The sequence below is a fragment of the Heteronotia binoei genome, chromosome 21, assembly GCF_032191835.1.
Source record: "Heteronotia binoei isolate CCM8104 ecotype False Entrance Well chromosome 21, APGP_CSIRO_Hbin_v1, whole genome shotgun sequence".
Taxonomy (NCBI): domain Eukaryota; kingdom Metazoa; phylum Chordata; class Lepidosauria; order Squamata; family Gekkonidae; genus Heteronotia; species Heteronotia binoei.
In genome coordinates, this window is record NC_083243.1 from 88298955 (window position 1) to 88440241 (window position 141287).

General features: G+C 42.8%; 3 protein-coding genes across 3 annotated transcripts; 1 reads left to right on the forward strand and 2 right to left on the reverse strand.

Annotated features, from left to right (window-relative positions):
• Positions 1-2497: 2497 nt before the first annotated feature.
• Positions 2498-69035, reverse strand: PLEKHD1 (pleckstrin homology and coiled-coil domain containing D1). Its single transcript, XM_060262064.1, has 13 exons — positions 68707-69035; positions 52839-52932; positions 42974-43063; positions 42165-42241; positions 30852-30943; positions 24574-24626; positions 21334-21428; positions 16795-16888; positions 15490-15668; positions 14762-14894; positions 13902-14046; positions 3779-3928; positions 2498-2764 (listed from the first exon to the last, which is right to left on the reverse strand). Exons 1-13 carry the CDS (start codon positions 68853-68855, stop codon positions 2610-2612), a joined length of 1506 nt encoding a protein of 501 aa, XP_060118047.1. The 5' UTR covers positions 68856-69035; the 3' UTR covers positions 2498-2609.
• A 15880-nt stretch (positions 69036-84915) lies between these two features.
• SLC39A9 (solute carrier family 39 member 9) lies at positions 84916-112173 on the reverse strand. The gene is made up of 7 exons (XM_060262630.1): positions 111606-112173; positions 101091-101199; positions 98084-98275; positions 95737-95805; positions 94655-94740; positions 89338-89472; positions 84916-88590 (listed from the first exon to the last, which is right to left on the reverse strand). The coding sequence occupies exons 1-7, from the start codon at positions 111699-111701 to the stop codon at positions 88360-88362; spliced, it is 918 nt and encodes a 305-aa protein (XP_060118613.1). The 5' UTR covers positions 111702-112173; the 3' UTR covers positions 84916-88359.
• A 133-nt stretch (positions 112174-112306) lies between these two features.
• ERH (ERH mRNA splicing and mitosis factor) lies at positions 112307-117375 on the forward strand. The gene is made up of 4 exons (XM_060262631.1): positions 112307-112697; positions 113883-113970; positions 115121-115241; positions 116959-117375. The coding sequence occupies exons 1-4, from the start codon at positions 112695-112697 to the stop codon at positions 117059-117061; spliced, it is 315 nt and encodes a 104-aa protein (XP_060118614.1). The 5' UTR covers positions 112307-112694; the 3' UTR covers positions 117062-117375.
• The last annotated feature ends 23912 nt before the right edge of the window (positions 117376-141287 follow it).

Here is a 141287-nt window from a genome sequence, read left to right on the forward strand (position 1 = left end):
TGGGCATTCCATTATACTCTATGGAGACCAATTCCCACATGGTATAATGGAGAAATGATCTGTGGGTATCTGGGGCTCTGGGGCCTCTGCTTTTTGAGGTAGAGTCACCAAACATTCAGCATAACATCCAGTGCCTCTCCTCAAAACACCCCCCAAGCTTCAAAAAGTTTGGACCAGGGGGTCCAATTCTATGAGCCCCCAAAGAAGGTACCCTATTCTTCATTGTTTCCAAATGGAGGGAAGGCATTTAAAAGGTGCAGTCCCTTTAAATGTGATTGCCAGAACTCCCCCTCAGAGCTCAACCATGCTTGCCACACCCTTACTCCTGGCTCCACTCCCAAAGTCTCCTGGCTCCACCCCCAAAGTCTCCTGATTCCACTCCCAATTTCCCCAGATATTTCTTGAGTCGGACCTGGCAATCCTATTTGAGTTCAACATGAATATGACATCTCTTAATAGCCCCAAGGAGATTGGGACAGAAAAAGACACTCCTTTGTGTGCTTTAAAGAAGACATTGCTTGTTTCTCATGGCATAACTTTGAGACATAAGTTCTTTCTAAACTGTGGAGTCTTGTGAGCAAAAATTCTACTTCGTGAGCTACTGCCATTAAAGTTCTGAACTACTGCATAAATTAGTTTGCTGTGGGGCCATTTTTCCTGAGCTAAAAGCCAGAGGTTAAAAACCTGTGAGCTAGCTCACACTAACTCAGCTTAGAGGGAACACTGCTACCAACTAGGATTTGCAAGCATAGTTTAATGTCATTTTATTGTATTTCTTGTTAAGCAGTTGTGTTGCTACCAAGTGCCACTAGAGGGAGCCAGTGCTTCTCAAATCTCATGATAGTTACTGGAGACCCAAGATCTTATTTCTCTCAGAGAGCTACCAAACATTTTGGGTCCCCCACCCCTCATTAGGTGGCACTGATGAGAAAAAAAGACAAGTGACTGATGTGCCTGTGTTTCAGAAAAGTCCTGTTTGGGGTCTGGCCAAGCAGCACCATTTCCCCAGTTTCTAGTTTCTGATATTGAACAGTACGAAGGCAAACAAAGATCAATGGTTGAGAAACTCCTTACCAATCATGTTGCATGACACAATCTGCAAAGATGCTTTTAAAAATCCACTATCAAAAAAGCTGGCAAATTTTGTGCCTGCTTCCCCTTCCCTGATTAGTTTCTCTTTCTAGGTTTACAGTACTTCAATAACCAATTTCTGCAGAGGTGGAATGAGGACCTGGGTTTATATTTGACCTCACCACACTTGCTAGGAAGATGGTAGGCCCAGAATCACCAAGGAATATTTAAGGACTCTTATTCTCTCTTCTTCTTCTTTCCAAAGGCAGGGAGAAATTCAAGAGATTATTTTTATCAGGTGAGATAGATGTTTTTACGCAACATTGGTGCAATGGTGAGGGATTCATCTACCACATTCAGCTGCAAGTGAAACTGAAATAGGAGCATAGCATTTAATATAGCACTGTTATTTCCCCATAAAAATCCCACCCAGGGTTTGCCTTGTGATCAATTAAACCAAGTGATGTATCAATAAACAGGGACACACCTTGGGTTATCTTGAGCCTCATCATGCATGCTGGGGGTGGGAAGAAGAACTCCCAAGGATGTCATCAGGAGGGTTCCTAAAGTCTCAAACCACAACTCATCTTACCTGCTGTTCTGCTGCAGGGCCAGTGGGTTGCAGGCAAGCCAAATGTCAGGCAGGCAGGCTCTCCCACTTTGTATCTACCTTGATGCCTTAGGTGTTCCATCATCAACAAAGGAAAAGGAAAGGAAAGATCCCCTGTGCAAGCATGAGTTGTTTCCGACTCTGGGGTGACGTTGCTTTCACAACGTTTTCATGGTAGACTTTTTACGGGGTGGTTTGCCATTGCCTTCCCCAGTCATCAACAAAGGCATACTGTAAAATGTATTTCCCATGAGATATGACATGTTAAAGTCAAGCATCCTGAGAATTATATTTTCCAACGTGCATCACATTTCAGTTGATTATGGAACAAGCAAGGAAGTGAGAAGACAGCAATTTAAGCTCATACTCTAAATACATGGGGTATAAGCTCTGGCAATCACAAGTCCACACTTTTGATGGAGAATTTCACCACAGATCTGCACATAATCAGAAATTTAAGGAAGCAGAGGAACAATATTATTCTTCTCACCACTATCTTGGATGACTATATGTGGTATAGTTTATATGGTTGGATACCCACCATGATAAGTTGCCACTTGGTGAACAGTTGTTGGTAATCTTAAAGCTTGCTTATGGGGAGGGGGAGGGGAAGGAAGGAAAGAATGGTCCAAGCTAAAGTATTTGGTTCATTTTAACAAAATGCCTCCTAGTGGAACTAGTTGGTGTGATCTGGAGTAGATTGCAAAGTAGACAAAGTATGCTGGGCAGAACAGGTCATCTGCCTCCAGGAATGGGAGCTGGCCACAACAGAGAATGTTCTCTTCACCATCTCCTCATTTCCCAGGAAGAAAAAAACCAGATGGTCAGTCAACATCCCACTGCTGACATTTGTTGCAGTAATTTGACTTTTGCTGAGCTTTATGATGACAAGATAAGTGCAGAAACTCTCCCTTGAGGAGACAAGTAGTCACTTTTTGTTGCCGAAGGAGGCATCTTTACGTGATGTCATGATCTGATAGATGGTTTCCCGGAAGTGCTGGTCTTGGCTCAGCCTCTTGGCAGCTTGCTTTAGTTCTTCTATGCTTTCAGCTTCTGAATACATGAATGATTGTGACTGCCGTACTGAAACAAAAGAACACAATACTCACACTAGAACCAAACTGGACCCAAGGTCTACTAAAAGCATCTGTGGCACTGAACAAAGAAGCTCTTATGCCAAGTTCCATTCCACAAAGAAAGCATAGATATCATTCAATGCTAAGACTACAGAATGAAGATTAGTTCGCCCAGCCACATGACCATACCTACATGCCTTTCAGAATCTGGATATCTTTGGGGTTTTAGTGTTAGAATCTCTAGGTGTGCCAAATGAACTCAGCAGACACTGTCAAGTAAACGTTGAGACAAAGTGTCTCAGGTGGCACATTTTGTAGTCACCTTTCAAAGGGCAGAAAATTGCCATTGTGATTTCTGTTATATTTTTACTGCTCTGCTTTCTACTGGAGCAAATGTGCATATGGGGGGATGCAATTCGGATTTCCTTTCTTGTAGGCTGCCAGGCCAGGTCTGGCAACCAGTGGAAGACCAGGATGGAGGGACAGAAGGAGGCTGTCAGTGAAAACTTGATGGTGCTTATGGGAAAACCTGTAAGTGATGTCTATTCTCTCTAGGAATAACCAAAAACTCTATGGTCACTCCATCTCTGACAGTGTTTTTCTTTTATTTTCTTTTTCCTGCTGGCCACCGGAGTCATGATGGCATTAAAATATCTTATGTAAGCTCTGTTTGAAGCAATAAGATGAATAATTTGAAGCAAGATGAGTAAATTTTCCCTGTGGTGACCAGACTGTGGGCCATGGGCCATGGGAGATGCAGAGGCAAGGCCTCAGAATCTGGAAGGGAAGCTGGGAGTCCTTCCAGTGGACAATTCCTACAAAGGTCAGGTGGTGGTGGTGGTGGTGAGTTACCAGAGAGAGAGAGAGAGAGAAAGGCCTCTCCAGGTGATAAAAAACCTTGGATTGCAGGGTGGAACAGGGTCTGCAGGCCAGAGCAGGCCTGTTCTGCTGCAGTGCCAATAATTTTTCTCTAGTGGAATTAACATCTGGTTGTGGGGAGGGGATTTCTATTGGGACTTACGGTCATTCCAAGCATTGCTGGATCTTCTGCGGTGAAATCGACAGCTCTTTATCCTGCGAGTGGCAGCCTTCTGGAGGTACACAGAGTTCTTCATGATCACTGGCATCTTGGCTTCTAATTCAGCATTCCGAATGCATTCCTCAAAGAATTCTACAGGAAGGGAGACACAATGAACAGTGTTCTTTGTAGGGTTGCCAAGTCCAATTCAAGAAATATCTGGGGACTTTGGGGGTGGAGCCAGGAGACATTAGGGGTGGAGCCAAGATCAAGGCTGTGACAAGCATAATTGAACTCCAAAGGGAGTTCTGGCCATCACATTTAAAGGGACGGCACACCTTTTCAATTCCTTCCTTCCATAGGAAATAATGAAGGATAGGGGCACCTTCTTTTGGGGCTCATAGAATTGGACCCCCTAGTACAATCCTTTTGAAACTTGGAGGGTATTTTGGGGAGAGGCACTAGATGCTATACTTAAAATTTGGTGCCTCTAACCCCCCAAAAAACAGCCCCCCCAGTGCCCCAGATACCCGTGGATCAATTCTCCATTATTTTCTATGGGAATAAATCTGCATAGGGAGTAATAGAGTTCCCAGCATTTATTTATTTATTTACATTAGACTTTTATCCTGCTGTTTCCACAAGTGGACTCAGGGCGGCTTACAACAGTCGTTTACACAATTTAAAACAATAAGTCAATAAAATCTATAAAACATTAATACAATTAAAATTTAAAAACTATTCCACGGTGCTGTACCATTACTATGTTGGCGGTTCTGCTTTTCAGACGGTTGGTCACCGGGAACTCTAGCTGATGTCAGGTGGCAGCTCTCTCTCAGCTTAAGCATAGAAGGCCTGTCGAAACAATTCGGTCTTACATACATTTCCCTCCCCTCCCCCTGCTTTCTGACAACCCTAAAGCGGGGGGAGGGCCTCCAAACCGGGGGACCCCCTGCCCACACCTGGGAATTGGCAACCCTAGTTCTTTGGCATGCCAGTTTTCCCTTGACCAACATAAAATTTTTGCAGAGATTTTAAACCTGGAAAAATTCTAGATCTTAATAGTTTGAACATTTTAAAATCCTACTTCAATAATCTGATATGTGAATTCTTAATGCAATAATGTTAGTAGTTTACACCTTATCCATGTGTCTGAGATACCTAAATCCCACGCAGCCACAACTGAGGATGCAGGGGAGATGGGGGGAAATGCAGAACACACATTTGAACTTTTGCAACCTACTTGAGCTGGGACAGTGCATCTGAGAATTCTGCACCTCCAATTTGCAGTTTAGCTTCAACATAATAAACAAAAGGGGGAGGGAGTTACCCTAAGGGGCATCACTGCATCACAGTCAATGTCATTTTGTAGTACTCTAGAAAAAGAATACCAGGGTAACAAAATTCACTAAGCCAGTTGCCAGACAGCACTTTCTTTGGCATTGGGGTTCAGTTTCTTTGAACTATCACACAAAGTCCTACTATATAACACTTCCATTCCAGAGGGCGAAGTGAAAGCCAGGCTTGCCACTGTAAGAAGAGCTATCTCTCAGAAAATTCCTCCGACAGCAAATGTTCTCAGCTAGGGGAGCCTGCCTAGCCTGTCATGTTCTGCTGATCACCCATTAATTGGTTCTCAGCAGTTTCTGGGACAGAATGTCTCTGAGGCAGGAACCTTCTTTAAAAGGAATTTTTAAAAACTCTTTTGCAAGATAGTTTTGACATATCAGGAAAAAAGAGAGGGATTCAGAGTTTAATTGGGCACTAAGCATGACAGCACTGAGCTCCAGAACTTGTTTTGAATCACTAGAGCGTGTAAAATAATAAGAAAGTTCTTCTGAACATGTGCAGAATGCTCTGATCACACATGCTTTGGTTTTCCTGTGTAAATCTCCCAGGGAACAAAGCAACATCAGCTTCTACTTTATCTAAGTTACCTGCTGTATAGGATCTTTCTCTTCCCTTTACAAAATCTTACCAGTTCCATCATCTACTGTTTCTATATCTTAGTCTCCTACCTCTTTACCTCCATCCTCACAAATGAGTTTTTACTTGTATTTTTATTCCCTTTCTCAAAGTGACTTTCCTTAATCTACTGTTATTCAAATACACTAGAATTATGTGATAAAAGCACATAAATTGGACCTCCAACTCCCATTTGTGACATGCATTTCCTTTCCTGCTAATATTTCTATTGTGCATCAAAATCCAGTAATAATATAAGAATAAATCCAAACTATATCCCATGGAAGCTCAAATTTTGTGAAAGCAAATCCAAATACAAGCAAGTACATCTTGCACACAATGCACTATTTATATACATCATGTTGAACACAGCATTTGGGCTTTCAATATACAGGTATACTGCCAGAAAGAGAACTATTGTCAAGCTAGGATTAGTAAAGGTGGGAAGTGCAGGTGAAGGGATGAGTAGTATATCCAAGTTGACAAAAAGAAATGGAGCCCCCTGAATACTTGCTTCTTGCAAATACTTACAACCATGTTTTTCAAGAGTAATTCCAAAACTATTGTGGGCCAGAAGCCTCATGCTTTTAAAAGGAAAGCTTGTTTGCTCAGGATTCTGAACGCAGAGAAAACTGCAAACAAACATCTCACCTTACTTCATTCCTCCAACTGAAAGCAAGCTGACAAGACCAAAACATTACAGAAAAGATCCAGGTGGGCAACCATGTTGGTCTGAAGCAATAGAACAAAGTTGGAGTCTAATACCACCTTTAAGACCAACCAACTTTTATTCACAGTGTAAGCTTTCATGTGCTAAAAGCACACTTCATCAGACAACAGTATGGGATGTAATTAGCAGACCAGCCCTACATAGATAGGGAGTGGGCAGTGAACTAATATGCAAAATAGTGAAAATGGTTTTAGCAGGTTAAAAGAATAGCAAGTTGGGGTCTGGCAACTGTCTGCCTGGGTTGACTAGGCAGAAAAAACAGCAAAGGCAATAAACATCAGAATTGGAGATTGACGTCCACACCACCAGGCCTCCGAAGTGTGAAAAGTAATCAACTAGAGTCTGTTGTAATGTTCCATTGGTCTCCTCTGAAGCAAGGTTTAAATTACAATATTTTTCTGTAGAATGAAGCTGGAGTTTACTCTGCTGTGTTCAAATGCAAATATGAAAATACATTAGAATACAGTGAATATATACCTCTCAAATGTGGGTTAAACTAACAACATCCTTTTCTAAGAATAGTTCTGTCAGAGAGATTTCTACTCTGTTACATTGTCTTAGCCCCTTGGAGTATTTTTGTCACGAGTAAATGCTCCCTGAAACTGCCAGAAGGAACCAGATGCCATCCCATGAGTACATCTACGTCTGCATAACTACAGTGGCCTTGAACTGAAATCTTCTTAGCCTCCTCTTGGCCTATAAAAAGCAGCTTGATTTCTTTGTGTTGCTTCCCTCTAGCAGCTGCAGGCAAAGCAGATGTAATGGTGGCAGGGCAGGCAGGAGGGCCTGAACTCTGATCTCTCTCCTTGATTTGCTCATGAACTCCACTGCTTTCAACAAGCAGCCTCTGAATATCAGGGCTAGGATCTCACAGCAGGGGAATTCCTTGACCTTGGTGCTCTGGGTCTGGTTCTCCAAGTCAACTGTGGATCAGGATGCCGGAGCCCTAGTGTGATCCAGCAGGGCTCATTAATTCTTTTCTTCTAATGCAACATCAGTGACAGGCTAGAAAAGCTGCCCTGAGCCTGCTTCAGCAGGGAGGGCAGGATATAAATAAAATAAAATAAAATAAATGCTGGAGGCACCAGAGGACAGTGAAGCAGAGTGTATAGGCAAAGCTTAGCTACTCTTGTCCACACAGTCCCCTTCCTGAATGTCCCATACATCTATACACATATGTGGATCCCTTGTCATTACAGGAGTGCTCTGTCAGCCAACCAGTTTCTAAGAGGTATGGAGCTGTCAAAACTGTGATTCTCTTGAGGCCCTCTGTTCTTTCTATCAGAAACAATGTGTAAAATGTCATCTTGCTATATGTCTCAAACACCCTCACTTCATGCTAGTGGGTAAGCACACCACAGGATGAACCAGGAGCAGCAGATCTGTCTTTCTTATGGCATTTAATTTGGGCTATGGCTGAAATGGGAATGGGGTGGGAAACCTGAACTAGAAACACTATCCCTCCCTCATTGTTCCCCTCAGACTGCAAGCCCAGACAGGGCAGAAGAGCCACAACTGTCCCTCTCTAATGGTCTTCCTTGAGCAGATGATTGAGAAAGTGATATATAGGAGGAAGGAGGAGAGATTTGTACTTTGATACTTTGAATGATCCCCCTAAGAAAAGAAAAGCAATACTGAAACACCTCAAAAAAATACAGGAATGATTAATCAGAATAGGGGCTCAACAACCATTTTGTTAGTGAGAGCTACTTCTGAACAGCTGCTCCTGAGTAATGAAAAAATATCCTGCTTCTGCTGACCATGGCAGGATACCAAGTTTTATTCTGTCCAAGAAGCTGATAGGAAGTTATTAACTAATGGCATAGAGAAAAATCCTATGAAATAAAAGCTTAGAACAAATATTTTCATCATCTTTTCCTGGGTCTGCTAAAGGGATGCATGAGCTATTCTGCAGCTGCCAGTTGAGCTACCCAAACACTCCTGAATTAGAACATCTTAAAAATTTCTTGTGTGGTATAAAATTGTTTGAATACAAGGTATGTACATTCCAGCCATTATAGAGTTAACTGTTTGTTTACCTGATAGATGAAGTGATGTATTGTGATCTAAACCCAACTGTGGGCTGGTTTTTGTTTTGCCAGCAAAAGATGTGATCACAACATTGGTCAGAATGGATGTTAGGTGTGAAATGCTTTAATCTTGTATGCAAGCTGAATTGCTCTTCTTTCTGGCGAAATGCTTTTTGGGGAGAAGAACAGTCACACTAAGGATTGTAGCCATGTAGGACAGACATAATTAGACTAGCTGGTATGCTAAATTGTTTTTCTGTTTTATCCCAAGTACCCTATCCTGATGTTTTCTAGTAAACTTTATTTCTTTTGATAAGCTTAAGCCTCGACTCCAATTATTACCATTCCTAGACTCTGAATTTAACATGTATTTCCCAACAAATTGGTAGCAGAGGATTGGTAGCAGTGGAGCATGGTTTATATTGGAGTTTGGCATATTGGAAAATGATTTTTAAAGTCAGAACAAGCAGACAGTGAAAAGTAATTTTAAAGTGACCAGAAGCTGTTTGAAAAGGCTGTATTTTTGCTATCAGAATGATCAAGAGGAACAAAGGACCCGCCGGGAGCCTAATTCCCTTGATTGCCATCTGCTGAGCAAGAATCTGCATTTCAATTAGAAGCTGGAAGCACTGCATTCCTCAAGGGCCGCTTTCTCCTGCTGACCTGCTGAAGCCTGAATTCAAGAATGTCCGAAACAGAAGAGGAAAATCCCTCAACATCAGCTGTTATAAGGAACGACGCCCAAGCAAACGCAATGATGACATGTGTTGTGAGTACTGATCCAATTAAAAATTCCATGCTTAAATGCAAGCAATTTTAGATTTTTGTTGATGAAAATGGAACTGCTCCTTCGTGAGAAAAATTGCTATGAAGCAGTATTCAATGAAAATAAGGATGAAATTCCAGAGTTTGATATTAAAGATAATCATGCAAAACTAATAATTCTGAGTGCCATATCAGAACAAGAATCTACTTTAGTCCTGGACTGTGGCACGAGTGCAGAAATGTTTAAATTCTTAGAAAAGCAATCATTTATGCCTTCTATGACTCAGAAAATATTTCTCAAAGAAAGATTGCACAGTTTTAAGATGAAAGATACAGATTCAATGTCTAACCATCTGAATCAGATGATGGAAGTGGTTTCAGAGCTTAAAAGAATTGGAACCACAGTGGAAGATGAAGAAATAATAGCTCCTTTATTTAATTCGCTTCCTAAAAGCTATAAAAGTACTGCATCCTTGTTGAGGATGAGAGAAAAAACAGGAACTTGACTACATTCTGGAATACTTGAAAGATGAGGCCAGGAGGAGGGAACTTTTTGAAACTGAGAATAAGATGTCTGTACTTAGAGTGCATCCTGGGAAAAATGAAATTTTATGTCATTTTTGTGGTTTATGAGGACATTATCAGTATTCCTGTAGAAAGAAATTAAAACAAAATCAAAGTACAAATGCTTCTACTGGAGCAGCAACATCCAATGGGCAAGTGAAGAATAGCAACCAACAAAAACGTGATTTTAAATCTGCAAAGCCAGCAACCAAGGCTAAGCATATGTCTGATAGGAATCCCACATATGCAATTACTGAATCAAATGCAAATCTTGAGAATCATTGGATAATAGATTCTGGAACTTATTTTCATGTCTGTAAAGATAAGAAATCTTTTGTGGAATTGGATGAGGACAACTGTCCTATATTAGAGCAAGCCAATGGACAAATACTTAAAGTTGAAGGAAGTGGGACTGTAATCTTAAATGTTATGGATGAAAGTCAAGAAATTAAAAAGGTTACACTAACAGAGTGTGCATATGCCCCTGAGGCACTCAGCAACCTAGTTTCAACAAAAAAGAATTATCAGAAGAAATCATGAGATTGTACTCAGAAAGGAAAATGGAAGTATTATTGATCCTGAATCTGGAACTGAACTTATGCTTGATGTAGTTGATGGTCTTCATTATCTAAAACTTGATGATGATAATGATGATGATGATGATGATGATGATGATGATATACAAAATGATGCTGAAAATATTTCTGATGTAACAAATGTTGTTGGGCCAGTGTGTAATACAATGCAATCTGTATGTCAGCATAAATCATGTCTTCTTAAATGGCACATAACTATGGGGCACCATAGTGTGCAAAGTGTGCAAAAATTGTTGAAAGAATGTAATGTTGATGTTATTGATTGTGATCAAATGCAATCTGGTTGTGATATATGTTTAAAGGCAAAAGGTACCGCCCCAAGATACACGGGCAAAAATACTGTACACAATGAAAAATTTCTAGAGATGGTATTCTCAGATATTGCAGGGCCAATCAAAGAATCGGCTGGTGCAAGCAAGTACTTTTTAACGTTTATAGAAGCCAAGTCATGATATGTCTATGTCTACTTAATTAAAAGCAAAGATCAAGTATTTGACAAATTAAAGTCCTATATTGCTGCTGTGAGAAACAAATTTGGCAAAGTTCCAGAAGTATTGTTCACAGACAATGGAACTGAATACAGTAGCAGTGAGTTCCAAAGGTTTATGGAACAACAAGGCATTCAACATAAAACTACTACACCCTATTCACCACAGCACAATGGTGCAGCTGAGAGACTGAACCGAACAATTATGGAAATGACCAGATCAATGCTAATGCAATCTGGACTGCCAGATTACATGTGAGGTGAAGCCGTAAGTACTGCAGTTTATTTGCATAACAGAATTCCATCCAAAGTGACTAATAAATCGCCACTTGAGATTTGGTATGGCAAACGACCTGGTTTGAAACATTTAAGACCTTTTGGTTGCAAAGCATACGTGTTTGTACCTAAGGAGAAAAGGGGAAAACTAGACCCCAGAGCAGAACTTGGTATACTTGTAGGCTATGCTAGTGGTGGAGGAGGATACAGAATCCTAGACGCTAATGCATGTACTGTCAAAGAATGCAATGTTGTATATATAGATGGCAACAGTGTTTTGCAAGCTCCCATGCAAGCTGAATCCACAGTACAGAATCCTGTAGAGGATGTTATCTTCAGTGAATTTGCTATTTGGCAACCTGCAGAGACTACCTGTGAGCAGGCAGGTCCACCTTCACAAGAAAGCACTGAATCAGAAGGGGAACCAGGAAGTCCAAGAGAAGCAGAGACAACCACAGTTACTGTAAGAAAGTCAGCAAGAAGCAACAAAGGCGTACCACCGCCAAGACTTGGAATTTGTGCAACAGTACAACCTGTGAAAGAACCCTCAACTTGGAAAGAAATAAATCTGCTACCTGATCCAGAAAGAAAGAAATGGATGGATGCAATGAATGATGAAATGAAGTCTTTACATGACAAGCAAGCTTGGACACTTGCAAACTTACCTCCTGAGAGAACAGCTATTGGTTGTAAATGGATACTCAAAGTAAAATACAATCCTGATGGAAGTGTGGATTGATACAAAGCACGTTTAGTAGCAAAAGGATAAAAGCAAGAACAAGGAATTGACTATACAGAGATTTTTGCACCTGTCATAAGTCATGTTGCGTTCAGAATGCTTCTAACAATTGCAGCCTCCAAAGGCATGCAAGTTGAACACATGGACATTAAAACAGCTTTCCTCAATGGAGACTACATGGAACAACCTGAAGGATTTGAAGAAGCTGGAAAGGAAAAACTTGTATGTAAACTTCAAAAGGGAATTTATTAAAACAAGCCGCAAGAGCTTGGTCAGATAAACTGACAGAACTTCTAAAGAAGCAACGATTTCAACAAGGGAAATCATCACCCTGTTCGTTTACAAGACTCAAAAACGGACAATACCAGTACATATTGACTTACGTTGACGATCTGATTTTATGTTGCTACAACAAGGAGGACATCAAAGAAATTGCTGATGAGCTAAATAAAGATGTGAAAGTCAAGCAACTGGGAGACATAAAACATTACCTTGGAATACAAATTGAAAGAACTGAAGATGGAAGTTTTGTGCTGAACCAAAAACACAAAATTATGGACTTTATTGAATCCATGGGAATAAAGAAACATGGAAACATTAGTACACCACTTGATCCAGCATACTTAACTTTGAAAGAAGGAAAATTGCTTTAAAACAATTGTGAATATAGAGAAGCAACTGGAAAACTACTGGACTTAAGCAGAATCTCGAGTCCAGATATTTCTACTGCTGTTGGAATCTTGAGTAAAAAGACAAGTTCACCATATTACCATGATTGGAATGCCATAAAGAGACTGGCAAGATACCTATTTAAAACTGCTGATTACAAATTACTAATTTCAGCATGTGACAACCCAAGACTAGTAGTCTACATGGACGGCAACTTTGGGAGAAATGAAGGAGATGGAAAATCAACAAGTGGAAATGTATTCTTCTGTGGAGATAGTGTGATTGAATGGAGCACTAAGAAACAAAAGATTGTAGCTCAATCTACTGCTGAAGCTAAATGTGTGTCTGCTCAAAGGGCATGCAATGAACTGGAATGGATTATTTTTCTTCTTAAGGAATTTGCAATTGAGGAACCTAAACCAGTACTCATGTATAAAGACAACCAAGCATGCATAAGCATATGCAAAGCTGAGAACATAAAACTAGACAACATATTGTCATCAAGTGTTTACTTGTGCAAGAGATGATTAAAGAAGGACTGATTGAATTACAATACTGCCCTACTGAAGAAATGATCGCTAACATCATGACGAAGCCACTTGACAGACTGAAGTTTGAACGACTACGTGAAAGTATGAACTTGATTGAAATTGCTAATGACTGAAATGTTGCATAACTTGAGAAGGGGTTTGTTGGAATACCAACTATGTACATTCCAGCCATTATAGAGTTAACTGTTTGTTTACCTGATAGATGAAGTGATGTATTGTGATCTAAACCCAACTGTGGGCTGGTTTTTGTTTTGCCAGTGAAAGATGTGATCACAACATTGGTCAGAATGGATGTTAGGTGTGAAATGCTTTGATCTTGTATGCAAGCTGAATTGCTCTTCTTTCTGGCGAAATGTTTTTTGGGGAGAACAGTCACACAAATGATTGTAGTCATGTAGGACTGACATAGTTAGACTAGCTGGTATGCTAAATTGTTTTTCTGTTTTATCCCAAGTACCCTATCCTGATGTTTTCTAGTAAACTTTATTTCTTTTGATAAGCTTAAGCCTCGACTCCAATTATTACCATTCGTAGACTCTGAATTTAACATGTATTTCCCAACAAAAATGCCATAGCAACAAGCAACACTTGTGAGGAACTGAGGATTCAGCTGACTGGCTTACAAGGTCCAGTTTCTGCGGCTACATCCCTAATGATGGCCAGCTGCTTCCAGTTGCTGTTTCAGGCTATGGCTGAAACTGTACAGCCCACTCACCAAAAGGGCAGAAAACAAGATTAACCATAGCTCACTTACTTTTCAGATTGCTGACATCCACTTTCATTTTGTCTTCCTTCTCTTTGTTACGATGCAGACAATTCAGGCCTTGCTCAAGACTCTGCAGGGCCTCTTCAGCTTCCTGCAGGCGTTTCTCCAAGTCCATGCGCACCTTCACTTCTGCCTGAGCAGGAAGGAAATTAGACAGTCCACAACCAAACAGCCAACTAAAGAAACCAGGAAAAGTCTCTCCTAAAGCTACTAGTGAGTTAAGAAGTGCAGGTAGCTCATAGCGGTTAGTGCTTTGTAGCATTTAGGTACTTTCTAGCATTTAGAATTCTTAACTGCCCAGAAAGCCATGGCCCAGATCACACAACAAACAGCAAGTATGTGCCTTGCTTCAGAAGTTGTTTCTATAGTAAAATGGATAGGAAAGAGTTAGCTAAAATCCTGAAATGCATGTCCCTGAGAAAAGCATGTCCCTGAAAATGTGCATGTCCCTGAAAAAAACAACATTTGGAAATGCTTCCAAAGCCTGACAAGGGGACTTGTGGGGGTATGACAAATTTCACTTTCATTTATGAAAGTGCAGCTGACAGAATAGGTAAAAAAAAGAGGATGAGGAAATGAAGACTGTATGCAGGAGAATTGCACTGCTGTATTTTTATTTATTTATTTAGGGAATGGGAAAGTCTCCCAGCTCCACCCCCCAAAGTCCCTAGATATTTCATGAGTAGGACCCGGCAACCCTAGAAAGATCTTAAATCCTTGTATTCACACACCGCAGCATCCATCTATTCTGTGTAATTTTGAAAGATAAATTAGAATGTATCTCCAACTGTGGGAGAAAGATAAAGGAGGTGAGCCCAATGCAAAAACTAATTATTGGCCACCAGTACCTTGAGATCTTTCTCAGTCTGTTGCTTTTCGGCAGTCAGCTCAGACAATGAGGTCTGTAAGGCCCGTGACTGGGAAGAATAGAACTCCCGCTCCTCCTCTAGTGCTTGGGAACGCTCCTCGTTCTCTTTCATTCTGCACAGGAAGAGAGAAAACAGAGTCAACCCTCAACCTAGTCTTGTGTTACCACAATGTTTTTAGAGTTTCCTGGTCGAAACCCAGAAATTGTCCTTACATCCTTAAACACCTGTTGAAGAAGGAAACTCAGCAGCTGTAATTCTGCCCCTGATCCCCTGCCTGCTGTAAAAGAGCAAAAATTTAGGTATGCTGAAGAGCAGGTGGACAGTGGGGGATAGTTCCCAGCCTGGAGATCCCCAGGAATTACAACTGATCTCCAGACTACAGTCATCATTTCCCCTGGAGAAAATGGCTGCTTCAGAGGGTGGATTCCGTGGCATTATATCCTTCCCCATCTCAGCCTCAACCCCCAAATCTTTCGAAAATTCCCAACCTGCTGTTGGCAACTTCTACAATAGCTGCTATGCCTCTGTTTTCATCAGTGAACATGAACACTGTAGGATAGGCTATTACACACTGGGAGCAGAAGGGAAAACTGAGAAAGATCTGCATCCGTAAGCACCATTGTGCTTTCTGTCCAGACCATTCAGCCCATAGGGTTGCAATATGACACCTCCATGTGCAATATCATGACCACCTCTCCCCTTCTCACCTTTTCTCAGCCAGGAGCTTCTCCTCCAGTAGCTGATGCATTTTCTCCTCAATCTGGTGCAGGTTGCTCTGCAGGCATCCAGTAGCATCAGGCTGCTCACCAGCATAGGTATGGGGCTGCAAGTGGCTCCTGTTCTCTTCCAGCATTTCCAGGGTCCGCTGCTTTTCCAGGGAAAGTTCCTTGTGGCCACAGAAACAGTCAGTGGTCAAGCTCCTTCCCTTCCTTACACACCCTTCAAGCAAACCTTTTCTTTATTCAACTGTTTATCTAGAATAGAGCTGTCATTCCCACCCCCCAAATAATCAGGGCTCTTTAGCCTTTAACATCTTCCCACCAAACAAAAATTAAGGCGTTTTGTCAATCATTTTATCTCTGTAGAGGGGAAAAATAAGCTTTGGCTGTATAATTTCTGTTAGTCACACAGCTGTTTAAGGCATAAATGCCCTGCCCGCCCCCCCAAAAAAACTTGGCAGCCCTTGCACTTAAATAATGAAAGAATGACATCATGAAAGCAAACTTAAAAGGAAGCAATAATTCTGAGACAGAATAAGGAAATTATTTTTGGGAAGTTCCCACAAACTTGACCTCTCCAAGTGGCAGTGCCACAGGCCAGTCAATGTCTTTAGGGTTGCTCGTTTTTTTTTTTAAAAAAAATGGTACGGCTTCTGCATATCAACTGCCCAAATAGTCCAAATTAGTCTGGGCTCATCAAAACTTGGGAGCTAAGCAGGGTTGGCCGCATTCAGTGCTTGGAGGAGACAGCACCAAGAAACACTGGGGAAGCTATGCAGAGGAAGGCAATGGCAAGCCACCTCTGTTTGTCTCTTGCCCAGAATACCCCACAGATGGCACTGCTGTGAGTCAGCTGCAACTCAACAGCATGTTGTTGTTCTGCACGTCATTTCTGCCTTTTGAATCCACATTTAAACAGCTGTTTAAGTTTTCACAAGTGGAGATGCAGTGATGGGGAAAGATTCACTGGATGTTCCAGGCAAAGAAAGAATGCTAGGAAAAAAGCAGAATCTTATCTTGAAACAAGAAAAAGAGGGGAACATTCATAAATAAGAGTTTTTTTAAAAAAAAAATCCCAACCATCTATCTTACAAGGAGCAGAAGAAAAACAACAAGCCATGCTCCCAGATGTAAATAGAATTCTGGCAGGCAAGAAAACCATGCCTTTTTATCCCTAAGAGTTCTAAGATTTCAGTTCTCATTCTGTATACAGGAATTCGTTCTTTAACAGTGTCCATAGAGATGAGGCAATAAAGGCTGCCAATCAAGAGAAAAAAAAGATCAGGCACCTACTTCCAGTGTTTTCTGTAACGTATCTGTCAGACTTTGAAGCCCTTTCTTCTCTTCCTCCACTCCTTTGAGAGACCGTGCTGTCATTTCCAGTTCTCTGTGAGACAACCAGTTAAATGCAGTTGGTAGGTGAATATTGATTCAAACCTCCATGTTTGCATTAATATTAATGTGGCTCCTTGTCTTTGGGCAGGATTTCAGTGCCTAGGATACCTGCACAGCATCCACAAATGTCAGTGTTTAGTTTATTAAAGTTTGTCATGAATTTCAGGCAGTTTGTGGTTTGTGAAACAATGGGTGCTTTCACATGGCAACTGTTTGCAAGTGGATTTTGCCATTCTTACACAGTAAAAATCCAGCTGCAAAGCCTGTTATTTAATGTGTGTGAACACACCCAATGTTTGCACACTAAAGAACTGCCACAAACTTTCATGAACATTCTATCTCTGGGGCTGGCTGCCCAAGAAAGTCTTTTCAAACAGCTGAGCTGCTGGGACTGCTGAAGATCACTTATGTAGATCAGGAACAGCTGAGCTCTGGTGGCAGTCTGTTCCCATGACTCAGCTGTTTAGAGCCAGAAACAACTGAGCTGCAGAAGCAGGCTGGCCCTATGGTTTAGCTGTTTCAGGCACAAACCTGGTTTGGTTCATATGGAAGCCAACTTAGTTCATGGCATTCATGCCTGTTCCTATTACACATTACCCTGCCAGAAGTAAAAATTACCCATGGGACTTACACTAGGATGAAATAAAGTGTCCATTGTTAAGTACCCTAATGGTTACTTGACAATCATCTCTGTTCATTATCACCATTTTGCTGGTTGGCTTCTCCCACTGTAAATGACAGAGCTTATTCAGCAGTGGCCTCTCACCTAGGGAAACCCCTTCCCCTCATTCAATTAGAATGTTGAGAATTGCATCAGAAATCTCTATCCTGTCTCACAGTTCTGATGCCAAATGCCAAAAAAGGTACAAAAGAGAATAAATATCATGGGGAACCTGAGGTGCTTTCCTCTGGCTTTATGCATCCTTTCTAGGGCACGTGAATTCAGAGAAGAAAAGGGCAACCCCTCTCCCGCTACCTTTTCTACTGGCAAAAGCAGAGTGGGAGGGAAACCAGAAATCCCTTCTGCCCCTTTGCAACACTCCCTCAATGAACATGCACTTGTTGAGATAAGTTCCCAGATGGCAGAATGCAAATCTGGTCATGCACCTGTGACCTGACACGTCACATTTATCATGGAGTTTGACCCATAGTGTATAGTGTAGATCAGCACAGAAAGAAGATACATAACACAGTTACAGTCTCTTTTTTTCTCTCTCCCGCTCCCTCCCTCACTTTCAGATTAGGGAGTGTGAAGTCAGTAAAGCAAAGCTAAAAATCAGGAAAATGTGTAATGTTGATCAGTGTGAAATCAGAGCCCCTGTAATTTATTTATTTATTTACATTAGACTTTTATCCCACCCTCTCCACAAGTGGACTCAGGGTGGCTTACAACAGTCGTTTACACGATTTAAAACAATAAGTCAATAAAATCTATAAAACATTAATACAATTAAAATTTAAAAACTATTCCATGGTGCTGTACCATTACTATGTTGGCGGTTCTGCTTTTCAGACGGTTGGTCACCGGGAACTCTAGCTGATGTCAGGTGGTAGCTCTCTCTCAGTTTAAGCATCGAAGGCCTGTCAAAACAATTCGGTCTTACAGGCCCTGCGGAATGTAGGAAGGTCCCGCAGGGCACTTATGGCGTCCAGGAGAGCATTCCATAACTCTGGTGCTGCCACCGAGAAGGCCCTGGCTCGTGTCAAATGCAACCTGGCCTCCTTTGGTCCAGGGGTGAACAACAGATTTTTTGTCCCTGAATGCAGTGCTCTCTGGGGGATATATGGGGAAAGGCGGTCCTGCAGATAAACAGGTCCCTGACCATAAAGGGCTTTAAAGGTCAATACCAACACCTTGAAACAGATTCGGAACACAATAGGTAGCCAGTGCAGCTCTTTCAGCACTGGCTGAATGTGCTCCCATCGAGGGAGCCTCATTAACAGCCGTGCCACAGCGTTCTGCACTAACTGTAGTTTCCAAGTCAGTGTCACGGGTAGCCCCATACAGGAATGTAGGAAGGTCCCGGAAGGCCCTTATGGCCTCTGGGAAAGCATTCCATAACTCTGGTGCTGCCACCGAGAAGGCCCTGGCTCGTGTCAAATGCAACCTGGCCTCCTTTGGTCCAGGGGTGGACAGAAGATTTTTTGTCCCTGAACGCAGTGCTCTCTGGGGGATATATGGGGAAAGGCGGTCCCGCAGATAAACAGGTCCCTGACCATAAAGGGCTTTAAAGGTCAATACCAACACCTTGAAACGAATTCAGAACACAACAGATAGCCAGTGCAGCTCTTTCAGCACTGGCTGGATGTGCTCCCATCGAGGGAGCCTCATTAACAGCCGTGCCGCAGCATTCTGCACTAGCTGTATCTCCGAGTCAGCGTCAAGGGTAGCCCCATGTAGAGAGCATTACAGTGATCTATTCTTGAGGTGACAGTAGCATGGATCACCATTGCTAAGTCATTGTGCTCCAGAAAAGGAGCCAGCTGCCACACCCGCCGAAGATGAAAAAAGGTGGATCTAATAGTGGCTGCTACCTGGGCCTCCATCGAAAGGGAGGACTCAAGGAGCACGCCCAAGCCAGTATCTTAGGGGCACCTCGTCCTTAGGGGCCAGTATCAATAGCACCCCATCTAGAGCTGGCAGCTGGACCCCTCCCCTTGGACCACCCCGGCTTACATAGAGAACCTCCGTCTTCATCGGATTCAATTTCAGCCGACTCAGCCTGAGCCAGGATGCTACGGCTTGAAGAGCCAGGTTCAGATTTTCCGGGGTACAGTTGGACTGGCCAACCATCAATAGATAGAGCTGGGTGTTGTCTGCATATTGGTGACAACCCAGTCCATACCTCCTGACAATCTGGGCAAGGGGGCGCATTTAGATGTTAAATAACATCGGGGACAGAACCGCACCCTGAGGCACACCACATGTGAGTGAGTGCCTCTGGGATGACTCCTCCCCTATCACCACCCTGTGTCCCCGATCTTGGAGAAAGGAGGTCAACCACTGTAAGGCGGACCCCTGAATCCCCACGTCATCAAGGCGGCCAGTCAGTAGCTGATGATCAACTGTATCAAAAGCGGCTGACAGGTCCAATAATAGCAGCACTACTGAGCCGCCCCGATCCAGATGTCGCAGGAGGTCATCCATGAGAGCGACCAGAACCGTCTCCGTCCCGTGACCGGGTTGAAAGCCGGATTGGAATGGATCCAGTGCGGAAGTGTCCTCCAGGAATCCCTGTAGCTGAATTGCCACCTCTCGCTCTATAACCTTACCCAAAAAGGGAAGTTTTAATACCGGCCAATAGTTCGCCAATACGGCCGGATCTGCAGATGGTTTTTTCAAGAGGGGACAGACCACAGCCTCTTTAAGAGGTATGGGAAAGATCCCTTCTATCAGGGATCTATTGATGATGCCTTGCAGTGGTTCACGTAGCATCACCTGGCTAGCTTTTATAAGCCAGGACGGGCATGGATCCAACCTACAAGTCATAGGGCGTACAGCTAAAAGGATCCTGTCGACTTCCTCCAGGCTGAGTGGTTCTGTAGTTCTGTAATCACTGTCTGCGAATTCTTCCCCATGCACCAACTTGCAATTCACATGGAAGCAAGGACATTGCCTTAGCAACACCAGTTTTAACAAAAGGAATTTCTTTTGAGCTTTGCTATCTTGTTTCATGCCTGCCTACTGTTCACAATCCCTCAACAATGTTTTCTTCAAGCTCCTCCATTTTATATCTCTAGGAAATGCAAACCCTCAGCAAAGTAAAATATATTGAAGGTGGTGGGGGGGTGCATCTGTCCATACACGAACTAGGCACAATTTCTTTAAAGAGGAAAATAAAGTCCAATACTGAAGGATGGTAGCTGAATTAGCAAATCAAGGGAAAGTGTTTATAGACAATGAATAGAGCATAATACAAAGTTAACTGAGTGTGGCACAAAAAGGCCATGAAAAAAACTAGAACACATTCACAAGAAAAGCAGAAATATTTTAAATAGAGGGATACTTGGGATGAAAAACTGGCAGAGAGTAGTGCCTGAAAAAAGCAACCAGCATAGCTTGCCCTATTCATCAGCTCCTCTACCCCATGCTGCTGCTGCCTGGGCCCAAGACAGGTGGCAGAGGCCTTGGAGTTGGTGACGGTAACAGAGGAGAAGTAGCACCTCCCCAAATATTTGTGCTGCCACCAGGCTCTGAATCAGGGTGCAGTGGTGACCACAGAGCACCACAGGAGAAGGCAACCACATCCCATTCATTCTGCCAAGCCCCGAGACGGGCTTGCAGAGCCACTTTGCACCCCAGCTTGAAGCCCTTGGAGCAGGACAGGAATAGAACACTTGGGGGCAGCAAAATGAGCTGACCCTGGCCAAGGTAGGCACCATGAAAGACACCAGGGGAAAGACCCATTTTTGCACTTATCTCCTTTCACACTCTACCGTTTAATTTGTTCTTGCTCCCCACGCAGCTCTTGCACCACCTCTTCAAACTGCTGCTTTTCTGCCTCCAAGACTTGGTTGAGGTGCTCCAAAGCCTAAAAGGAAGGAAGAGAAGAGATAGCACACCCCAAAGGCTAACAAGTTTCAGTCACACATATCGGCAAGTGAAAGGTTGGCTCAATTTTACATTTTTACCAAGACTTCAAGAAAGCAGTTGATCTTATCCCCCAGATTTTAAAAGTGCTATGCAAACATGAGTCAGCTTAATAAGTTTTTTTTTTTAATAAAGGCAACTTTATCAAAGTGCAAACTTTCTCCAGGGGTTGGGGAACTGTGGTGAAATCATAGCATCATGCAAGCCAGGTTCTGTTTCAAACTTGCAGAGCTCAGTATTTATTTTATTTATTTATTTATTTATTTATTTGGGATTTATATCCCGCCCTTCCCACAAGTGGCTCAGGGCGGCTTCCAGTGATAGATCCAACAAAATTACAGTATTTAAACATATAAAGGGATCAACATTTAAAACAGATAAAAACAGATAAAACCATGGTTATCAATAAATATTAATAAATATTAATAAATATTTCAACTGTATATAAAAGAAAGAAATCCGGCAAGTTACATTAAAATTCTCAAGCTAGGTATAGGCTAGCCGGAAGAGGGTCGTCTTACAGGCCCTGCGGAACTGTACAAGGTCCCGCAGGGCCCTCACCTCTTCCGGCAGCTGATTCCACCAAGTAGGGGCCATAACAGAGAAAGCCCTTTCTCTGGTGGATTTCAAACGGGCTTCCTTCGGCCCAGGGATAGTAAGGAGATTTTGTGTTCCCGACCTCAGTACTCTCTGGGGAACGTGCGGGGAAAGACGGTCCTTCAGGTAGACAGGTCCCAAGCCATATAGGGCTTTAAAGGTGATAACCAGCACCTTGTACCGGACTCGGTATATTACTGGAAGCCAGTGCGGGGTCCGAAGACCCGGCTGAATGTGTTCCCACTTTGGGAGACCCAATAACAGCCGGGCCGCGGCATTCTGCACCAGCTGCAATTTCCGAGTTCGGGACAGGGGCAGCCCCATGTAGAGGGCATTACAGTAGTCTAACCTCGAGGTGACCGTGGCATGGATCACTGTTGCTAGGTCGTCGCGCTCCAAAAAGGGGGCCAACTGCCTTGCCCGCCTAAGGTGAAAAAACGCGGACTTGGCAGCGGCTGCTATCTGAGCCTCCATCTTTAAGGAAGGCTCCAACAGCACCCCCAAGCTCCTGACCCTGTCCTCCGCTATCAGCGGCGCACCGTCAAAGGCTGGTAGGGGGATTCCCCTTTCCGGACCGCGGCGACCCAAGCAAAGGACCTCTGTCTTCGCAGGGTTAAGCTTCAGCCCGCTCAGTCTGAGCCATTCAGCCACGGCGTATAGTGCCCGATCTAGATTTTCCGGGACGCAGGTCGGCTGGCCGTCCATCAGTAGATAGAGCTGGGTGTCATCAGCATACTGATGACACCCTAGCCCGTACCTTCGGGCAATCTGGGCAAGAGGTCGCATATAGATGTTAAATAACATCGGGGAGAGAACCGCCCCTTGGGGCACACCACAGTCAAGTGTGCACCTCCGGGACAGCTCCCCCCCAACTGCGACCCTTTGTCCCCGACCTTCAAGGAAAGAGCAAAGCCACTGTAAAGCCAACCCCTGAATCCCTGCGTCGGCGAGGCGACCCTTCAGTAGCCGATGGTCGACCGTGTCGAACGCAGCCGACAGGTCTAACAGCATCAGCACCGCCGAGCCGCCCCGATCCAGATGCCGTTGAAGGTCATCCACTAGGGCGACCAGCACCGTCTCCGTCCCATGTCCCGGGCGAAAGCTGGACTGAAATGGGTCAAGGATGGAAGCATCCTCCAGGAAAGTCTGCAGCTGCATCGCCACTGCCCTCTCAATAAGTTTGCCCAAGAAGGGCAAATTTGAGACCGGCCGATAGTGTGCCAATTGGGCCGGGTCTAAAGATGGTTTCTTTAAGAGGGGACGGACCACAGCCTCTTTGAGCGGCGTTGGAAAGTGCCCTTCCCTCAGGGATCTATTTATGATATCCCGTATAGGATATCTAAGGTCACCCTGGCAAGATTTAATAAGCCAGGAAGGGCATGGGTCCAATTTACAGGTAGTTGGGCGAGCAGCTAAGAGGATCCTGTCAACTTCCTCCAGGCTGAGGGGGTCGAAGTCATCCAGCAAGAAAAGCATTGTGACTCAATCTATCTACATGACAAAAGCAAGAGTAAAGTGTCTTATACCGTTTTCGCACACAGCTTACCTCGCAGTCACAATCCTGTTCCCTCCGCAGCATCCGGTCGGACTTCCCACCATCTGCGCCAGAGTTACAGGAAGTGCCACAGCTTCTGCGTAGCAAATGTAAACTGGGTTTTAGCGGTTTACGTTTGCTACGCAAAAGCCACGACACTTCCTGCAACTCCGGCGCAGATGGTGCAAAATCCGACCGGACACTGCGGAGGGAACAGGATTGTGACTGCGATGTTAGCTGTGTGCGAAAATGGTCTTAGTGAGTGCAGATATTTCTTCAGTGGGCAGCTACAGCCAAGTGTCCATCAGATCAGAGGAGATGGCTGCCCCCTCTCTCCCTTAAGGAAAGAAGTAGGTTAGTGTCTGTGTGGAAAGAAAGTGCAGTCTAGAAGCTAGAAGAGACAAGTGGACAGGCTCTGCTGTGAGTTGGCTGAAGCACCTTGAGACCATGATATCTCTCTCACATATGCACACAATCCTGGATCTGGTGCTCTGTAGGACTGCCTCTTTGCTCTATAAAAAAAACTGAAAATAAAGCAAATACTACAAAAATGTCATAAGCCTCCAGTGGTCTCTTCTCCAAAGTACGTGGATCCATTTTGGTGTTGCCTGTGAAACTTTTCACCATTTGGAGAAGTAGGGTGCAACATATCTGGACTGAATGCAGTGAGGGCACAGCGCCTCAGGACAGCTTCCCTTCTGAACAAGTGTTGGCTGTGCCTTCATCCAAAAACCAATGAAACTGACCAAACTGACTGGTGTTGATGCCATAGCAAACTGCAAATATGCTATAGCATCAACACCGACAGATTTCTCTAAATGCCCTGCGGGTTCACAGTGGACTTCTGATGTGGCAGGGTGGGAGAAGAGTGGATGCAATCCAATTCCATTCCATTCTATGGGAATCTTACCATCATACAGGTCTTCAATAAACACTTTCAGTAAAGAGAACAAACCTCTCTCTGCTCCCTTTGCAGACACAGCTCCTCTGTCTCCTCCATCAGCTTATCTGCAAACAAGACATTGAGGGCAAAGTGATGGCAACCACTAGGGCAGTGGTGGCAAACCTATGGCACGGATGCCAGAGGCGGCACTCGAAGCCCTTTCTGTGGGCACCCGTGCTCCCTCACACCACCCCCCTGCGCATGAAGCTCTGGAGTCATATCTCATTGAAGCTCCTCCTCCCCCCAAACTCAGGCTCCTTCCCTCAAATCTCCATATATTTCCCAACCCAAATCTGGCAACCCTAACTGGGCCTCCTTCAGAGAGACAACAGGGCACTCCAACCTTTTTGAGCTCATGGGCACCTTTGAAATTCTGACGGTGGGGGGGGGGGTGCAACCACAATGCAGCCCCCAAGCACAACACAGAGGAAAATTCCTTGCATGTATTCCTGCAGTTTTAGGGAGGGGGTTAGATGGGACCTACAAGAACAGGGCTGGCCAAACCTGCTTTACATAAGAGCCACATATAATAAATGTCAGATGTCTGAGAGAAGGAAGGAAGGAAAATAGGTGGGGAGGGAGAGAGAGGTGGAAAGAAAGCAACTTGAACTTTAAATGCACTCTCCAAGCCACTGGCTGGCATGGCTTGAAGAAGTGGTTTAAAGAGACAAATGCCTTCTCTGGTGGGGGCTTCAAGAGCCACATGATGTGTGTGAAAGAGCCACATGTGGCTCCAGAGCCGCAGTTTGGCCACCCCTGCACTAGAGAGATGGATATAAGGCAACTTCACGTTTTCATGTGGCCAAGACCTGGTTGCGTTTCATATTTCAAAACTGTTGTGGCACGGTCCAAGCCGAAGGGAAGAAGAGAGCATGGGGGTGTGGGGATTGTGGGGGGAGGAGAGATCAGGACCTTGAATCAAGCACGTTTTTTTTTTAAGGGATGTGGGTTTATTACAGGAAATGTTGGATCCCACTAATCTGGCAGAAACAGTGGCCGGGATCACCTCTGGTTTAGGAGTGGAAAGGGAGGAACTGCAGGCTTCCTTGCTTTCAAATACGATGCTTCTGATAGCAGTGTCGGAGCAGAGCTCTTTCAAGCTACCATAAGGCAAATTGCTGACAAGCTGTTTTTGAACTGTTGCATTGCTGCTCTGGTTTTCCAGAGCACCCCCGACAAGCCACTGCTTAACGACTGCCAGTGAGGAGGTCAACTGCACTGTTGAACAACTCTTACTGTTAAAAAGTTTTCCCTATGCCAGTCCTCTCCTCTGCTGCCAGCAGAAACAGCTCCCTGCCCTCCTCTAAGTGACAGCCCTTCTAATATTTCAAAAGAGCAATCATGTCTTCCCCCCTCAACCTCCTCTTCTCCAGACTGAATATCCCCAAGTCCCTTATCCTTTCTTCATTGGGCTTGTTCTCCATGGTTTCTTGGAAGTAATCTACAGTGAACACTGTGGCACCTACTCTCTACACATGCACAGAATTGCCATTTTAGTTTAAAGAAAGATGATGATACTGGATTTATATTCACTCTGAATCTCAGTGTCTCAGAGCAGCTCACAATCTCCTTTATCTTCCTCCCCCCCAACAGACACCCTGTGAGGTAGGTGGGGCTGAGAGAATCTTTCCCAGAAGCTGCCCTTTCAAAGACAGCTCTGTGATAGCTATGGCTGACCCAAGGCCATTCCAGCAGCTGAAAGTGGAGGAGTGGGGAATCGAACGCGGTTCTCCCAGATAAGAGTCCACTCACTTAACCTTTACACCAAATTGGCCCTCCTTTCTCACATCAGGCTTTCTAGTTAATCATAGAATTGGAAGGGACCTCCAGAGTCATCTAGTCCAACCCCCTGCACAATGCAGGAAACTCACAAACACCTCCCCCTAAAATCACAGGATCTTCATTGCTGTCAGATGGCCATCTAGCCTCTGTTTAAAAACCTCCAATGAAGGAGAGCTCACCACCTTCCGAGGAAGCCTGTTGCACTGAGGAATCGCTCTAACGGTCAGGAAGTCCTTCCTAATGCTGAGCTGGAAACTCTTTTGATTTAATGTCAACCCATTGGTTCTGGTCCTACTTCTGGGGCCACAGAAAACAATTCCACACCATCCTCTAGATGACAGCCCTTCAAGTACTTAAAGATGGTGATCATATCACTTCTCAGCTGTCTCCTCCAGGCTAAACATCCCCAGCTCCTTCAACCTTTCTTCATAGGACTTGGTCTCCAGACCCCTCACCATCTTCGTCGCCCTCCTCTGGACCCGTTCCAGCTTGTCTATATCCTTCTTAAAATGTGGTGCCCAAAACTGAACACAATGCTCCAGGTGAGGTCTTACCAGAGCAGAGTAAAGCGATACCATCACATCACTATACTTCTGCTGATACAGTCCAAAATTGCATTTGCCGTTTTAGCCACCTCATCACACTGTTGACTCATGTTCAGTGTATGATCCACTAAGACCCCGAGATCCTTTTCGCACATACTACTGCTAAGAAGTCTCCCCCATCCTATAACCACAGATTGGATTTTTCCTACCTAATTGCAGAACTTCACATTTATCCCTGTTAAAATTCAGTTGATTGGTTTTAGCCCAGTTTTCCAGCTTGTCAAGGTCATTCTGTATCCTTTTTCTGTCGTCTTCTGTGTTTGCAACCCCTCCCAATTTAGTATCATCTGCACATTTAATAAGCATCCCCTCTATTCCTTCATCCAAATCATTGATAATCATTAATACAATTAAAATCATTAATACGATTCAGACTATCCCTGAAATTTCCAAGGGTAGCTGTGGTCCATAGTAGAACAGCTAGATTCAAGCCCAGGAGCACCTTAGAGACCAACAAGATTTGGGGGGAGGGGGCACAAGCTTTCCAGCATTAGAGCGCCCTCGATTAGATAAAAGAAGCTTTGACTCTCAAAAATCTTGTTCTCTAAGGTGCTGCTGGACTCAGATTTAGCCATATAAATCAGTTTACTCCTTTCATCAACTTAATTTATGAATTAACATCACGTAACCCCTGCCTTCCTCCCCAAAAGGACACTGAAGTGGCTTGGCACACTCTCTCCTCTTTTATCCTCACAACGAACCTATGAGGCGGGTTAACTCAGAGTATATTACTGGTTCAAGGTTTCCCAGCAAGCTGCCAGGGATGGGCAGAGTGGGCTAAAGAATCAGGACCTCCCAGATCTGATTTGGACATCCTAACCATCAGCACCTACTAAACACACTATATTTTAATGTATTCTTTTTTTTCTAATGGCAAACTAGAATGATGTTTATAATGTATGTTACATGTTCAAAAGTAAATTAGGTAGACAGAAACACCTCTGGGAAAGGTATGTTCTCAGTTTAACCCAGATCTGCAAGCAACAGAGCAATGAAAAGCCTCCATTTATTGCCTTATGACACTTTCATCATCATTCTCCCATTCTGACATGTTACTATTTTGTTGGTTTCCTAAGCAAATGCCATCCAAACCAAATGTTCTTTCAGTTTGTTAATTTCACTATGAGTTTGTTTCAGGATTCAGGTTAAATTGCCGTGTTGGCACATTGCGATAAGTAAGTGGGTTTTGGGTTGCAGTTTCGGCACTCGGTCGCTAAAAGGTTCACCATCACTGCACTAGGGGAAGAAATCATGCAAGGCTGTGAGGCCTGAAGATGTGTGAGACTTTGCTTGTTGTGTCATTCTGTGTCAGTTTGAGGGTTTGCTATTATGAAATTACTTCAATACAGAGGGGTTTTTTGTAGCAGGAACTCCTTTGCATATTAGGCCACACCACCCTGTTGTAGCCAATCCTCCAAAAGCATACAGGGATCTTAGTACTGGGCCTACTGTAAACTCTTGGAGGATAGGCTACATCAGGGGTATGTGACCTAATATGCAAAGGAGTTCGTGCTACAAAAAAAGTCCTGCTTTAATGAGTTTTTGTATTTTATGTGTCTCCTGCTGAATTAATTATAAATTATAACAATTGTTTGGTCTCCAGTGCTAGTTTTTAAAGGATTTCACTGCGCACTAATGAGGTACATCTTCCCATCAAGCATCACAATTTAATTGGATGCACAGAAAGAAACACAAGGAGACAAGGTGTGGACTGGACAAAGACAAGAGAAGGTTCACTCTTATTCAGCCAGCTGGAGTTTTCCCACTAAATAGGGGAAATAGGAATATACATTACAAAGCAACCATGGGGTTCCAGCCCTGAGTTTGCCTGGGAACTTGAATGGGCGGGGGGGGGGGGCGGGGAGAGGATCTGCAACATATAGAGGGCAGGTAGTAGAATCCACCAGGGCTTTTTTGAGCAGGAACACAGTTCCAGCTGGCTTGGCGTTAAGGGGTGTGGCCTAGTATGTAAATGAGTTCCTAATAGGCTTTTTCTACAGAAAAGCCCTGTGTGAAACAATGGTGATATCAGGGGGTGTGGCCTATTATGCAAATGAGTTCATGCTGGGCTTCTTCTACCAAAAAAGCCCTGGAATCCTCACATTGTTACCCAGTGCTGAGGATGCCAAAGGCATTGCAGGAGCTTTAATGGACCATTGGAGGAAATAAAACTGTATAAAATGTCATCTTACCAGGAACCCTCAAACTCCCCCTTGTCTGAGGGGCCTATCTTGTGACTTTAGGAAACCACACGAAACCCATATTTATGGGGTGATTACTGCTTGTGCAATGTTAGCAGGCCTGTAGCCAGAAAATTTTGGGTGGAGGGGCCCAGGAGATTAAAAATTTGGTGGGGGTAGGGGGTGGGGCTTGACTGCTTCTTCCCACCAGCAGCCAGCCCACCCAGTACCGGCTCTCTCTCCCGCTTTCTTTCTTGCTGTTGCTCTCTCACTCTCTTGTGTGCGCTCTCTCTCGCTGCCTCTCTCGCTCTCCCCTCGCTGTTGCTCCCTTGCTCGCTCTCTCACTCTCCCACAGTCGCTCTCTCCCTGGCTGTTGCTCTCTCTCTCTCACTGTCATTCTCTCTTACTGTCCCTTTCTCGCTCTCCCCCTCGTTGTTGCTCTCTTGCTGTCACTGTCACTCTCTCTCTCATTATGTTAGCACACATTCCAGGATACTTCTCAAAGATCCCAAATAATTCCAGGATACTTCTCAAAGATCCCAAACAATACCAAGGCATCAAATAAAGCACTAAAGCTATGATACAAGTTAAAATGCCATCTTATAAGTGCTGTTTATTGCTATGACTGAAGACAAAGTAAAGGGAGGGATGTCAAATGGCAATATTCTTTCTTTAGCTTTCAATGATAAAAGGAGTAGGAGACAAGCAGAGGTTCAGAAGACTCAGTTCCTAAATTGACGGTTTAATTACTCAGAGTCAAATATAATAATCTGAACTACAGTGGCTGGGTCTTGGATCCCACAGAAATTTTCCAGAGTTGGAAAGGAGCATGATTCCACCTCTTGCTGTTCCTAAGGTGATGGGGGGGGGGGGACTTGTCCCCCAGGAATAGCATTTTGGGTTGCATTTTGGGCTACAGTGGGAGGGGAAGGCAAGAAAATAATGCTCCATGGATGGAAATACTTCTGTTCACAATGTTCCTCTCTGGGAACAGACATACCTCTCTGATGAAGCTACCATTAGCCCTGCTGGGATTAAAACCCAAAACCAAACAGCTCATGCTTCTCCACCCTGTATGCATGACAATTAGCTTCAGAGGGGCACTTTGACTGGGGAAACAGTGGACAGGTTAAACAGCCTGCCACTTCTGGGACCAAATGAGCAGCTCCTGTGGCTACACCAAAGGAATAACAAGACAGAAAAACCACATCAAAGACCACCATTCAACATGTCAATGTAGGCTCACAGTGCCAGTGTTGGTCTGTCCTTTTCACTATTGCCTGCCAAATTCTCAGTCTAGAGCCAGGACCCCAGATACCCAACAACTTTGCTCACCTACCATTGGTCAGTGGCCCCCCTGTGGACTTCAGCTATGAAAGGATGAATAACCCACATAATTTATGTGCAGACTGCATTCCTGAGACATTTATTCTCTCTGCTCTATTTTTTTCCTGCCATAACAGCTTCGGAGAAGTTGCTGCTTAATTGAGGTCACTGGTAATAAGGCCTTGCAGGTAAGCAGATAGCCTGCTGGACTCAAGCTTGTTAAAGGAAGAAGGTAACATGGACTTTCTGGTACCACAAAGGGACTCATCATCATTCACCTGCCATTTTTGATTATGTCACTCTGCAAAGTACCACATACAGCAATAGCACTATCAAAATAATAAAGATAATCATAACTGAGCTACTGAGACTTGATTCTCTGCTAATTAACAGCTACCTAAATACTCTTGTTTCTCCTTCGCAAGCTGCAGTCCTTGTGCTTCGAGGGTCTCAATCATAGCCTCTCCCAGCTGAGCATTTCTCCAGGTCCTAAAAAATAACCCAATAAAATACAAAAGTGAAAATTCCCATTTTAAAATATACCATGCTATCAAATTTACAACCTTCATCAAACTTTCCTTTAAAAAGAGAGAGCGAAAAAGAGGATAGGGAAAACTACTCTATGAACACATCTCAGACAATGTGCTAGCAGCCCTACCTATTCCACATTATTAGGATAGGAAATAATGAACATAAATTACCAATATGACACCAGAACAGGAAACTCATTTCTCTCCAAAGACCAAAATGGCAATAAAAAACATGGAACCTGTGGCTTCATAGTATCCCTTCAAAATTTGTCAATTTACTGGGCCAGGCTGTGCCTTTTGACTCCAGGTCAACTACTGACCTGATTTTGCTGACACAAATCACAATACTCTCCAGCCTCCATCTTTTTGCTTGTCAAATCCATTAGCTGAATTTCACTGCCAAACTGCTTCTGCTTCTTGAAATGTGGATTTGAGAGCCTTCATATGGAGGTGTGCGGGCAGGGTTGAATCCAGATCTTGGAGAAGTTTCCACATTAAATGGCTGCAAATTCCACATCATTTCACTTCATTTATTTAAACACTAGGATTAGGTCCATTGAGAAGAAAAAAAGGCTCTAGGAGGAGGCACTGGGTGAGTTCTCCCCCTTGCTGTCTTCCTACCCACCCAAGTGAAGGTATTCACTCTCCCCCCACCTCAAGGGGAGGTGATCTTTGCCATCTGGACTCCAGACAACAGATCTCTCTTCCCATCCTAGATAAAATAATTGATTGGGAGGGTGGATATGGCATTCATCCCCCCCCCACCTCAAGGGGAGCTGATCTCTGCCATCTGGAGAGCAGTTGCAATTCTGAAGATTGGCATGGTTCCCCAGGAGGAAATGGCATTGTACTTGTCTGAAGTCCCATCCCTCCTCAAATCCCACCCTCCCCAGGCCCTACCCCTTAAATCTCCAGGAATTTCCTAACCTGGAATTGGCAACCCTATCTCTTTCCCTTTATCTGCCTCTCTGACTTCAGGTTTCCATCATCTTCACCCCCCCCCCCCCCCTTCAGCCATTACCTACGAAAAGGACAGTCTTCATAGTGTGTGTGTGTGGGGGGAACTAAAACAGTTTATATAATTCTCCTCTCCCCTCTTTGATCTGCACAACAACCCTGTGGGGCAGGTTAAGCTGGAGTTTGTGACTGAACTGAAATCACCCAGTCAGTTTTCACAACAAGAACCTGGGTCTGGCAGACCTACTCATATGCCTTCCTCAAACTCCACCACAGAATCCCTAGGGATCTCCCACACCAACCTGGAAAGCTATCATTAAAGGCCTCTGAGTGTCCCCCCACCCCCGCTGTCTTCTCACCCACCCAAGTGAAGGGGAGGTGACCTTTGCCATCTGGACTCCAGACAACAGATCTCTCTTCCCATCCTAGATAACATAATTGATTGGGAGGGTGGACGATATGTCATTATATTCCCCTGAGGCCTCTCCCTTTCATGACAAAAGCAGCCTGGGTTGCCTAGCAACAGCCTCTGGCTAGCACTTCCCAGGGAGCAATCATGGGCTCTAAGGAAACACTCCCAGTGGGGCCTGGCCTCCCTGGCTATTGCTGTGGCCTTTGGAGGCTGCATGTGCTGGGAGGCCTTTCGTGAGGCTGCAGTAGCTTTGCAACCCTTTCTGAGGCTGATTGAAGGAAAGGACACAGAGGAGGTGTGGCTGTCATAAGAACATAAGAGAAGCCATGTTGGATCAGGTCAATGGCCCATCCAGTCCAACACTCTGTATTACACAGTGGCCAAAATATATATCTCAGTCTCTGAGGTAAAACTGCTTTTGGCAGTTTGTTCAACATTCCTGGCCTGCAGTAGGCAGGGATTGGGGAGTCAGCCAACGGGAGGTCAGAGATGGTGACTGACATGTGATGTGCCAATAGTGTGTTCTTGCAGTAACTGCCAGAACTAAGGTTAGTTGCCTTTTACTGATAGAATCAGCTTTTCTGGCTAGCAATGGCCACTTGGGCAAGTAGAGGAGCAGACTCAACCAATGGCGTGCAAATACTCTTGACAGATAGTTTGACGGGCCAAAGGCTGATACCTCACAGTCCCACTGAGCCCCAAGCAATCAGGATGGTCAGATTTGCCACCACAACAGGAGGATTATTATTATAGATTTGTAGCCCACAGCTAGAAAATTGGTTCCTGGAGCAGTTCTCAGAACAGAACAACTAAAAATACAATTTAAAACTGGGAGGGGACAATAGCTCAATCGTAAAGTATCTGCTTAGCATGCAAAAAGTCCCAGTTTTCAATCCCTGGCACCTCCAATTTAAAGACAAGGTAGCAGGTGATGTGAAAGACTTCTGCCTGAGACCCTGGAGAGCTGTTCCCAGTCTGAGGAGACAGTATGGATTTTGATGGACCAAGGGTCTGACTCAGTAGAAGGCAGCTGCATGTGTTCAAAATGTAAAACAGCAAATGGATCATTCATACACACACACGGAATAAGGCTCATTGTGAAGGGAAATACAACAGGCTCTAGAAATAGGCTCTGGGTGTGCCCCCCACTCTTGCTATCTTCCCACCCACTCACTCAAGTGGAGGCATTCACTTCCCACAATCTTGGTGTCTTCCCACCCATGGCAGCCATTTTCTATAGGGAAATTGGTCTGACCTCAGCTTCCCATCCCCTCCCCCCTCTCTGCAGCCTCTGCCTAAGAAAAGTACATTATTTCTTCACTGTGTGGACCAAGGCAACTTACATCATTCTCCTTTCCTCCTTTTGAAATCCACAACAACCCTGTGAGGTAGGTTAGGCTGAAAGCCTGTGACTGGTCTGAAATCACAGTGTGGACCAAAGCAGGAGGGAAATGGCCTCAGCAGGGTATGATGACACAGAGTCCACCCTGCAAAGCAGCCATTTCTCCAGTCATTTGACCTAGGAGTGCAGTCTCCTTTCTCTCTCCAGTTAAATTCTTGGATTCCTTAGTAGCAGCACGGAAGACAACAGGGTATAAGAGACATGTACAGGAAACAAGCTTTGCCCCATATATGAAGTTGTGTGGACTTTTTCACCCTTAGACTTCTGTGATTGTGTTTTGTAACCAACTGCTATTCTGGGAGCATTACTGTATGTTTAAATGTTATTAAGTCTTTGTCACTAAAATATGTTTGTACACACTTTGGTGTGATAGTAAGTACATTTCCGGTGTTGATAGTATTGTTCCATATTCTCCAGGACAGCTGATCTCTGTCATCTGGAGAACAGTTGTAATTCTGAGTGATCTCCAGCCCTCACCTGGAGATTGGCAGCAATGGTTCCCCAAGAGGAAATGGCTGGTTTGAAGGGTGGAGTCTGTGTCATTATAGGACTTCAGTTCACAGTCTTAAAACAAAGACAGAAACATACGGAAGGGCCTTTAGATATCCTGCTCCTATTTTAATGTTATAGCCATATAGCTCCTCCATATTCATACTCAAGATCAGCATGCTGTTGTTTAGCCAAAGATTGGTGGAGACATAGGCCTTTCAAGGATCTAGTGCTGTCAATGGGAGACAACATTAGTGCCTAGTTGGATGCTATGTTCTCCCATTAGGGTTCTCCTGTTACAATATCCTTTCACCCTCTTTCCTCGGAGTGGGATTGGCATTCTGTGTTCTACACGGAGAGGGAGTCCCTGTAATTTAAGAACATAACATAAGAACATAAGAGAAGCCATGTTGGATCAGGCCAATGGCCCATCCAGTCCAACACTCTGTGTCACACAGTGGCCCCCCCAGAAAATTTCCACATGTTAATCACCCTTTGGGTGAAGAAGTACTTCCTTTTATCCGTTTTAACCTGACTGCTCAGCAATTTCATCGAATGCCCACGAGTTCTTATATTGTGAGAAAGGAAGAAAAGTACTTCTTTCTCTACTTTCTCCATCCCATGCATTATCTTGTAAACCTCTATCATGTCACCTCACAGTCGACGTTTCTCCAAGCTAAAGAGCGTTTTAACCTTTCTTCATATGGAAAGCGTTCCAACCCTGTAATCATTCTAGTTGCCCTTTTCTGCACTTTTTCCAATTCTATAATATCCTTTTTGAGGTGTGGTGACCAGAATTGTACACGGTATTCCAAATGAGACCGCACCATCGATTTATACAGGGGCATTATGATACTGGCTGATTTGTTTTCAATTCCCTTCCTAATAATTCCCAGCATGGTGTTGGCCTTTTTTATTGCAAACGCACACTGTCTTGACATTTTCAGTGAGTTATCAACCACGACCCCAAGATCTCTCTCTTGGTCAGTCTCTGCCAGTTGACACCCCATCAACTTGTATTTGTAGCTGGGATTCTTGGCCCCAATGTGCATTACTTTGCACTTGGCCACAATTTACCACTGAAGCTGAGACATGTTGCATACCCCTTTTGCTACAACAGCCATTGTATTAGCTCTGTCCTGCTTAAGCCACAAGTTTCTTGACTTTCACGGCCATGTCCTCTAGGTTTCTCTCTTAACCAAGGAACTGCATGACTGCCAGAGCAATTCCTCAGAGCTATTTTAAACTCCTCTGGACAATAAAAGTTCTCTTCAATCACTTTGCAATACTATAACACTTATGATTATGACAACCTAGGTCAACCAATGCCTATACATGTTTAGTCAAGAGTGAATAAATGTGCATAGAACTGAAGCCTTATGAAGCTAGAAGTGAATTCAAAAGGCTTATAAGGATGTTTTTCTTTTTAGGATTGTACTGTAAACCCTGAAGCCTTCATATACACAGTGTGAATCTGAACAATACAGGTTCGCAAAGCAGACTAGCAAACTTAGGATATTAGACTTTTAATGGAGCCTCATGTGTTTCTGATTAAAACAAGACTGACCAGTGAGATTCATCTTTTAGGCCACAGTTCTGGTCCCATGTGCCAGTTACTGGGATTAGGAAGGAAGATTCATTTATCACAAGGTCACTGACTTAATGACTACCATAATAACCCTCATGGGTAGGGTTGACAACTCTGGGTTGGGAAATTCCTGGATATTTGGAGGTAGAGCCTGGGGAGAGTGGGGTTTGTGGGAGGGAGGGACCTCAGTAGAATAATACCATGGAGCCCACCCTCTAAAGCAGCCATTTTCTCCAGGAGAACTGATCTCTCTGTAATCTGGAAATTGGTTGTAATTCCGGTGTTCTCCAGGCTCCATCTGGAGGCTGGCAACCCTATCAAGGATGCTATATTCTATGTCAGGGGTGCGGCTTGTGAGCCACATGTAGCTCTTTCACATATATTGTGTGGCTCTCAAAGCCCCCACTGCCCTGTTGGCTGTCTTGGAGGAGGCATTTGCCTCTTTAAATCACTTCTCCAAATCAAGCCAGCTTGTGGCTTGGGGAATGCATTTAAAGTTAAAATTGCTTTTTTTCCACCTCTCCCTCCCTCTGCCATCTATTTTCCTTCCTTCCTTCCTGCTCTCAAACATCTGATGCTCATATTTTGTGACTCTCAAACACCTGACATTTAGTCTATGTGGCTCTTACATTAAGAAAGTTTGACCACTCCTGTTCTATGCATATACAAACATGAAGCTGCCTTACACTGAATCAGTCCACTAGTCCATCAAAGACAGTATTGCTTACTCAGATAGGCAGCAGCTCTGCAGGGACTCAGATAGAGGTCTCTCACCTCATCTCCTACTTGTTCATTTTAGCTGGAGATGCTATAGATCTGTAGAGGCTTGTTTGTAAAGTTATATAGGCATAGGCCATGGTTTCATGTTTTTTACCCAATGAAAGAAAGGTTAAAGTACAACTGGGAATTGGGATGAGCAGTCCAAAAGTGAACCCAGAAAGGGTAACTAAACAAGATAAACTTTCTTCCAATTTTCAGACCCAAACTACTAGACCAATCTTGGCAGCAATAGATTGTTTGTGGCTACAGTCTGTTTTCCATTTCCATTTCTTTAACTTTGTTTGCATAGGGCAGCAAGGAATAGGTAAAGGATGAGATATGTACCTGTCTGATTAGCATCCTGGCCAATGACATCACTTAACTCACATTTGTATGAGAGCTGCCAGGTGCATGCTCATGGTGGCTGAATTTCCACCCCTGCCCTCCATTGCCTGTGTTCAATCCAGTGAACAGTGGGAGAAAAACAGGAAGGACAATGTCACTGAGGTAGTATACTCCCCACAACACTCTAGGAATTGACCCAATCTCTATTATATTTACCATAGAGACTGGAGGAATTCCTAGAACATTGTGAAGGCAGATGCTTTGCCTTCCCAGGCTCTGCCCTTCAACAGTTCCCAGAGATCACAGGTCAGGGCTTGAAAACCCTAGTTTGTGCCAGATAGTATAATTGCCAGTTTGAGGAAATTCTGTAAGCAGAGCCAATAATTATATTACTGCCCTACTGTTGGGGGGGGGGGGGGCTGTCATTCTATTAGTGTTACCAACTTCCAGATGGGGCCCAGAGTTCTCCTGGGATTTCAAGTGATCTCCAGACCACAGTGGTTAATTTTCCTGGAGGAAATGGCAACCTTGGAGGACCTATGGCATCACATCCCCACTGAGTTCCCTCCCTTTCCCATACTCCATTCTCCCCACATGCTACCCTCAAATCTCCAAGAATTGGAGTTGGCAATGCCATGTTCTATATAACTGATGTATTGCTTGCCAGAGGAATTCCAGATATTGAGCACGAGCACGATGGGCAAAGCAAGCAAATACCAGCTAGCAGTAACTGAAAGCATTGACTGAGTTGTGGAGGGCCAAGGTTATTTCTGGTTATTGTCTTAAACTTATGGGAATTTTCCCATCAACCCAAGTCACACATACACTGAAATATTGCCTAATCTTCTGAGACTTCCATCCACATAAATCTGTTTTGCCTATCATGATAGTGCATTTTTATGGAAAACATCAGTCTTGCGTTACTCTAAATCTCTACTATCTTAATTATGTGATTACTAACTAGATAAGTAATTGGTTCTTAACTATATATGATATAATCAACAAGTGCATATGAGACTATATCTGATAAGTCTTCATTATTTTTCTAAAGCAAAATAAGAATGCCAAACTTAATTCTGAATCTGTTAAAAAGCAATTAATCTAACTTTTCCGCAACTGTTTTAATTCACTGTCAAAGATTAAATAAATTTTATGCAAGCAGAGTTTAATGACAGTTGAAATGTGCATGAACTCACAGACTACAGAAAGCACACATGATCAGTAAGCAAGGTGGTGATAATAGGGGGATTCTACACTGGGCAAAAGACCCAGTAATACTACCCTTTTAGATGTGACAATCTACACTGCAAACTGGCCTCACTACTGTCTTGCTCCGGCATTTTGGCTACCATTTACAATTGAAATCCTAGAACAGCTGTGAATCCGTCTCCGGCTTGGTCTTGCGCCTTATTTTCCCAGACCACTTTTTAAGCGGAGTTTTTCCCATCTACGGCATCCTTGCTTCTTTTTGTTGCTTTTCTTCACTACCACCAGCAGGTGGCGTTTTCAGCAGCAATCCTCATTGGTCAGTCCTATGTGACATCAGACTACCAGGTAACAATGGGCCAAGGGGGAGGCTCCAGGATAACCATTAATAGAAAGAATGGAGAGGAAAACTCCAGGGGTGAAAACTGTTAAACATGTCAATGGATAGCCAAATTGATACCTAGGCGACACCAGGTCTACACAGATACTTGGCCTTCAGGTGAAGATGCTGCTTTTCTGCTGGCACCATCCTTTGTTTTGGGTTTCGGCTAGAGCAAAGGAAACCTGAGAAATGAGAAAATATTCCCCCTAAAGGAAAAAAGGGGAGCTTACAAATCCTACCCATGAAAATGATTTAGAAATCAAACAGCTTGCTAAGAAAAATCAACAACTCCAGGAAAAGTTAGACGCTAGTATTAAAGAAAGGGCAAACCCAGCTGTGTAGCCCCAGACTTCTTTTCCCAATGAAAATGAGAAAGCAGTTCCTGTTTCAGTTCTGTTACCCCAGAATCATGAAGGAAAAGTGGTCTCTGAGCCTATACAGAGTTCCACACTCATGGCACAAGGTATTCCTTTTAGCAAGGACTTGCTCAGGCACTCCTACATGAGCAAGCCGTCCTTTTTGGCAGAAATGTTCTGTCCTTAGCTCATCCCATTTGGGGAACTTGAAAGCCAGAATTCTGTGGAACTTCAGAGAATGGCATTCCCACATGGGCAGGCAAGGTTCTTTTGTCTGTGAACCTCCCTTCCCCCCAAGGAAAATCTAACTTTTAAACTTGAATGTCTCTTAGAATAGAGAAACCTGGTTTTGTAAGGTTTAAAGGTAACAAAGACATCTTTTCCCTTAAGTAAATAAAGAAAAAGAGAAGTAACATTAGACAAGGCCAGTTCTCCAGCTGAGAGCTAGAGATCTGCTGGAATCCCAGCAAGGGTTCCAGCCTGCAGAGTTAGTTTTCTCTGCAGGGTAATGGGAGTTTGATGTAATATTTTTAGTTTAACCCTTTAAAAATGCCAGAATCAAGTACCTGAGAAAAGAGAGGTTGAACAAGTTTTTGTTAATTCAAAGCATTCAGGGCAAAATGTAAGGAACTGACCATTTTAACTTTCAAATTGGCTGAATGAAAATCTGTGAAACTCCCAAGTCCATCTTTCTCTCCCACTTATGAAGTCAGAAAATATTTATTGTCTCAGTTCTATGAATTTTAAGTGGTATAGCCTCTGAGCTTGTACGGAGTGCCTGAAGACTAGCCCAAATAGAGCTGGCTAAAGTATTGCAAATGCTCAGCACTCGTGTTCCTCCTCCAACAGAAAGAAATGCTAATTATCCCCCCTCTTGCTCACAAAAGTCCACAGTTGATCTCGGTAGGCTATGTTTTCTTTAAGGGCCAAGTGTTAACCTGGGTGCACCTCCTAACTAAAGGTTGGAACGGCTAAGCTAATAGTACTGAAAAAGTATATGTAAAAATACAGTTCCCAATGGGCCAAAGGCTACTTCCTTAAGCACAACGATGTGAAGTTGACTGACATAGGAAACTTTGTTCATCATGCAGTGTCCCTGAACACAAGGTTGCAATTTTAATGAGACAGGCTTGAGCAAGATAACTACTGATTGGCTAAGTAAACTTTTAAATCAATGCCTAAATGCAATGATACATAATTACATCAGATTTCATGGTTACAAGTTTGATTCATATATCATTTTTCTATAAGTTTTCTAATACATAGGTTTCCTAGTCACCACATAGTCTTGAGTCTTCTGTTTCTTCTCCTCCCCCCCTCGATAATCTTCTTGCACTAGGGGAAGGAAGAGGACCTTTCTCCTGCCTTGCTTAAATAAGTACACTTCCTGGAGGAGGGAGAGAGATAGGGAATGCCTGGCGGCAGTCATTAATAGCCCCACCCCCCCTGGTATAAGGAATGCCCGGGCTGAGGCCAATTCCCCGTAGAGCATGCTCAATGCAGGGTTTCCTGATGTTTCCAGAGTAGGATCGGGTATTTCCGCTTTCCTTAGCCCTGGGATCACATGTCATAGTGGGATCCTATTATGGGGAAGTTAATGTTTACATACGCTAATAGGCGCTTGCAAAGACTTCTGGGGGAGATGTTTTTACTCTGGTTACATGTGATATAACATCCAGTAAAATAGGTTCCACCTTATCCAGACACTTAGGTTCCATCTCTGCATTTAGTAGGCTGTGCACACTATTTTCTCAAGGCACATCAGTTGGCATGCCCCAAGCGCTAGTTGCCACAGATGGTCATGTTTCCTGGGAGAAAATGGCTACTGGGCTGGCTCTCCGAACCAGGGAGTATGCACCTGTATGATGCCCCTCCCTTTGCACTGGGTTTGGAGAAGCCAACCTCGTTCGCCTTCTCTCCTTTTTAATCTAGAGCCTTTGGGGCTCTGAGGGGCCCGGTATCCGCCTGGCCCCTTTTTAGGGCCTACCTGGAGTCCCTCCCTGGTTGGGAGGGGGGACTCCCCCTTTATGCAGTGAAAAGTAGAACAATCCATTATATGAAGGGGGAAGAACTCTATTTCCCATCCTTTCTTGCACCTTGGCTTAGGGCTGGAGCATGTGCAGAGTCATAATAAAAGCTGCCCTGTAAATGTTGCCAACCTCAGCTCTCGGGTTCGGCTCAGCAGCCAGTCTGTTTTCCTTTTGCAGCATTGCAATCAAGGGCTGCATCTCCAGATGGCTCCGAAGGTCAGAACAGGCTCTCTTCCAACACTGACCCTTATTTGGTCAAGGATGGGTTAAATACATAACAAAAGGTATCAATGTATAGAAATCATAACATTTATCTCAAAATGAAGAAAAAGTCAGTGGGGCTGGAACATGGAACCCCCATAATTGCAGGGCTTCACACATTACAACAAGAAGTAGCAAGGCTATTGCTCTGCTCTCAGACAACAAATGCTCCCAACTACAATCTCCAATTCTTGAACTGTGACAGGATATGTGAGACTGAATATTGTTAGCGTAGTGAAATGTAATTGTTAATTGCAAATCAGCAATAGCATACCCCACCATGGATTTTATTAATTCCAAGGCATCACGATGCATATTTTGAAATGCATATGTTAAAAGGGAATGCTCTATTATTACAAAATAGGAGGCAATTGCACCTTTAAGACCTACTAATTTTGTTCTACAACTTAAGAACAGCTGGTTTAGATCTGCTGTATTAGGAGTAAAGCTTTGTTGATATTGATATTGAAATTGATATTGAAATTCACAGCAGCAGGGCAAAACACAGGTGTTAAAATGAGAGCAATGGTGCCACCTTGTGGATAAAGTGCATCGATACAACCCTCGTGTTCAGATCACGGCCAGCAGTGTAAATGGTATGAAAATAATCTGGATTTATATAGGCCAGCTTCAGTTCACAGAAAATCTGGCTTAAACATGAATGTAGATTCCCCCATAATCAAAATACTGTTTGTTATACCATGACCACCACCCACAGTGAAGTATCTCTCTGAATACTCCAGTCTTTCCAAATATGTTCCTTCACTGATAATATAGTAAGAACAACTTTGCTAGCATACAAAAATGTGAAAACAATTGAAAATGTAAATAAATGAAAGCATTAATAATACTTTTTTGTCAATAATAACCTAATCATAAGCAAATAATAAGGGTTAATCATAACCAAAATGCGTGAGAGGTAATGGCACTATGGAAGCTGGCTTCAAGGAAAGGTAAGGTTCAATGGGGTGGCTGGCTGCCAATTGGACTTACACTTTTCCAGATTCTTGTAGCATCTCCAGCCACTGAGCTTGTTCAAATTCTGATTCTGCTGCTAGAATGATGTTACCCTAAAAAGAAAAGTTAAAGTAGTTATAAAGAGAAGGTGATAAACAAAGATGCCCCATCAAGGGAAAGGAAAACCAAATACTCCTGTTCTTGTGTATGGAGGGAGGCGTTTCTGTGGGTATTTCTAGATTACATATTTCAGGTTTATTTAATTCATTTGTACCTTGCCTTTCTCCCCAACTGGGACTCAAAGTGGCTTACATTGTTCTCCTCTTCTACATTTCATCCTCACAACAACCCTGTGAGGTAGGTTAGGCTGAGAGTGTGTGACTGGCCCAAGGTTACCCAGCAAGCTTCCGTGGAACATGGGGATTCAAACCTGGGTCTCCCAGATACTCGTTTGACACTCTTAGCCATATCACCACACTGGCTAAGTCTTGTGGATCCCTCACCCAAAGAATCCTGGGAATTGTAGTTTGGTAAGAGAGCCACCCTCACAGAACTATTGAAATGACTGCTAAACAGAAGTCTGTGGTGTAGATAGGCCTCAAGAGTCTCAATAACTTCTGATACTACTGTTACAGTAGTGGAAGTTATGGCTATAGAAACATTACTGGGTGGGCAGTATATCAAGGAAATTGACAAGCATGCTGGCAGGAAAAAATGAGCAGGGCTGGCACTGTTGTATATCTAAGTGGTGTGTCTGTTGGAATTCCCTTACTTGTCCATTTAGCAGCTTTCTGCAGCATTAAACATTCATTCAGTTGTGGGGGGGGGGGGGAGAGTTCCCTTACATGGAAGTCCTCATGGGAGATTTTCATTGCATAAGGCATGTTGGGTTCTTCTTTGGCTTCTACGATGCAGCCAGCCAGAGGTATGACACCCTGAGGAAAGATATACCAAACACTAGGTTAGATGGTACGCTGAACAACATTGGAATTAAGATGGACAATGTCTTCTGGTTAGGGTTGCCAGTAGGCCTGGAGAAAAATTACCCATCACTTTAATAGAGGCTTAATGTATGGAAATCAGCAGCTGAAACCCTTTACAGCATGGAGGTAAAAAACATCACTTTGTAAACAGTGTTGACTATTTTGTAAATAATGTTGATATCATCGTCTGTACGGGCACGGATTCATCCTGTGCTGCGTGAACTGCTCTGGCTATCTATTGAGTACTGGCTCCGGTTCAATGTGTTGGTACTTACCTTTAAAGCCCTATATGGTCAGAAGCCAGCATACCTTTGGGACCACTTCTCCCTGTTGAGCCCCATAGGCCTTTATGATCAGTGGCCTAACAACTTTTGGTAATACCCAGCCCCAGAGACATCCATCTGGCCTGAACAAGGACCAGGACCTTGTCAGCCCTAGCCTCTGTCTGGTGGAATGAGCTTCCCCTGGAGATCCAGGCCCTGTGGGATCTGCTCCAATTCTGCAGGGCCTGTAAAACAGAGCTCTTTCACCAGGCTTTCAGCTGAGGCAGTGGATGTCAATTGTTACCAGCCTCCCCCCTTCATTCCATCCCAGGGCTATAAGATCTGCTGGACCTTGACAATAGGCCATTTTAGTCTCTATTGTCACTCTGTAGTTTTATATTTTATATATTTTAAATAGGCCTTTTATTGTTTTTTTACTGTTGATTGTTTTTATGATGTAACCTGCCCTGAGCCTGTTCTATTGGAAAGGTGGGCTAAAAATCGAATAAAATAAAATAAAATTTAAAAATCTCATTAAGCCTCTATTAAAGAGACAGTGTATTTTCTCTCCAGGCAGTTAGCAATCTTTTTTTTTGATCATATAAGGTTCCAGCAAAGTGGATAAACATGTCAGCTAGAAAGTTTCTGGTTCAAATTTCCCCTCAGATTGAACAACACCATTGCTTAGCTGCAGCCTCTTCCCTGTCTGCAATATGAGGGAAAATTCACCTTATTTGTGTGTTGCTTACTGTTGGTACACAAAGCATTTAAAAGCACAAATCAGACATCAAGTCTTGATGATTCACAGGGTTACATACTTAGTTTCCAGCTGTGGGTATCCAGCAAAATACTATACGATGCACCAGGTAATCTTTTTTTTAGCTTGACCATAAAGGGATGAACCAAGTGTTAGCCTTCCTTCTGAAAAGAACTCCATTTTGGCTTTTCAGAAAGACATTGTCCAGATATCACCACAATATAACTTTTTCAGCCATATTTCTCTCACTCTAGCACTGAGCAGCAGCAGGGGACTGAGGAGTAGGAGATCTGATCCTAGGATTGCCAGGTGTCCTACCTATCACTCATGCTATAACAGGAGACTTCCCACCAGCAGTATCCCTCACTGCCACTTGGTAGATCAGGAGAGAAAAAATATGTAGGAAAAAATCCATTTGCACCCACAGCACGATGTAATTTCTGGGTTGAACCTGGAAGTAGTGTCACATGGCTCTAGGATTCAGCAGAAGCTTTATCATAAAATCATATTGTTTCCACTGAATTCTAGAGAGAATTCCACTGAATCCTGCCCCCTAATCTGCCAGGTGGCAGCCAGTGGCTAACAAGCCTATACAGGTGGGATAGTAGTTGTGTTGCCAACTTGCGGGTGAGCCCTGGAGATCTATAAGAAATACAAATGATCTTCGGGTCTTTTCTCCTGGAGAAAATAACTGCTTTGGAGCCTGGGCTGTATGGCATTACACTGCAACGAGGTCTCTCCCTAAACCTGACTTCCTCATACTGCCCCTCAAATCTTCAGGAATTCCCCAACCCAGAGTTAACAACCCTAGCTACAGCTAGCAAGGCTAGATAGCTCTAGGAAAGGACTACATCTCCAAACTGCCCTGACTCTGATCTAGTGACAGTTGACGTCTACTGAGGGGAGGGGGAAAGGGGGGGGAGTGAAAATAAGAGACCTGGGAACTATTGTGAGAAACAGGTCTGTGAGTGCTGGAAGGACAGCAGCAGGGATTGTAGAAGGAAGAAAGAACTTCTTGGAATCCTGCTACCAGACTGAAGTTTGAAGCAGAGACTGTTTTATTGATTGCTACAAGAGTCCTGGGAAGAAGGCAATGATTTTTTGAATTTATTTTTCGCTATCGGAACGACCAGAGGAACAAAGGACCCACCGGGAGTCTAACTCCATTGCTTGAGGCCGCTGAGCGAAGATCTGCATTTCAAATAGAAGCTGGAACCACTGCATTCCAAGACACGCTTTCTCCTGCCGACCTGGGAAGCCTGAATTCAAGAATGTCTGACACAGGAGGGGAAAATCCTTCAACATCAGCTGTTATAAGGAACAACGCCCAAGCGAACGCAATGATGGAACGTTTCGTGAGTAATGACGTGATCAATGTAAAAATTCCATGCTTAAATGCAAGCAATTTTAGATTCTGGTCAATGAAAATGAAACTGCTCCTTCGTGAGAAAAATTGCTATGAAGCAGTTTTCAATGAAAATAAGGATGAAATCCCAGATTTTGATATTAAAGATAATCGTGCAAAATTATTAATTCTGAGTGCCATATCAGAACAAGAAAACATTTTAGTCCTGGACTGTGGCATGAGTGCAGAAATGTTTAAATTCTTAGAAAAGCAATCATTTATGCCTTCTATGACTCAGAAAATATTTCTCAGAGAGAGACTGCAGTTTTAAGATGAATGAAACAGATTCAATGGCTACCCTTCTGAATCAGATGATGGAAGTGGTTTCAGAGCTTAAAGGAATTGGAGCCATAGTGGAAGATGAAGAAGTGATAACTGCTTTATTTAATTCTCTTCCAAAAAGCTATAAAAGTACTGCATCCTTATTGAGGATGGGAGACAAACAGAAACTTGACTACATTCTGGAATACTTGAAAGATGAGGCCAGGAGGAGGGAACTTTTTGAAACTGAGAATAAGATGTCTGTACTTAGAGTGCATCCTGGGAAAAATGAAATTATTTGTCATTTTTGTGGGTTGCAAGGACATTATTAGTATTCCTGTAGAAAGAAATCAAAACAAAATCAAAGTACAAATGCTTCTACTGGGGCAGCGACACCCAATTGGCAAGTGAAGAATAGCAACCAACAAAAACGGGATTTTAAACCTGCAAAGCCAGCAACCAAGGCTAAGCAAATGTCTGAAAGGAATCCCACATATACAAATACTGAATCAAATGCAAATCTTGAGAATCATTGGATGATAGATTCTGGAATTTATTTTCATGTCTGTAAAGATAAGAAATCTTTTGTAGAATTGGATGAGGACAACTGTCCTAAATTAGAGCAAGCCAATGGACAAATACTTAAAATTGAAGGGAGTGGGACTGTAATCTTAAATGTCATGGATAAAAGTCAAGAAATTAAAAAGGTTACACTAACAGAGTGTGCATATGCCCCTGAGGCACTCAGCAACCTAATTTCAACAAAGAGAATTATCAGAAGAGATCATGAGATTTTACTCAGAAAAGAAAATTGAAGTATTATTGATCCTGAATCTGGAACTGAACTTATGCTTAATGTAGTTGATGGTCTTCATTATCTAAAACTTGATGATGATAACGTTGATGATGAAGATATGCAAAATTATGCTGAAAATATTTCTGATGTAACAAATGTTGTTGGGCCAGTGTGTAATATATTGCAATCTGTATGTAAGCATAAATCATGTCTTCTTAAATGGCACATAACTATGGGGCACCGTAGTGTGCAAAGTGTGCAAAAATTGTTGAAAGAATGTAATATTGATGTTATTGATTGTGATCAAATGCAATCTGGTTGTGATATATGTTTAAACGGGCAAACATACTGTGTACAGTATGTTTACACAGGCAAACATACTGTACACAATGAAAAATTTCTAGAGATGGTATTCTCAGATATTGCAGGGCCAATCAAAGAATCGGCTGATGCAAGCAAGTACTTTTTAACATTTATAGAAGCCAAGTCAAGGTATGTTTACTTAATTAAAAGCAAAGATCAAGTATCTGACAAATTAAAGTCCTATATTGCTGCTGTGAGAAACAAATTTGGCAAAGTTCCAGAAGTATTGTTCACAGACAATGGAACTGAATACAGTAGCAGTGAGTTCCAAAGGTTTATGGAACAACAAGGCATTCAACATAAAACTACTACACCCTATTCACCACAGCACAATGGTGCAGCTGAGAGACTGAACCGAACAATTATGGAAATGACCAGATCAATGCTAATGCAATCTGGACTGCCAGATTACATGTGAGGTGAAGCCGTAAGTACTGCAGTTTATTTGCATAACAGAATTCCATCCAAAGTGACTAATAAATCGCCACTTGAGATTTGGTATGGCAAATGACCTGGTTTGAAACATTTAAGACCTTTTGGTTGCAAAGCATACGTGTTTGTACCTAAGGAGAAAAGGGGAAAACTAGACCCCAGAGCAGAACTTGGTATACTTGTAGGCTATGCTAATGGTGGAAGAGGATACAGAATCATAGACCCTAATGCATGTACTGTCAAAGAATGCAATGTTTTATATATAGATGGCAACAGTGTTTTGCAAGCTCCCATGCAAGCTGAATCCACAGTACAGAATCCTGTAAAGGATGTTACCTTCAGTGAATTGGCTATTTGGCAACCTGCAGAGATCACCTGTGAGCAGGCAGGTCCACCTTCACAAGAAAGCACTGAATCAGAAGGGGAACCAGGAAGTCCAAGAGAAGCAGAGACAACCACAGTTACTGTGAGAAAGTCAACAAGGAGCAACAAAGGCGTACCACCACCAAGACTTGGAATTTGTGCAACAGTACAACCTGTCAAAGAACCCTCAACTTGGAAAGAAATAAATCAGCTACCTGATCCAGAAAGAAAGAAATGGATGGATGCAATGAATGATGAAATGAAGTCTTTACATGAAAAGCAAGCTTGGACACTTGCAAATTTACCTCCTGAAAGAACAGCTATTGGTTGTAAATGGATACTCAAAGTAAAATACAATCCTGATGGAAGTGCAGATCGATACAAAGCATGTTTAGTAGCAAAAGGATACAAGCAAGAACAAGGAATGGACTATACAGAGACTTTTGCACCTGTCATAAGTTATGTTGCGTTCAGAATACTTCTAACAATTGCAGCCTCCAAAGGCATGCAAGTTGAACACGTGGACATTAAAACAGCTTTCCTCAATGGAGACTTAACAGAGGAAATCTACATGGAACAACTTGAAGGATTTGAAGAAGTTGGAAAGGAAAAACTTGTGTGTAAACTTCAAAAGGGAATTTATGGATTAAAACAAGCCACAAGAGGTTGGTCAGATAAACTGACAGAACTACTAAAGAAGCAAGGATTTCAACAAGAGAAATCAGAACCCTGTTTGTTTATAAGGCTCAAAAATGGACAATACCAGTACATATTGACTTACGTTGACGATCTGATTTTATGTTGCTACAACAAGGAGGACATCAAAGAAATTGCTGATGAGCTAAATAAAGATGTGGAAGTCAAGCAACTGGGAGACATAAAACATTACCTTGGAATACAAATTGAAAGAACTGAAGATGGAAGTTTTGTGCTGAACCAAAAACACAACATTATGGACTTTATTGAATCCATGGGAATAAAGAAACATGGAAACATTAGTACACCACTTGATCCAGCATACTTAACTTTGAAAGAAGGAAAATTGCTTTAAAACAATCGTGAATATAGAGAAGCAACTGGAAAACTACTGTACATAAGCAGAATCTCGAGACCAGATATTTCTACTGCTGTTGGAATCTTGAGTAGAAAGACAAGTTCACCGTATTACCATGATTGGAATGCCATAAAGAGACTGGCAAGATACCTATTTAAAACTGCTGATTACAAATTACTAATTTCAGCATGTGACAACCCAAGACTAGTAGTCTACATGGATGCCAGCTTTGGGAGAAATGAAGGAGATGGAAAATCAACAAGTGGAAATGTATTCTTCTATGGAGATAGTTTGATTGACTGGAACACTAAGAAACAAAAGACTGTAGCTCAATCTACTGCTGAAGCTGAATGTGTGTCTGCTCAAAGGGCATGCAATGAACTGGAATGGATTATTTTTCTTCTTAAGGAATTTGGAATTGAGGAACCTAAACCAGTACTCATGTATGAAGACAACCAAGCATGCATAAGCATATGCAAAGCTGAGAACATAAAACTAGACAACAAACATATTGTCATCAAGTGTTTACTTGTGCAAGAGATGATTAAAGAAGGACTGATTGAATTACAATACTGCCCTACTGAAGAAATGATCACTGACATCATGACGAAGCCGCTCGACAGACTGAAGTTTGAATGACTGCGTGAAAGTATGAACTTGATTGAAATTGCTAATGACTGAAATGTTGCATAACTTGAGAAGGGGTACAAGCTATGTACATACAGTTGTATGTTGGAGTACAAGCTATGTACATTCCAGCCATTATAGAGTTAACTGTTTGTTTACCTGATAGAGGAAGTGATGTATTGTGACCTAAATCCCATAGTGGGCTGGTTCTTATTTTATCCGCGAAAGATGTGATCACAACATTGGTCAGAATGGATGTTAAGTATGAAATGCTTTGATCTTGTATGCAAGCTGAATTGCTCTTCTTCCTGGCGAAATGCTTTTTGGGGAGAAGAACAATCAGACAAAGGAGTGTAGCCATGTAGCACCATGTAGCACAGACATAGTTAGAGTAGCTGGTAAGCTAAATTGTTTTTCTGTTTTATCCCAAGTACCCTATCCTGATGTTCTCTAGTAAACTTTATTTCTTTTGATAAGCTCAAGCCTCAACTCCAATTATTACCATTCCTAGACTCCGAATGTAACATGTATTTCCCAACAAAGGCCCTGTAACCAGTGCATTCCTACTACTTACCAGCACAAACGGCCTACTTATGTCTCATCTCTTGGAATCCAGTTCTTCCTTCTCACCCCTTTTTGGTCCGTGCTTCCCTTATTGACTTACTTGGTTATGTGTCACTGCTGTTGAAAACCACCAGCATCAATAACAGAAACGCCAACTCTGACATGTTTTTAAAGTTTCTGGTGATTCCGTAGGGTTACCAGTTCTGGGTTGGGAAATCCCTGGGGATTTGCGGGGGGGGGGGGGGAGGAGAGCTTAGGAAAGGTGGGGTTTGGGGAAGGGAAGGGAAGGGAGGGACCTCAGCAGGATATAATGCCATGGAGTCCACCTTCCAAAGCCATTTTCTCCAGGGGAACTGATCTTGGTCATCTGAAAATCAGTTGTAATAGCTAGTGCCACTTGGAGGCTGACAACTCTAATTCCTAGAGAGGCATGATGTCACCTCTGGTTTTCCTTGGAAACAATATTACATTGTTGCACACACTGATGGTAATGTTTAAATTTGTTTTTCTCTTGCTGGCTGCAACAGGGGCACTACGGGAGGTCTCCTGCCATGGCAGGACATTTCAAAAAGAATACTTTGCCAGATTAATGGTCAAAATTATTAAATACTGTAATGAGAAAGCAATAAGGTCACACTTCTGATTTATAAGTTATTACAAAAGCCAGCAGCATTGGCTTGGACACTGGAGGGCACACACAGGTGCAATCAAAAATTCAAAGAAATGCTCACAGGTGTAATGATGTAAACTAACAGTAATCACTTTTACAAGAGGTTCATAATGTACATTTTTCATATAAACAACGCAAATTCTCTGAAATGAACCCTCCAAATGGAAAAGCCCAGAAAATGCAACACTTCTCCAGTCTACTTTGCATTTCAGTATCTTTTGTCAAGGTTGACGGCTTTCTTATTGATACTGTAATTGCTGTCCGAAGTATACTGGCAGACTGCTTCTTCTTTTGTTAATGGAAAGGTTCTCAAGACGCAGGACATCTGGCAACCCTACACCACATTCCTCACTGGCAAAGCATGGAGGAGACCCTCCTGGAGATATTCATCAAGTTTTGCACTAAACTGTTGTTTAAGCACCAGCAGAACAGCAAATGCATTAAATCACTGCAACAAATCACTTCTGCTTGAGTAAAACCAAGTGTTGCCAGGCAATTTGCAGGAACTTAGGGAGTGGAGGCATGGGTGGCACACAGTGTAATGTGCACCATGATGTCACTTCTGGGAATTCCTGGAAGTGATGTTACATATCTCTAGGAATCACTGGAAACCGTATGGTAAAACCAGGTTCTCCCCAGAAGTGACATCCCACCAAAAGTGACACCAGCTTTAAAGGGGAAACATCCTCCCACTAGCACTCTAAGCAGCGATGCGTAATAAGGATTATTAGTTTGAGGCCTGGTCACCTTACTAAAATCACAGAGTTGGGAAGGATTGCTAGAGCATCCCAGTGATGTGTGACATCACTTCCAGCTATGCCACTGCAACTGAAGATGGAGAAGTCAAGGACATGGTTGGGGGAGTGATCACTATCCTCACCGCAATAACACTACTTCCAGTACAACCTGGAAGTGACAGTATCAGACCTGGGGTGACCATAGTGTTTGAGGTAAATATTAGAGTGTCACCCAATGTCATATCAGAAGGGATATCATTATACTGCGGACATTGGTCTAGGCCTCCCCATTTCACAAAGGAATTTCCTCCTGCCACCCAACTCAACAGCAGTGAGCAGAGGTATTCCACTACACTAGGAAACCTGCCCAGTACTGGCACCAGAAGTTCCCAGCAATTCTAACTCTCAAGCATTGGTATCCTCTGTACAAAGGATATTGCACAGTCCTTCACTTCTCACAGTTAATAAAATACATCTATACTTTGCTAACATAAGATAAGGAAAATGCAAGTATCTTGTTTCCATTGATATCCAGATATTTGCAGTCACTGGGAAAGGATGACGTTTGTATTTTAAGAGTGCTTGTTTGTATTTTAAGGGACAACACCAAATAAACTTTACTCTGCTCTAGTCAGACCTATTTTCAGTTTTGGGCACCACAATTTAAGGATATAGACAAGCTGGAATGTGTCCAAAGGAGGGCAATGAGGATGGTGAGAGATCTGTAGACCAAGTCCTATGATGAAAGGTTGAAGGAGCTGGGTATGTTTAGCCTGGAGAGGAGATGACTGAGAGGTGATATAATCACCATCTTCAAGTACTTGAAGGGCTGTCAAATAGAGGATGGTGCGGAGTTGTTTTCTGTTGCCCCAGAAAGTCGGACCAGACCCAGAAGGTTGAAATTAAATCAAGAGTTTTCAACTAAACATTAGGAAGAACTCAGTGGAACAGGCTTCCTCAGGAGATGGTGGGCTCTCCTCCTTGGTGGTTTTTAAATAGAGCTTAGATGGCCATTTGACAGCAATGCTGATTCTGTGAACTTAGATCTTGAGAGGGAGGGCAGGAAAAGTTGTGGCAATGCTTAGTTCTCATGGCCCTTTCTTACATGCCCAAGGAAGAGCTGATTGCCACTTTGGGTTCAGGAAGCAATCTTTCCCCAGGCCAGTTTGACCAGGGATCCTGGAGGGTTTTGGCCATCCTCTGAGCACAGAACAGGGGTCACTGTGTGTGGGAGGATGGTGTTGGGGGGAGGTATTTGTGAATTTCCTGCATTGTGTAGGGGGTTAGATTAGATGACTCTAGGGGTCCTTTCCAACTCTATGATTAAACTTTCAAACATGTTTTCTGTAGTCTGGTAACAAAGAGGAATTCTAGATCACAGCTGCAGATGCTGACAAGTTAGTATACCACCCGAGTGTTTGTAGGTACTGCTTACTTTTGGGTGTATATTAAAGTATCGATTGTTTTCAAAGTTCTTCTTTTCTCCCTCAGCATAGTAAAGCAAAAAACTCTCTTTGATGATAAAGAATCTGAAAGAAAGATAAAAACAATCTGTCTTAATATAGTACTTAACCTTTTAATGTACACACCAGATAATACTATAGGGACAGCAGTCATATGAACATATGAAATTGTCCTACATTCATTCAGTCTAGTCCTTCTAGTTCAGGATTGAGGGCATCTAGCTCAGAACTGTTTGCTCTGATTGGCACTGGCTTTTCATAATTTGAAGCAGAGCAAGTCCCTTCTCAACACTTGCTACCTGAGACCCTTCTAACTGATAGGGATTCCAACCTCCAGGCGGCACTTGGAGATCTCCCATTATTATAGATGATCTCCAGATGACCAAAATCTGTTCCCCTGGGGAAAATGCCTGCTTTGGAGGGCAGACTCTATGGCAGGGGTGGCCAAACATGTTTAACATAAGAGCTGCATAGAATAAATGTCAGATATTTGAGATCTGCAAGAGAGGAAGGAAGATGGGGGAGGGGCAGAGGTAGAAAGAAAGCAACTTTAAATGCATTCTTCAAGCCACCAGCTGGCTTGGCGAAGTGATTTAAAAAGAGAAATTACTTCTCCTAGCCAACCGACCAGGGGGGGAGGAGTGTTGAGAGCTGAATAATATGTGTGAAAGAGCCACATGTGGCTCCCAAGCCACAGTGGCCACTCCTGCTCTATGGTATTACACCTTGCTGAGCTACCTCCACCAAACTCTGCCCTTCCCTGGCTCCACCCCCAACATTTCCAGAGATTTCCCAACCAAGAGCTGGCAACCTTACTAACTGGAGATGCGGGGGATAGGACTTGGGAACTTATGCATGTAAGGTATGTTCTGCACCACTGAGTCACAGTCCTTTCCCCTAACATATCCTTGTGATATTATTGTCTAATTGAGTACCAAATTAGGGAAACTGTGGAAAGTTCCCAAAGAAACGAAACCTACAGCCATATGTACCACATTCATGCCTTGCAATCATATGAAACCAGTTTTGAGGAGATTATTTCCATGGCCATGTGGCCCTGCGGTTTCATAGTTCCAGGCAAAGTTGCCATAATCAAACCAGCCAAGAGGTGTAGACCAGTGGCACTTCTGTGAATACAATCTAAAAATACCACCTTGGCCCCAGACTGTTGTCAGTCTGCCAATGGAAGCCTTAAGTGAACACCTGATCTTTTAAACTTTGCACTCCAGCCATGAGGGTTAGAAACATCACTCTTTTTTGAAAAAAAAAAATGAAACCTTAAGATTCTCAAGAAAGAAAATCATATCATACTATCTCTCTGTGTGAAAGGAGGAGACAACACCACTAGCCAAGTGGTGGTAAGTAAGCGGAGTTCTAGAGCTTCCTGACCTTGGGGACTTGAAGCAGAAAGTGAAATGTAATTATCCAGGCTGGAAAGTTGTTTGGAATGTATTTGCAGCCACAAAAGTAACTTAAGAGTTTTGCAATTCCTTATATTTCTTTAGGTCAGTCCATTATCACTGATATATTTCAAGAGTGATTCCAATTTAAAGCTTGGCAAGGGGAAGGCATTTGCTGTCTATGCTGAATAAAGGCCTCTTGATTGATGTTCCCAGAAGCTCATGCTTGGGTAGCTGTTTTCTCTTGTTTCACCATAACTCAGCCCAGAAGTACTTCTGTCAACACTGGCATGGCTGAATGGTTTCCATAAGACCCAAAGATCTGTTACTATGCCCCACTTCATTCTGAGTCACCTGACACTTTTTCTTTCTAGCTATTGGTTAAGAGCAGCAGACTCTAATGTGGAGAGCCAGGTTTGATTCCCCACTCCTCCACATGAAACCTGCTGAGTGACTTTGGGCCAGTTATCATTTTTCTCAGAACTCTCAGCCCCACCTAACTCACAAAGTGACTGTTGCGGGAAAAGGCAATTGTAAGCCACTTTTTAAAAGACTCTCTCAAGATAGAGAAAGGAGCCCCATGGTGCAAAGTGGTAAGCTGCATTACTGCAGTCCAAGCTCTGCTCATGACCTGGGTTCAATCCCGGTAGAAGCTGGGTTCAGGTAGCCGGCTCAAGGTTGACTCAGCCTTCCATCCTTCTTTTTTTAATTTTAAAAGTTTATTGAAAACTAGTAAAGTTGTACTTAGCATAGCATAGATGGTACAGATTGCATAGATTGCCAGAAGTGAGTAAAATTAAACATGCAATAGTAAGTAAATCCATTATAGTCTAAAAAGCTAAAAAGTTAAGCAAATTAAGGTATAAAACGGGCTATTTAAAATATTCCTTCACACTAAAGTAACATGAAGCAGGTGGGCCATTTATAAGAAGAGAAGAAGGGAAAGGGATGGAAAGGGGTAAGTGATTGAACCCTTTTATATAAATAGATAACTGTATATGATGGAATCCACTCCTGTGTCCTAAAACAAAACTTCCCATCCTTCTGAGGTCAGTAAAATGAGTACCCAGCTTGCTGGGGGTAAAGTGTAGATGACAGGGGAAGGCAATGCCAAATCACCCCCTTAAAAGTCTGCCAAGAAAACATCATGATGTGACATCACCCCACGGGTCAGTAATGACGCGGTGCTTGCACACCTTTACCTTAAGATATAGGAAAGCCAGGTATAAAAAACAACTTTTCTTCTTCTTCTAAATATTAGAACAGGAAAAAACCATCAAGGACATTTTCCTCACTGGTAACGTAAGCAGAACTGTTTTCTCTTTTGCACCATCATTTTTTTTTCTCGGACATTGTTAATGCATAGACTACCAAATGTAGTCTTCTGCTGTCAACCTTCAAAGGAACGCTACTCCATCCATGCCTGAGTTTTTGAGTGACATTTGGACTTTGCTGGCCATTTTCTTTCCAATGATATGACTCTCCTTTTTTCTTTCTTTTCCCAAGATGCAAATGCTGTAATCTGACACCAACAGCAATTCAAAACAACAAGCCATCACAGCATCTATGTCAAATTCTGACATGAAAAAGCCAAATACTACATACACAGTCATCTACAGTGCAATCCTAAACAGAATTACTCATTACATTTGCCATATTGCCACCCACTCTCCCAGTTTGTGGAGATCCTCTTGGAGTTTTTCAAAGCCACCCTTAGTTTTCACCATCCTCAATATTTTGGTGACACCCACGCAGTTGGCTACTACACTACTCATCCCCAGCTCCAGATCATTGATGAATAAATTAAATAGCTCCAAATAGTCCTTGTGGGACCTCACAACTTACTTCCCTCCATTGTGAGAACTGTCCATTGATTCCTATTCTTTACTTCCTGTTATTTAACCATTTTTAAACCATAAGAGAATGCATCCTCTTATCCCATGTCTGCTAAGTTTATTTAAGAGTCTTTGGTGAGGCACCTTGTCAAAAGCCTTTTGAAAGTCCAGGTATATAATGTCTATTGGGTCACCATTGTCTACATGCTTGTTCATTTTCTTAAAGAACTCCAAAAGGTTGGCGAGGCAGGACTTGCCTTTGCAGAAGCCTAACAATTCTATATTTGATTCTACTAATTCGGGATAGACATTAGGCTGATTGGCCTGTAATTTCTGGGTTCCCCTCTGAATCTCTTTTTAAAAATTGCTGTCACATTTGCTACTCTCCAGTCTTCTGGTACAGCAGCTGAATTTAGTGATAGGTTATATGTATGGGTTAGTAGATCAACAATCTCACATCTGAGTTCCTTAAAAACTCTCAGGTGTAGGCAATCAGGAAATGAAGACATCAGTTTTTAATTTTCTCAGTAGGTCTAGAATGTCATCCCTGGTCACCTCAATTTATTTATTTAGGCAATTTCTATTCCACTCTTCCACAAAATGGGCTCAGGGCGGATCACAACATTCTAAAAACAATGTAAAACAACAGTTAAAACCAAATCAATGTAACAAGACAATTTGATAGATCACATGTGTAAAACTGCAGCTCAGTTGGGCACATGTTATATAAACTGAGAGTCTAAAACAGTAGATAAGAGTTAAATTCATATTACAGCGGAGATGGTACTGTAGCACAGGGCCAGCCAATGGAGTGGGATGCCCGCTGCCTCAACCAAAGTTTGGCTCAGTTCTTCTGATTCCCTTCCTAAAAATAGGGGCTGTGGTATGGGTACTTGTCCTATGCTTCCCACAAAGCAAAACGGTCACTGAACTTCTCTGCTATCTCCCCAACTTCCTTTAGCAATCCCTTGATTCCTTTGTCATCCAAAGGCCCCACGACTTTTCTGACTGGTTTTTGTTCCAGATATATATATTTTAAAACATTTGTTTGTTTTGATGCTTTTAGAAATCCACTCAAAATCTTTTTGCATGCCTAATTATTGACTTACATTTCTTTTGCCAGAGCCTGTGGTGCCTCTCTGTTCAATTCATTGGAGCACAACTTCCACTTTTTAAAATGATCCTCTTTACTTGGGGTGAAACCCAAGTATTTCCCTGATGTGATAACATCACTTCTAGTTTTGAGCTTTAGTGGCAGCCGTTTGTTGTTAGGGGTTTGTTTTAATGGCTTTGTTTTGTCTTTAACCAGTTGCAAAGTGCCTCAAGCAGGTAGCTGAAAAAGGGGCAGATATTTTTGAAAAAGTTATACAAAAACAACAGCAGTGTAAATCTTTTAATTAGGCCAAATTAAAGTATCACAAAGTAATGAGAAATCTTTTGAGTTTATGTGAGTGCTTCTTCAGGCTAGATATTAGCAATAACACACAGCAAAAAAGGGGGGTGGGGAGCTGTATCTGAGCATAGTGGAAGAGTCCCATAAAAGACAGCTTGTAATAGTCTTAAGCTAGAATTCTGGAGGTGTCAAGCAGACTTCTAGCGCCATCCTACATATGTTTACTCATGAGTTTTCCTATGTTCAACAGGACAGCTAAGTGCAAAACAGGTTTTAAGTTGCATCAAAAGCTACTGAGAAACAAGCAATACCCAACCAACACTGCTGAAGTTTTCAAGCCTTGCTTAGTGTTGGCAGGGCTGGGGGTGAGAGACAGATGAATGAAGGTGAAAGGTAGATGAGAAGGAAGACAAAACTGGAGGGAGAAAGAACTGAAAAGGTTAAAGGAGAGAGGGAAAGCAGAACAGGGAGGGGAATGGGAGGAGGTGGATGAGTGGGAGGTAGCAGAGGCTGCTGAGGGAGAAATAGTAGGTGGGGGTGGTGGAAGGGGAGGGGGCTGCCAGAGGAGAAAAGGTTGAAGATGGGCACATTAAAAGAGTGGGGGGAAGGAAAGGAGATATGCTGCAACACTGCCACAGGGAGGCAAAAGAAGAAAAATAAGAACAGAGAAGGTAAGAAAATGAGATTCCCCCTATGAGTCCTTGTGGTTTCTCCCCCACTTGTACATTATTAATGTGATGTGAAACCTGCACATAGGAAATCATTTATTTCAACAACTAACATGCCACCTCAGTAATATAATTGGGCTTGGACAGCAGGAAAACTTGAAGGGTTCCTTCTTCTGATGATTTACACGTAAGTGGGAAACCAGGATAGTAGAGCAGTTGCTCGACTCTCAACCATTAAATTGACTGGGTTGGACTAACCACTAATTATCTCACAGCCTAATCTACATCAAATGGTTGTTGTAAAGATAAAACAGAAGACAGGAGAAACATGTACACCGCTGTGAGACCCTTGGAGGAAGTGTGGAATAAACGTAGAAAAAAAAATGAGGATTTTGCAGGGGTCTGGAACTGGAAATAAGAAAAAGGGGGCTTGGAGCTCTTTTTCTTGCCAGGGAGGGCTCCTTTTCGAAATATGTGTTATTTTAAATCTATGCACCATATCTATCATTAGTAAGGATTAGAGCTCATGATAATCCCTGATTTACATCCCGTCCCCATCAGATTTGAGCCCAGTCATATCAACAACATGACTTAATGAAGCTTTTAAATCTGGATTCCCACAGACAAACAGTGCCTCTCTACAAGCTGCAGTTACCATACATTTTGGGTTTTAAAGTTCATTTCATATTTTGTAACACTCCAGCTACATAGAACTAGGAAGAATAAAAACTGTGTCCATGTCATGCCTCCAGGCTTTGAAAGCCTGAATTTTTCCAGAGCCCATAACAGGGTTTACCATAATTAATACAAAGTGTGGAAATGCTTTCCAGGGCAATTCTTAGAGGGCAGTGGGTTGCTGTGTTCCACCTGTTAAGTCACAATCCCCCATTCAGCCACCATTTTAAATGCTTTTTGGAAGGATCTCCTGCTGCTAAGAAACATATATAGAGAACAAGGGAGCCACACTTTTGCCTCACACACAGCATGATAACAAGTTGAGGTTACTTAGTGATGAAAAATATTTCCTTTTTAAGCACAGACAGGTTAAGAAATGCATACTTCTACGCTGATCACATGACTTCTAAGCTTATCATATTATTTATGGTCTGTCTTTTTCACTGAGACTCCAGGTAGATTATGTGCCTTGGCAGGTGCTTGCAGCTCAGTAGGTCCTCATTGCTGCCAGAGTGGTTAAAGTTGGGTTCCAAGTCTGGATATGTTGCATGATGTGTATGATGACTTTGTAGGAGACACTTCTCTTGTGTCTTAAGAACATCAGAACGTAACAAAAGCCCTCTGGATCAGACCAGGGACCACCCAGTGCAGCACGCTGGCCAACCAATTACTCTGGAAGGCCATTAACAAGGCACATAGCCCCTGTTTTAAATTGTAATTTAAAAAAACCCTAAAAGATTCTTGAATTGATAAAAAAAAACCTCTAGCTCATGTGTCTCTTCCACTCTCCATTTTTAAAGGATCCAAGAGCCTTTGAAGGAGGCAAATCTATTATGTCCAGCTGCACTTTACAGCAATACAACTTTATGGCAAAATGCTTCTATTAAAGTGACAGGACATTTTTCTTCAGCCAGTTGGCAACTATACTTCTATATCATTTATGATGTGATCCTTTCAACTGCGACCTTCTGCAAGCACATAAGATATAGTTCCACTGAGCCACAGACTCTTCCCATCCTCCACACCCTTACAGTAAGTCCTAACCTTCCATAGCATTTGCATCCATGATTGCAGAAGGTGATACTGAGTAGATCTATGGTCTGTGAGTTCAGACCTTAAATTCTTCTTTTCATTCACCTGGGAATAGCTGGAACTGAGAAAATATATCTTGTATGATTATCTCACAGAAAACCTGTTTTCTGTTGATAAATGTTTTTGTTCCACATCTTCATACTCAATGAGATTTGTTAGGTAATGTTTTATAAAAGTGTTTTGAAAACATAAAAGGACCATATTAAGGATTATAGCATCATTTCTAGGCGTTGAGCTAACAATGCTTTTTTGGAATAGGTCCAGTATCTAAGTATAGCAAATAATTGATATTGAACTAGGGTAATTTTCATCCTCTGGGGATATTCCAGCAAAAGTAGAACAAGGCAGTCTCTAAGGTTGTTCAGATCTGAAGCTGCTGAGCCCGTCATGTGCAGCACTCAGAAAGGCAGAGACTTTGTCTCATGTTTTGGGGATGGATGGACAGATTTATGGTATGGGATAGGAGGTGGGATAGGACAAGATTAAAGATACTGTATGTGTGTCCAGGAAGAAAATGATCGCACACCTAAAGATGTGTTGATAATCACAGGTGACTGGAACACAACAGTAGGAAACAATCGAATAATGTTGGAAGATTTGGGCTAGAAGCAAAAAATGAAGAAGGAGAGCAACTCATAGAATTCTATGGAGACAAACAATTTGTTCATTACAAACACATCCTTCAGGCAACCAAACAGACGGTTGTATATGTGGACATTACCAGACACACAATATAGAAATCAAATAGATTACATCATTGAAAACAGAAGCACCACATAATGGTTTTAAAATTAGATCCAAATAGGCAGCCGTGTTGAAGTAGTAGAACAAAATAGGAGTCAATTGCACCTTTAAGACCAAGGTAGTTTTATTCAGAACGTAAGCTTTCGTGTGCATGCACACTTCTTCAGACGAGGAATGAGGTACAGTAAACAGAGACACATATACCTGATGGGGTTTGGAATGCCAAGTGGTACAAAGTTAAAAACTAATAGCAGAATAGTAAAATCAACAAATTCAGAAACCCTTTGATCTATGTTGCATTAGCGTGGGAAACCATAAAACAGTAACATGCCAGAATGTGAGAATGCCTGTTAATTATTTTATTGCTAATAAACCTGGGTCAAAAAGTTGTATCATCAACAACTTACAACCTCTATTGAATAGTGACAGCTCTCTTTCAAAAGTACTGGGGGGTAAACCTTTTCTTACACACAGACAGCCCCCTAATCTCAAACAACTCCTCACCCACAACAATACAACATCTCATCTGAGCATGGACACTGGTACCAGAGCTTGCAATAAATCCAAAAGCCAACTTTGCTGCCACATACACTCAGACAACACCATCACTGGACCTAACAGCATTAACTACACCGTCTCATGCTCATTCACTTGCTCATCTTCCAACATTATATATGCCATTAAATGCCAACAATGCCCTTCAGTTCTCTACATAGGGCAAACAGGACAAACCTTCCGCCAAAGGATAAATGGACACAAATCTGACATCAGGAATTACAGAACTGAGAAACCTGTGGGGGAGCACTTTAACCTTCCAAAGCATTCAATGGGTGACCTCAAAGTAGCTGTTTTACTGCAAAGGAACTTCAAGAACAGAATGGAGAGAGAAATTGCTGAATTACAAATTATTATGAAACTTGGAACAAACACCTCTCCAGGGCTGAACAGGGATATTAGTTTTTTATCTCATTACAGACGCTAAATCCACTCTCAGAACTTCAAGAACACAATGGAGAGGGAATTTCCGAATTACAAACTATTATGAAATTTGGAACAACACCTCCCCAGGACTGAACAGAGATGTTGTTGTTTTTTTATCTCATTACATATGCTAAACCCACTTTCACCAAGTATGGCGATATATCCACAGTATTCCAATGTATTTCTCTTTTAGGATAGTGTATCAGAATAATGCTTTTGTATTGTCATACTCAAACAAGGGATATTGGTTGTTTATCTCATTACATATGCTAAACCCATCTTCCACTATATTTTAATGTATTTTTTTCCTAATGGCAAACTAGAATGATGTATATATTTGTGTTACATGTTAAAAGGTAAATTAGTTGGACAGGAAAAACTTCTGGGAAAGAAATGCCTTCTTTTTGACCCAGGTTTATTAGCAATAGAATAATTAACAGGCATTCTCACATTCTAACATGTTACTGTTTTATGGTTTCCCATGCTAATGCAACACAGATCAAAGGGTTTCTGAATTTGTTAATTTTACTATTCTGCTATTGGTTTTTAACTTTGTACCACTTGGCATTCCAAACCCCACCAGCTATATGTGTCTCTGCCTACTGTACCTCATTCCTTGTCTGAAAAAGTGTGCATGCACACGAAAGCTTACATTCTGAATAAAACTACGTTGGTCTTAAAGGTGCAATTGACTCCTATTTTTGGTTTTAAAATTGTAACTATATTTTATTGGTTTTTAAATTGTAAATATAAATGCTGTTAGCTGCCCTGAGTCTGCTCGCGGAGAGGGTGGGATAAAAATTTAAGGTAAATAAATAAATAAAATAAAAGATGGAGAAGCTCTACTCTCTCTGCTAAAACAAGACCAGAAGCTAATTGTGGCCTGGATCATGAATTGTTAATAAAGCTGAAGGAAAACACCACAACAGTCATAATGCCAAAATACAACCGAAGCAATCTAAAAACCATGTAAACAACAGATTTATATTACTAAGTTCAACTGAATGTAAATCAGAAGAACTGTGGGTTGAAAGCAGAGACATCATCGAAGAAGAATGTACAAACACTATTCCTGTAGCGAAAAGAAAAGCCTCAGTGAGTAAAGTTAACATGTGAACTGTTTACATATTCCAGTTCCAAGACAAGAGAACATCATGTATGAAGCAATGGTCTTTATGAACTAGCTATCAGTTCATTAGTAGATAGCGTGCAGACAGGCCTGTGAAATCCAGTTTCCCTCATCATCTCCACCCCAGTTAACAGAGCTTCTTGGTTTTCCCTGGTACCAACAGGACAGTGCTAGTAGTCATGGACAGAGTCAGCTGTTCTTGACACTGAAGCTGCATTATGAGTTTGAGAGAACAGAACATCAGTGCAAGACAGCAACCTCCATTAGTGGAGAACAGTGTGCAGCTTTTCCATTAAAGCTGGAAAATACCTCATCCCCACAATATACCTTGTACAACAAATACACATGGGCTATTAGTTTCCTTGGTCCCATAAGAGTCCATGTACAGTGGGAAGCAAAGACTTTATTGCTATAACTATTTTGCTTAAACTGCTTTGGCAGAGAACCAAGAGCTCTGGACTGTTAGCTGACATTCCAAATTATGCTCTGTAGGGTCCTATTCCTGTAAACTCCAGCTGTAAGCAACCATTAATGACTAAAAGGTGTACATAATGTGGAGTTCTCTTAAGCTCCATGGGGAGAGCAGCAGAGAACACTTTTAAGTCCTTGTAATTCCATAAATTTCATAATCAGAAATTCACACGGGTTGAACCATCTGTCAGTTGCTATGTACTGTCAATTGTTTTCATGTCTTTAAGGGCTACCACAGGATTATAACAAAGTGAAAACTACACCACCATTATTTGGTATGGAGGGTAACAGTAATAAATACTACAGTATGTATCAAGAGATCATGGCATCCTGGATATTATACACACTCACACACCCAGACCAATCTCCATTTCTTCATGAAGTTTTCTTCTGTCCACCACTGCCTCACTCACTCCTTCCCCTGCAGGCTCAGCTTCCCTGTCATGTATGCTACCCCATTTGTAACACCACCTGCCTGCCTTGCCAGCCTACCTCACCTTTCTTTACCTCCCCACTGCATCTACATTTCCTGCCACCACCACAGCTTGCCTGGCTTGCCTACTTACCCAGCACTGCCACCTTTCATGACTTTCCCACCACTTCCTTCTTTTTCAAAATGGCAGCTGAGAGCCATCTCAGTTCCCCACCCCCATAAGTTGAGATTTGGGAGCTCATAGAACACCCTCTTACCCTTTTTTATTTCATTTTTTCCTGCAAACCTGGTGACTGTCCTATTTTCTAGAAAAATTCCTTTTCTGTGTACATGTATGTCTTGTGTGTTTTTGGTTGGGAATCTAGAGCCATGTTCAGAATCGGATGCACAGATATAAACAGAGCCAATAAATCAGTGGTTTATTGGAGTGTTTCCTGCCCCACTCCAAGTCTAACCGGTGGGATTTTTGGCCAGCTTTTACAGGGCTTGTTTTCCTTTGAAGAAGACAGTATTGGGGAGAACTGTGTTTTCACTCACAAATCCAAAGACTGAACAAGTTTTATGAGGGCATCTAAGTAAGTATAGAGGCAGATAGTTCCAGAACAACCTCAGCATCCTGGATCTGAAAACTCCTCTGCTCTTTGCTATTGTTATATGAGACCCTTTGTTCTTCCTTTTTTAGTCTTTTTAATGGCTACTTTCAGTATTTTAGTCTTGTTGCTTATTTATTACCAATTTATTACAATTTATCAATATATGTTTTAATTATGTTTGTGTATCATCAAGAAATTTTATTGGGAGGAAGTCTGAATGAGCAAACTGTGCCATTACTGGGGCCGTACAATGTCAAGCCTAACCTAACTCTTGCTTGACACTCCATAACAACAAGGCTCACAACAACTTTTGTACAGTGTCCATGCAGACTTGAACTCACCCAAAGAAAGGATGAGTTGTGTTGACTTTTCAAAGTCACTTCCTGTGTGCCATGATGCTCCTGTAACTCAGTCACCCTTTTCTGCTTGGGCAGCACACCAGTTGGTTTATTCCTTCTGATGCCATGTTGTTCTGTCACCTGATTTGAACTGCACTTGAGCAACAAACTACCAGCTCTCCTTATGGAATCTCTTCTAGTGCCTCCAATTTGTTGTAAGTACTTCATCTGAATCCCTCAACCAACTACAGCTAATCCTTGCTTTATAGATATAAATAATATTGATACTACTCACTGCCTCCTAAAAATGAGATAACTTCTTGCTGTAAGATAAAGTTAATAATGATGTTCAGGTGCTAGAAGTGCATGGCAAATAGATGGTTAGAAGAAAATGATCATTAATGGGAACTTTCGACTTGCTGCAGAGAAATTATTGCTCATTTGTATTCTCACTCACTGGGAACACACAACAGATCTTGGCTTCACTTTCAAACATCACGACTCTGGATTTCTAAAGGTAAGTTACCGACAAAGATGAAGCACTCTGGCTGCAATTTATTACAAACCAGCAAGCATTTTATATTCTGCAATTATATAGAATAAAAGAAAGACTGCAAACTGAAGACCAACACACTTGCAAAAATTTGCAGGTATTTTTTCTACCTCCAGATGAAAGAACTGGAAGTTCAGCATTTGCTTCCTGCTCATCCCCTTGAGTTAGCTGTCAAACATTTGTCATCAGTAGCACTGGCCCTGATGCTACATAGAGAATTTAAAAAACTGAATTCCTTGGAAAGAGAGTATTTGTTTAATCTTTAAAAGCTCTTGACAAAATGTGGGCAAGCAGAATTATTTTAGTGGGGGGGGGATTTCTTTATTTTAGCAGGGGAAATTTCTTAGATGGGTTAGTAGAAAAGCTGGAGAGGGTAGCCTAAACGTATTCAGGGGCAGAGAAAGAAAAATGTCCTAATGCAAAATTAAAAACCTAAAAATACAGAGTTGGATCCTACACTTCCATTTTACCACTCTCTGTCATTGTGGAGGTTGCCCTGTCCAGCAGAGCGTGCTCCTCAGGCGAAAGGTGCTTCCTTCTCCTTGAAAGACCATGGAGACAATGCGCACTGGTTGAATACATGTCATGATGGAGGACTACTTCAGCAACAGGACAGTGCTGCAGAACAAGGGACAGGAGCCAAACCACATACCCTAATAATTTAGTAAGGAATACTAATTCCAATATAACATGTCCAGCTCCTGTCAACTGTTTTTGCACTGACTGGCTGGAACACCACAAGCAGAGTAGGTTTATTTAATAACAATCCAGTGCAATACTGCCTGCATTTTTTCCTTACAGCTCCACAAGCAAAAGGGTTGGACACTTAAAACAATGAAAGTTAAAAAAAAAAAACCTGCCAGTAATATTCATACTGATCCTCTATGGCTCTGCTCCTAGTTTAAGTCTCTTGCTTAAGTCTCTATTAGGGCCATTCTAAGCCAATGCATCAGGACATGAGAGCATAATGAGCACACTGACCTTTATCTTCTTTTTGCAGTAACAGCAGCACCCAACCAGAAGCAAGGGAGAAAGTCCCTCTAAGAAGTGACAGCTTTAGAATCTCTTGCTTTGCCAGCCTTTCTGATTCAGTCAACCTATCAGGAACCAGCAGCAGCCATCAGCACCACTGGGTGAGTTGGTGTCTTTCAGCTGGAAGCATCTCTACCATTCTCAGCTGGCCAAAGATCTTATCAATGACTCTGCACAATCTCTCATGCTCCTTATGCCTGGGTTGCCCACTGGGAGAATACCTTTTGTGATTTATCCTTTTCCTTCCTTCATGCTTTTTAACTCAAAAGTCATAAAGCTTCACTCCCCATGCATTAAAACAAAACTTCTCATTATATTTGCCTGCATAATATCCCTTGTTACCCCTTGCCTCTTCCTTTATACTTATCTTCTATATAGGCTGTAGTAAGCTGCTCAAGGAAGAGCCCTGTCTTTTGTGTAGTGAGCACCCAGCTGAGCAAAGACAACAGCCTAGAATGACTGTTTACTAGCACCATTAGCTGTGAGAAAGTTTATAGTTAGGATGTCTGAAATGAACCTGGTGTTTTGGTTGCTAGGTACCCATATCTGTAATCACAGACAGCTATCCTACATTCGCAAGGGATCAGAAGTAGTTTCTTGCATTTATTTATATTTGTGAATAGGCTCAGGACAGCCTTTTACACTAAAGGGTCTGCGCACAGCTTTTTTTTCCTGGGGGAACATGGTGGAATGGAGTTCTGGAACCTCTTCATGGAAACAAAATTTTCAGTAAATGTTTAGAAATTCATAAGGGGCATCCATGTGTTTCTCCTTCATTTCCCTCTTGAGAATTCTGGCACATCTTTTTCCAGAAAAAAAAGCCCTGGGTCTGTGTGTGTAAATACTGTAGTATTTAAAAATCCTTAGATATCTTTGGTGAATTGTAATATTCAGATATCTTCCCTAAAAGGAAACCTTGGTATATTAGAGGGGCATCACATTTCTCCCAGAAATCAAGAATATTTTGCCACCAGGAGATCCCTGCTGGATCAGATCAGTGATCAATCTAGTTCAACATCCTGTTTCACACACTGGCCAACTAGCTGCTATGGAGCACCAACCAACAGAACATAGAGGCCACGGCCTTCCCCAATTATATCTCCTAGCACTGATATTCAGAGGTTTGCTGTCTCTGTATATGGAGGTTCCCTTGTCACCATGGCTAGAAGCCATTGATGGACCTATCCTCCATGAATCTGTCTTAATTTTCTTAAAGTTATCTGTGCCTGTAACCATCACTATGTCCACAGGCAGTGAATTCCAGTTTTCAACTGCCCATCAACTTCATTGGGTGCCCTTAAGTTCCAGTATCAAGGGAGAGGAGAAAAAACCCCTTCTCTCTATCCATTATCTCCATCCTTTGTATAGAAACCTTTGATCATGTTTTCTCCTAGGGCCAGATCATGAGATACACTTTTAACAAGTTGGGCTTGGGTTCTGTGCACATTTGGCTCAAAAAATGGGGCAACTGACACCCCCACGGGACTGTTTCAGCTTCAGAAAATGGCATGGGTAAAGGCAGGAATCCCTCCTCCCCTGTGCCATGGTCCCAGGTTGAACTGAGTTCCTGCAACAGCATTCCCTGCAGCTGCAAGGAAAGTGAGTCAGGTATAAAAAAACTTCCCGTGTAATTTGGCCCTCACACACTTTTTTTTCTAAAGTGAGACGTCTCAGACTCTTCAGCCTTTCCTTAATGGAAAGGGGCTCCAACTCTTTGATCATTTGATCTTTTTTGTACTTTTATTCTTCTACGCTAACTTTTTTTAAAGTATGTCGATCAGAACTGTACACAGTATTCCAAATTCTTCCCCTACTAACATGGCACTTGCAGTAGCAAGGACTGTGTTGGACAGCATCCATAACATCACAAACAAGGAACATAACTCTTCCAGTGCTATTACATTCCTTCAGACATACAACTAAACCTCAAAAACTTTTTAGATTTACCTTCCCACACTTCCACTCCACACAGAGTCGGAAACCTTCTCTTACCAGAGCCAGTTTGGTGTAGTGGTTAAGTGTGCGGACTCTTATCTGGGAGAACCGGGTTTGATTCCCCACTCCTCCACTTGCACCTGCTGGCATGGCCTTGGGCCAGCCATAGCTCTGGCAGAGGTTGTCCTTGAAAGGGCAGCTGCTGTGAGAGTCCTCTCAGCCCCACCCACCTCACAGGGTGTCTGTTGTGGGGGAGGAAGGTAAAGGAGATTGTGAGCCACTCTGAGACTCTTCGGAGTGGAGGGCGGGATATAAATCCAATATCTTCATCTTCATCTTCTTACCCCAGCCCAGAAACACTTTAAGCTAAACTCTGCCTTCACAGCCTCTCCCACTTGCCTTGAACCCTTCAACGTTAATAAGTATTGCAACCCTTGCTTGCTTTGAAACTTCTTTAGAGGCTATCTAGCTTTAATCCTCCCAGCACGAGCCCTGTCTCCCCTCCTCCACCCCCGTGAAGCATTTTTGTTGCTACATCATCCCTGCACAACCCAATTCTGCAGCTTACCTCCTGGACCATTTAGCAGATGGTCTCCCAAAAGGTCTCTTCCAGAGCACTCCATGCAGCTGCACTTTGGTGCTGATATCCAAGGCATCTGAATCTGTTTGTTCCATAGATGGAGAAGGAGAGACGGAGTTGGATTTAGAAGTAAACATTGTCCAGACTGATGGATTTTTTAAAAAATCTAATTCTCTGCCCCTGCTCCACAGCTCAGGCAATCCGATTAAATGCAATGAGCCAGAAGGATGTAACCAGCCACTGGGAGGGAGCGAGACTGAGGCTACGCTTTGAATCGATAACCAGATTGCTCTGGGCTCAGTCAATATTTGTCTCCCTTACGCAGAGATGCTGAGAGCTCCTTCATCCGGTATCACTTCCTGATTTACTGAAGCAAGAGCAAAGTTCCAGCTCAGCTCTGAAAAGAGTCTCTGTCATAAAATAGGATGAGCGCTTAGATCTTAATGAACCAAAGAGAGACTGTGACATTGATGCTTGACTCTAGAAGCAGGTACATGTTAAAAATTAGCACATACATGCCTCTGTCCTGTGCTATGCAAGATACGATTTTTTAAAAAAATCCATGTATACACAAAGAGTCAGGGCCAGCAACAATGCATTTCTTACGTCTATGCAACAAACCAGTAAGTGTCTAACCACTTCCCAAGTAGTGTGGTGTAATGGTTAGAGTGTCTGGCTAGATCTGAAACACCCAGGTTCGAATTCCCATTCTGCCATGGAAACTCACTGGATGCCTTTGGATGACTCATACTCTCTCTAACCACCCTCACAGGGCTGGGGGAGTAAAATGGAGGAGAGAATAATGTGAGCTGTTTTGTAAGTAATAGAAGCAAGCTAAGCAAATGTTTAACAGGTATCATTTGTACTATCACAGCTTGGAGAGCAGGAGAAGAGGAAGGAAGGATAAAGATATAAAGTACCTGAGTGGGTGCAGAAAGTGAGCATGAATCTAGCTTTACTTTCTGTAGCAAGACAGAAATCCTTGGATGGGTTTCACATGACTGCTGTGCTCTTGATTATGGTGCCAGAAAGGCTCAGCCCTGCTCTAATATTAACTGTATGGCTTCCTGTTAGAGGCAGGGGCATGCCCAAGTTGTCTTTCAGGGCTGTCTTGAGTGTAAACAGAGAACACTAAGCATATACAAGCACTCAGAAATTAAAATTAAAATAAACCCACCAGCTATGATCTGGAAGAACCTGTGCATGTTACCTGTCTGCCTACAGTGTGTGAGCTTCACTCTTGCTGGACCAGTCCACCACATGCTGAGAGAAATATGTGGAGCTCTGAAACAAGAGCTCCTGAAAAGACAGGTTGCTTATCTGTAACTGTAGGTCTTCGAGTGGTCATCTGTGCATTCACACTCATGGGGATAGTGCGCCTGCGCCGATCCCTGAATCAGTACCTAAAAAGCCCGGGATTTTTCCGTGCTCGGCGCCAATGGGCATGCGCAGGCGTCCCAGTATGCATGCTCACCGGTGCCAGCGCGGGGATCCTGCCAGTTCCTTCCTGACCGCTGGAAGCCCCTACTGGAGGGAGACCGTCAGCAGTGGAGAAGGAGAGCGGGTAGTGTGAATGCACAGATGACCACTCGAAGATCTACAGTTACAGGTAAGCAACCTGTCTATCTTCTTCGTGGTCTCTGTGCTTCACACTCATGGGAGATTAGCAAGCAAGACATACCTGGAGGCGGGAAGACAGTCAACCGGAAGAAACAGCTTGCAGCACCGCAGTTCCCAAACGAGTCATTTGTTGAGCATGCACGTCCAGCGCGTAGTGCTTCATAAAGGCATGCAGAGAGGACCAGGTGGCAGCCTTGCAAACATCCGTCAGGGACACGCCTTTCAGGAATGCCACTGATGTCGCCATCGCTCTTGTAGAGTGGCCGCGAATAGGCCCAGATAACGGATTCTTAGTGTCAAGTCTGCTTCAGCTCTGGTCAAGCCTGTGTGTCATCTTTGGTTCAGGGGAAAGCATTCTGGGTAAAAGCCATACTGTATGCCAATGCTGCTAGCTCTACTCTTCCTCCTCCCCCCTTTCAGGAATGCCACTGATGTCGCCATCGCTCTTGTAGAGTGGCCGCGAATAGGCCCAGATAACGGATTCTTAGTGTCAAGTCTGCTTCAGCTCTGGTCAAGCCTGTGTGTCATCTTTGGTTCAGGGGAAAGCATTCTGGGTAAAAGCCATACTGTATGCCAATGCTGCTAGCTCTACTCTTCCTCCTCCCCCCTTCCTGTCTTTTGTTATGTAGTTTTGCTCTGAAATGGAAGCATGTGAAAGAGATAATAGTGCCTTCTCAGACTGGGCAATGGGGGAGAGGCACCTTGCCCAAGGCCAGCCGGCCTGAGAACGATTTGTAACATCAATGTGTGAATGTGCCCTGCATAGTACCCCCTCCCTAAAGAATTCCTTTGAAGAATACCTTATATGATTATCCTTACTGTATGTTCCTCAGTCTCTCAATCACTTAGCTGTTGGATACAATGATTTCAATAAACTAGAAACTTTTATCAAAAGGTCTCGTTATTGAATCAGCCGACTTGACACTTAGCCAACAAATAACACAACTTAATAGTCTCAGTGAGCCATTTCGAAAGTCTCTGAGATGAAATCCTGGAACCTAACTTAGGGGCAGTGTATGAAACAAAAAGCTGCTTGTCCTTGCGAAAGCTCTTGGACCGACATAAATAAAACAATAAAGCATGCTTTACATCTAAAGTATGCAACCTACGTTCCTCACCCGAAGAAGGTGTAGGATAAAAAGTGGGCAACCAAACTTCTAAGCTGAGGTGAAACTGAGAAACCACCTTGGGGAGAAAAGAAATATCAGGAGCTAACAAAACTCCAGCTTCCTGAAAAACAAGATACGGGTAGTCACAACGCATCTCCGTGAGCTCCCCTGCACGACGTGCTGATGTGATGGCTACCAAAAACACAGTCTTCCATGAAAGAAGCTGTAACGAGCACATGGCCATCGGCTCAAAGGGACGACGAGTCAGTCTGTCCAGCACCAATGTCAAATCCCACAACTGTGGGGGCGACCTAGATGGGGGATGAAGCCTAAGCAGACCCTTCAAAAACCTCTTAGAATGAGGGTATGCAAAAACAGAATGTCCCTCCACTGGTTCATGGAACGCAGATATTGCTGCCAGGTAAACCTTAATGGAGGAAAAAACAAGGCCAGCATCCACCAGGGATAACAAAAACTCAAAAATTACCGACAATCCCACCCTCTGGGGAGGAACTGAAGGATTAACTAGGAACTGAAGGAACTTCCGCCACTTACTTCCACTTAGGAAGCGCGGGTGGAAAGTTTCCTGCTATTCAGGAAAACATGCTGGACTCTACTAGAGAACCCACAGGGTCGATAAGCCACGCTGTCAGCTTCAGGTGAGGCACGTTGTGATGGAGGACATGACCTCCCTGAGCTGACAGAAGGTCCGGTTCCGCTGGAAACTGGTAGAAGACCCCCTTGCCAATTGAAGCAGGATCGGGAACCAGTTCTGGTGAGGCCACCAGGGAGTCACCATGATGCAGCAAGGTCTCTCTCTTGCAATTTTGTTGACCACCTTCGTCAACAATGGCAGAGGCGGAAACAGATAGAGGAACCGACCTTCCCACGGAAACAGCAGACTGTCTCCCAGCGACTCTGGATTCGCACCCCCTGTGGAACAAAACAGAGGACACTTCCTGTTCTTGGCTGTGGCAAAGACATCCACCTGAGGATACCCCCAAAGCTGGAAACAGGTTGGAGGAAGCGCCACTGCAGTTCCCACTCGTGCGGGGAAGCCGCGCCCCTGCTGAGGGAGTCTTCCTGCAAGTTGAGGACCCCAGGGAGATGTGCAGCCTTCACGAAGATGTCGTAGTCCAGGCACTCCGACCACAGATCCAGGGCCAATGCACAGAGCCGTCAAGAGACTGTCCCCCCCCTGCCTGTTGATGTAGCACAGGGCAGTGGTATTGTCCGTTAGCAATGCAACAACCTTTCACCAAGGGACGGAAAGAGCGGAGAGCAAAATGAACTGCCAGTAGTTCTAAATAATTTATGTGGCAGTGAGTCAAGTTCAGAGGCCAAGAACCCCCCCACACACAGACCGTCCATGTGGGCCCCCCAACCCCACAAAGATGCATCTGTTGTGATAGTCACAGAGGGTGCAGGGAGATGAAATGGAGCTCCCTGGAAAATGTTGGTCTTCGACTTCCACCATTGCAGAGTTTGGAGAGTCACAGGTGGAATGGTAAACCTCTTCTGAGGTGAGTCTCTCAATGGTCGAAACTGACGGAGAAACCAAAGTTGTAAGCCTCTCATCCTCAGCTTCACAAAAAGTAGCACGCTTGTCGTTGCTGCCATCAGCCCCAGCATCCGCTGCAGCTGCTGCGCCGTGCCCCACTTTCAACTTTGTAGAAGTTGCACAAGGTTGATAATGTCCACCGCTCTCTGCTGAAGTAAGAACACACGATGCAGGTTCGTATCCAGCAAAGCCCCTATGAACTGAACTGTCCTCGATGGAGTAAGGTGTGATTTCTCCAAGATGACCTGCAGACCTAAGGTGTCTAGAAGACGCAGAGTGACAGCAATGTGAGATGATAAAGTCTCTTTCGACTCCGCCACAAGGAGCCAGTCATCGATGTATAGGAAGACAACGACCCCTTGCAGCTGGAGATGAGCAGCCACCACGCTCATCATCTTCATGAACACCTGAGGTGCAGTGGACAGGCCGAACGGAAGGGCTTTGAACTGGAAGTGTTGAGAACCTACTGCAAACCGGAGGAAACGTCTGAATGCAGGATGGATGCTGATGTGGAAGTATGCATCCTTGAGGTTCAGCTTTGCCATCCAGTCCCCTTGGTTGATGAGGGGCAGGATTGTTTGCAAAGTGGACATTCTGAACTTCTGGTGCAAAATAAACTTGAGATTCCGAAGGTCCATGATTGGTCTCAAACTCCCATCCCGTTTGGGAACCAGAAAGTAACGAGAGTAGAAACCTCCCGTCCTGGCCTCCATCGGGACCCGTTCTATGGCTTGTTTCTGTAGGAGGTTGCTCACCTCCGCCAGTAGAGGTGGAGAAGGGGGTGTGGTGATTACCACAGATTGGGTCGGAATCTGAATGAAGTCTATTCAGTAGCCTTCCGCTACGATGGAAAGTGCTCACCTGTCAGTTGAGATAGACTCCCAGGCCGGTAGGAAAGGGTGGAGGCGGATGGAAGAAGAAAGAATGGGTACGGTGACGCGTGCTACTGGAAAGCCAAAGGCCCTGCTTTTGAGGGCGAGTGCCCTTGGACTTGCTGGTGGTCTGAGAACTAGCTGAGAAGCATATTGGTTCCTATTGTTCTCCCTGTATGGGGACCTGCTTTCTGGTTGAGTAGAGCGAGGTCACCACTGTTGTTCTGGGGAGAACTTCTGGTAAGGTTTCTTAGCCCAGGGTTTTGTTGGGTTTCTGATGCAATTTCACTTCCTGTTGTCATGAGTTAATTAAATGTTTGTATATGCATGCTGATGTTTAGCCAGTGAATAGGTAGAGCCAATGAGAATCTTTGCATGTACTTCCCGCCAAGGCTAGGTGTCAATATGCATAGTAACCATTGAGGGAGAGCCCTAATAGGCTAATCCATATATTTGGGTGGTGGTCTAAGGGAAACCATTTGGTCAGTTTTATTGTCCTTTGTGTAAAGCCCTTAGATCTCCATGCAGTTGAAGTTAGGACTCGAGATGTAGTCTAGAAGCTAGAAAGGATATTGAATCCTTCTTTGTTTTCTAGAAATCCCAGTCATACCTTTTCCTCATGAGTAAAGTAAATTACTTTGTATTCTTAAGCTAAACCTGTGCCTGGCTGTTATTTCATGGTTCTCTCCACGTTACTCTGCTAAAGGTATATTTAAATCCCAACAGGTTTGTGCCACTGTTTTGATTTGGTGGCTCTGGAAGGAGCCGGGACACCCAGGTTCCTGGAGGACTTTATGCTCTTATCAATTTTTTGCAGAGCAGCGTCAGTCGTAGTGCTGAAGAGGCCTTTTCCCTCAAAAGGCAGATCCTCTACAAAAGCCCTGGTGTCTTGCTGGAGGGCTGTTGACCTCAGCCAGGAGTGGCATCGAAGGCAGACGGCCGATGTAATAGTTTTCGCCGTCCACCATATGTTTTGCTGCAGCCAATTGCTGCTTGGCTACAGCAAAACCCTCCTTCTGCAGCTTCTTCGCCGCCGCTCTTTTCTTTTCACTCAGGGAACACAGGAGGGGGGTGAGTTGATCCCATACCGAGTATTGGTATCTAGCCATGCACGCAGCATAGTTAGATACCTTTACTCCCAGAGCCCCTGCAGAGTAAAATTTCCTCCCCACATTATCCAGCTTCTTCCCTTTTCTGGTGGGGAAGAGTGAATCTTGTGAGCCTTTGAGAATGATGACACAACCACAGAATTCGGCTTTGGATGTGAGAAGAGGAATTCTGCCCCAGCCTCTTGGACCTGGTACATGTGGTCCAATCTCCTTGATGACATCGGAGTGGAGGCAGGCGTCACCCAGGGCGCCTTCACTGCCTGAAGGATCACCTTCGTCACAGGTAATGCAATTGCCGCAGATGTGTCCCGCTGCATGATGTCAAAAATGTTATCATCCATGACAGGCTGTGGCTGTGTTATAGGAAGGGAAAGAGAGGTCGCCATCCTCTTAACCAAGTCCCCATATGACTTCAGATCCTCCAATGGCGAAATAGGAAGATCTTCAGCCGTATGCGACACTGGCGAAGATTCCTGGGCTCTGTCCGGATCGTCGGTACCGATCTCCAATCCCGACGATGAGGACTCTCTCTGCAGCGAATGCTCTGAAAGCATCGGTGTCGATTCTCTGATAGGCGATCAAACCGCTACCGATGAGGGTGAACAGACCTCCTCCACTGCTACGGCACGTCTCTCAGGCGGGATGGAGATCGCTGCCAACGGACGACATCTGGAATGTTGGGAGAGTCTAGACATCTGGGATGCCTCAGATTGCCAGTCTCACTCTGCAAAGTCCCGAGATGGGTACCATTGGTATGGTGGATAGGGGTACGAATAAGGAGAAGGCCAGCGGCGCTGATCCCAAGGAGACAGAGGGGGGAAGCACCGAAGTACTGTTGATGGTTCCAACCTCCTTGGACCCCTCGCCTGGTCGATCGGCTCTGCCAACTCTATCGGTGCCAACACCTCAACTTCTGAGACCAAATCGCTCTCACTACGCGGCCTCAATCCGGAGAAATGGGATCGCTGGAAGAGATCGATCTCATGTTCCGATGCCGAAAGACGGGGTTGCTGCGAAGCGCTGCCTCTCGCCACCGAAGGGCTGTGATGTGGGGACGCCACAATTTTTCTTAGTGGAGCAGTCGATGCCAAAGCGTCACGAGAGGGCGAAGGAGTGCGGGACGATCTCTTCTTCCACTTCTCCTTAGACTTTGCCTTCTTTGGCACGGATGATCGGGTCCCCAAATCATCCCGACGCTTCTTTGCTGGGGTGTCCACCGACCCTTCAGAGGGACGCTTTGTGGAACACCTGCGTTAGATGGGCATCTCGGTCCTGATCAGCGATATATTGGCCGATGTGATCGTAGGGGCCGTTGAGCCCGATGCCATCTTCTGCGGCCGAAGTGCCGATGCGACCAATGCAGCCGAGAGTCTCGCTGCTCAATTCTTGTGCGTTTGCTTGGAGAAGCTTAAACAATGCAAAAGAATCCACACAATGCCCTTCGCCCAGGCAGACAAAGGGAGTGGCCATCGGGGGGGGGGCAATCTTCTTCCCATAAGATCGGCACCTCTTGAAAAAACCCCAGCACCTTTCCCTAGACGCAAGGAAAAAACCTGCTCAGGAAAGCCTTTGAGGGGAAAAAAACAGGGAGAAAGAACTAAGCCCCGAAGGGCGTGTCCGACAACAACAACTTTTTTTTTGCTAACTAATTAACAACTACTAACTACACTAAGAAAATAACAAATGGGCTATATACAAGACGAAATAAAGGCAATCCAACGACTATCTTACCGACCGGGGACACGAAAGGGAATCCTCTCAGCGCAGCGGTCAGAAAGGAACTGGAGGGATCCCCGTGCTGGTGCCGGTGAGCATGCGTACTGGGATGCCTGCGCATGCCCATGGGCGCCGAGTGCGAAAAAATCCTGCGCTTTTTAGGTACCGATTTGGGGATCGGCGCAGGTGCACTATCCCCATGAGTGTGAAGCACAGAGACCACGAAGAAGATTGAAGCTGCTTCTGGTGTATGGGTCCCCCTCTCCCATTCCCCCCACTCCCGTTTCTCAGAAGCTCTAAACTTCTTTTTGAAGCCTACTGGAGATAGGACAGTTTTTCACATTCGCTGCTCCAACACAAGATGGCACACCACATTATGTGACCTTTCGTTGTTTGTAGTATGCTGTTCTCATGCTGTTTTTACACTGCACCTTGTATTTCACTAAATAGTTCACTGTAAGATTTTTTTAATGTTAATATGCCAAGATTGCTTTGGAACTGATTACCAATTGTTTGCAAGTTTATTTCTAGACCTTTGTAAAGCTTACTCAACCTGTAGCCAAACAGATTTTTACAAAAGCACTATTAAGTTTCCCATGCTCTCTTGAGAAAGCTTGCATGGTGTAATGATTGGGGTCAGACTAGAACCTGGGAGCCCCAGGCCTGAATTCTTAACTCTGCCATAGGAGCTCACAGGGTGACCTTGGGCCAGTCAGGCTCAGCATCATTTATACACTGCCTTTCTCTCCAGTGCGGACTCAAAGTAGCTTACATATTCTACTCCCCTCCATTTTATCCTCACATCAAACCTGCAAGGTAGGTTGAACCAACAGTGTGGGAATGGCCCAAAGCCATCCCGTGAGCTTCCATGGTGTGAGTGGGAATTCTACTGTGGCTCTCCCAGATCCTAGTCATTAACACCACACTGGCTCTCAGTGTGGTAAGATGATTTGAGTTTCCTTTGGGTAGAATAGCACTGTATAAATAAAATACATCCTGAATTTCCCATCACTCCAGGAATCGATGCATTAGCAACTGGTTGCTTCTGAGGTGGGGGCTCCTACAGTAAATGGTAATAGGCTAAAGGCTGCTGAAAGGATATCATGGCCTGATGTTCCACTGGCAGTCATCTTTAAATGGCTCCAGCCAGGCAAAAGTAATGATTCCTTCATCAAAGAACCCCTGGATAACTGGATTAACGAACACCCCCCCCCCCAATCTGTCATGAATCCACTGTGTAACTTTGGGCCACTTACCCTCAGCCTGACCAACCTCACAGATCGCTTCTGTGACAAAATGAGGGTGGGTGGGTTTTGTATCTTTCATACCACTTAGCTCCTTAGAGGGAAAATAAAAATCTAAGTGTGAATCACTGGGAATACTTTCTGCACGGTCCCTCTTCCCAACTATCTGTACTTTCTAACAAACAGGCTAAAAACCCATACCTGGTTCCTTGAGGGTAAACTGTGGAAAGCAAGCAGGCAAAATAATAATAATCTTGTCAGCAGATACTCATGTGTATCCTCTCTTCCAAATCAAGAGGAAAAAATAAGTAATATGCTAAAGCTGGCCAAAATAGGATAAGCTCAGTAACTTGTTCCATGTGGCCATCTAAATCAGACTTTTCCCTGCAGCCACTGTGGCCGGACCTGCCTGTCCCGCATTGGTCTTGTCAGCCACCAGCGAGCCTGCAGCAGACGTGGACTATTGCACCCTTCTTAAATCTTCGTTCGCGAAGCCAAGCCGAGAGAGAGAGAGAGGGAGGGAAGGATTATAGCCAGCATCTAGCATTAGGCGTGCAAGCAGCTGCACAAAGGTCATATGTCCCTGAATTTTGGTCTTAAGGTACATACAACAGTCTCAAAAATCACATCAACTCTAGCATTCCTTTTTTTCACTTCAACTCTAGCATTCTTCTAATCCTTTACGTTTATAGACCCTTGTCCACAAACTGCAGTTGCATGCTTATTCATCCAAATTAACTCCCCAAAGCTCCACTCCCTGATATGCATGAGAGTTGTGAACCTCTCAGCCAGTTCTGCTTGGTAATGACATTATGGATGTGGGTGGCCAGACCGTCCCGGGCACCCGGGAATGTCCCGGTTCTGGCCCCCTATTCCCGCCTCCCGGGCTGGCTATACCGGGACCATTAGAGGTCCCGGTTTAGCCAGCCCCGGAGGCAGTGGGCCGCGGGCGCCGGCGGGGAAGGCGGCGAGAGAGGGAGGGAGCGTCCCTGCGCGTGCGCAGGGCCCCTGTGCACGCGCAGGGACGCTCCCTCCCTCACCGCCTTCCCCGCCCGCGCGCGGGGCCCGGCGGCGGTGGCGGAGGCCTCTCTGGAGAGACTCTGGAGGGCCTCCAGCGAGCAGCGGAGGCCGCGGAGAGGCCGGCGCTGGTCCCTGGAGGCCCTCCAGAGACTCTGAAGGGCCTCCAGCGAGCAGCGGAGGCCGCGGAGAGGCCGGCGCTGGTCCCTGGAGGCCCTCCAGAGACCAGCGCCGACCAGCGGAGGCCTCTCCGCGGACTCTGCTGGTCCCTGGAGGCCCTCCAGAGACTCTGGAGGGCCTCCAGCGAGCAGCGGAGGCCGCGGAGAGGCCGGCGCTAGTCCCTGGAGGCCCTTCAGAGACCAGCACCAACCAGCGGAAGCCTCTCCGCGGCCTCCGCGGCCTCCGCTGGTCCCTGGAGGCCCTCCAGAGACTCTGGAGGGCCTCCAGCGAGCAGCGGAGGCCGCGGAGAGGCCGGCGCTGGTCCCTGGAGGCCCTCCAGAGACCAGCGGAGGCCCTCCCCGGCCTCCGCAGCCGCCGCCAGCAGCACCAGCCGCCCGGAGGAGAGGCCGCCACCCGCCCTGGATGAAGGTAAGCAGGGAGGGGGCCGAAAGCGGCGGGGGGGGCGGCTGGCGGGAGGGGGCGGCCTTCCTTCCTTCCCTCCTCCCTTCCTTCCCTCCTCCCTCCCTCCTTCCTTCCCTCCTCCCTCCCTTCCCTCCCTCCTCCCTCCTTCCTTCCTCCCCTTCCCTCCCTCCTTCCTTCCTTCCCTCCTCCCTTCCTTCCCTCCTCCCTTCCTCCCTCCTTCCTTCCTTCCCTCCTTCCTTCCCTCCTCCCTCCTTCCTTTCTTCCTTCCTCCCTCCTTCCCTCCCTCCTTCCTTCCCTCCTCCCTTCCTTCCCTCCTCCCTTCCTCCCTCCTTCCTTCCTTCCCTCCTTCCTTCCCTCCCTCCTCCCTTCCTTCCCTCCCTTCCTCTGGCCACCCCTGGAGTAGACAATACTGACTTTGGTGGACCCAAGCACTGATTCAGTGTAAGGGAGCTTTGTGTTTGTGACTGGACTAGACAATACTGACTTTCGTGGACCCAAGCACGGATTCAGTGTAAGGGAGCTTTGTGTTTGTGTCTTCTGGTGCAATTTTGTTCTCAGATCCTGTATTTACTTCATCAGTATATGGGATAAGGCACTTTCTCAACTGTGCTGCATAATGCAGCCTATTTATTTTGTCCTGTTTGCTCTGTTGGCTCTATCTGCGCCACCTTCATCACTTCCGGGGTGTGGATCCCCCAGTGGGGGGGTCTCCCGACTCCCTCCGCCGGCTGTTTCTGATAGCCCTGTGCCCCCTCTTTCATTTGATATGTGTCCCGTGCGGGTGCCACCCTCCCACCGGGAGATGCCGCAAAATGAGACCCCTTGAGGCTTATGGCGGCAGGGCTCGGGGGAAGCGAGCTAGACTGTCGGTCACTTTCGGGTTCCTGTCCTGCATCTCGACCTGTGTTATTAGTGACAGGCTGCTTCGGCGTGCCGCTGCGCCGGCCCCCTGGGTCCCACAATGATGGGACCGATGCCACAGGGACGGGCTCGAAACACTCTATAACCCCTCAAAAGAACAGCAGTCTAGCTCGCTTCCCCCGAGCCCTGCCGCCATAAGCCTCAAGGGGGCTCATTTTGCGGCATCTCCCGGCGGGAGGGTGGCACCCGCACGGGACACATATCAAATGAAAGAGGGGGCGCAGGGCTATCAGAAACAGCCAGCGGAGGGAGTCGGGAGACCACCCCACTGGGGGATCCACACCCCGAAAGTGATGAAGGTGGCGCAGATAGAGCCAACAGAGCAAACAGGACAAAATAAATAGGCTGCATTATGCAGCACAGTCTCACTGGAATCTCACTGGAATCTGACTGGCTTCTCAGCATGGAACCCGTTCTCTCTAGGCTTCTCACTTTGAAAAAAGTAAAAAAAGAGTTTCATTTAACTTTACTTCCCCCTTTCCCTCTCTATAAATAATCTTGGTGTTTCCGGCGGTGATATTTGGGGGATTTTGGGGGACATCACAGGAAGTGCTGTGAAGTCACTTCCTGTTTCCGGCAGTGGCATTTGGGGGAAATGATGTCACAGGAAGTGATGTCACTTCCTGTTTCCAGCAGGTGGTGTGTGTGGGGGAAATGATGTCACAGGAAGTGATGTCACTTCCTGTTTCTGGCAGGTGGCGCAGGGGAAATGATGTCACCGGAAGTGACATCACTTCCTTTTTCCGGCGGCGGCGGCACGCCGTCACCGGAAGTGACATCACTTCCTGTTTCCGGCGGCGTGCGCACGCACCCCTGCCTTCCCCCCAAAAAAAGGTGTCCCTGGCTGACCTTCAGACATTATGGCCACCCTACGTCAGACCACAATTGTGAAGTCTCAAGAGAGTGACTAGAATGGGATAAAGTCGGCAACTACTGCACAGCACAATAGAGACAGCTATTAAATGAAGAGTCATAACAGCAGAAGCCTTATAGGCCAGCCTGCAAAACTTGCTATCAATTTCATGAGACTGCTTGTGTTCTTCCTTAGTTTGTGATGGGAAGACATGACTCATACCTTTCCAATGTGACATCTCCTTGTCTTTGATAAGACTAAAAATCACATTAGATTAATAGAGCTCATCTACCATTGGGTAAAGCTCATTATACAGTATGGCCACAGACATCTGTGGTCTGTAAAGATCCAAGGATAATGGCAGAGATGGCTTAAACATAACATTGGAAACTACCTCCTTCTGTCTGCTCTACTCTGAGATGGGCTGATGGAGCATTCTTCATGTTGTCACAAAGAACAGCACATCAGTGCCTTCCTTTTCCCATTTTGGAGGGACTCTCTCATTACATGCTTGCTAAGGTCCAAGCCAGAACATCATTTTTAAAAAGCATCAAGACCTACCCTGTTAAAGCTAATCTTGAAGGCTCAAAGCTATGTAGGAAAATGCCCAGAGTTTTCTTTTAAATTTTGGGGGGGGGGTTATGCATTACTTATCTGCCTTGAGCCTTCATGTTAGAAAAGGCTAGCTGAAGTGTCACTCTAAGTATTCCAGAGCTACAAATGATGCACTCTACAACTTGGAGAACTATGCATTTCCAATCATATCCCTGTTAATCATGGTGAACAGAACTCTTGACTCGCAGGACCCTGAGACAAGAGAATAGCTTCTACATGCCTGTCAGTCAGCATTGCTCTCTGTAGGAGAAATAGTACAGATATAGTAACTGAGGCTCTAGAATACAGACCTATGTCCTTTAAAACAGCACTAATCAGTCTCCATTCAGAATTAAAGTTAACATACCTATTTGGGAGAGTAGTGGGGGGAATCAGCTTAGATCTTGCCTATAACAGAACTCTCATGAACCAGATCTTCAGCTTCACCCAGGTTCCCCTAAGCGCCATATTTGGATCTCCAAAGATGACATGAGCAGAACTCCTACCTACTGCTTTTCTCTGTTCAAAGAACTCCCTCTTGTGGATGCAAAGGCAATTCCTTGCAAGGTGATCAAGAGGCTCTTGAAATACTGCCAAACAGGAAGGTTAGATTTGATTTGGCCCTGAACTAAAATAAAACAAAAAGAACCAAGACCAGTTCACTGGAGACTTAGCTTATGACTTGCCATAAGTCAGTCAAATACTGTCAGTGCAGCTGTCGTTCTTGATAATTAAGAACAAGACAATCAAGACAGACTTCTTTCTCAAGCTGGATTTGAGGGGGTTGTGGTATAACAAACTCAGCAGGACTTTATGGTGGTACACAAATCTTGATCAGCATCTTCATCTTTTTGTCCACAGGAAACTATACCTTGTTTTCTAAGCATTTAGTAGAAATAACAAGCAGAAAGGAACTGCAACCTTTATCACTTACACAAAGAATAGCTGTATGTTCAGTTCTGGATTTATATCCTGTCCTTCACTACCCAAAGGAGTGTCAGAGTGGCTTACAATCTCCTTTCCTTTCCCCTCCCTACACTATGTGAGGTAGGCAGAGCTTAAAGAGCTCTGACAGAAACTGCTCTTGAGAGGAACAGCTCTGCAAAACCTTGTGACTGATGCAAGGTCACATCAGCAGGTACATCTTTGAGGCTATAATCTGATATTCATATATTTGCAGGATAATTATAATATATTTGCAGGATAATATATTTGCAGGATAATGGCAATACCAAATCTCTGCTTAAAGAAGTACTTGTTTCTAAAGACTGAAATTCAAGTGAATTCTGAATTTGTGCCAAGAGACTACAGAACTTGTAAGCCTGGCCATAGGCAAACAAAACAAACAAAACAACTTAGCCCTAGATACAATTTCAGGCAGTCATTTCAAAGAAGTTTATTCATTTAGCCAGAGCAGTTTCTAAACAACCAGTTCAATAAGCAAGTGGGACTGCCAAGACCTACCACAGACCCCAGTTCATCTCCCTCACCCTCAACATATATAAGATGCTGCTGTCTTGTGTAACTCCCTTGTCCGGCTCACTGGATCCTTCCGATTTCTACCCTTTGCTCACTTCTCTCCTCACTAGCTGACAGCCTTGCAGGCAAACATTTTAGAAGGAAAACAGACTTACACATTTCAATGTGCCATTTGCTGCAGTAATAACTTTCCACCTCTGAGTGTACACATGGGGCTTCACAACCTGAACTATTATACCTCAGAACAAAGTTTGAGTCAGTGGCACCTTTAAGACCAATGAAGTCTTATCCTGGGTATAAGCTTTCATGCACACAAACACTTCTTTAGATGTAGATGTATCTGAAGAAGCATGTGTGTACATGAAAGCTTATATGCAGAATAAAACTTTTGTTAGTCTTAAAGGTGCCACTGGACTCAAACTTTGTTCTGCCACTTCATACCAACATAGCTATCAATCTGAATCTATTACAGCCATGGATTGTGTCCATTTGTAAGGGTAATGCTGTCAACTGAACTGCTCTAAGATGTTACCTGCTTAAAACAAAAGCCATTTCTTCAACCTCTTTCAGCTTCAATGCATTAGTAAAGAACTGAAGTTTTCTACCAAACATTTTACCAAATATGTTAACAGTACATTTACTTTGACATGTCCAAGCATTAGCCAAGTTTCATACATAATTAAAACTGAACTTTAAGCGTGAAATAAGAAGGCAGTGCAAAATGGCAATAGATTGATTGCATTCTCATGCCACCTCTTAAATCATGTATTACCTACAAGGTTTAGACATATTTTTAAAATACCATAAATCCAACTAAGATTTTTTTTCAACTGAAGAGTAACAGGAATCTTCCCTTCCCAATATTTCTTAGTAGTTTTCTTGGAATAGCTATTCACTGCTAAGAGTAGGTTAAGGCAGCAGTGTGAATCAAACCTTGTAATATCAACTTTTAGTTCTAGTGCATACATTACCATGTAACCATGACTAAAGTGTTGATTTAGAAGTTAGTTGGCATAGAGATGCAACTGCCTTGCCTAGCTGCTTCATCTTCTCACAGTATACTGCAGTCCAGTCAACCTGGAGCATTGTGCAAGCAGCACACAGATTATAGGATCTGTACACCCTTTTAGAAGGTTACACATGGGAGTCTGCTAAATGCACTGTGCTTTTCATAAGACTCCAAACACATTGTTATAAGATTTATGCTTTAAAAAGTGGAAAGATGTGTATAAATTCAAAGGCTACTGCTCTCCATGTCCCAGACTTAGTTACAACTAGTCTCCAGTGTATAGAGATCAGATCCCCTGGGAAAATGGCTTCTTTAGTAGGTGGGCTCTATGGCATTACACCCCACTGAGGTCCCTCCCCAGGCTTCATCCCCCAATTCTCCATTAATTTCCCAACCCAGACCTGACAACCCTACCTACTGCAGAAGAGGCTCTCATACGTATCTCAAGCAGCAGCAGCACTGAATCTCTTCCAAACTACTCACATGGAATTAGACCAAGTTCTTCCAGTACTGCAGCTAATAAAAAGTTTAATATAATAAAAACAACATTTTTAAACCATTCACAAAGTGAAATAATCAAAAAAATAAGGCAGTCATCCATGGAATGGTTTCATGTGTACAAATGATTTGGAAAATACATCAAAATCACAACTTAGTACACAGTCAGATATGCAGCTATGACCAGGGAACACTGTACCCACAAAGTCACAGCCGCTCAGAGACACAGTCAAAACACAGAAAAACTGATCTTTTGAAACAGATATTCCATTTCTGAATGTAACTGCTGAGCCCCCGCCAACTCCTGTGGTTCATCAACAAACAGCATAAAACAGCAGTACAAACATACTAGTTCAAGTTTTCCCATTCCTATAAAGCCTACAAAATGTCTCGTTACTGGGTATACCTCTAAGACAGGCTGCAGAAACTTCTCTGGAGAATTTTACAAGAATAGTTTTCTGTTGTTTCACATTATCACCTTAAGAAAACTCAAAGCATCCTTGCTCCCTTGGTTTGACTACCATCTTCACAGATGCTATAAACCAGGTTTTAAAAAGCAGTCTCTGTTAGGCTAGAGACCATTCCCTTTATTTTTACTATTCTTAGTTATGATTTAGTATAATGTTGCACACTGACACAGCTCATCATCATAGACTGATTTCCATAACTTGGTCAACTGATGTGAATAGCAGAAACACAGGAGGCTAGGCTTGAAGATACTATTAAGTATTCACATGCTTTCTGAGGCTCCTCAGAAGTCTATTGTTGGAGCCAGAATTTCATCAATAAGCCTTCACAATAAGTGGAACTTCACTATCCTGAATTTGACTTTATTAGATGGGGAAACAAAAAACATGAGAGGTTACTTTAACCTAGGAGTTCCCTTGAAGTTAGGATTCTCACAGCCACAAGGGACAAGATATTCAGAACTCTGCTAAAGGCATACCCTTCAAAAGAACTTTCATTGTGATAATCAGCAGTCCAATATACATGAAGTGCCAAGGCATCCACATCATTACAGTCAAATTAGTGGTGGTGGAGAGCGAGAAGTCAAAAGGAGACAAGAGTTATGTAATGCTACTCTTTCGATACACACATGGCATATCATTAAACTTGATCTCAGTTTTACAACAGCATATTTGGAAAAGTTTCAGCTACACAACTCATTGCTATACTGCCCATGCATTGCTTAGTCTCACTTAACGTGCAATACAGAGAGTGCTAATGATTCTATACACTGTCCCATTTCCTTATCAGTCAAGGACAGAAGTCCAATCTAGGTGCCTTTGTATCAACACCAGGCCCAGGCCCAGGCTCAGTAAGCAAGAAAGATATAGTAGAGATTGTTTTCATAAATATGAAGTGATCCAGCATTAGCAGCTTTATATCAAGTTCTCCAACAATCTGTACTCAGATGTGAAAGCAGCTCTGGTGTCAATCAAAATTTCAGATACCAATATCATAGTAGTATTACGAACACTAAGTGTGGATTAATCCAAACTCTTATCAAGTGTTTGTCTTGCCCACCACTGCCAAATGCAGTTCTGCAGCAAAAATTAGACTTTTAATCATACTTATGCCCATGTTACATTCAAGTTAAACTAAGCAAATACAACTGTAACTATTTCCATTCACTAACAATGACCATTTCCATTTATTCTGTGCCAATTTGAAATCGACTGCTTTCCTTTTGCAATGCATCACTAGTTATGTGCTGTGATCTCCCAGGCATCTGACAACTCCCAGTTTTCCCCATCTCAAGCAGGCATCAAAACAGGAGGTTTGTGGACCATGTCGGCTGAAGTTCCTGTAGATGTGCAACTGATCAACCGTTATGAAAAGATAAGATGGATCTAATGAACCATCTACAGAGCTCCACTAATGTGACAGAACTTTCCTCCCACCCAGGGCAGACCACTAAGCTCCCTGGGGACTGCATAGACAGCAAAAATCAATGAAAAACACTCCCTCTTCCACTGACAGAAGTGCTTTATGCTGATGGAAAACAAGGTCTGGAGCCAATCCTAAATCTATTCATTATTCTGTGCTGATTTTAAACTTCAATTTCCAATGTTAACAGAAACCCCAAAGCCAAGATCCTCACTGAGGTCCTAATCTTGACTACTGTGAATGGATCAATATCAAAGAATCCTGCAGAAATCACCAATTAAAGACAAATCCTCACCCAAGACCATGCCATTATTTTCTGACAAGCTAGTATAGGATGTGAACAAGGAATGGAAGAAAGTTTGTGTTATGGATTGTAAACAAGGGGATGGTGTGGGGGAAAAGTCTGACACAAAGAAATAACTAGCACCAGGGAGAAACTAGTTATTTTATTTTTTTATCTTTTTTGAAATGAAAATGTGACTAAGCAGAGAAACATTTGGCAATGGGAGTAATGTATATCTAATTTGTCATAAAAATTGTGTGCTAAGAATCCACATACACCTTTGGATGTTCCAGGTTTCTGCCCATGGCTTGTTTCTTCCAAAACAAAACAAAACTTAGTAGCCAAAGGTAGCACACATGCAAAGGCTGAATTCTCAGTCAACACTGATTGTTAGTCTCCAAAAGTGAGACAAAGTGGGGGACTCAATTCAAACAGCCTTATGCCAATTCAGAATGGCTTGTCTTGCTTCTAATAAATGCTAAGCCTTAAGGACTCTGTGACCACAGCATCCACCTCTGCAAAAACATTTTGTGCTAGCTGACCAGTAATTAACCTTATTTTATTTCAGCAGAACAAAGGTTTCCAAATAAATTGGTACCGTATTCACTTCAAAAAGCACTAATTTGTCAGAGTTCAGAATAGCCTCTCAGCTCAGCACTGCTGGCTTATTCAACCACAGGGATCATTATACTCAAGGGGCATAATGAGGTTATCTCCTGGTAACACAATACAAGATTCCCATCCAAAGGCTTAACTAGCAAGAATTTGGCCTCCTAAATTGTTCTCAGGCTTTGTCCAAACATTTCATCAGTTTGTTATCCAAGATTTGTATCAGGTTTATCTTCACAAGATAGCTTGCACTATCATTATAACATGTAAAATTCTGAGGTGAAAAGGAGTCCATATATTTGAAGGCAGCTCCAATCTCAACAGGTCAGCTGTGAATGCTGACAAACAGAATACTTTGGTGATTATGATTTCACTGTGAACCACAAAGTTCTTCCCAAATCATCTGCCATAAAATCTTAATTTCAACTTCCCTGAGAATAGGGCAGGAAGTCATAAAGTATCTTCAAAAAGTTATGTAGAATTAATATCCAGCTGTCCAAAGTACTGTTTGCTACACTAAAAGCTCTCCCAGAATTCCTCCTTCTGCAGCCATGCTTCTCTCTGACTCCTTAAAAAGATGGGGTGGTTAACAAGGTAAGAGAGACAATGATAAAAGGGCAGCCAACACTTGCTGCTCATGTCAGATTGAGGAGTAGGTTTCTGGTCTTCAGGTCTTTAATGCTGGTGTCCAATAGACAAAATCAGAGGAATTAGGCAGCCCAGGACTAGAGCTGCCACTTCCAGGCGACTGAGTCCTTTTCCTCCTGCAGCTTCAGCTTTGTGGCTATGTCCCATGCCACCAACCTCAGGGAGGACATGAACTGTAGCGACATAGAGAAAAGTCCCTGCAGAAAAAAGCATGGCAACTCCAGTGGCGTTGACTTCTGAAAGAGCTTGTTTACTGCTCTGAAAAAGAAGGCAAGAAGAGGAATGAATCAATAAACAAAACTGGTCCCCTCAATAATGGTTATTACATATTCTGATTTAGACAAAAATGATACTTCCTGCCCTGAAAGGACTTCTGCCACTGAACAACAAAACGACTGACAAAACTGATCTCCTTGATTGTCCCTTCAATCTCTTAACCTTTACTGCACATACAACTGAAAATGTAAAAAAAAAAAAGGGGGTGGGGAGAAGAATATTTACAATTTGTTGAAATGGCAATTTGGTAAGCTAAATCTTGCAGACTTTGTGAACCACTGTCTACTCAGTCAGGGCTCTGCCTCATGTAAGCTTATGCTGCAAAACATTTGTAAGCCTTCAAGATGACTGAAATAAACCTTTTCACTTTATATCACACCCCCTACTTCTCTGAAATCTGTCATTACAAAATAGTTGAATAATTTATGCCCATTCCAACAACATTCACATAAGGAACAACCAATTGTCATGCCTGAGAAAGATACAACTTACATAAAAGTCACTAACAACTTACATAAAATTCAGTAACCTGTCATAGCACAATTTTTGGCAATTCAGACTCCATTCATAAAACACATGACAGACATTGGTCATTAGTTATAATATACATTCCCCAGTATGCACATTCAACTGGCTGGTAAAGATAAGTAATAGAAGTAAGCACTTGTTGAACACTCAGAAGCATCTGCCAGACCTTCCAGGTATTAATCATTTTAGGCAAAACTTTACCTTGCTTAGCCCCAAGTAAGTCACCATTGACAAAACAGGTGCTGCTAGTGCAAAAACTAGCAAGTGCTTCCTGATTCGATTCCGTTCAAGGCCAGCATGCATAAGAAAAGAGACTAGGCCAAAAGCAGCTGGCGCCTATGGAAGAAAATAACATAAAGATCTTGGCAATTTAAAATTATGTATGAACACTGAACAATTTGTAATCAATAGGTTGGATCCTACGAACTCACAGAATCAAATCAGTCCCTGCCATCTCCAGCAGCCCCCTAAGAACTTCAAAAAACAAAAGGTAATGGGGGAGGAATGCAGGAAAAATGGGGAATAAGACAAATGAAGCCATCTTCTTCTGATGCTGATACAGGAACTGCAACAAAGTCTTCTATTCATGCAAGAAGGAGGAGGTATAGCCCTCTTTATCACAGCCCCTAACAGCATTCTGTCTGCAAGGCTCCATCAGCTATTGCAAGCTACAGAGAGGAGTAAAGGCAGGGAAAGATTCATAGAATCCAATCCATTACTGTCCTTGCATACATTCATCATAAATCCTGTCATTGCAGCCTATACAGTTTTCTTTGCATCTCTGCTGGCTTTGATAATGAGATGGGTCAACACCGCAACATTTCCTTATTACAAATTCAACTAATTTGGCTATTAATACACCAAAACCCAAGGATTTTTTGAACTGCCACAAAGCTATACTAACTACACTATAAACATAAGTTAACTACAATCTTAGTAACAATTGTATTTATTCATTTCTAAAATAAATTGAGAGCATTCTTACAAGCTTCTGCTCTAGAAGGAACTTAGTTTCTTATTTTTTATTTTTATATATATATATATATATATATATATATATATATATATATATATATATATATATATATATATTCATTCTTGTTAATGTAAAACTGAGCATGAAACAAATCTATTAATTCTTCTGCTACTAATCTGTAAGATTTAGACAGCTTCAGCACAGAAGTTAATGTTAACCAGGATGTTTTCCCGCTGTTCAACTTCTAAGGCAGTGTTACTAACTCTGGCTCTTTGATGTGCCACCTACCGGTATGTCTCTTAGGTGTCCAAGTCCCAGGAAAGTGGGTAAGACCCTAGCCTGAGTTTGGAAGGTGGTTTCCACCCTGAAACAGTTGTTGCTGAAGGAACAGGCAAGCTGCAAACCACCCTACTAGGAATGGAAGTAAATGCATATCTTCTAATTGATGGTAGTTGGGAATGAGGCTTTCCATGAACCACAGACTGAGTACTGCTGCTCTTTGGAAACCCTCCCTTCATTAAGGAAACTGCTATGTACACAGAGGTATTTGTGACTGTGTTGGTAAAAATGGATAATCAAAGGCAATGAGCTTGATATTTGTTCACAAGAAACAAATGCTAACCAGTTAAGGGGGAAAAAAATCACAGAAACAGAATTGTCTAGGAGAAATGCTGGCTAGCTTTCATATTTAAAATATCTCAATTCCTCAGACATCTACCATTGCAAAAGTTTTCCCCATTCATTTCAAATAAGAACAAGACTAAAAATCCCACGTTTTAAAGTTGAGTCACATTTATTGGTGATGTAGCAACAGCATTATACTGAGGTCATTAGGGACAGGCACAAACAAAACCATGAAGCAAAATTTGTAACATTTTTATATGGGATGACAAAAACTACACAAGGTATTATAAAATGTGGCCAAAGAACAAATTATATATATAACAGTATTACAAGCATTTATTTTCAACCCTTTTGCTCATAATTCCTAAATATATTATGTCATTGTTTTAAATACTAACAAATGCCCATTTGCCTTTTCTCAGATCAAACGAGTCAAGATTTTCATTAGGATATGGCTTACTGTTTATGGGGTACTGCTGCACAACAGGTTACTATCACCATCTGACTAAAAACTATTACAATTCAGGCTACTTATCACCACTTACAAAATGATGAAGGCGATTTATTAGTATATTAGTGCTGTCTTATTTTAAATGGTTCAACTCCTTGATTGTTGGTTTTTATTAGTCTTCTTGTGATTTTACTATGTTGTGAGCCACCTTGAGCCCACATGGGGTAGAGTGGGATAAAAGTTAAATAAATAAATAGCACCTTAAAGGCTAACACAATTTGTGGCAGGATATAAGCTTTTTGTGAGTCACTGCTTACTTCTTCAGATACTCATGAAAGCTGTGGTTGAGGATCCCCAGAAACTGTTTTCTCAGCTTGAACTGATCATAAAACTTTTGAAGGAGAGAGGGAAGGGCTCGTGGTTGAAGAATTCATTCCACCCCCTAGGGCTGACCAGAGCAGATGATGTTAATAACAAAGACTTTTAAAAGAAATCTGTAGTCCCCCCAAAATGTGTTTGATGATTATAGGAAAGACATTCTTTCATTAATTTATGATCCTATAAGTGTTGTTCTAAATGTTTTCCCATTGGGGGGGGCGGGAATGCATCAACTGGTCCACAAAATAGAGGGTGAGAAGTCATCTGATCTCTCTTCTTAAAACTGCCCCAGAGGCCACTGATCTTTTAAAGCTGTTAAGATTACCAAACCCAATATGCTATAAGTAATTCCTTCTACCCTTCTGTACAAATCCCATCATATATATCTGCACATGCCTCTAGATATTCTTTTCTGGGGATTAGGATGCAAAGGCATTTCAGCAATTCTCAACAGCCGAAGGTCTCGAGAAGGCTCTTAATAATCAAACCCAGAAGGCAGCAATGAAACCTGCAAATTCTCTGATTCTATTGGATCACCCAGCCCCATCTAATTTGTCCTCACCTATGATGGTGCCAGTGCAAAGACTCTTAATCCTTCTACTGTTACAAAACAACCATCTCCACCAAACTATGAGCATCTGACAAGCTTATGGGATTGAGGGAATGCTGTGGATGTTGCTTATCTGGATTTCAGTAAAGCTTTTGACAGGGTTCCCCATGATGATCTGATGGGTAAACGAGAGGACTGTGTAATGGACTCTAGAATAGTTGGATAGGAAACTGGTTGGAGAACTGCACTCAAAGCGTAATTGTCAATGGCATTTCATCTGAATGGAAGGTGTCCAGTGGTGTGCCACAGGGCTAGGTTCTAGGCCTAATACTGTTGGCATATTCGCTGGTATGCTCTGGATTTGTGAGGCTTAAGAATAGACAGCACACTGACTTGTGCTATTTACAAATATACAAGTTGATAGATGTTCTGGTGTACACTTTGACAAGTGCTTCACCAGACACAACGTTTGAGAGCAGAGAAACACTGTACAAGCTTTTCCCAGTTATATACACATAGCTATATACAAGCACCAATCAGCACACAGTGCTGAGTCATCCTTCATAGGCACAAGTACTCTGGACAGAACCGGTATGCACCTGCTAAGGGAAGCTGTCAGGAACTGTCACAGATCATGAACTGTCATAGATCATGTGCATTAGACTCCAGCCTGAAGTCTTACTAGCAAGACTCCTGCTCTGTTATATGCCAATGCCACAGCAATACTATCCAGAGCCCCCCGTGGGTCATAGAAGAGCTTGAAAGGCAGTTAGCCATTTCTGTAATGAGAACCAGCTAAAGATTAATTATCAAAAAATTAAATCATGTCATTTGGTAAGAAACTCAAAATTTGGGAATGGAGTATCAATGGTTGTAGAATAGAGCAGGTGGTGAATTTTAAGTACCTGGGGGTGATGTTATAATCGTCTGGGGCAAGGAATGTCCATCATGAACATGTGGCTGATGTTGGTCAAAAATCTGCCCAGGCTATACTTAAAAGTCTTTCACTCTAAGGGAGGGCAATACTTGCCAGCCACTGTCAAATTATTTCAGGCCAAATCTTTATCCCAATTTTTGTATGGGACAATACTAGGTCCACCATCTTCCTGTTTTGCCCCATTAGAAAGAAGTCAATAATTTTTTTAAAACATTTTTGATTACCCCACTGTGTTTCTAATGCAAGTTTGCATTTAGAATCTGGCCTGATCAAAGAAGAGGCTAGGGTAAGCCTTGCATCTATAAATCTCTAGCTCAAGTTAAATTATGTCCCTCAAGGCTTAACGCTGTTAATTCTTTGGGATTGCTTTCGAACCAGGGGAGTCTGAGGGGGAAAGTTTACTTTCTCTCAGATTCTCCTGGCCCAGACAAAAGCAACTGAAAAGCAAAAGTTGTTAGATATTGAACGATAGGATATCAATAGGGCACTTTTTTTGCCTCCTAGAACTCTGTTGTAGTCCCAGCTGCTGATCTTTCACTACTGGAGACTACAACCCACTGCAGGGCATTCTCTCTAGCCAGATGGTGAGTACTTTCCTTCATAGTGGTGGAGGGACAATATTGTCATGAGCCCTGAAGATGAGGAGCTGGAAGGGTTAACAGACCTGGAAAAGTTGCCAGCCAGTTTTCTCAGCTGAACAAACAGCAGCTGGCCCATCAATCACTCTCCAGGCACCAGTGTCACCCAAGGAGCAGGCTGATTGAGACTCCCATATAGCTCCCACCCAGAACCTGGTAACCTTGTGGAAGCAACAAGTCTATTCTCTGGCTTGCATCCACGCTCCTTCCTGATTCCTGATCCTGACCTGCTTGATTTCCTTGGCACCCTGACCTTTTGGCTTTTGGACATTGACTTCTGACTCCGGTTTGTGATTCTGCATTGGTGACTTGGCTCCTGCTTGACTTCCTGGACTTTGACCTTGGACTGGCTTTGGACTCCTGCCTGCCTGCACCCTGAGAACGTGACAGATATAGAAAGACCCTATGTCAGTGAGGGTTTACCTTTGAGGAGCTGGTATTGTTGAAACAACTGATCATGTTTTGCTTCACCACTATTATGAAATCTGCGCAAAGATTATTTTCCCTTTGCTCAGAAAGTATCTGGGTTGCTCCGATCCTGAGTTTAGTAGGATGCTTCTTCTAAGTGTCAATCCACAGACTGCAGCTCTCAGTACAAGGTTTTTCACAGCTGCTTGCAAAATCCACCGGGAAATGTTATGTAGTGTAATAGAATTTTAACAATAATTACCTATTTTAATTTGTAATATTATATATTTATATATTTTATACATCATATATATTTAATATTTGACTAATTCTTTGCAATTCATCTATAATCCATCTGTACTGTTTTTGTGACTTCAACTGCATCAATAAATGGAAACTAAAACTGAAAGGTCCTATCCTGCCATAAATTTTGAGATAACACAGTTTTTGAACCTTAGTTTATACCTGTGCTAATTTCTGCCTAATAATTTACACAAATAATTCACCAGTGAATACTTGTTTTAAAAGCAAATAAAGATTCATATACGTGACTTACCTTATGCAACATAATTGCAACAAACACTATTAGTTGGACACTGGTCTGAGATGTAGAGGCAGCTGCACCTAAGGCAACACCATCCGCTTAATAGGGGGATGGTGGGGAGGGAAGAGAGAAACAAATACAAGAGTCACTATAAAACTTCAATTAAGTTTTACAAGGATCAAATCTTAAAGCGTACTCACTATAAATAATTTTCACATCTTAATTTGCCTTCTCTTGCTCAAAATCACAAACTAAGAGTTCTGAGAGCAGATGGCAGTTTCAATTGAATTATGAACCCATTAACTTATGCATCAACACAAAAAAAATCATGTCTATTCCTTATCCTAAAAAAAACTCCACTGTCCTTACCGATACCAGATTTGTCCCTAGTTTCTTTCCTTAACCTGTCAGAAGCTTTCCCATCTTAGAAAACTGAAATCATACAAACAAGTAGGTTGCAGATTTTAGTTACTGCCGCAGTAAAGGCTCCCTTTGCCTCCTGAGAGTTTTAAGGGGGCAAAGAGAGGAAGCTGCAATCCTAGTCACAGAAGTCCCATTATTTCCATGGGCTCAGTCTTCATAGGATTGCACTGTAATCTTTCTAAGGGCTTCTAAAGATTAAGGTTTTCCCCTTGCTGAAAAAGCTACTAATGAAGTTTAATTTTTCATTAAAACAGATTCCTACAATATCTCCATCTTCACAGTGCAGTGATTTTAAAAATGCAGGGTCTTCAGTGTCAGCTCTCCTAACAGTAAGGGTTTCCCCATTCATTTAGCTCAAAAAAAGTTCCTTTATGCCTCTATGGTACACCTAATGTTGATGCAGTGGTACTTGCCTGTCAATGATTTCCCATGTAACCAACTAGGCATTCCCAAGCATCACACATAGCCTTTTACATGTATATCCCTGAGGTTCTCCTTCCACCCCCCCCTTATCCAATGCAAAAAGCATGATACAGAATACTTTCCTCCTATAGGTAGTGCTGACTACTGACAACATGACATGCCATTCCACACAAGCTTAATGTAATCCATGGGCAGACCCAGATTATCCTGGTTTTTCAGGAAAAAAGGAGAAAAAAATAACAATTTACCTGCAGCATGAACAACTAATCCCAGTGTAGTAGTGATTTTGGAACTGCTTGATCTTGCTGCTTCTGGGTCTGAAATAATTAAGAAAGCTTAACCAAATAAGATATAAACATATATGGAGAATTCCCTAGAAGAGAAATATTACAGGAGTTGAAGCATAACTTTTCAGAGAAACATAAGCTACAACTCAAATAAATGAAGCAGTTTTAAACCATTGATTCACCTCAGTATTTACGTTGACTGATAGCAGCTCTCCAGCATCTCAAGCGGACCCTTTCCCAACACAACACCAAATTTATGGAATTCCACTCCCCTCAACAATCCTATCACTATCGTCACTGTCTTCCACTAGCAAGTAAAGACTTTTGTTTTCTCTGGCACTCTCCCACTGTTTCTCACTGATCCTCTTTTCTATTTGTGCATCTCTTTAAAACTGTTTTGTACATATCTGTATGTGTATTTTTGTCCTGACTGGACAACGCAGGCTAGCCAGATTTCATCATGCCTCGGAAGCTAAGCAAGGTCAGCGCTAGTTAGTATTTGGATGGGAGTCCGAGAAAGTCTTGGGTCAGGACATAGAGGGAGGCAATGGCAAACCACCTCAGAATGTCACGCCTGGCATTGCCATACATCAACTGACTTGAGCTCCCAAAAAAACTGTTTTTAATTATTGGTTTTTTATTCACTGTGTTGGAAACTCTAGGTTGTGCAGAAAGGCATCTGAAAGTGTTTTCAATTTCTGGCTGAGATCCTTTAACAGAAAATGCCAAGGAATTTCTACTTTAAAAGTATAGGTACTATCACTGAGGAATGATGTGGTGTTCAACTTATACCTTATGAACAGTTCAGCAATTACTTTGCCTTTCAGAGTCTTGTCTCTTATTTGCAATATATTTATACCTGGTCTTTCTGCCCTCATCAGGGTCACCAAGGCAGCTAACACATTAAAAACATAATAAAAACACACATTAAAAACCAATAAAACCAATACACAAACAAAAACGAAAGGATCACTGAGGGAATGCCAGACAGAACAAAAAAGTTTTTATGTGCTGGCAGAAGATGGCAACAGAAGGTAGCAGGCCAATCTCTCTGGGGAGCGTTCCAGAGTTTTCGCGCCATGATCAAGAAGATTGTCTCCTGGTTACCACATGCCTAATCTTAGAAGTGGGAGGCACCAAAGCAGGGCCACAGAAGAGGAATGTAGCAGTTATGTAGGTTCATAAAAGAAAGTAGGTAATTCTTCTTGTATGGGGTCCACAAGCCATACAGGCCTTTAAAAGTCAGCACAAACACCCTTGAATTCTGCCTGGAAATAACTTGAAGCCAGTGCAGATGGGTCAAGATTCTACACCAACTGAAATTTCTGAACATTCTTCAAGGGTTACCCTCACATAGAAAGCATTGAAGCAATCAGATCTATATGTAACCAAGCCATGTACCTCACTGGCCAGATCTTTCTGCCCAGAAAAGACCACAGCTGGCTAACCAGTTGAAGTAGATCTAAGATACTCCTGGCCACAGTTACCACCTGATGATTCAACAGTAGGCCTGGGTCCAAGAGCATCCCCAAACTATGTACCTGTTCCTTCACAAGGACTGGAATGCTGTCCAGAATGGGTGACACTAATTTAACTCTTGGGTCAGTCAGACTTTCCTTTCACCAGTAGCAGCATTTTAAAATTCTGATACAAAATATTCCACATTCTCTTTCAAGGAACATGATTTTTCTGATAGCTTTCTCACCTTCTATTTTATAACATGCTGAATTTTAGCTGATTCCACCTACAGCATTTTCATAGATCACTAAGCTATAAAAAGTTATCTAAAAACACTGCTATGTTATACTGGCTCAGTATTATTTGTTCATCTAATATATTTTATTTGTTCTACCACAGACACACACCAACTGTGGTTTTTACCACAAAAGTGGAATGTGTTGTGCATAGTTATTGAAGCATTCTGAAGTAAAATCCTTGTTTAAAATGCATTCAATGTGCCCCTTGAACTGATTTTTCACTTTTTAACATTTTGGAACAAACATACCACTGCAAAGCCTTAAGATTCCAATTCACACCTTACCAATACTCCTTTTCAGAGTCACATCGGAACGCTCAAAGGACAGCTCAAGCAAATCTTGTAATTCACTCTGTTCACACATATTATGTAACATATGCATATTAACAATGACACACACCCTGCCCAATAAAGACCCATTTTCATTTGGCACTGGGTATTGAACAAATTGCTTACTCTTTAATTAAACGGTGAACACCATAATGCACAGTCATTTAACTATTTCAAGACTTATCATTCACTATGGTTGCCTGTCAAAAAAGCTTGATTTACCATCCGTTGTGTGTACATGAGAGCTGCCAATCTGATCCACCAGAAGCATGAAGACAAAGCCAAGGACGAGGGAAACTCCAATGTAAGCATGTAATCTTGAATGGTCGTGGTCATGGTCATACACCACTGGCATTTCTGCTGCTTTCTCAGATTCAGCCACCTTTTGAGTCTCACTGACCGGATGGTGCTTTGCTAAAGGATATAGGACAATTTGGAATTACAACTACAGGAGCCTCAGGAGTTGCAACATCTAATAGTTTTGACAGCCTCAGCCTTCAGAGGGATTTTTAAATTTTATGAAGAGATTCACCAGCATAATTTTAAATGTACCCTGAGCTAACTTGAACAAAGACATATGAGCATGCCAATTCAGTGTGGCAATGATATTTACTCTTGTTTAGTTGCCAACATCATTGAAGTATAAAAGAGCTAAGAAGCAGCAAGTAGAAAAAATATATTTGCAGTCTTTAGCTTTTAAAATTTCAGTTTTGCAAATTGCTATTTCACAATATATATATTTTTAGTAATGAATCTTTATCACCAAAACAACTATTAGAAGCACACAAACTTCACTTATAACACAGCAAAGTAACAGTGTAATCTGTATAGGAGGTACACTCTAAATCCACTGAAGTCAGTGTGGTTTAGGATGGCACTGTCAAATCTTCACTCAGACGGTCTGAGGTTAAAAAAACAAAACACTCACACCAAAACCACCCTCCAACCAGGAAATTTGCAGATTGTGTCAATTCAGAATTCCTGGACACAGACTAAGTATTATAGGGAAAGTGGTACTCAGTACCACTGAGGAGCCTGATGAAGCACACCTTTCTATTTCTAGCTAATTATGGTTCATACCCCCATTGTTGTTTGCTTAGCTTAGTCACCTCACAACTGGCCAGCTACAGAAGCAGCTTCACTGAAGAACACATCTCTACTCCTCCTGCCCTGGGAACCCAAACAGCCATCCACTTAAGAGTTTTACCTACCAACCATGAGGATTAAAGTCTTTAAGAAAGCAAAAAAAAAAAAAAACCTTTTCCCACATGTAACAGTCTGCACTGGACTGTATTTGTGCTGCAGTTTTTAACAGTAGTCACTGAAGACAGACTACTGTAGTTTAATCAATGTTGATAGTTAACCAAAGACAGAAAATAAAATCTAGCATGGACACTCCTGGACACATTTAGAATTTTACTAAGTATTTTCCAGTTTTCAGAAAAGTCCCACTTAATAACCAAGGATTAAGGAAGGTGAGGTACATGTCTCAAAGTTTGCAAAACTAAACATTTGACAATAAAACTGCTCCTTCCTTCTCTATCACAGTAGCACTCAATAACGCCCTCCTAGTCCAACACTGCTTTGAATCAGAGAAGAGTAGCAGGGTAATATCCTAGCTTTCTACAAGCAGCTACTAAAGAGGTCAATAGCTAGGTGTGCTTTGAGTCCAGAATAGCACTGATAAAGAGGAAGGAGAGGGAAACTAGCAGCAGAAAAGGGAGGACAGAGCTGGAGAGGTTGATGAGCAGAAAAAGAAAGGTATCAGATCAGATTTCTCAGACTCAAAATGCTGCATTCATTTGTATTACCTTTCTCTACTCAAGGGATGCTTTTAAAGCACTTATCTGTCATGATCTATATACCCTAACTGCTGATTGCCTTCCTCTCATATACTCATTGTCTTGACATACCATCAGCTACTTGTTCAGCTGAACCTAGCCCCTAACCTAGACTCTGTTTGTGATGTCTTGACCTCAGATCTCCTTTTCAGTTCAAGTCACATTATTTAAGGGCATTAATTCCCTCTTTAAAACTTTCGCTTTTCTCATCCTGAAAATACTGAAACAGTAGGAATATGTACATAAGATACAGTCACAAAACCATTGATTCTGGGCAATTTTAAATTATCAAGATGTACAAACAGCTTGATAATACAAGTTGTTAAACTAACATGAAGTGCTTGATTAAACATAGTTCCACATTTATAAGTATATACAGATTCTTAAACTCCTCATGGGCTTTCTAACAAGGCCTGCAAAATATATTTATCACACTTGTATCTATCATCTTGCATCTCAGGGATATATAATATATATTTGGAGGTTTACTAAATATTGTCTTTTGACAGCAAAAGAATAGAACTACATCCCAGACATCAGTGAGAACATTAATTTTGTCAATGACATCTTAATTTCAGCTTCATTTTCAATGCACTTGGAAGTAAAATGACCTCAGTTCCATCAGGTTATATAGTACAATTTATACAAAATCAGAAGTTAAGTCACCACACCTCATTAAGCCCAGCATGGGTAGCTCCATAAAACTCCACTATCATCCACAATTGCATGCATGTGAAATTACAGAAAAGTCTCTTAAGAATTGATAGCACCTTGGTGCCTTAAATCCGGCTGGTACAGCAGGCAGAGTGCTCGACTTGCATGGAAAGAATTTAAATCCCTACTCTGCCAGGACGTGAACTAGTGACCATGGGTGAGTCACATACTAACCAAACTCACAAGACTGCTATGATGATAAATTGCAGATAATGGAGAAGAAAATCTACTACTCTGAAATTCTTAGAGGAAAGGAAGGATAAAATTTTAAGCAAACAAAGGGAGTGATGGAATATAAACCTTCTATCTTTGAGCCTCTGTATCACAAGCTGTTTCTGAAACTCTCTTGTTTTAAAAAAAACTATGGAACATAGGGATTTGCTGTACAAGCTAAACAGACCTAAAGCTCCATTCATTTCACAGCACTCTTTTCATGGTTCGTTGGATTCTGGTTGTGATCTTTAAAATATAAGTAAAAACAGAAAGTGTAAAGTAATCCTACAACTGTTGAAATTCAAAGTACTTTGTGATCTATAAACAGAATATGAAGTGACTACAAAAAAGCTTAAGCATAAAAGAACTCTTATAGTAGCTAAAGTTTGGTGCTTCAGCAAAAGGTCAACTTTAATTATTCAGCACACTTTGCACCAGAACAATCATTGCTATTCTCTCACCCTCCAAAATATCTTCATAAAGTGCATGTACTCCTTCAGGCACAATGACAGCCAAGGCGGTTCCACAAAGGAGGCCAGCACCAAGGACTGTGACCAGCTTTAACCTTTCCTGCAAGTAAACATAGAATAATTGAAGTTTTATAACATCCACAGTCCTGTCACAAGAACAAATTTTAGGATGAACATGTTGTTCACTGAAATATCTGTAAAAAGCCAATGGCACACACAACAGAACTCTTGATACTACCAATCTAAGTAAAAAGGATCCAATATAGGATACTCTTAAAATACTTGACATAACAAGGTTTGGCATGGTATTTCATTGAATGACCTTTGTCCATAGAGAGGGAAGTTATATCCACGAAACTAGGCATTTTACAACATTAATATTCAACTACATGCAGCTACCTAGTCAAACTATGATTACTTATAGCAGCAAAATCAGATATATGTTGAAATAAAAGAAATTTTAAAAATATACTTTCTCGTTAGCACATTCTCTTAATATCTGTATCCTGCCAATGAGTTTCATGGCAGCATGGTGATTTGATCATGGACCTCACAAATCCTTCTACAACACTGAAACCCTCAGAACATCTGTAGGCACTGGGCCTAATGGTCACTCAGTCTCTGTAAGAAGCCAATGGTATTCATGATCCAACTTAATCCATCTTTTGAAAAATTACCCAGAAGAAAAGAAGAGGAATTGCAGATTTATATCCCGCCCTTCTCTCTGAATCAGAGACTCAGAGCTTCTTACAATCTCCTATATCTTCTTCCCCCCCCCAACAGACACCCTGTGAGGTGGGTGGGGCTGAGAGGGCTCTCACAGCAGCTGCCCCTTCAAGGACAACCTCTGCCAGAACTATAGCTCACCCAAGGCCATTCCAGCAGGTGCAAGTGGAGGAGTGGGGAATCAAACCCAGTTCTCCCAGGTAAGAGTCTACACACTTAACCACTACACCAAACTGGCTCTCAAAATGAAATTGGAGTTTAAAGATGAGTTGACTCTTATAAAATGGAACCATAATTATTCATCAAAAAAACTGAGCAGAATTCTGATTTTCTATGTAATAGATAACAATTGGGAAAAATACCTGAGATGTAGCATTAGGAAACAATATATTATATATTATATAATTTTTTTAAATTGTGGGTTCCTAACAGGCTTATCACAGGCACTAAAATCTGGGATGCAAATATTTCTCTTTATATCTAAACCAATTTCTTTTTTGAAAACTAGTTCTATTCTACATACCTGGGGAAAGAAAAACCAGCCCAAGATAGATGAAACCATAATCATTTATCAAACAAAATGAGCAAAATTCTGATTTTCTATGTAATAGATAACCATTGGGGGAAATACCTGAGATTTGGCATTGGAAACAATATATCATGTAATTTTTTGTTGTTGTTGTGGGTTCCTAACAGGCTCATCAAGGGCACTAAAATCCAGGATGCAAACATTTCTCTTTATATCTAAACCAGTTTTTTTGAAAACAAGTTCTATCCTACATACCTAGGGAAAGAAAAACCAGCCCAAGTAAGTTTTTAATAAATTAAATAGATGGAATAATACAAAATGTATTTTAATTAGCCAGTTACATATGAAAAATAATTATTTCCATACAAGCAGTCTATCTAGATACTATACAGCTCACAGGTATAAACCAGAATGCTGGCAAGAGATTTGAACTGAGTGAAAAGGCTACAGAAAAGTCCATAACATTACAGAACTTATATATGAAGATGCTATGTGCCACCTTTCCAGAGACCTGCTCACCTGAGGTGACCCACAAAGTAAAAAACATAACAGAATTATAAAAACCACAAAATAATGAATATTGAAACAAGTTCTATCCACTTGGCTCTAAAGCAGATTATATTGTATTGTCTAAAAAAGGTTTAAAAAACAATTTCTTATTGTTTTTCAGTATTTTCATTCAATACATTTCATTCATGCTATTTTCCCTAAAACTCAAAGCAATTACATAAAAACAATCCCAATACACAGTATGAGATTAAATCCCAATATCCATTCACCTAATGACACCAAACAGCCAGGAGCCAGCATGGTAAGTGGTTAACAGTGATGGGCATATCCGTCCTCCACTTGAAGCCAAGCTGGATGACCATGGGTCAGTCACAATTCTCCCACCCCCCGACCCCCAAATAAGCCAAGCTCATTGCATAATGCTAAAAAAGAGCTAGAGCTTCAGCCTGCCTCACAATCATAGGATCTCCTGTCTATACCACATAAAATGCCATAAAATAATTTAACTTAACCTGACAGCCAAATAAAACCATGCTTAACTAAAGGCCTTTCTAAAAAGCAGCACCTTAAACAATAATAGATCTGTTTCTGATATAGAAGATATGATAGAGATGCAAAATGGAGCTAGGAAAAGACCATAGAAATCTCTACAGGGCTGAAGAAAAAAAGTGAAATCTAATACAGGGGATTAAAACTCCCCAAAATAAGACAAACAACAGCTTATAGTTCTAAGGGAGAAAATGCTCTCAGTAGTTGTTGATGATTCTTAGGAAACCATAAGAAGAAGAAGATATTGGATTTATATCCCGCCCTCCACTCCGAAGAGTCTCAGAGCGGCTCACAATCTCCTTTACCTTCCTCCCCCACAACAAACACCCTGTGAGGTGGGTGGGGCTGGAGAGGGCTCTCACAGCAGCTGCCCTTTCAAGGACAACCTCTGTGATAACTATGGCTTACCCAAGGCCATTCCAGCAGGTGCAAGTGGAGGAGTGGGGAATCAAACCCGGTTCTCCCAGATAAGAGTCCGCACACTTAACCACTACACCAAACTGGCTCTCCATATAAGGATATTGCCAAGCCTTGTTTTCTGTAAACTTTGTAAAGCAAAGTGAGGAGCAGGGAGCAGGTGTGGACTGGGGTTGAAGCTTGGTGAGCTGACCTGTCTCCCTGTGTGGGGCAGACCAGGATCTTTGTTTTTGGACAGAAAAGGCTTTATAAAGCCTACTGTCTACTTTTTCCAGTAAAGGAAATTGTCTACGGCATGCATGTTTATTTCGAGGGGGATTCACTTTGGCTGACGAAAGATCCCAGGAGGGGTTTTTTTTCGGCTTTGAAGATTCCCCCGATGAAGAATTGCATTCTATCGCCTACAAAGAATCCTTGGAGTCATTAAATTGACATAAACTCACTAAGGCTTCAACTTCCTACGGACTATAACAACATCTGAGATAAAGTGGACGGGATAATGAGAGAATAGACGTCGTTAATAAGGTAACGATCCTTATCTGCTACTCCGGGTTCAATTTAAGCTTGTTAAAAGGGAAGATCTGGGACCCAGAACTATTTTTCAAAGTGGAAAATCAAGGAGAAGTGGAAGGGGGTAGAAGTGGTTTTTTTGGACTCAAAAGAAAGCAGAAAAGTGCAGAAAAATACTTGCTGTTATGAATTCCTGTGGCTTCGGAAAAAAACCCCAGTCATAACAAAGCTGCAGTCTCTCTCCTCAAAACAGGAAGTGACGTTTTCGGCAATCATTATGAGAATTCAATGCTAGAGAGTCAGGAAGTAAGTGTGGAGTGAAGAGGAGCATCCAAGTATCCGGATACTTGCAAGAGTCAGTAACCAGAGAGAAACATTGGAGGCTAATTACAGAAAGGCCAAAATATTTTCACTAAATAACTTGAAAGTGGACTATAAAAGGATTCAAAATTTATATAAACAGTCCCCTAAGGGCTAAATAACATGGACTATGTGCTTGAAATTGGAAAATAAGCCCTAGAGGGTAAAAGGAAAACTTTTTTAAAAGAGAGGCTTGGAACTTTAAAAATTAATATCTTGAGTTAGGAAGCTTTGAGGACAGCGTTTTTAGGCTTGTTGAAAAGGGCATGCTCTGTTCTGTTAAATGCAACTATCAGATTGGGGAGTGAAGATACCAATTAAAAACCCATTATTTGTAATGGGCAATCAGTAATGTCTGAGTAAAAGTTGGAATCAAGAATTACAAGGTTAAGAGCTGCCTTAGTGAGAGAGGGTAAAATGTCTAAACAAGTTTATGATCAACTGCACGCTATGGAAGGAAGAATATTGAAGGCAATGAGTGATTTAATAACTGGAAGTGAGAAGAAATTAACTAAGGAAATAAACTCCAGTGCTGAAGAGGTAAAGAAAGAATTTAAGAAGGAAATTGATGACCTAAGGAAAGACTCTCAAGCAATAGCTAAAAAGACTGTTGACACAGAAGTGAAAATTAGAGATCAAGATGCCACCATTAAGAAAATGCAAGAAAAAGCAATACTACAAGACTGTAAGTTGATGGAGAATATGATTCGGCTAAGGGGAGTGCCTGAGAATGAACAAGAGGATGTGAAGACTCATATTGTCACAATTACAGCTGAATTTTTGGAAGAAGATCCGGAGGAGATGGAGCGTTTATGTGATGATGCATACAGAGTCAATTCAGAGCTTGCCAGAAAGCGTAAACTACCCAGGGATGTTGTGAAACAATTTTGGATAATGATTCAACAGGAGATCTCGAAAATCTTGGGTTATAATATTAGGAGAGCATCAGATGTCTTTCTGGTGGGATTACAAATGGAAAGCTTTCCGAAGCAAGACAGAACATTGTTGTGGTATTTGCTTTCAGCTGCGAGAACACTGTATGCGCAAATGTGGAAGCAAGATAGAATACCTGAAAAGTGGGACTGGGCCTTAAAGGTTCTTAACTGGAGTGAAATGGGCAAACTTACTAGAATCTTAAATGACATAATTTGGAGAAGTTTAAAGAAGACTGAAGTAAATTCCAAAGTTACGTGGAAATATAATGGAGGGTGAAGAGTCATTTAGTCTTTTATGACAACATTAACTGAACTTTAAATGATAAAGAGGAATTGTGATTATTTAGTTAGTAAGATATAGTCACATGGTAATTATACATATATGAGTTAAGATAAGAATAAGATAGCTGGAATTCCGGAGTTGATTTTATAACTATGAGTTTTGTGCGTAATGAATACCAAGCGAATTATAGAGAAAAGGTTATTGAAAAATTACTTTTTGTATAAAAATTTTATAATGGTGAAAAGATATTTAGTAGTGTTTGATAACATTAATTGAATTTTTAATGATAAAGAGGAATTGTGATATTGTGATAAAAGCATTAGTAGAACATGGTTATTTGGTAAACATATATATATGAGAGTTAAGATAAGACTAAGATAGGGGGAACTCTGGAACTGAATCAATAACTATGAGCGTTGTGTTTAATAAGTGCTAAGTGATTATTAGAGAATAGGTTAGTGAATGATATTTTTTTTTCTTTTTAAAGATTTTACAAGCGTGAATTTACCTTTAATATGCTTTTAATTTGTTTTAAGTACCGGCGGAGGTCATGAATAAGAGTGGGGGGGGGGGAGGAAAATATGTAATGTATTGGAGAAATATATTTGAATTTGTAGAGATGAATTTATCTCAATATATTGCAAAATAAAAAGTTTGGTCACAGAACTGTCCTGGAAAATGTCCCCCATCCCAGTCATGTCCCCTGATGAAAGACTCCAGGTCTGGCAGCAACAAGCAGAAACTCACTGCTCACACAACTCAGCTGGACTCAGCAGTAGCAATCACCATATAATTCAGCCTGGCCTGTCGAGAAGAAGATGATATTGGATTTATATCCCGCCCTCCACTCCGAAGAGTCTCTGAGCGGCTCACAATCTCCTTTACCTTCCTCCCCCACAACAGACACCCTGTGAGGTGGGTGGGGCTGGAGAGGGCTCTCACAGCAGCTGCCCTTTCAAGGACAACCTCTGCCAGGGCTATGGCTGACCCAAGGCCATGCTAGCAGGTGTAAATGGAGGAGTGGGGAATCAAACCCGGTTCTCCCAGATAAGAGTCCGCACACTTAACCACTACACCAAACTGGCTCTCCGAGAGCCACCACACACAGCCCAGTCAGACTTTGCTTACATTAATGGTCACAGAAGTAAGAACGGAGGGAAAGCGGAAGACCTGGGTGGGACTGATAAAGGCAGGTTGGCTGGTAGATGGGAGGGTGAGAATAAAGCAGAAGGGGGAGAGACTACAGGGCAGGGGTGGCCAATCTTGCTTAATGTAAGAGCCACATAGAATAAGTGTCAGAAGTTCAGAAAATTAAACATCCATCTTTATTAAAACTCTTAATACTTTTTCTTTGCACAGAAAGATAATACATATATGTATGCATTTCATAACATGACCATGCTAGGAGGACACTTAAAAAAAAACCCACTGGGAATAACAGCCCCCATAAGACCAGCATAGGGAAAGGTTAGAGAATTATTTTTTGGCATCAGTGGAAGAAGGAAACACTTATGTGCCATATATACCATTGATCACCATTTGCGTTATTATGCATCTCTCTCTGCCTTGACACCAAGGTTAGTAAATACAGCTCCTACAAGAGCTATGAAACTAAGGGGGAACCCTGCACCACCCTCTTTAATTTCATCCCTCCTTCCAGTGGCTCCCTCGGCTCTTGAGCTCTCTTTTTCAACTCTAGGTCTCTGGGTGACCTCTGTGGTGCAGCAGAGCTTGCAAGCCTGCCTATATCCCCCTCCGTCCCTGCTTTATTTTTTTTATTTATTTATGATTTATATCCTGCCCTTCCCACAAGATGGCCCAGGGTGGCTCACAACAGATAATAAAACAAAATTTGAATTAACATTTAAATATATAAGCGGTTAAAATAGTCACACATGGAGGAAACAGTCATATCTGTGGGTCAGTGCTTAGAGACTGCCTGGGGTCCCAATGCTAAGCACTTGTGGGTAAGCCTGCATTAAGTTCCTTCTTGACCTCTGGGAGCCACACAGTATGTGTGAAAAAGCCACATGTGGCTCCCGAGTCACAGTTTGCCCACCCCTGCTACAGGGGTTGCCAGGAAAGTGAAAGAGGAAACAGTGAGAAAGTGCAATGCAGGGGAAAATGAGATGCCACCCCTAAGTATTTGCAAGTACCCCACTTGTGTCCCTGAATGTTAAAAAGGCAATACCACCTTCCCTTCATTGGAAACCCCTTTTCATAGTCACAGGCTGCCACAGAAAATATTCTTCATTTGGTTGAAATTGTCCTGTCCTCAGAGAAGGAATAAATAGCAGGTCCTAACTGGGACATATAGCCTATCCAGGCTCATATGCAAGAGACAGTCCTTCAAGTATCAAGATCCAAAGTTATAAAGTTTGGTTTTTTAAAAAATGTTTTAATTTCATTAAACAATATAAAAAAGTATAACTAAAGAAAATATCCATTCCCCTCCCTTCCTGTTATGCTGTTTGTTCACATCACTAGATACACACACACTAATAAAATTCATGTTTTGATTTTTGCAGCTTTAGAGGTTTTTCCTTTCAAAAAAGAAATTGTAGGCCATTGCTCCCCCCCCCAAAAAAAAAATCCTCCTATTTTTGTCTTCCTTGCTGAGTTTTGACAGTTTGTTAATAATTGTAGGATCCTAAACCTTCTGAAAGCAGTCATGCTCAGATGGGGATGTCTGTTTTTTTCTACTGCTGTGTGATTACAAGACAAGCGGCTGTTATTACCTTTCCATAAGAACAGGTCACGTCTCCATCATGATGTATTCAAACAGTTATTGAAACAAAGCATAGCTCACAGCCTATAATCTTCTTAATGTTAACATGAATCAGCTTCCAAAAATTTTGTGTTTTGGGAGAAGTCCCCCAGACATGAATGTCAGAGCATCCTTCCCAATATAAACCAAGATGTGAATTATAAATCTTATTTTGCTTGAAGCTAAATACCAAAACTGAGAAATTTTAAAATTTTTATTTTATGTTAATACATTAAGGTATTCAAAACATTTGAGCACACTAACAATCTTCTTCTACTGTTTCCAAGTCTAGTACTTACCTGTTTTTCATATATGGTATCCATTGTGTTTTTTTATGCAACACTATTTGTAAATAATTCTATTTATGCTATCAGTGGTTTGCAGCATCTTTCCAAATTTTATCAGTAATCTGGTAACCTAAAATTGCAACAAATCATTATGTCATAATTCCCTGTATCTGTAAATTTTTAACAATAACTATTTCATATCGCCTGCCAACTGCTGTAGTTTATCAAGCCCAAGAACTTTTGAAGATAGGTTCAAAATTCTTTTTAAGACCAGCTTTTATCCATGGTAAGCACTGACTTGCTGACAATTTGCCTAGAAACTCCTGATAGTGTGGAATTCAAGTCAAGATAAATATATACTTCTGGAAACATTTCCTCCATTGATCCCATATTCTCGAAGTCCTAATGACTAAATGAACAGAAACTAACAAACTTCTTTGTGATTTTGTTTTCTATACGATAGCAGCTAATTAAGCAGGAAACACTTGATGTTGCTCTATTTGATGCCATAAGGGGCTGTAATTAATTTTTCTTCACTTTAATATTTGAGATAGTTGTATATTAAAAGTTCAGTACCGCTACCTGATGTCTTTCATTATAGTGTTTTAACTTAGATTGGAAGTTTCAGATTATTCCAAATCAGTTCTGCCAAAAATAATAATCCTTTTTGGGAGAGTTTTGAACAAATACAGGAACCCCAGTTCCACCATCATTTTGATTGTAGCTACTTCCAAATGTTTAACTTAGATGAGTTCTTTGGTAATATTTTTGGCCAGCTAGCCATAGCTAAGCAATTGAGATAACTGAGTCGTAATTTGCTCTCCAAACAAGGATTTCAAAGGTCAAAAGAAAAATTGAACCCAGGACCAAACCGTCAACTAGAGCAATTGATTTAATACATAATATAACTATTCTGGATAGTTTCACTCAGTAAACACATTTTATGCTAACTTTTGTTTCCAAGTCATCTTCATGTCACACTTATCTAGCTTTGTTTGACTAGCATGGTCAAGATGGCCAAGTTAGTTCTGTCAAGGAAGGGATGTACTTTCTGAGCCAGACATAACCAAAAAAGGCACTTCCAGCAACAGCATCAACCTATATAACTAATTAGTTAACAGAATCTACCAATGCCACAGGGACCCAATCTAAAGTGGACAATAAAATTTATACAAAGGTTTGTTCTCCCTTAGCCAGTTGGCTACACTTTAAAGTTACCATGCCAATTTTAACCAATAAAATGAATTAAGATGTGTCCTAAAGTAGCCCTGAGTTTTGGATATTGCACATAGGAAGGTTTCAGAGCTATCAGAAAAAGACATATGGGGAAATCAATATGTTTCAGTAGGCAAACATTTTTATATAGCGTTGTCTATTTTTACCTCATCTTTTTTGCTTAGAATCTGCGTTTGCACATTTTCACCGCTTCCCCCCAAAAAAACCTGGAAAGATTTTGAAATATTTTCTAAATAAAATGTTTTATTACAGTACATAATCTCCAGAAGCTAAATTTTAAGGTAAAACGGAATTAAGCATGTTCTCTTCCCAACTGATATATGTGTAGACATTAGGAACAGAAATGTAACAAGAATGCTTTGCTTATTTCAACCAGTGTAACTTCATGACAACTTTAAACAATAGCCATCTGAAAAACCACATTCTTTAAACACAATGAAATTATATACATATACACAAACATACACATTTTGAATATAGACTTAAGCTATTCCTTTCAAGTCCTGACCTCTTTGCAACCACACAGAGAAATGAGGTATTGAACAATCAGCGACATCACATCTGCGGAATGCTTTCTTAGTGGAAATGTACCTGGCACCTACATTGTTGTCCTATAAATGCCAGGTCAAGACAAACTTATTGCTCCAGGTTTTTAGTTGAGTTGTTGTGTGCTTTGGAAGGGGAGAGTCCATTTTCTAGTCCCTTCATAATTTAACTGTGGCTTTGTTAGTTGCACTCCTTTTATGGCTACTAAGTGGTTTTTATTTCTACTTTTGTCCAGTCTTGCAGCTTTCAATTAGTTTCAGATTCTTTTATGACTTAACAGTACTATCCAGTTATTTTTGAGGACCTAACCATATTGTTTTATGCTGTTTTAAGTTTGGTGCAAGTAGTTCTCTGGAGAGCCATACAACAAACAATTTAAATACATTTCCATATGCTTTTCTTTAATATAGACCCTATTATCTGGTTTAAAACCACAGTGCTAATTTTTAACACTCCAGCAATAATATGAATTTGGCAATTTCAAAGGGATCAAGTCAGTGATACTCAGTGGCTCAAGAGTCACATACGGCTCTTTGACAGTCCACTGTGGCTCTTCTGAGCACTGTTCCCCAAAGAGGCATGTACCCCATGGTTCAAGAAAGTGGAAGGCTTGCAGTTGGTTCTCCACCTTGAAATAGCAACCACCAGACGAATGGGTGAACTTCAAGGCTCTCTAAGGTGCAGGCCTCATGCTGGGATGAAAATAAATGTGGCTCTCAGCCAGCCATGGTGTTTTTTAAAGCCTCCAATATAACATCCCCCCCCCCCCCAAACCAGACACCGACAGTAGACAAACTTCCCACAGCTCTTATTTCCGAGGCGGATAGGCAGTTAGATAGACGCCTCCTTACCTCAGAGAAATTAACGGCTAATGGGATTATCCCAGCCACGTAGCAGCCTACCAGCATAGCCAGCGAGAGCAGACTGATAGACAAAACGTCGTCCATGGCCGGCTTCTATTTCTTCCTCAGAAGTTACACCGGACAGCTAATTCTCCACTGAAATCGCCTCCACGGTTCCCGAAGGAGTCACAAACCTCATGGGCCAAGAGTGCAAGCTGGAGGACGCTACCTCCTTCCCCTACCCCAAAGTCACCAGCACCTGGGACCCCCTTCCCTCCTGAGGGGTGCTACCGGACTTCCTCCACTCCCTCCGAGCCTAGCTCCTGAACGGAAAGGCCTCCGACAAGGAGAGCCTGAGGCCACCCAGAATCTGGTCACCTTCCCTCCACAGGGCTGGCCCAAAGGGCTCCAACGCTAAGGTCTCTCTCGACTACTAGCGGGACAGACAGGCAGAGGAAGGGAGCTTCGCAGAAGACCGTCACCTCCTTCTTCGACTAGGGGGGGGGGGGTCCTCTGTCAGCGAACTACAAACCTCAACCAGTAAGAGACGTAAAACACGGAAGACAGCTAGCCTCTCTCTCAATTCCCAGCCTCCCTCAGCTGCCAAACTACAGCAGTTGTTGCCATGAAGGCCAAGTAACAACTCCTCCTCACATTCTCTTCCCTGCGTCAACTTCCGGGACACTTGGCACTGAAAGAAAACGGCCCAGAGGCGGCTCGTCCATACCTGCCCTGTTTCAAGATGGTGGACAGATTTATGTTCATGCCTGCTGTTCTACTTAATGAAGTGAGAAAGCCCTTAGTAAAGATGGCCATCACCGCTATCTACCTGGTCGATATGTCCCTTAACTTCCGTCTCCCCAGAGGTCAATGCGCTAAGGAAACAAATACGATGGAATGATGGGCAGTAATATCGCGAGAAGTGCGCTGGTGACGTTCCGTGTTTCAGAGTACCAGAACAGCCGAATCTATGATGTTTGCAACTCTGAGTTTGGCGATTTTCGCTAAGTGAAGAACTTCCGGGAATCGCGGTGCATTGTGGTCGAAGAGACGTTGAGAATTTGTGCTTCGCGCCTGAATAAGATAGCGTGAATTGCTATGGTAAGAAAAAGCAAAATCTTCGGGTCTTTGGTTTTTTTAGGCTACAGAGTGAAAATGTGGCGGTAATTGATTGGAGTGGGAGGAGGAGAAAGGCGAGGGGTGCCTTGTTCATCGTCGCTCAGGTTGGCTTGTGCTTGGGCCTAAACCGCACCTAGTGGATGGGGAAGGTTGGTAAGACAGTGCTTTGTGCAGGAACCCCACCCCCCCCGCCCGTAACAGCCGTTTTTGAAAGCCCTGATAATATCTTTCGAAACGCCTTATAAACCCCACCACCAGAAAAGTGCTCAAGGATACTCAGATGATAAACCTGTGCTCGATTTGTACACTTCTGATTGCAGTTTGAGGATCATACGACTGATTGCGTTTTATACACGTGAGGTTAGCTTTTTGTGTGCATGTAGTAGTTATGTATGGAAGGGTTCGTCCCAGAACGGGTTTGTCACCTCACTAAAAGTGAGACTGAAATTATGCACAACCGTTGTGGAATTAGCCATGTGTTGTAAATGCAAGAGACAGACAACGCTCTCTTTTAAAGCTTTTTTTATTATTTAAAATGCATTACACTGTAAATTACAGCTCTCCCCCCCCCCCCTTGTTGCTATTTAACAATGTTCTTTGTGGAATGCCTTTTAAAATTAGCTCCCTGGTTTGCTGTTGCATTTTCCAGTAAGGTTGCAGACTTACAGTATTATATGTATCTTCCCTACCAAAAAAAGTCCTGTGCTATCCATTTTCTTAATTTCATCTAGTCTTTTCCTCCAATGCAAAAAACCTGGATTTATCATCAAAAGTGTATGCTCAGCAGATACGCACAACTGATCTTGGCTTTCTAATTAGCATGATGCTTTCCGGTTATAGGACTAATCTTTGTTGTTTTTTTGTTTGCCGATGTATATATGTGTGTGTGTATGTGTGCATGTGTGTGAGAGAGGTAGCTCAATTGTTTGTTTTCACAACCATTTCCATACATGTTTGAGAATAAAGTTCTCTGTATTATTTGGCATAATATGTTTATCTTAGACATTATATGCTTATGTTAGACTGTGACACCGAGAAACTTTGGCATGTTGGACTGACTTTCCATATGTGTTGATTATGACTCTTCTTCAATGTTGGTTGCAAACATCTTAGTCTGCTTTCTGAAAACCTGAGTCAACATTGTTTTTGGATTTTTTTTTTGCACAGTCTCACACAATTTTGCTTGTTCAGCCTACCAAACGGCCTGAGGGCAGAACTTACGCTGATTATGAATCCGTGAATGAATGCATGGAAGGTAAGTTCCACTGCTGTGTGTAGAGATACTGCAGGTTACTGGGGTTTAAAAGTAGGAAAGGCCAGTTTCCCTTGGATATGTTTCCTGAAGGTTTTTCTTAAATCGAACCTGTGGAGACATTGAGGCTTTTACTGGGCTGAGGGCTTTCGCCTCAATCTCTTGCACACCTGCGCCCCTCAGGGCAGGGCTAAACTGATGATCCAGACCGATCCAGTTATTTGAATATGGTATCTTTCAGAGGCTGGCACAGCCTGTTCTATCTCTGTATCATACTATCAGGCATCACTCTCCTGCCTCCCTGCCGCAATAGTAGAGCATGTATGAGGGCCTGGACTTCCCACCAGGTTAAGATTTCTTTTCCCACTGTACAATTGTGTTGAGCATATGCAGTTGAGAAGCTGCTAAACTGCAGGAATACCTGGGTGGTGGGGGAGGGCTATTCCTGTAAATGTCTGCAGTGGACCTTGGGGAAGCCTTTAAGATACTTTCTCCATTTCAGTTTTTTCAGGTACTTTTCACACAGAATTATGAAGAAATCCTTAAGGGTTTATTTTTTCTAGTGTAGATTAAAAAGCTGAACATACTATCTGATCTCATAACCTCAGTCTCGCTGTACACTGTATTGGTCAGGCCGCACCTGGAGCATTGTGTGCAGTTCTGGAGGCCTCACTTCAAAAAGGATATGGACAGAATGGAGTGGGTACAGAGGACAGCGACAAGGTTGATCAGGGGCCTGGAGACCAAATGAAGACAGGCTGAGAGACTTGGGAATGCTCAGTCTGGAGAAGAGAAGGTTGGGGTGGCATGATTGATCTCTTTAAGTATTTGAAGGGCTGTGACTTAGAGGAGGGTAGAGAGCTATTCCTGTTGGCATCAGAGAAGAGAATTTGCAATAATGGGTTTAAATTAAGGGCAGGAAGGTACTGGCTGGATCTTAGGAAAAACTTTTTTACAGTAAGGAATTACTTTAGTCGGATCCTGCATTGAGCAAGAGGTCGAACTAGATGGCCTGTATGGCCCCTTCTAGCTCTGTGATTCAGTTTGCTTCTGTACCAATTTCATTCTTCTGCGATTTGTAATAGCTGAGTTCTATAACTAAGTGTCCTTGCATTTCGAACAATAGTGCTGAAAGCTGTCCCTTTCCCCTCAGGAGTCTGTAAAATGTATGAAGAGCACCTGAAGAGAATGAACCCCAACAGCCCTTCAATCACATATGATATTAGCCAGTTATTTGATTTCATTGATGATTTGGCTGATCTTAGCTGCCTTGTGTAAGTACTTTTAATGCTGTTTTCTTTGAGCATATGTGCACTGGCCCTTGTTGAGCGTAGGCCAATACACATAGTCTGAAGTGTGCAAATGTGTGATGAGGCTTTTAATGTTCTTTTTCAGCCAACTTTACCTGTTCTGTTGGAAGTTTTAGGTGACATGCATACATTAGATACACATTTATATCAGAAGATACTTAGAATGTAGGACACTTGCCCATTTAAAAATTGTATCTAATACTTTCAATACTGTTAATTTTCTTCAGAGTGAACTTTAGATAAAACTATTTTAAATTGCAATAGATTTTTGTAGAACCAAGGCCTGATAGTTTTGCAGATGATTGTGAATCTAAAATGATGCTCTTAATATACTCCACTGTTTTATTACAGCTTTATTTCATGTGTGGTGGTCTCTGTATGCAAAGAGCTGCAGGACTGGAGCAACTACATGTTGCTACTGTCTGGCTGTGATTGTTAACCCAAGACTTATCTCTGAAATATATTATATTTTTCAAGGCCAGGGCAGTGCTTGTGATGTCAGTTGGACTGCAGCAGTTTGAACCTTGTAAGGCATGTTATGCAAGAGCTAGTTTCTTTTCTAAAAAAATCCCGATAAAATGTTGAGAAATGACAGTGAATCAATCACAACCGTAGAATGTATCATTCTTGGAATTTTAAATGTGCCTATAGCACATAATCATACTCATATCCCGTTTCCTTTTTAAATATTGGACTTCTGCATATGAATGTTGACTCAGAAGCTAGCTGCTAGTGAAACCTGTGCATGCAAATTCACTTTAGATTTTAGCAGGAGGCCACCAGGGGGCATACCTTGAACAAAATATTTTAAGTTTTATGGCTGCCAAAATCCAAGAAGTAATTTTATCACTGCCTTTTTCATGGTATGCTGTTGAGAAATAATTAATTGCATAGAAAAAGTTGTTGGATATGGCTATAATTAAAAGTGTAGGAAACTTTAAGTTACTGCTTATAAGCTTGCACTTCTTGAACTGAGTTTGCAGAGGCAATACAAGTTAATTTTTGGCTAAAACTTGGTTACTAGAGCTTTGATAAATTGCAGATTGTTCCAGAATCACAAGATAACTTATTTGACTTGAAAGAATTGGTAAGGTGTTTCTGTTTCAGGCACAGTTATTGTGTATTTGAAAATTAACACTCTGAATAGAATTAAATTTCTAAAGATTTTAAAAAGAATGGCCCTTCATTCTTTTGACTTCCCCTATGTGTTCCAGTTTTTGACAGTTACTAAGTGATTTCAATTAAAACTAACACTTCAGTGGGTGCAGGGATTTCTGCCTGTGCTATGATAATTTTTGCTGGGTTTTGTGTTCATTTTATAGTCTGTCATTTAAAGTTGTTTTAGTGTAATTTTTAACATTAACTGCTTTAGCTGAGGAAAGCAGGATACCTGTTCTAATGTACTGCTCCAGTTCATAAAGTTTTATAGCTAGGTACTGGTGTAAGATATGGGGAGGACTACAGTTAGCACTGGAATAGCTATATTAACAGCAAAGCCGTAACTGAATTTAAATCAATACCAGTTTCTTGCAGTTTGATGCCTACAAAGCTCAGATAGGCCAGTGGTGGGTTTTAAGCCACTGTTTTGTGAACTTTTTCCAGACCAAGATGTTAAAACTTACTGGTTTTGAGAAATTTTTGATTAGCAATATTAATTGACCTCTTCATACTTCTTTCTTAGTTATCGTGCTGATACTCAGACATACCAGCCCTACAATAAAGACTGGATAAAGGAGAAGATCTATGTCCTCCTCCGCAGACAAGCTCAGCAAGCAAGCAAATAATGATACCACATTGAGGGTTAGACAACAGGTGTGCACAGTGTGCTGTAGTGAAAGTTTTGTATTATAGTTCATTCCTGTTTGCCTGTATCTAGGACTGAGTCTGCTAGAATTGAAATTGTTCAGTTTGAATTTTTAAAGGAAGAAAGGAATCATTTTTGGCAGGCATTTAGTTTTTTTCTCTTTGCTTAAGTAAGTTTTATTTTGTTCAGACCTACAGGATTGTTCACATCTGCTTCATCGCACTTGCTTTTCAATGTTATCATTTGGAGGCAGTAAGTTGTAGTGGAAAATAAAATAAATGATCTTTAGTTAAATACGCTGACTGTTGGTTTTTCTGTTCTAATTAATATGACCAGCTTGTTCTGAGAACAACTTGACATTTGTGTAATAACTGGTTTATGAAAGGTTCCAATTTGCTGCTTCATGACGCATCATGGCAGTGTATAAATAAACCAGAGGTTAAGGATCTTAGACTGCTGTAAATTCTCTTCTAAAAGATGGAAGGATGGAGAAGTAATGCTTTGTAAACTGGTGCAGCTGAAATCCTAATCATCTGAAGCAATTGTTTCCTCACACCACAACCCACCTAGTCAGCACAGTCTCAGTATGTTTTCATACCTAATAAGGAAAGGAGGAGTAAGAACATAAGAGAAGCCATGTTGGATCAGGCCAATGGCCCATCCAGTCCAACACTCTGTAACACAGTGGCCAATATATATATGTGTGTGTATACACACTGTGGCTAATAGCCACTGATGGACCTCTGCTCCATATTTTTATCTAACCCCCTCTTGAAGCTGGCTATGCTTGTAGCTGCCACCACCACCTCTGGCAGTGAATTCCACATGTTAATCACCTTTTGGGTGAAGAAGTACTTCCTTCTATACATTTTAACCTGACTGCTCAGCAATTTCATCGAATACCCACAAGTTCTTGTATTGTGAGAAAGGGAAAAAAGTACTACTTTCTCTATCCCATGCATAATCTTGTAAACCTCTATCATGTCACCCTGCAGTTGACATTTCTCCAAGCTAAAGAGCGCCAAGTGTTTTAACCTTTCTTCATAAGGAAAATGTTCCAGCCCTTTAAAAATTCTAGTTGCCCTTTTCTGCACTTTTTCCAATGCTATAATATCCTTTTTGAGGTGCAGTGACCAGAATTGTATACAGTATTCCAAATGAGACCGCACCATCGATTTATACAGGGGCATTACACTGGCTAATTTGTTTTCAATTCCCTTCCTAATAATTCCCAGCATGGCGTTCGCCTTTTTTATTGCAATTGCATACTGTCTTGACATTTTCAGTGAGTTATCTACCACGACCCCAAGATCTCTCTCTTGGTCAGTCTCTGCCAGTTCACAACCCATCAACTTGTATTTGTAGCTGGGATTCTTGGCCCCAATGTGCATTACTTTGTACTTGGCCACATTGAACCTCATCTGCCACGTTAACGCCCACTCACCCAGCCTCAACAGATCCCTTTGGAGTGCCTCACAATCCTCTCTGGTTCTCACCACTCTGAACAATTTAGTGTCATCTGCAAACTTGGCCACTTCACTGCTTACTCCCAACTCCAGATCATTAATGAACAAGTTAAAGAGTATGGGACCCAGTACTGAACCCTGCGGCACCCCACTGCTTACCGTCTTCCACTGCGAAGACTGCCCATTTATACTCTCTGCTTCCTATTAATTAGCTGGTTTTTGACCCACAAGAGGACCTTTCCTTTTACTCCATGACTCTCGAGCTTACTAAACAGCCTCTGATGAGGAACTTTATCAAAAGCTTTCTGGAAGTCAAGGTAAACAACATCTATTGGGTCTCCTTCGTCCACATGTTTGTTCACCCCCTCAAAGAAATGTAACAGGTTAGTGAGGCAAGATCTTCCCTTACAGAACCCATGCTGAGTCTTCCTCAATAACCTGTGTTCGTCAATGTGCCTACTCATTCTGTCCTTGATAATGGTTTCTACCAACTTTCCCGGTATTGAAGTCAGACTGACTGGCCTGTAATTTCCCAGATTTCCTCTGGAACCCTTTTTAAACATGGGGGTGACATTTGTTACTTTCCAGTCCTCAGGAACAGAGGCAGATTTCAATGAAAGATTACATATTTTTGTCAGAAGATCCACAAGTTCAACTTTGAGTTCTTTCAGAACTCTTGGATGTATGCCATCCGGACCTGGTGACTTATTAGTTTTTATGTCTATCAGTTGTAGGACCTCCTCTCTTGTCAGTAGTTCTGGAGCAGGCAAACACTTCTCATCTTCCACAGTGAAGACGGAGGCAAAAAAATGCATTCAGCTTCTCAGCCATTTCCCTATCCTCCTTCAGTAATCCTTTTACCCATCCAAGGGCCCCACTGCCTCCCTGGCTGGTTTCCTGCCTCTAATATACTTGAAGAAAATTTTATTGTTGGTCTTTATGTTTTTTGCAATATGCTCTTCATAGTCCCTTTTTGCCTGCCTGAACACAGTCTTGCATTTGATTTGCCACAGCCTGTGTTCCCTTTTCTTAATCTCACTTGGACTAGCTTTCTACCGCTTAAAGGAGTCTTCTTACCTTTTACAGCTTCCATTACTTTGTTTGTTAACCATGCAGGCCTTTTCTTATACCTGTTTGTGCCTTTCCTAACTTGTGGTATATATTTTATCTGAGTTTCTAGGATTGTAGTTTTAAATAGTCTCCAAGCTTCCCCAAGGGTTTTGACTGTATTTACCTTTCCTTTCAGTTTCCTCTTCACATGCCTCCTCATCTCAGAGAATTTACCCCTTTTAAAGTTAAATGTGGGTGCGCCGGTCTTTGGGGGCAATTCTCTATTTATACAAATGGTGAAATTAATAATGTTATGGTCACTGCTCCCAAACGGTGTGATCACTTTTACATCTCACCAAGTCTTGGGCATTACTTAGGACCAAATCCAGGATTGTCCCACCCCTGGTAGGTTCTGAGACCGTCTGCTCCATAGCACAGTCATTGAGAGCATCTAGAAACTCAATCTCTTTCTCTCGACCGGAACACATATTGACCCAATAAATCTGCGGGTAGTTAAAATCACCTATTATGACACAGTTTTTACATTTAGCCACTATCTTTAATCCTTCCATCGTATTATAATCATCCTCTATCTTTTGATTTGGTGGGCGATAACAAACTCCCATAGTTAAATTTCCTTTTGAGCCTTCTATTTCAACCCAAAGCATTTCTAGAAGGAAATCTAATTCTTTGACCTCAGTCTTACTGGACTGTATAACCTCTCTTGCATACAGAGCCACCCCACCTCCAACCCTTCCCTCCCTATCCTTCTGATATAACTTATATCCAGGAATCACCGTGTCCCGCTGATTCTCCTCATTCCACCAAGTTTCTGAAATTCCCACAATGTCTATGTTTTCTCCCAACACTAAACATTCCAACTCACCAATTTCACTTTGAACACTTCTAGCATTTGTATACAAACATCTATAATTTCCCAGGCAAGCCAGGCCCGCAACCTTCCTCCTGCTGCCTCGAGACTTTGGCAGACACTCCATACTGTTTGTCACCATCTCAGTGGACAACTCTGATCCATTACCCAGTAGAAAAGTAACAGCTAACCCTTCATCTCTTTGAGATGAGTTCTCCCGAACCAGAGACATTTCATCTCCTGTCAGCTTTCCCCCAAGATTTAGTTTAAAAACTGCTCTGACACCTTTTTGATTTTAAGCGCCGGCAGCCTGGTTCCATCTGGGGACAAGTGGAGACCATCTCTTTTGTACAGCTCCCGCTTGTTCCAAAAAGCATCCCAGTGCCGAACAAATTTAAACCCTTCCTCCCTACACCATCGTCTCATCCACACATTGTGACTTCTAATTTGTGCCTGTCTCTCCAGCCCTGCATGTAGAACAGGTAGCACTTCTGAGAAGGCTACCTTGGTGGTCCTGGCCTTAAATCTCCTGCCTAGGAGCCTAAATTTTTCCTCCAGGACCTCACGACTGCATTTCCCCACATCGTTGGCGCCAACATGCACCACGACCACTGGCTCCTCCCCAGCACTGTCTATCAGCCTATCTACTACACGCGTAATGTCCGCTACCTTCGCACCAGGCAGGCAATGCACCATATGGTCAGTATGTGGTTTTGCCACCCAGCTGTCTACTTGCCTAAGGATTGAATCGCCAGCTACCAAGACCTCCCCCTTTATCCCTGCCCAGGGATGGTTCCTTGGCGCGAAAGGATACCCGCTCACCAACTGAAGAAGAGGTTCCCCTTATCCTCAGCCCGGTGCCCTGATCCCTCTCAACTCTCACACTCCCTGGCAGCAACAGGGCTGCCACGTTCAGAGCGGGGCTCATCTAATATGTCCTCGAGAGTCTTCCCCGAGTGCCTAACTGATTGTCTCTGCTTCTCCAGGTCAGTCACCTCGGCCTCAAGGGTACAAACTCATTCCCTGAGGACCAGGAGCTCATTGCATCGAGCATACACCCAAGACTTCTGTCCTGTGGGCAGATAGTCATACATGTGACACTCAGTGCAAAACACTGGAAAGCCCCCACCCCCCTGCTGGCATTCTACCTTCATGATAGCTTTTTTCAAAAATATACAGTCCCCTTTTACATCCTGTTTGTTTATGTGACTCCCCTTCTGGAGGGTCAACTTACCTTATTGGGAACACAAGGACAATAGAGATCTGGGTTCCTGGTCCTTACACAGCCCCCAGGCTAAGAGCCACAGGCCAAGAGACTCTGGCAAGGCGCAGCTTAATAATGCAAAGAGGGTGGGGAACACAGCCACTCCTAATCAATCAGCAACAATCACCTTCAGCCCACTCAAACCAAACAGACAGCAGTTCCACAGCAACCACAAACTCAGAATTTTCAGCAGTCACACAAACTCAGAAATTCTCAGCAACTTCCCCAGCTGCTTAGAAAGCCGAACCTCACCCTCTTATCACTTATTCTTTGCTCTCTCTCAGAGCTCTCTGAAATGTGCTCAGCCTCTGGCAAGGCGCAGGAATAGAAATATCACCATCTTTGTTTGGTCTAGGAGTGTAGCTGTTGGTTTAAGTCATCTAATATTGTAACAACAACAACAAAATTTTATTTGTCTCCCGCCCTCCCCGCCGGAGCAGGCTCAGGGCGGCTAACAACATAATTCAAACCTTAATTATACAGAAGTGAATAAAATTACATTTAAACATTTTAATTAAAATTCTGATTAAGTTTTTAAAATTAAATTAATAAAAGTGCTAATGCTATGCTATGTTTGCTTTTATGATGGCGGTTTTTCTTAGGAGTTTCCTTCTTCATCAGCGAAAGCCAATCGGAAGAGGATGGTCTTGCAGGCCCTGCGGAATTGTTCAAGGTCCCGCAGGGCCCGCATTTCCTCTGGAAGTTGGTTCCATAGGCTCGGAGCTATAGAGGAGAAGGCCCGGTTACGGGTGCTTTGCAACTTCACCTCTCTCGGTTCGGGAATAGTCAACAAGTTTTTCCCGGCTGACCTCAGTGCTCTCTGGGGTTCATATGGGAAGAGACGGTCCCTAAGGTAGACAAGTCCTCGACCATATAGGGCTTTAAAGGTAATGACCAGCACTTTGTAACGAACCCGGTATACAACTGGCAGCTAGTGCAGCTCGCGCAGTCCAGGCTGTATGTGCTCCCACTTAGGGAGCCCCAACAGCAATCTAACTGCCGCATTCTGCACCAGCTGCAGCTTCCAGGTTCGGTACAGAGGCAGCCCCATGTACAGGGCATTACAGTAATCCAGTCTCGAGGTGACCATGTAATTGCCATGTACATCAACAAGGTAGCATAAATTTTAATAGCAGAGGTTTGTGGTCCTGGGAATTTGATGCATGGTTGATGAAAGGTATTTTAAGAGCATAAGAAAATTCCTTCTGGGTCAGACTACATGCCCAAGTAGTTCCAACATCCTATTCCCCCACAGTGGCTAGCCATATGACCCCAGGATCCCCACAAGCAGGATATGAAAGGAACACCTTTCATTGTTTTCCGCCATCTACAATTCAGCTGATAATCAAATATTTATTGTACTGTTCACTTGAGTAAACACTGATTAGTTGATGACAGACAGTAAAATATAACCTGGGATGAAGACATAACTGGCTGTGCACTGGGGCCTTATTCAATATAGTATTCTCTGTCAAAAAGGCAATCTACTTTTTAAATGTAAATGATGATTATTTTTTTCCCTCTGTCAATTTCCTTAAAGGCTAGTTTTGAAAAGCTTTTTTCAAAAATATACAGTCCCCTTTTACATCCTGGAGAGGAGAGAGGATGTCAGTATAACAGTGTTCATTCAAGTATTCTTTTCTCTGACTTTGTGATTTCCTCCATGTTATTTCACACAATCATGACCTGGTGTAACACTGGAAATACTATTCTGTAGTCAAATACTTGTTTCCTGCCTCATGATCTGGCTATTAAATGCCCCTCATTTTAAGATCTTCAGTTCCAAATATTTTTTTGGTGAGCAGTTTGTAGGTAAATATCTGTCATGGAACTAGGGCCTGGATTGAGCCTCAGTCCCCTGCTAAACCTGCTACTTTAATTTCTAAATTAACTTAGCCTCCACAGTTAAATCTTTGGTTCTGTTTCCCAGGAGGCTGCAGAACTCTGCTGGTACTGGGGACTTCTGGTACTGATAACCCTGTACATGACTTTTGCCTTTTGGAATGTTTATATACTATCAAATTCTAAATAGATATTGGAAACTGGTTTCCTTGACTGAGTCACCCTAGCTTTCCTTGACTTTCCTGACCCCAGAGATAGAAAGAAAGGACTGAGCTTTGTCCTGTTTGTCAGGCATATGTCAGATGCTTAGCAACAGACTAGGGGGGAGTACTTCATGTGTGAATTTAGCCTTGTTCAGGGTTGCATGCCAGCCACCCTGCATTATGGGTCTTGGCGGGCAACCGGGATATATCCTTTATTAAAAAAATTACAATGCATTCTAATTAGGAATTTGATTAATTTTGTATGGTGCATACCAGATTCTGTTATGCTTTAAAGGGTTTTGCATTTGGGTTTGAAGTTAAGTAAATAAGAGGTATTTTGAAAAAGTCTCTCTCAATGCAATTGGGAAACCAGTTTCTCTCCCTCCCCAATGAACACAGTGAGGATGGGAGTCCATGGAAAGGTGCCTGCACTCCTAGTTTCCCCAACATAACCCAGAGGCAAGTTTCATCTACTCAGTCTTTGTATAAAAATTCCCAAGTATATCTTCCTGATTTTAAATCTAATAACAAATAAGAACATTTCATGAATCAAATCTGTGATGCAGGGTGTAAACAAGAAGCGTCACTAATTGTTTAGTAGTATAAGAAGCTTTGTCAAGGATTTTGTAGTACTTTTGTGTGGTATGTAAGTAACATCAGATTTAATTTCATCTAAGTAAAGGCTTTTAGTTAGCATATCTGTTTACAGTATGGCGGCACAGGAAATGGCTAATTTACATAAATACATTCTGATTACAGAATGTGTATTGTTTTGCTTAGCTTGCATTCAATAAACGCATCTTCTATGTAGGAGTAAAATTGGGCATTTTTTATTATAGTAAATTGGAGGAAGATACAACATAAGGTCCAAGGACTATGTAGTTTGCATAGCTCTAGCCATAGATCAGGGGTGTCGAACTCATTTGTTATGTGGACTGGATCTGATATAAATGAGACCTTGTTGGGCTGAGCCATGTCAGGCTGGGCCCTATGTATACTTATTTAAGATTAGGTAGCAGAGATAAATTTTATAAAGAACACAGACAAACACAAAGATTTTTTTTTAAAAAAATTAAAACATTAGCACTCGTTCTTAAATGTGCTTTCTTTGTATCTCTCCCATGGGATTCAGGGGACTGAGCAAAGGAAGCTGTGGCTCTTTCCTTCCTTTCCCAGGAGACCAGGAGGGGGAGGAGCCTCAGCCAATAGAAGGAAGAGGCTTTGCTCAGTAGCTCTGCTGTGCAATTGAGAGAGCCAGGCAAAGCAAGCTCTCCCTTCCCCCTTCCTCCCCAAGGGAGGAGCCTCAGCCAATGGAGAGAATAGGGACTTTGATCTGTAGCTCCTGTACAATTGAGCAAGCCTTGCAAAGCAAGCTGTGATGCAAAAGAAAGCAAGAGAGAGGGAGAAGAAAGCAGATGACAGCCAGTTGCTCAGGGGCCTGATAGGAGCCCTCTGAGGGTCTGATTTGGCCCCCGGGCCACATGTTTGACACCTGTGCCATAGGTGATTTGCAGCTATAATTGAATTTCTATTTGTTCTGTTCTGGGATATAAAAGTAGTATTCATCATCCAAGAATCTTCAACAAAGAAGGATGTTCAGTCGATATTTAGAGAATGTTTCTGAAAGCTGCTTTGATGAAGACTCCACTAAGACATTCATTTAGTATGGGTCCACACATGCAGTCAAATGAGGTAGTAGAATGCTGCATTGCTATCAGAATGTAGGTGGTGGATTCTTTGCTGTCATTAACAGTTGCCTTCAAACAGAAAAGAAGCACAACTATGATGTGCTAGTTTTCAATTTATGGACCTTTTATTTTAGAAAACATTGAAAAGTGGTAATCCAAACTTGTGAAGTAGAGTGATGTATTGAAACAACTTACTCCCACCTGATTCTCCTTTTAAACTAATGTTGGTAGTTCATTGCCATTCAACTCTAAGCACTCTTTCTTGAAAATAAATTCTGCATGATTGAATGGGGCTTCCAGGTAAAATTCTAGCTATTTCCTGCCTTCTTTGACATGAAGAAAAAGTGCATCCCTTGTAAAGAGTGATATTTGAGTCTATCGGCATTTTAATATTTCTGGGGTATAAACTAGGAGTCTCCAACGTTTTTAAGTCTGTGGAAACCTTTTGAATTTTAACACAGTGTGGTGGGAGCAGCCAAAAAATGACTGCCAGAGGAGGCAAAGCCAGCATTAAGTGCCTGCTGCAGTTCATCTTTAGTCACACAGTAAAGATCTTTGTGCTATGATGGCAGCTGCTGCCAAAGCAACGTTTTTAGAAATCTGCACAGCTGATCAAATCTCCAATGGCCTTCTCAGGCAAAAACCCCACCTGTTTTGTAAAAACACATGACAGGTGCTGGGGAAAGTATTGGCAGGGGCCATGACACCCATGGCCAACCTGTGGTGTATGTTTTCAGGAGTCAAAGTCCAGATGAACAGAGCTTTGACTCTCAAAAGCTTATATCCTGGAAATCTAGATGATCAAAAGTTAAAATGGATACTTGACACAACTGTGGTTGTCTTCTCCCTGTAAAGGTGACTGATAGTCTGTTGTCTGCTTGGAGGGCATAGGAGGACTCAGATTATCATTTCCACATGCAGTCTTCATAAGGGAATTATGGTCTCACATGTTGACTACGCAACTGTATAAATTGATTTTTAATCTTATGCATTTGAAGTAGAAGATGCTATTTTTTAGCAAAAAAAAAGTTTTCTGTAAAAATTTCCCACATAAGCAGCCCATATCCTGTTACAATCCACAGTTGTGACAGATTGTGCTGTTTAGGAGGAGGGGGGAGATAAAGGAGGGCCTGGGCGGGCTGGAGGAGTTAAGGCTGTTAGAGACTCATGCCTCTGCTTGCAGCTGTTGATGCCTTCCACTTTTGATAATCATAATTCTCAGGCAATGTAAATATTGCTGTACTCCTACACAATTCATTCTGTACTTCCAGTGTTCAGGTGCCTGGCATATCAGCTATTTTCTGTTTCATCAGAGTAGCTTTGCAAGGTGGTCTCTAAAAGTCTCTGCTTTGAGTCCAATTAAATAGAACAGCTGCAGGTCCACTCAGACAAATTGCATACAGACAAAAACAGCTTTTCAAGTTCATAGAGTTTTTTTAAAAAATTGTAGATAGAAGCAGCACGTCAAATGTAAAACTGGAAGAACTGAAAACGTAGCTACAAATCTAACAGCAGCTGAACCCGTTATACTTCTGTCCCACTACAAATCTCTGAAATCCAGCTCTTCAGAGTCCTGCTTGACAAGTAAGGGCAAACAGACTTCCCATTTATAGTGCTTAAATGTTAATGTTATGATGTCAATAGACTTCCTGTCTGTTGTCTCCCCACCATGGCTGATTTTGGAGTCAGATTTATGCTTATCAGCATTGTAGTGTGCATTGTTCCTGTTAGATGCTAAAAGAGCAATAAGATCTTGTTTGCCATTTTCACCACTTTGATAACATCTTGAATTTAATAGCTTCCAAGCAAAAAGCCTGTAAAAGGCCCTTCAGGACAATTTATTTGTTGTTGTGAGAACTGTGCAAATGGCAGTATTTTGTATCTTGGCTACTTGAATTCTGCCATCATTAAACTCTCATCACTTACACTGCACATGTCTACCTTGGTGAGTACATTAAAGTAATCTATTTTAAAATAATTGTTCCCATTCTGAAGTATAGGAGCTCTTAATGACTCCTATAAACAAAAATTGAAGAAAATCAGCAGTCTGCCCATTTCATATTGCTTCCTCCTCTAATTTTTTGGCACATTTTATACTTCCCCAGTGCCATTGGCTCACATATTGAATCCCACCTAACATTGCCACTGACATAAAGTGGAGGGATTTGGGCTGATTTCTCCCTTTTGCTGTGGACCTCCAACCCTTTCCTCATTGCTTTTTGGGGGTCACCCCAAAAGCAAAAATCACAGGAGGCAATGAAGGCTGCAGTGGGAGCTCAGCTGTCAGAAATTTTTCCACTGGTGTTGTTTCTCAGCAGGATCCAAGACTACATTTCATGTGTGTAGTGCAGAGATCAGCGGCCTTTTATAATTAAAAAGCTGAACTGTGTTAAAAGACAAAGTAAGAGATCGACAGAGCCAGTATAAGAAAGTCTGTTTGCATAATTGAAAACATGCAGCTTAACATTATTGATAATTGACATGCTGACTAATAATCCATATCATTTCTGCAGCCCAAACACTGCTTGTTGTGAGTACTTGATTAGAAAGTGGCATACACAAGATCTCACAATAGTAATATATACAGAAGTACCTTCCACAATTGTTTTAGTTCACTGGCATAGATCAGTGCATAGTTGTATTTATATTAAGAACGTAAGAGAAGCCAAGTTGGATCAGGCTAATGGCCCATCCAGTACAACACTCTGTGTCACACAGTGGCCAAAACTCAGGTGTCATCAGGAGCTCCATTACTAGCAACTTTCCCCCCTCTAATTTCCTTTCCAATACAGTTTCTCTAAGAAACCCCTTTAGTCCCATAAGACCTTTGCCTACCATTCTGTTCATATACTGGCTATTGTAGTATTCCAGCTATCCCTTCCAATATACATCAGCTTTGCACCCCCTCCCCCCAATTTCATTTTCCTACTTCTGATAATTACTGAAGATAAACTGACAAATTGTTTTCAGAGTAGCAAAAAGACTGCTCATCAGCATGACATTCTTTCTGGGGCAAGGCTAGGCCTCCCACCAGCAATGCTCTTTGCCTGCTGGTGCTTGGACAGAGAAAACAAAAGTCAGAATCACCCACACCACAATGTCACTTATGGGGAAAACCCAGAAATGCCATCAAGTAACTCAAGGAATCTCTGGGAAATCTATGGTTTTACAATAATTTCTGGGGATTCCGAGAACTATACATCATTACTTCTGCACTTTCCTGGAAGTGGCATCATGGAACAGATGCTGATGTGCCCTCCCCCCCATGTCCCTGCCCCCTGAGCTCCTTCCAGTTGCTAGGCATAGCCTAATAATCCCTTGGCAAAGCTTTTCTACCCACAGCCAGAGGTTCCAGTGAGCAAGCACAGCCTTGCACAAAGGATCAGAGTAAAATAATATGGCATACTGGCAAAACATTTCTCCTAAAGCCTATAGGATAGGTATAATATCATTGGAATATCAGCAAAACATTAAATTTATCATCGCTGTCCACAACAAGGCTTGCTGACATAATCTATTTAATTCCAAACTGGGCTAAAGAGTGTGGATTCATAGGCCAGCAAAATGGAGCCACTTTCTAATCTAAGTGATCCAAGATGGCGGTGCAGGTAGAGCCTGGGTGCTGAGGCTCCGAGAAAAAAATCAACAAAACACCGTAATACATAAAACGTAGAGTCTGTGGAGTCTGTTGAACTTACTTATCAACTGAGGAGTTTGTCTGGAGGAACATTGGCGGCGGGGCACGCAGAGACGGCTGGAGAGGGGCCTCGGAAGCTGGCTGAGTAAAGCGCGCGGGAAGTGCTGGAGGCTGTGGCCACCGCAACCACAGTCTGGGGTGAGTGGCTGGCCGGGCGGCTGAGACGGAGAGCTGGGGAGTGTGGCCTGTGCAGAGCATGCGGCGGAGGTCGCTGGTGAAGTAGCGAGGCACACGGAGTCAACTGGAGAGGGGCATCGGAAGCCGGCTGACCGGAGCGCGCGGTGGAAGACGCTGCTTTGCGATTAAACAAGAAGCTGCTAGAGGCCGGAGGCTGTGGCCATTGCAGCTGCGGCCTAGGGTGAGCAGCTTGATCGGGCAACTGAGACTGAGAGTCAGGGAAACGAGGGAGGAATTGTGCAGAGAATTGATGCTGGGGTTGGAGCTCGAGCAGGACTGATACTGTGGTCGGAGCTCGAACTGTAAGAGAGAGAGAGCGAGAGAGGTGCGGAGGGGCAGAGGAGTGAAGACCGGGCCTTGAACAACGAGCTGGTGGATATTCAGTGTTGAGGAGACCCGTGCAAGAGCCAGAAGGTTGGGGCGCCTGGCCCTGAAGGGGGACAGGGGCTGACCTAACCCGGTGGTGAGTGAGAAGCAGGCAGGAACATAATATCAAAGAAATGTACTTTGATGCTTGCATTGGCATCTTATAAAGGACGATCATTGTGATGCCTTAAGAACTGTCTAACACTGTATACCAGCACTTGAAGCACTTGATGAGCTGAGACTTTACATCCTGCTTCCTCTGTGCCTTCTTTTCCTGCACCGACACTTTAAAGAGATTGAGAACACTCTATGCTAAATATCCATCTAGCACTTTAAGATCTGCAGCACACCAGCACCTTCCTCTCTGCATTGACACTTTAAAGAGATCGAGAACACTCTATGCTAAATCCATCTAGCACTTTAAGAACTGCAGCACACCAGCACTTTAAAATCTGCCTCCAGCAAATAAATTATTTGCTGTTGTGGATTGTAGCGTTTAAAAAACTGATGATCCCACCCAATTATTATTTATTGCTTATTTTTTAGACTCTAAAATTGATTGTAAATTGACTGATTGTAAATTGATTGACTGATTTTACTTAGACCTAAGGGATTATTTATCCACTAAACTGAGATGAGATATAATTTGGCCAATTAATTAGAAGGTGGGGCTGGGGGGAGGGGATGAACTTAATTTAATTAATAATTTCTTAATTCACTGAGATAATTAGCAGTGGCTAGAACAAATTTTATTAGGTGGAGTGGGTGAAGGAACAGAATACGTTTATGTTGTTGCTGATTTGAGATAAGTGACCCGGACTTTGGAAGATCTTTGGTAAGTGATGTCGGGTCAGGGGATTCCAGTGCTCCTGGGGAGGGGAAAGTACAGCGGTGGGAGCAGGCAAAGTTTGAACGGAAGGAGTCTGAGACACAAGAGGGCTCGCTCCCCTTCCAGCCTGTGTCCCATCCCAAGGATAGCAGGTAGGAGGGCCAAGTGGAAATACTCGTCTCCGTCCCTGGTAATGTGCAATGCCAGGTCCATAAATAATAAAACCTCAGTCCTGCAAGAATTTTTTATTAGGCAGGACATGGACCTGGCTTGCGTGACGGAGACCTGGGTGTGGGATGGGAAGACAGTCGCTCTCTCCCAAGTAGCCCCGCCTGGGTTCTCTGTCTTTCACCAGGCCCGGACTAGTGGGCGGGGGGGGGAGGGGTGGCTTTTTCATGTGGGAGGATTGCTCCTTCAGGATACTTCCGCCGCCAGAGATCAAGGGCATGGAGTGTGTGGGCCTGGTGTGGGACATTGGGGAAAGTTTGGCAATCTGGCTGGTGTACCGTCCGCCTAACACACCGGCCAGTGCCTTACCATCCCTGATGGAGGCTGTAGCAGGCTGGGCATTGGAGCACCCTCGACTTATAGTCCTGGGTGACTTCAATGTCCATGCCGAGGACGCGGCTTCCACTCGTGCGATAGACCTAGTGCTTTCCATGGCAGCACTGGGACTTTCCCAATATATAACAGCGCCCACGCACCAGGCTGGGCACACACTAGACCTGATCTTTGCGGCGGGAGTAGTAGTGGATCAGATATCTGCCAAGGCAGTGCCATGGTCTGACCACCAGGCCTTGAAGGCTCGTGTGTATATGCCACCCCTATCTTGTTTAGGCGGTGAGCAGGTTTTAGTTCACCTGCATAGCCAGATGGACCCGTTGCGGCTTCAAATGGCTATGCGGGATCCCTGGCCCTCTGGCGACTCGTTGGATGAGCTAGTGGAGATCTGGAATGACCAACTCTCCACGACCATCGACGAAATCACTCCCCGACGTCCTCTTCATCCTCGATCATGATCCGCTCCATGGTATACCCCGGAGTTGCAATCAATGAAACAACGATTAAGACGACTAGAGAGAAATAGCACCACACTCGTGACGAGGCTACGAGAACATCATATAGGTCATTTGTGCGGACCTATGAGATGGCAGTTCAGGCCGCAAAAAAGGCCCACTTTGCGTCCAGAATTGCATCTGCGACCTCGCGCCCAGCACAACTGTTTAGTATAATTTGGTCATTAACAAATTTGCCGCAGGGCAAACAAAATATTAGAGAATTGGAAATAGGCTGTGAGGCTTTTGCAAGTTTTTTCACAGATAAGGTCTTGTCGCTCTGACGCAACTTACCCGCTATAATTGATGCAGTAGAAGAACTTGGGGCGCCAAGCGCGTCTTCTGGTCCAATTCTGGATTCTTTCAATCCTCTCAGTCTGGAGGAAGTCGACAGGATCCTTGTAGCTGCATGCCCTACGACTTGTAGGTTGAACTCATGCCCATCTTGGCTTATAAAAGCGAGCCAGACATGGCTGTGTGAACCACTACAAGGTATTGTCAACAGGTCCCTGGTAGAAGGGATCTTTCCCGCACCTCTTAAAGAGGCAGTGGTCCGTCCTCTCTCAAAAAAACCATCAGCAGACCCGGCCATATTGGCAAACTATCGGCCAGTATCGAACCTTCCCTTTTTGGGTAAGGTTATAGAGCGGGCGGTGGCAATTCAGCCGCAGGGATTCCTGGAGGACACTTCCGCACTGGATCCATTCCAGTACGGCTTTCGGCCAGATCACGGGACGGAGACGGTTCTGGTCGCTCTCATAGATGACCTCATGCGACATCTGGATCAGGGCGGCTCAGTGGTGCTGTTGTTATTAGATCTGTCAGCCACTTTTGATACGGTTGACCATCAGCTACTGACTAGCCGCCTTGCCAATGTGGGGATCCAGGGATCTGCCTTACAGTGGCTGACCTCTTTTCTCCAAGATCGGGGACAGAGGGTGGTGATAGGGGAGGAAGCATCCCAGAGGCACTCTCTTAGTTGTGGGGTGCCACAGGGAGTGGTCCTGTCCCCGATGCTATTTAATATCTACATGCGCCCCCTTGCCCAGATTGTCAGGAGGTATGGACTGGATTGTCATCAATATGCGGATGACACCCAGCTCTATCTATTGATGGGCGGCCAGTCCGACTGTACCCCAGAAAATCTAGACCTGGCTCTACAAGCCGTGGCATCTTGGCTCAGACTGAGATGGCTGAAACTGAATCCGATGAAGACGGAGGTTCTCTATCTGAGTCGGGGTGGTCCAAGGGGAGAGATCCATCTGCTGACTCTTGAAGGGGTGCCACTAATACCAGCCCCTAAGGTCAAGAGCTTAGGCGTGCTTCTTGAGTCCTCCCTTACAATGGAGGCCCAGGTAGCAGCCACTGTTAGATCTGCCTTTTTTCATCTTCGGCGGGTGCGGCAGCTGGCTCCTTTCCTGGAGCACAACGATTTAGCAACAGTAATCCATGCTATGGTCACCTCAAGAATAGATCACTGTAATGCTCTCTACATGGGGCTACCCTTGACGCTAACCCGGAGGCTACAGCTAGTGCAGAATGCTGCGGCACGGCTGTTAATGAGGCTGCCACGATGGGAGCACATTCAGCCAGTGCTGAAAGAGCTGCACTGGCTACCTGTTGTGTTCCGAGTTCGCTTCAAGGTGTTGGTATTGACCTTTAAAGCCCTTTATAGTCAGGGACCTGCCTATCTATGGGACCGCCTTTCTCCATATATCCCCCAGAGAGCACTGCGTTCAGGGGCAAAAAACTTACTGTCCGCCCCCGGACCAAAAGAAGCCAGGTTATGTGCAACAAGATCTAGGGCTTTTTCGGTGGCAGCACCAGAACTTTGGGACACCCTTCCGGAGGCCATAAGGGCCCTGCGGGATCTGTCTGCATTCCGCAGGGCCTGTAAGACCGAATTGTTTAAGCAGGCCTTCGATGCTTAACTGAAAGAGGGCTGCCACCGGACATCATATAGAATGCTGGTGATCGCTGTTCGAAAATTCAATGCCGCCTATATTGCACTGATGCAGCACCACAGAATTGGTTTTAAAAAATCGAAAATGTAAATTATGGTTTTATATGTTTTATTGGTTTAATTGTATTGACATGATGTTGTGAGCTGCCCTGAGTCCGCTTGTGGAGAGGGCGGGATATAAGTCGAACGTAATAAATAAATAAATAAATAATCCTCACAACAAGCAGTGTTTGGGCTGCAGAAATGTTATGGATTATTAGTCAGCATGTCAATTATCAATAATGTTAAGCTGCATGTTTTCAGTTATGCAAACAGACTTTCTTATATTGGCTCTGTCGATCTTTGTCTTTTAACACAGTTCAGCTCCTTAATTATAAAAGGCTGCTGATCTCTGCACTAGACAGATGGGAACAGATGGGGGGTGGTTTCTACAAATCTGAAGGAAGTTCCAAGTCAGCAAAAAAAAAATATTTTAAAGCAATTTAAAAAAAAAAACCCAAATAATTCAAACAATGCATGTAGTTTTAAGAAAAGCATACCCACTGAGCTCTCACATGCCATTTTTGGAGTTGCTAGGCAACCACAACAATACTGTTGAACCTTTCAAGGCATGATTTCTGTAAAACATAGCCATAGGTGAAACATGGGTGGACTTGGACAAAACAGCCCTTACAAGGTTCCCCTCTCCTGCCATATCTCCTAGTGGAGGAGGGCTTGCCAGGTACATCCAGTGGTATCACCAAAGACACAATACCTACATCACCCAGCCTGGCAGTGTTGCCACTAAACAAGGCCTGATGGGATGCCTGGTATAGTCAATAATCATACAACTGGGCCAGACTTTTCCCAGGGAGAGGCTGCCAAAGGAAGGGAAGGAGGAAAAATTGAAGACAGGAGAATGCATAATGGTAAGTTGGATGGTGGCTGGGAAGAAGAGAAGTAAGCAGGAAAGGGGAGAGTCTATGGGGTTGCCAGGGAAGGGAAAGAGGAAATATGGGGGAGGAGATACAGAGAAAATGAGATTATCACCTCAAATACTTGTGGGTTCCCATTTTGTATGGCTGTGATATGGTTGCAGGCTGCAGCACATTTTGCAGGGTAATATGGATAAGTCTGCATGGCTAAACCCAACATAGAACCCAGAATGAGCTTGCTCCGTGGCTCTTTCCTACCTCGCCCTTCCCCTGGAAATCTCTGTGATCTCAAAAATGCTGATGCTAGAGGCCATAGCCCCTACATAAATAAAATGTTATGCACAGCTAGGTGACATCCAGCAAAAGCATCAGCCTGCACAAGTTTGCAGGCTCCAGCAAGAGCTTTTCAGAGGTCTCAGGTTGCTGAGAGAAAGGGAGGTGGCAACGTATTCATTGGATACAGCCTGTACTCTCTAACAGCAAAGTTGCCAGATGTAGTCCTGGAACAGCTGCAGGACAGTTTAAGTGGTTACTTGCTGACCAATGGAAGCTGCCAATAGGTCCACTCACAATAGTGACTTATGTGGGTGAAGGAGGGACTCTGAAGAAAAAAGCTGTTTTCCAGTCACCTAAAATCTAAAACAAAGGACAGGATTGGCCATTGGGAACAGTGGGAGAAGCTCGAGGGCCCATTGGATATAATGGAAGCCAGGAATGCAAATTGACTTGACTTGCACAGGCTCCATTGAAATAGACCACAGTACAAAACAGTTGCAAGTGTGGAATAGATTTTGGGAGAAGGTTTCTGGATCCAGATAGACTCCTCTAGGACTGGAATGATGATCTACAGAGTGTAATGATGAGCCCTGGGAGTAGCAGACGTGTTCTGGGTCCCAAAGTAGAATGATGTGGCCTGGTTGTAGCAAAATGATCTGGGACTGGAATGACAGCCCGCAGAGTGGAATGTTGGCCCCTGGAAATAGCAGAAGTGTTCCTAGGGGCTGTCATTTCACTCTGTGGCCTGTCATTCCAGGCCCAAAACACTTCCTCTACTTCAATGGGTTGTCATTCCATTCTGGAACCTGGCACATTCAGTATGTGCTGGTAAAGACCAGGAATTCAGGTACCTCTGCCTATACCTTTGACAGCGGAAAAACTGATAAAGAGCTGAGTTGATTCGGTGCTACTTGGTGAATTTCCAAGATTTGTAGACAAATAAGACTGAGTTTTGCTGACACATTGTACTTTTTAAAATTAACAAAACCCGGGCTTTTAATGAATTAGCATGGCCCATAAAATGTAATTTTTATGTTCTAGGTGTGAACAAAACACCATGCAATCGCATTCTTTTCCATGTCCTAATGAAACAGTGTCTAGTAACTAAACTACCAGTCTTTGCACTAATTTACCTACAGCTTGTGCTATACTGATATTGAAAGGTGGTTAGTGAGAACCACTTGATGATAGTGTTAGACATGGAGCTTTGAGGCTAGGTTTTAAAAATGCATCAATCAGCCTTAATTAAGGTTCACTGTATAATCTTGACCAAGTCATTATAACCTTTTCTAAGCTCAGGTATTTACTTCATTTATATCTTGTCTTTCTTCGCAGCAGCAGGGACTCAAAGTGGGAAAGGGAGCCCAATGATACTCTCTTGCCCAGAGCCTGCAACAATGTGAAACTGGTCTTAATACCTACCCCCACCCCATCAGTACTGTCTTTGGTAAAAATGATAGAGGAGTTATGAACTATTACACAGGTTGCTATAATGAGGACACATGAACAGTCAGTGAGTCTTTTGTTGTCTATAATCTTTTTCCTGTCTTGATTTATTTGTTGCATTGTATAGGTACTGAAGGAATGCAATCGATCTGAGTCTTACATATGTGGAATTAGGATAGTTTCATTTTTTCATATTATGAGAAGTGATCCTTTTATTATGTCCTCTTAATAAGCATTTCATATCATCTGCAGTTTCCAAATTGAAAATCACTGAAGTTAAAGAAAACCCATCTGGAGATATTACAAGGAATGTCAGCAATTAGTTCTTTCTAATTACTGTACTCTGAACTATGCTTGTGCAGAGTTTAGCTAGCTGCGTTGTGGGCAATTTTCTAATTTATCCCTCTGCTTTCTTCTTCCTCTGTTTGAGTCTGACATATGCAAGTATAACAAACCAGGTTTTATATCTCAGTTCATTGCTACGGCTTCTTGAGCATCAGCGGGAGTCTAACTGGCAATTTGAAATTTCTTTGGATGTGGGTTGATCTAGTTCTCTACCCCCTGTTGTGTCCTTTTATAATTCAGCCTTGCAAACAGAATGAAAATGTTTACCAGCCCCCTCAGAAAATCCATGTATTTGCCTGCGTTCTATCTCCTGTTAGGACACATCCCAGTAATTGCCTGCCTGCTAGCCCTTGCTGCCAGCTCTGTAACTGGCTGCCTCTTTCATACCTGGCATCTAGAATTTACCAGTTTTAAACATACAAAGACTGTTTGTTTCCATTCCTACACACAAACTCTGTTTTGTGGTCCTGTAGTTTTCTGATGATCATTCTGTTTCAATCCCAGCTTTGCTTTGCTGCATCTCCTTAGATCATCCATTTTCTTAACTTATTTTAATTTATTTCATTTATAACTCACCTTTCTGCTTAATGGGGACTGAAAGTGGCTAACAGCATCTCCTTCATTTTATTCTCACAACCCTGTGCGGTAAGTTAGACTGGAAGTATGACTGGCCTGAAGTCACTCAGCAAGCTTCCATGGCAGAGTGGGGATTCAAACCTGGATCTCTCGGATACTAGGTAACACCTTAACCAGGCTGGCTGTTTTGCCTGCTATGTCTTCAACCTCTCCAACCCTCTTAGTTCTATAACAGGAATTCATAGGAGCTCTACGGGCATTCAGAAGCCGTACCAACATATCAAGTTGCCTTATACAAAGTCAAACCACTGGAGCATCTATGCTCAATATTATGTACTCTGACTGTAGCAGAGAAATTTTTTTTACTAACATGAAAGTGCCAGAGACTGAACATTCTGTCTGCAAAATGCCTTTGCACTGAGTCACATTTCCCCTGTTAAGACAGCCTCCTTGTTGGAGAACAATTATTGTTGTTAGAGAATACTATAGCTAGTTGGTATGTGTGGATGGATGGACGGACGGATGTAGCTAGCTACAAGGATTGTCTCCAGGCATCTTGTTCAATCAATCTAACACCAAAGGAACATTCCCGTTTACTTTTGCTTATCCATCCGGAGAGTGCCTGGTGATATTTGGAATAGTGATAATTACCAAACAGCAAGACAAAACTACTAAAAGGAACTAAAATGGGAAGTTAGAGAGAAGTTACTCTCTTCTGACCTGCATTTCCTGACTTTGCTATGTGGTATTCTAGCCTGCTGCTCATCTGGACAGACTACTTCTGTAACCATGATCATACACTTTTTGACAAACTCCTCTTCTGAAAGGGGTTTTGATGATGCAGCCAGTTCATGTGCAATCATGTAGCTTTCCTTAACTGAATCTTCACTCACTTGATGTGACTTTTTGAATAGTGATTGGTTTTTTTTTTCAGTGAGTGCTCCAATTCAGAAACTTGTCCCTCTATTTTTCTCCTTTTGGTTAATGCTATGATTGCCAATGTCTTTCCGAACCACACCTGTGCATAGTCAATGCTGCAAGGGTGACACTGAAAAAAAAGTTAATACAAATTCCTAGCAGCCAGGCTCACTGAATTCAGCATCCTTTAGCTTGAATTGCACATGGCATATTACCACTTGAGGAAGGCTGCCCCCTCCAATGGCTTGAAAGGGAAGGAAGAAATCCCCAGCTGTGGATGGTGGAACAGAGGGTCCTCTGCCAGGTCCCATAGTCCTCGCCACTCCTCACCCCTAGTTAGCCCAAGGTCACTCTGCACTGGCCAGCCAGGTGGGGAGCCAGGAGACTCCAGAAAGCTGGTAAGCTCCAAGTTGGTGTGTCCTTACCGCATACATCCACTCCCTCCCCCAGCAGCTTCCTGCCTTCCCTTTCTCACACTAGTTGCTCACAAGCTGGATAAGAGCCCTGGAAGGGCTGGTTTTGGCCTGCAGGCCATATTTTTTACACCCATGGTCTAGAACGTGGGAGGCAAACTTGCTTAACATAAGAGCCACATAGAATAAATGTCAGATGTTTGAGAGCCACAAGACATGAACATCAGAGGGAGGGAGGGAGAGAGGGAGGGAGGAAAATAGATGGGGAGAGGAAGGAAGAAGTGAAAAGAAAGCAACTTTAACTTTAAATGCATTCGCCAAGCTACCAGCTGGTTTGGCACAGATAAGTGATTTAAAGAGTCAAATGCCTTCTCCAAGCTGGCTAATGGAGTGGTGGGGGCTTTGAGAGCCACACAATATTATGAAAGAGTCACATGTGGCTCCCAAGCCACAGTTTGGCCACCCCTGGTCTAGAACTTCCTCTCTCATCATCTCAACTTGACTCAGTTCTTCCGACTCCCTTCTTGAAAATAGCTGCTCTGGCAGATGACTTTTAAATGAGAAGGTATGGCTGCGATTTAGTACAAGTCGATGAGACAATCCACACACCCGAGAAATAAAATACTCTACTTTATTATTGTTAATGTACCAGAAATGGCCACTTCAGGCTTTTGGTAACTTTGATGGATCTTTTAACATGGCAGGTTTGGTTTACTGCACGGTAAGTGAAATGTAATTAATAAAAGCACATTGGCTTTCAGATGCTCAATGCTTGTGATCTTTCAATTTCCCTCTTCTTGTGGAGTTGGCGGGGCTGCATTATTAGCTTGCTGTTAGTCTGAATTGTGTATCTAGGGAATACAAAGTATTCCATCTGAGTCCATTTAATTCATGGTGAGAATCAGAGACACGCGTCTTTCCAAATTAGAAATAAAAGCCCAGGGAAAATTGATCTTCATCTTAAAAGCTTTCAGAGCTTTCCAACTCTCAGTGCTGATCTAGTTATTCACTCAGCATTACAAGCTGCATTTGAGTGGCAGCTGCCATCTCTCACTACCCATCTAGAAATTACTGGTGTCTGCTTGAACAGTACATTGTGGCCACGAAACATCCTTTGGTCCTTCATCTCTTGCACTGTTAATTGTTACTGCCTTCTACACTCTGAGTCTTCTCTATCCTATGAGATTATTCTGACCAGGAAATGCTAAAATATTTAAATTGTGGTTGGTATGAAAGAGAAGTATACTCGAAAGGATGTATTGTTCATGGAAGTGTAGCAGATGCAGAGAGGGAAGTGGGGGGGGCACTATGTGAATAAGCATAAGTTATGCAGAAGCTTTACTTCCCCCAGTTCTTCAAGGGGGCTGTGTGGAAAAGAGTTTGGTGTTCCCTGGTTCACGTTTCCCCTTTATCATAAATTCACTGCATCTGCATGGCCCTAATCATAGCTTTCTTTTGTACCATCAGTCCTTGTCTACAATAGGGTTCCCAACTTCCCGCTAGGGGTGAGATTTCCCCTGATCTCAGGTCCTCCAACCCGCCAGCACAGGATTGGTTGTGGGGGTGGGAGCCCTGCCCCAAAAAGCTCTGACAGCACCTGACATGCCTGGCACTATGATGTTACCCAGAAGTGATGTAATTGTGCTGGGCACGTTGCATTGGGATGCTCTACAATTTTGATATAAAACTTTATGGCACCTTAGAGATACTAAAGTAATACTAAAGTAATATAGCTGTGCAGCCACAAAATGTCCATGTAGAATAGCTTCTGTCAAACTGTAGGTTACTGTCTCTTAAAGAATAGCATTCCCAAAGTTTATTCCAAAGCACAGCTTCTATTATTCTTTGCACTCGTCCTGCTTGAATCGTACTGACTTCTGAACTCGCCACACCTAGAACTTGCTGGCGGTTTTGGAGCCTTCCTCGGCTCTCTCTCTTGAAGAGCTGGTTACAGTGAAGAGAAGACATGACGGTTGTCCATATAATTGATTAGTACACAGGGGCTCTATGAAGCATTGTTTGTATTATGAGAGAGAGAGAGAGAGAGAGAGAGAGAGAGAGAGAGAGAGAGAGAGAGCAGAGGAAGGCTCTGAAACTGCCAGCAAGTTCTAGATGTGCCAAGTTTGGAATTCAGCATGATTCAAGTAGGACGAGTGTTAAGAATAAAAGAGGCTGTGCTTTGGAATAAACTTCGGGATTGCTATCCCTTTAAGAGACAGTAACCTATGGTTTGATGGAAGCTATTCTACACGGACATTTTGTGGCTGTGCAGTTATATTACAGAAGAAGAAGACTGCAGATTTATACCCTGCCCTTCTCTCTGAAGCAGAGACTCAGAGCGGTTCACAATCTCCTTTGCCTTCCTTCCCCACAACAGACACTCTGTGAGGTGGATGGGGCTGAGAGGGCTCTTACAGCAGCTGTCCTGAAGGACAGCTCCTGCAATAGCTATGGCTAACCCAACACCATTCCAGCAGCTGTAAGTAGAGGAGTGGGGAATCAAACCCAGTTCTCCCAGATAAGAGTCTGCACACTTAATCACTACACCAAACTGGTTCTCAGGCTTTGGTATTACTTTAGTATCCGATGTATTGATATTACAAAATATAGATATTTGGTTATCTTTACAAAGTGTTGTGTATTCCGGTAAGGTTTTTTCATTGTTTAGACATATTGTACACCGGAGGCTGTCAGATTGTGGCTGATTCTATCCTTGTAGTGTATCATTTTTTTAAACAACCTATGATCACCAGAGGTTTATGAAAGCTAAAGTATCACTGGGGCTACTTTCATATTATCCTTTTTGTCTGGAAGGGACATAACTTGTTCATTCAGTTTTTAAGGACA

Bases quoted from the DNA above. Each gene is read 5' to 3' on its own strand.
- PLEKHD1 (XM_060262064.1), bottom strand. From the start codon at position 68,855: ATGTTTACTTCTAAATCCAACTCCGTCTCTCCTTCTCCATCTATGGAA. The intron at 24,627-30,851 runs GTAGCTGTTAAT...TCTTGTTTGCAG, and splicing joins GGAGAAACAAGAGTATTTAG to ATAAGCTGATGGAGGAGACA. The intron at 14,047-14,761 runs GTACTGGTGGCC...CTTCCTGCTCAG, and splicing joins AGACTGAGAAAGATCTCAAG to GCAGAAGTGAAGGTGCGCAT.
- SLC39A9 (XM_060262630.1), bottom strand. From the start codon at position 111,701: ATGGACGACGTTTTGTCTATCAGTCTGCTCTCGCTGGCTATGCTGGTA. The intron at 95,806-98,083 runs GTAAATCAAGCT...TAATTATTTCAG, and splicing joins TCATGTACACACAACGGATG to ACCCAGAAGCAGCAAGATCA. The intron at 94,741-95,736 runs GTAAATTGTTAT...CCCCCTATTAAG, and splicing joins ATTAGTTGTTCATGCTGCAG to CGGATGGTGTTGCCTTAGGT.
- ERH (XM_060262631.1), top strand. The intron at 113,971-115,120 runs GTAAGTTCCACT...CTTTCCCCTCAG, and splicing joins CGTGAATGAATGCATGGAAG to GAGTCTGTAAAATGTATGAA. The intron at 115,242-116,958 runs GTAAGTACTTTT...CTTCTTTCTTAG, and splicing joins GCTGATCTTAGCTGCCTTGT to TTATCGTGCTGATACTCAGA.